This window comes from Barbus barbus (assembly GCF_936440315.1).
Source record: "Barbus barbus genome assembly, chromosome: 19".
Taxonomy (NCBI): domain Eukaryota; kingdom Metazoa; phylum Chordata; class Actinopteri; order Cypriniformes; family Cyprinidae; genus Barbus; species Barbus barbus.
The window spans coordinates 21,058,627-21,186,233 of record NC_136747.1 but is presented as its reverse complement, the minus strand read 5'-3'; the positions used below and the strand labels follow the sequence as shown (position 1 = coordinate 21,186,233).

The 127,607-nt window shown below is 36.6% G+C and overlaps 2 protein-coding genes, 1 pseudogene and 3 gene segments (V, D, J or C); 2 read left to right on the top strand and 4 right to left on the bottom strand.

Moving 5' to 3' along the window:
• Nucleotides 1-28,907: 28,907 nt before the first annotated feature.
• LOC306885711 (immunoglobulin kappa variable 1-6-like) lies at nucleotides 28,908-31,552 on the top strand. The segment is given in 3 exons: nucleotides 28,908-28,985; nucleotides 29,123-29,420; nucleotides 30,674-31,552.
• Nucleotides 31,553-37,447: 5,895 nt separating this feature from the next.
• On the bottom strand, nucleotides 37,448-40,336 carry LOC306885803 (Ig kappa-b4 chain C region-like). The segment is given in 3 exons: nucleotides 40,282-40,336; nucleotides 39,117-39,239; nucleotides 37,448-37,917 (listed from the first exon to the last, which is right to left on the bottom strand).
• Nucleotides 40,337-46,513: 6,177 nt separating this feature from the next.
• Nucleotides 46,514-59,148, bottom strand: LOC306885802 (Ig kappa-b4 chain C region-like). The segment is given in 4 exons: nucleotides 59,086-59,148; nucleotides 53,155-53,266; nucleotides 47,858-47,959; nucleotides 46,514-46,981 (listed from the first exon to the last, which is right to left on the bottom strand).
• A 5,671-nt stretch (nucleotides 59,149-64,819) lies between these two features.
• LOC306885202 (growth/differentiation factor 6-B-like) lies at nucleotides 64,820-66,586 on the bottom strand (the record flags this gene model as incomplete). Its single annotated transcript, XM_079441592.1, has 2 exons — nucleotides 64,820-65,709; nucleotides 66,229-66,586. 2 exons carry the CDS (start codon nucleotides 66,584-66,586, stop codon nucleotides 64,820-64,822), a joined length of 1,248 nt encoding a protein of 415 aa, XP_079297718.1.
• Nucleotides 66,587-67,562: 976 nt separating this feature from the next.
• On the bottom strand, nucleotides 67,563-103,122 carry LOC306885290 (fibrocystin-L-like). The gene is made up of 77 exons (XM_079441717.1): nucleotides 102,987-103,122; nucleotides 102,556-102,669; nucleotides 102,382-102,459; nucleotides 102,117-102,261; nucleotides 101,294-101,402; nucleotides 101,146-101,203; nucleotides 100,956-101,049; nucleotides 100,799-100,852; nucleotides 100,641-100,714; nucleotides 100,516-100,558; nucleotides 100,339-100,409; nucleotides 100,126-100,236; nucleotides 99,868-99,957; nucleotides 98,380-98,645; nucleotides 98,118-98,209; nucleotides 97,863-98,022; nucleotides 97,652-97,787; nucleotides 97,347-97,490; nucleotides 97,092-97,246; nucleotides 96,841-96,951; nucleotides 96,503-96,661; nucleotides 96,260-96,378; nucleotides 95,971-96,134; nucleotides 95,718-95,884; nucleotides 95,356-95,491; nucleotides 94,971-95,125; nucleotides 94,202-94,324; nucleotides 93,512-93,617; nucleotides 93,311-93,418; nucleotides 92,721-92,885; nucleotides 92,064-92,185; nucleotides 91,664-91,796; nucleotides 89,959-90,151; nucleotides 89,614-89,756; nucleotides 89,351-89,455; nucleotides 88,261-88,449; nucleotides 87,374-87,544; nucleotides 87,031-87,248; nucleotides 85,529-86,504; nucleotides 84,647-84,895; nucleotides 83,685-83,834; nucleotides 83,228-83,402; nucleotides 82,424-82,580; nucleotides 82,172-82,328; nucleotides 81,879-82,088; nucleotides 80,916-81,045; nucleotides 80,305-80,546; nucleotides 80,001-80,137; nucleotides 78,463-79,492; nucleotides 78,120-78,311; nucleotides 77,525-77,676; nucleotides 76,737-76,896; nucleotides 76,435-76,621; nucleotides 76,262-76,350; nucleotides 75,987-76,141; nucleotides 75,727-75,856; nucleotides 75,494-75,612; nucleotides 75,206-75,335; nucleotides 74,414-74,587; nucleotides 74,027-74,130; nucleotides 73,815-73,938; nucleotides 73,585-73,706; nucleotides 73,250-73,340; nucleotides 72,570-72,718; nucleotides 72,336-72,458; nucleotides 72,142-72,253; nucleotides 71,924-72,040; nucleotides 71,658-71,823; nucleotides 70,968-71,200; nucleotides 70,706-70,870; nucleotides 70,451-70,608; nucleotides 70,202-70,337; nucleotides 69,747-70,088; nucleotides 69,494-69,648; nucleotides 68,607-68,753; nucleotides 68,335-68,488; nucleotides 67,563-68,239 (listed from the first exon to the last, which is right to left on the bottom strand). Exons 2-77 carry the CDS (start codon nucleotides 102,620-102,622, stop codon nucleotides 68,025-68,027), a joined length of 12,648 nt encoding a protein of 4,215 aa, XP_079297843.1. The 5' UTR covers nucleotides 102,623-102,669; nucleotides 102,987-103,122; the 3' UTR covers nucleotides 67,563-68,024.
• Nucleotides 103,123-104,108: 986 nt separating this feature from the next.
• LOC306885022 (nudC domain-containing protein 1-like) lies at nucleotides 104,109-126,886 on the top strand (annotated as a pseudogene). The gene is made up of 10 exons (XR_013785937.1): nucleotides 104,109-104,347; nucleotides 104,628-104,782; nucleotides 106,944-107,132; nucleotides 107,283-107,466; nucleotides 107,824-107,999; nucleotides 113,010-113,228; nucleotides 115,826-115,970; nucleotides 116,257-116,382; nucleotides 125,351-125,510; nucleotides 126,304-126,886. The product of XR_013785937.1 is annotated as a nudC domain-containing protein 1-like (transcript).
• The last annotated feature ends 721 nt before the right edge of the window (nucleotides 126,887-127,607 follow it).

Sequence of the window (127,607 nt, the reverse complement as noted above, 5' to 3'; positions counted from 1 at the left end):
AATTAAACAAATTGATGTCCGTGTGTTCTGAAAACTGAATGACAATCAAAATATGACTGAATATATTCTTGGAAAAAATATCTTCGGGTAGCTGGCCTGGTCTACGTTAGTCATTTACAAAGGACTTTAGACAGGCTAAACAATGTTGCTGAATTAAAATATTATTTTCATAGCGTGAACACCAGCGTGGTTCAGGCGTACCAGGTGTGATTTAAAAATAAAATAATGAAACTCGATAAAACTTGGCTCAGTGGAAATACAACTACTACTGCTTTAAAACGTGAGCTAAGCTTTATCAGACAGAATACCTTAATAAATATGTTTAAAACGTGTGCTATTTCGTTCTGAAATAGGGATGACTGAATGTATGTTTACTGGTTTTGCTATAGTTACAGTAGCCTATAACTTTTAATATTCTGTTTAATATCAATAGTACAGAAAGTTCACTTTGTACGTTCACAGGACTTTACCTTAAATTTTAGCATCATTGGCTTGTTTAAGGGCATGATTCTCGCTTTAGGTGCGAGAGGAATCGGGTTCAAATCCCGGACGAACCCGAGTTTTCGTGGCCAAATTTAAAAGAGTTAAGATAAAGCAAAGAAGTTTCCTCTTGAGTGTTGCAGTAATTCTTAAAGCCACATGCAAATCGTTCTTTAAATCTGACCAGTGGCCAGGAAATGGCATTGCTTGTCAAAGATTTTCGAGTTCCACTGCCTGAGTGTGGAGACTTCTGTATTCAAGACAATAATGTTTTTTCAGACATTTAATTACTTGTGTGATCACGCCATCAAAGTAAAATACAATGAGATAGTCTACTTATTTAGAAATTAATTAATCAAAAACAAGTGGAAACTATACTAATTGTGTATCTCTTCTCTATCACATGAGCACCTCAGGCACCTGGGAAAAACACTCTCGCTGTAGGCTAATATAGAAATGTCTCGGTGGTCTGTAAATGTTTATATAAGTTAGGCACTTCCTGTAAGGTCAATTATGAACCAATCAGTTTGTAACTGTTGGAAAACGTCTGGATGTACCGTATTTGTAGGAATGTATGATGTGACACGTTTCACGCAGGAGATACAGGCCCATTAACAACGTGGATGTGGGATGCATGTTCTGTTAAAATGACATGTTTGGAGCCATGTAGTGTCGAATGGCGACATCTAGTGCTTAACAAGCAGATGTGACGTTCTGATAAACGTACATTAGTAATATTGTGTAACTGGGTTTAACTCTGAAAATATATTTTCCCAAAAGATATAGAAGTCTCTGGAAAATATTGTCAAAGTTAGATGTGGCTTTTACATTTTTTGCACTGCACAATGACTCTACACCAACTCCGTAAGCCCCTAGTGTTACAGCAGAACAATAATAGGCTATTAGTTCGATTGATTAATAACTTTGAAAGGAGTGAAATTATTTTTAGAACATGCATTAAACCTTCGACCAGGCCACTGGATTCCGCTTTTTGGGCTGGCGGGTGGATCCTTACAACTTTTATTTATCAGTAACTGTGATCTCATAAGAATTTGTAATATGTTCAAGAAAAAAAAAGTTCTTTGACAGTATGAGAGGCCGTTGTTTTCGGAAAGAACATTTACATTGTGAAGATGTTTTGCATTAAACTGCATGCTTCAGTGCTCTGGAGGTTTTTATAGATCTGTGGCTTTGTGATTTTATTACTGACATCTCTCCTTCATGATAACAGATCCTAAAGCAAGCATGACTTTAATAGCCGTCATTATTTGGATGCTCGCAACCTGCATCTGGAGTAGGTGTACAGAAATTTTAATAATTCATCAAATCCTTTATTGTCATTGTGTATGAGCAACTAAATGTGAAAAAATGCTTAGTCCTTGTAGTGCAACAGTAAGAAAGATTGTGTGTTCAGCCTGGCAGATGCTTTATAACTAAGTGTGAGACTTTTAAACATGCTTATCAGTTTTATATTATTCTGTTTTCTGGTTCTCTTCAGGTTCTGTGGGGCAGATTCTGACTCAATCTGAAAATCAAACTGTGAATACTGATCAGACTGTCACTATTCACTGTAATCATAAACCAGCAGTGAACGGTGTTAAAAAAGATACCTCTCAATATAGTATGCACTGGTACCATCAGATTCCTGGAGATGCTCCTAAACTCCTGATATCTTACACATCAGACAGAGCTTCAGGTGTTTCTTCTAGATTCAGTGGCAGTGAAAGTGGAAACCACATGGATTTTACTCTGACCATCAGTGGAGTCCAGCCTGAAGATTCAGGAGTTTATTACTGTCAGAGTCAACACAGTAGGACAGGAGACTCAAAGAACCCAGACTGGGTGTTCACACAGTGTAAAATCATCGTACAAAAACCCACTCGGGTGAGACTGCAGCAATGCAGCTTTGAGCTTCTGCAGATGTTGATGCTGAAGATCATTATTCACCTCACGGACTTTACACACATACGCAGAGACTCTTAAAGGCTACAGAACAGTTGATGTCCATTATTGTCACAAGTTGATGTCCATTATTGTCACACACTCAACACGTGTTACATATTCTATTAATAATATTTATTTTATTTGTTTACTTGCATCCCCATTAGCCACTACCAAGGTAGTGGCTATTCTTCCTGGGGTCCAACAAGTAAAAAAACAAAATTACATTAATCCATAACAATAAAAGCCAATACAATAAAACATACAAACCCAAACATTCATACAAACATCCATTCATAACATCAAGATCAACAATTTACTTAGTACTGTACCATTGAATATTTCTTTAACAATTTTTTGAACTTCATTTTACTTATTAAAAAACATGTAATGTCCCATGGCAATTCATTCCATATTTTCATTCCTCTATACATTACAGTCCATTGCTTTGCATTAGTTTTTGAACCAGGAAGCAAAATAATCCTTTTGATGCATGCCTGATGTTAAAATTATGACTAGCACTACTATACAAAAGTTGACAGTAAAATACACTTGGAACTCTCTATACTGAAATGTTTCTTACAAAACAAAGCAGAGAAACAAATGACAGAGCGTCATATCTATACACATTTTCCCCTGAATGTTCCCGCGACCTGGTAGGAATTCTTCCACGGCCCGGTAGTGGGTCGCGACCCGGTGGTTGAGGACCTCTGTTCTACTCGATATGCATGCTGTATTAATATTCATGTTTTAGCAGAGACACATCTTGATCAAACATTCTCAGATGGTGTAGTAAATATAAATGGTTATAATATTTACAGGAAAGATATAAATAAATATGGTGGAGGGGTTGCCATATATATTCAAAGTCATATTCCAGTAAAGATAAGACAAGATGTAATGCCTGTAGATGTAGAGGCTCTGTGGCTACAAGTACAGTTACCATTTGTCAAATCATTATTTGTTGGTTGTTGCTACAGACCACCATGTGCAAATAGTTGTTATTTTAGTGAATTGTGTGATATGATTGATAATGTATGTGATACTAGAAATGAAATTTACTTGATGGGTCACTTAAATATTAATTGGATGTCTCAGGTTTGTTCCCTAAAGACTAAAGTGGTGAATGTAATTAATGCATGTAATTTAACACAAGTTATTAATCAACCAACAAGAATTCATATAAATATTGGGTGTAGTGATCATAATATAATAGTTTCATTCAACTCTATTAATAAAATAATAGCCATTACTGTCTAGAGCTACAATTGTAATTTTTAAGTAATGCAATTTAATTACAATTTATTTAATTATTTACTTTTATATTTTATTAAAGCTCTATTTTGACCCTATGGTGTTTTTTTTGTTGTTGTTGTTTTTTTCTACTTCCATAATATTTGAGGGAGGGGGCAACAATACAATCCTGCTTAGGGCACCCATTTGGCCACCATTTTGGGGCCCTAAGCAGAATTTTATTAGGGGGCCCCTTGGTGCCGCCAATATGACTGGTTATTGTTAAAGCTTGATTATTCACACACTTGCACTTTAACATTCAAAGTCTTAAAGTATTAAGTGGCATACTTAATGTGGTGTGCTGAAAAGTAGCTAAATAAACCAGCAGGCAATGCATTTACAGAAAAGAATATTATTTTAACAACATAAATATTAATCGAAGTTGTACTTTTTTTATAATAAATATTAAACACAGCAGAGAGTATCTGTAAAACATCAACTCTTAATGTGTGTCCTAATGTGACACACAGCACTGTAGCCTTACCCTGCTGCAGCTCGTCTCTGGAGGGAGGCAGCACCATGAGAGCGGGAACAGTGTCAGCTAGAGAGAGACACAGAAACTGTGAGGTTTCATTCTTCTGAAAAACAGCTCTATCAGTCTTTCTGAGAGTCTTTCACTTCCCTTTAAGAGATTCAGAGTGAATCAAGCAGATCAGAAGTGCAGCAGCCCGTAAAAACCTATTTTACCAGCCATCACACATATATCTATATTTAAATTTAAAACAATTTATACAATATACATAATGTTATATTATTGTTTCTGTCCTCATTTGTTTAAATTATTGTTAAAAACATATTATACTGTATTTCTTACAGTTACAGCTGCTTGTAGTTTGAAAACTACACCAGAAGAATACATATTGTTGTCTCATGTGACATTCAATAAAAAAAGTACTTAAAAAACTTATTATTGTTGACTTATTATTGTTTTTTTAATGTTAAATGTTTTTGAAGCAGATCTTAAGTGCAACAACCTGTAAAACCACATTATTCCCCATATTAAAATATCCAGTGTTTATAAAAAACAACATTTATAGCTATATGAGACTTAAATTTATATATTGGATTTATATCTACCTTTCAGGTTTGTGTTCTGAAGAATATATTCAGACTTTAAAAAGAAAATAATTTTGTATTTGATGAAAAAGTTCGCCAAAAATTCAAGGTGTTTTATTTGGTTCCTATATACATTAAATAATGTCATTTTTTTCTCCTTGAAAAATGTAAAAATGAAAGAAATGTATTTTCAGTTCATAATTACACATTCAGATTCAATACAGATTTGTATATTTGTTTGTTGCCCCATTTTACAGTACTTATTTATAGTAACTGATATTGTTGAAGTTTATTTGCTTTTCTACTTAGCAATACTGAGATTGAATTAATGCAGAATTAATGCATCTGAAACAGTAGTTAGACATATTTCTATTTCTTGTGAAGTACATACAAATAATCTATAAAATACATATATTTTTATTTACCACTCAAATAGATAAAAAGGACATTAAGATAATCTAATTATTTTGAACCCATTTAGAAGACATAAGTATGCCGTCATGTCACACAAGGCAAAAAATGTCTGAGGATAGCCTTTTTATTTCAGTTACTCTTCTTCTATTGGTCTGTTCCTCTTATTATTATTATTATTATTATTACTGTAAGGGAAACAAGGTCAATTTAGCTCAAAGGGAATCATTTAAGATTTTATAGGGAATTTGGAGAGAATCACTGTTTTACGGCTGATCACAGAGTCAGCCAGCAATTCATTGAACATCAACTCTACAATGGATATTAAAATCGAAAATATAGTGAAAACACTATTAATTAGCACAGTAAAAAGATCGGCACACAGTAACAAGTTTCTGTAGTTTTCACAGCATTATTACTGTAAAATTAAAAAACCCATACTGTAGAATATGTGTACAGTATTTTGCTGTAAATCTGCAAAGCATCATGGGTAAAATTACAAAATTAGAAGCAGGAAATTTGACAGTAAAATTATATTTTCCTGTGAATCAAAGTACAGTAATTTTGAACGGAATTTTTTCTCAGCTGGATTAACCGATGTGATGCACCTATTATTTTTTTCAATTTGACCGCAGAAAGGTAAAGTTGCTCATTATTTTTTCATTATTTTATCATATACTTTTATATTTTTAGTTTTCACTCGTGAAGTTAAGCGTCTTTCACTTTCAGAGTCCACCGTTAGAGCGCGCGAGCGAGAGAGAGGTGGAAAAGGACGTCCACATTAGCCGGTAAATGTTTGCATATTATTACAAAAAGCACATGAAAATTTTGATATATTTTCATTCCTGGCAACATTTTATTGATAAAATCATTAGTTCGATAAAGGACTAGCACTGCTTGATAAAAATAAATCTGTAATTGTGTCTGTGTATGGTTGTGGATTAGCCGTTGTAGCCGTGTATTCGTTTTTCTCTTGCTAGGTACTGCGCGAGGATATTGCTTTAAAACTGAAAGAAAATGCAGCAACAGGTAAGGCTTTAAAACTGCACGACATTTTTCAGGGGACTATGTTTTTATTCATCGCACGGGGCACAGTTTAGGACATCCCCAGAGCGTCAGTAGGCTACTCGGATATCTGTGGCATTGGGCCACAGACTAAACGGCATCAATTCTCAGCAAAACTGCGTCAGAATAAGGTAACGTTAATCAGGCAAAATGGCCTCAGACTAAAAGGCATCAGATCTCCTAGACCTCCATCTCTCTCATATGCTTAATGTTTGTTATTTAGGCTAATGGTTACACTTTAACATTTCAGCCGTCACAATGCGTTGATTGTCTTTCGGTTATTATAATACAATACAATACAGTTCAAATACACTTTAAATTCATTCCGCTTATACAGTAACGCTATAGCGTGTCCTTGTTTGGTGTGGCATCTTAACTTAGTTTCTTAGCAATGCATACTACGAATCAAAAATTAAAGTTTTGATATATTTACAGTACTAAATTTACAAAATATCTTCATGATCTTTACTTAATATCCAAGTGATTTTTGGCATAAAAGAAAAAGAATTGATTTTGACCCATACAATGTAATTTTGGCTATTGCTACAAATATACCTGTGCTACCTTATGACTGGTTTTGTGGTCCAGGGTCACATATGTTATTATATTATTGTATATTATCCTTTCTTTTATCTGCATTTTACCTCTGCTCTATCTTGTTTCCTTCTAATAAAACTGGAACTGAAGACTAAATATTGTTGGCTCTGTGTCAAATTGCTTGTTTTGTACCTCGACTCTCCAGTGCTGGTGGCCTGCTGCACCCCAGTCAGTACTAAATGGGTCAGTATTAAATAAAAATTAACAGTACTGAATTCAGGTCAGTACTAAATAAAAAAATAACATGCATTTTGAATGATCCCTCTTATTTTGGTAAAATAATTAACATTTTGCAGATTCTGCAGGGTTTATGTACACTTTTGACTGCAGCTGTATGAAGATTGATATATAAATGTTCTTTATTTTTCTTCTCACTGATATTGAAAAATGATATTGAAAACACTTAGCTAAGTTAGCTTTTTACCTCAAAATGAAATCAACAGATATCGCTGTTAACACTTTCTCTGACAAGCAGTCAATAAATGTTTTTTTTTGGGCAAAATTTTTTGGGCAAAATTCCATTTACACTACACACAATTAACACAGTAATATTAAAATAATATTTGCTGTATTAAAAAATACAGCATTATATTACTCTGATTGCAATTTTTTTTACTGTAATATAAATGACAGTATTTACAGTAAGTTACTGTGATTAAACTTACAGTCAGCGTACCGTGGAGAATATTACAGCAACTTACTTGCCAATTGCTGCCAGCAAGCTATTGTACATTTCACAGTAATCTTTTTACAGTGCAGTTTAAAACATTAACTTGTAAGCAAAAAGCACAAGATACTTCTCTTTTCAATATAAATAAGGCTTTATTGGATACATCTAAGATATATAAACTAATCTAACACATGAACACATGCATTCACACATTCATATAAGTTGCAGAAAGAGAGAACGTGAGGAAAGAATGAGTTTAAGAGAATGAAAATGTGAAATTCCAAGTTTACAGTAATATGTGCAATTGCATATACCTGAACAACCATCAATCACTTAATTAACCCTCGTATTGAGTTTCTCAATGAGGCTAAAATTTATATTAAATGCACCAGTTCAGATAGAATCTGGAGGTACTTGCGATGCGTGTTCATGGGGTTCCCTTGTTGTCTTTGCAGAAAGGGGTTTCCTGAGGTTGCTGATTGGCTGGAAGTTCAGTAGTCGTTGAAGTGATGTCTTGGGAAGCCAATGGTTGGGCGTTGGCTGAAGTTGCGGAGTTGTGGGCTGGTTGAAGTTTTAGACGGGCACTCAAGGACGGACTCGGAGACGTGGTGTTGGCAAACAACTCAGAACACGAAACTCACAACGGGAAAGAAAAGAAACTAAAGTAAAAGAAAGAAAGAATGTAATGAGACTAGATGGGTTTTCTTCTCATCGTGGTTAAGTAGCAGTGGGCGTGAAGGCCGAAGCACACTGGAACGGCACTCAAAGATCACAAAAAGTGATGTCAAAAAGCATGGCTAAAAGCATGACTAAAAGCAATGACTAAAAAGCGAAATTTGATGGTGTCCTGAGTATTTAAACTGAGCTTTTGGACACATCCCCAATGTTGTCTTGACCAATTAGTCAATGTCTTAGCTCGGGGTGTTGTATGTTTCTTCTCCCAATTCATAAATCAATATGTTATCTGATCAGTCACATGGTCCGACAGTTTCTGTGCCATTCTGTGAACATAAGGACATGTTCTGCGAAGACCAGAGAGGTTAAAAGGTCTCATAAGGAATTTAGCTATGGTCTTTGTCTTCTAGGTGGGGGAAACCAATCCAAGAAAGTCTGTAGCTCATGATTTCTATCACAGATTTACATGTGATGGTCATGCTGTGCATCTCTTTGACCATCAATCTTGGTTACTTGCCCCAAAATTGACAAACTCCTTCCTGAGTTGAAATGCTCAAAGCTGCTAGTTGGTGGACTTGCTTCAGACTCGTGGCGCCAGGGTATCGTGGACAGATTTATGATGTTGTCTTGTTATCCGGGGTCTCTTTGTGGAATTTGGCTCTTTGGGTTGTTCAACTCTAATCAAATCTTAAATTGTCTGATTTACTCTGATACCCTACATTACTAACTAATTAATTAATAGAAATAGAAAGAGATTTACTTACTTCCAACTGAGAGTCGGGTGCCTCCACCGAACGTCTACCACAGTGACACAAAAATAATAAAAGAATAAAAATCGTAGTTTTTTATTTTATTAATGTTAATTAAATGCTGCATGTTTGTATTTCGCTAGTTTTTGAGGTAAATTCCAAGATACATCTGAATGTGTTTTTGAAAGTGTTTTGCATATTACACACTGCAGTTTTAAGAGTTGTCTGCAGCATGAAACTACTTCACATTACACTGTATATGAACATGTGAACTCATGCCAACAAAACATACTCAAATGATTCTCTTATAAGTTACATTTTCAATATTAATATATACTGTTAGTATTGTTACCACAACATATGTACAGTCAACTTTGTTTTAAATCATATGCTATAAAAGAAATTATCAAACATGAAAAGAATATGTATTTGTTAAGCCTTAACCTAAATATAATCCGTTTCTCTATTCTTAAAATCTAATTAGTTAACAAGGACCAACAAGGATCCTGATATAGGAACTAGTGTGAAATGGCAAAATCATGGTAGCCGCAGTCCTTCTGCAGCACACTGGTACTCAGTGTCACTGCCTTCAGAATCACTGAAATCATATGTCGACACTAAATAAGGATAGAGAAAAGCTGGAAACTGTGAAGTTTCATTCTTCTTGAAATCATTTCTGTCAGTGTCTTTCACTTCCCTTGCACCCGAAAAGTTAATCAAGCACATCTGAGCCCATCAAAACAGCTTTCAGCTCAATTCAAACACAGGCCTTTATTTGGTGTTCATAATATTTTCAGGTTTAATACATCTAGACCACACCTGAGTTGCAATGTTGAAAGGGGTGTGTTGATGTGAAACATGGCAGCAGATAAGTCTGTTGTGAATGGTAATAAGATTTTTTTTTTGTGCTGTATCTTAATAATTTTAAGATGTATGAAAGAGCTTAAAAATAAAAAACAAACAATATTCTCTAAAAATGTAAGTTACACAGTATTACCTGTCATTTTTAATAGGAGTATTAGCAACAAATAAGTTTCTAATATTTATAATCCAAACAAAGAATTTAGTGATAACTCTGATGGTAATTTATGTCATAAATAAATAAATAGTTAGCTGCAACCAGTCTTAGTTTTCACATTTCTCAGGTCTTTTTAATGGAATAAATATAATCAGCCATTTTAATGTTATGGAAGCAGTCGGACACAAAGGTAAGTGATAACACAGTGTATTTATTTCCACAGCAAAGGTGCAGGTGATCGTGAAGAGAGGTGAGCAAGGGAACTTGAGGCTTGGAGAATGAGAGACAGGCAATTGCACTGAAAGTGTCCTTATGCTTCTCAGGTTGCCGGAGCGAGACTGGTGAAGAGAGCCGGCGTCGGATGAAGGAGTTTCCCAACAGAGATGCATCTGCAGACAGTGGAGAGAACGGGACGAAGAACAGAAGGTTAGTCTAAGAGGTAAGTAGATAGAAGGTATACTCATCGACTGGTTGTGCGTCGTAGCGGAGTCCACATTGAATTAACGAGATCGGACGCTGAAGCGATAGTGGTGAGTGTCTTTATAGTGCTCTTGATGATTGTGGTGACGAGGTGCAGGTGTGAGTGGTTTAGAACACAGGTGAGGCTGATCGTGGAAGTTGAGTGGGTGGAGAGCCTGGTCGTGCTGTTACATTTAAATTGTCTTGTGAATCTCACACAAGTAATGCTGACTTAAGTAAGTTACAAGTAAAAAAAAAAAAAAGTATTTATGTGTGTGTGTGTGTGTATCATTACTTAGACAAAGGAATATTATTACTGTAAAAATATACAGTACAACACTTGCATAATTATTGTTAATTTTTTCATTCTTTTCACATATGCACTCCCTTCAAACCCTTAATTTGATTCTATAATTACAAATGTGGGGCATGAAATTGCAACCTGTGTCCAGCCTCCATTTGGATAATTGTAAAATAAGGAACAGATTTTATAAACGTCTGGTCATATACGGTGCTTTGCATAGACAGCGACAGTGATCTGAAAATGTTTATAGGTCTGCTTAACTCTTCACTGAGCTTCTGTTCATGACAGCAGATCTAACAGCCAACATGACTTTGTCCTATTTTATCATTTGGATACTCTACAGCATGCAAGGTAAAAGTCATTACAGATATTGTTACATGTCAACTTTTAAATATATATTTAAGCAATAAAATAATAGCCTATATTATATAATAATCTGTGCTGTTATCACTTGTTCTACACAGGTTGCTTTGGACAAATTGTTGTGACTCAGTCTGAGGATAAATCAGTCCAGCTGGGTCAAACCGTTTCTATTGACTGTAAAGTTGATACTGTGGTTTACAAAAATGAGCAAGGCAGTGTCTCTAAAGGGCGTTATTATGTATCTTGGTACAACCAAAAGCCTGAAGAGGCTCCCAGACTCTTGGTTTATTATACAGATGAAAAAAACTCAGGAATTCCATCAAGATTCAGTGGCAGTGGACAAGGAAATGGTCGTGAGTTTAGTCTGACCATCAGTGATGCCCAGCTTGAAGATGCAGGAGATTATTATTGTCAGAGTTACCATGAAATCAGCGGTAATGTGCTCACACAGCGAAAAGTTCCTGTACATAAACCTCCCTCGGTCAGGTTACTAACTTCTGATGCAGCTGCAAGTGCTTAGAGGAACAAACACAATGACACACAAGCACTCACATAGTTCATGTATTTAATAGAATTAATAATTCAAACCAACAATATATTATAGGAATGTATATTCCATCCTCATTCACCTGTAAAATTTCCATAATACAGACTATTTATTTATTTATTTCCTTTGTGAAAGTGTAGGTTTATCATTGAGCTCTGTCTGTAAACTGAAAACTAACACATTTCTCAGTGGCCTCTATGAATAATATTCACAAATTTTGTCTATATTTGTGTCTTTCCAATAACCTCTTGTGTATTTGTATATTTGAAAATAATTTTTTATCGGTCTAAATGATTCTATTAAATGGAGTATTTTAATTGTGTTTAAAATTAACTCATTTTTATTTAGAACATTTCCCAAATATATGCCTTACTGCACATAGAAATTACTTTTCTAATTTTCTTAGATACTTTATTGTAGATCTTGGCCCTAATATATGCAGTAAAAATACTTTATTAAATGTAGCTAAAACAATGATTAAAATGCCATGTTAACATAAATATATATTTTAATGTATTTATTATTTTAAATGATAAATTATTGCATTCAGTATTTTAAATATTAAAATATCCTATGCTGCTCATCATATAATCACAACATTCACAGTATCACAAATCACCCCGCCCAACCCCTATTTTTTTAAATCAAATATCAATTATAAGAACGAATACATTTTTAATATAATGAATACATTTAAAAAAAAATCTATATTTTTTTAATGTTTAATATTACAGTAAGAAGTCAACACCATATTTGAGTAAAAATGCTTTTATTTGGCAGCAATAAAAAAATTAAAATAAACAAAACATTTATAGCATTGCAGTCGTGGAATTCTAACAGTAAAGAATATATGAGCAATATACTAACAGCATGAAAGATTTGCTGAGCATTGCCTGATTTAGGACACAGTGTCAAGGTATGTATTTCATTCATCACACTGCTTTGTGTTGAGGATCTTGGTCACTGCATTGTGGGATGAGTGCGTGGCGTCACAGCTGACGGTTGTTGCTCTGCTCCACTCACTCTCAGTGAGGCTCAGGCTGCTGCTCCAGCTGTACAGTCCATCCTTCTGCAGCTGATCGGGACTCAGATTGACACCAGAGCTCCTGCTGCTGCCGTCCACCTTCCAGCTCAGCTTCCAGTCAGAGGGGAATCCCTTACTGGCCACACACAGCACTGTAGCCTTACCCTGCTGCAGCTCGTCTCTGGAGGGAGGCAGCACTGTGAGAGCGGGACGGGCCGCAGCTAAAGAGAGACACAGAAACTGTGAGGTTTCGTTCTTCTGAAAAACAGCTCTATCAGTCTTTCTTTGTGTCTTTCACTTCCCTTTAAGAGATTCAGAGTTAATCAAGCAGATCTCAAGTGCAATAGTCCATAAAACACACATTTTACCAGTAATCACAACCACACACGTTTGTTTCACTATCTTAATTGGGACACTGCTCCACTGATTTTATAACAGGTTGATGATATTTTCTATCACCTATCCAACCCCTACCCCTAAACTTACCCATCACAGAAACGTGCAGAACAATAAAGCATCTTTCGGCTGATTTACAAGCCTTTTCAATATTGAGGACCAGTAAAATGTCCTCACTAGGCTGGCAAAGTATTTCACAATATAAGTGGGTACATTTGGTCCTCACAAGTATCAAAACAAGTACACACACATTTTAAATCATAATATATTCATTCATTTGGCAAACACTTTTCTGCAAAGCAGCTTACATTACATTCCAGGTATACTTTATCAGTTATGCTTTCCCTCGGAATCAAACCCATGACCTTGGCGCTGCTAACACCATGCTGCACTGTTTGAGCTGTATGCATGGTTATCTTTAACATTTCAGGTTTCTATTTTTAGTTTGTTCATATTATTTTTAAATTATTTATTGTTAAAAATTCACTGTGCTACAGTTACTCATAGCTGTTTGTAGACTGAAAGCTACATCAGATGAAGACATACCGTATGCAACATTCATTTAATTAAAAACATTTTCATTCATCTAGAATTATTACAAACATTTAATGATTAATTTACCATTTAATAATCATTAAAACAATTAATAATATTTAAATAATTTGAACTTTCCATAATTCCTAAGGTGTCCTACTATCTTTTCATGTGTAATAAAATGTTTCATTGTTCTCTTGTTTGCCTCTGTTAAATAGTTTTGTAAAGGTGAGTAAAAGACTGCATACTCACACATACATTAGCTCTCTATTTCATGCTAAATAAATGAAAACGTTGGTTGTCAAATGCAATTTACCATTCAGATGGATAAAATGCCCAGTAATAAAAAAGTTGCTGTTTTATTTCAGTCTGAAGGAGAAATCAGAAAATTGTGCATAATTCTCACACCAGAATAAAATTTCATAATTAATATAATATAAAAAATTGCTATATTAGTCATTTGTATTATTTTTAATACAACATAAGCAAATCCTCTCTTTATTTTAATTTAGTGTTTTATTTTTAAAATAGAAATAGATTTACTTACTTCCAACTGAGAGTCGGGTGCCTCCACCGAACGTGCGCCACAGTGATACAAACCGAATCAACAGCTGTACAAAAACCTCCTGCACTAAAACTGACGCTGACTTAACCAGTTTGTCATTCACAGCTGATAGTAAAAAAGCTATAAGATAAAGCTACATCATTAAACCAGTTTAATTTTAATAAATAAAAAAGTGTATTAAATATTATATAATTCTATTACTAAGAATAATGCAAACATTAATGCACTATTAAGAACAAAATAAGCACATCAATACTTTCATGTAAAATAATATTTAGGCATTTAGTTCACATAAAATTTTTGTATCTTTTGTTTTTGTATATTTTATTTGGCTTTTATAGTCTAATTTACAATCCTGTATTACTTATAGTATCAATGCAGTCAGTTTGTAAACAAAAAACAAACAAACATAAAAATAAAAAAAATCTGTAAATATGCTGCATTGCTACATAATTTATTCAGGTCCATATTTAGTAATTTTCTTATTGCAATCTGCACATACTTTCAACACTTAGGTTGGTTCCTCCAACAGAAATCCGCCACAATAATTCATTCTCATTCACTGCAAAAAAAACCTCCAGCCTTTTTTGAGGTTTTAATTAAACTGTATGATTAACTTAGGAATTGAAATATATATTACAAAGCTAATTGTCAAAATATTTCAGTTCAGGAAGGGTTTTTCCACTGTTAAAATATTTTGCATTTGGCAGCTCATACATGAGTGCTCTGAGTATTTATAGTACTGTGGACACTTTTAACAAATACTGACAACTGTTCACTCTAAAACAAGCAAATATGATTCTCTTCATCTGGGCATTTTACTGCATCCAAGGTAATTTCTTTTTCAAATAAAACTGAAAGACATTTTTTTCTCATGCACTGATAATTTTTTTTTTTAAATTAATTTAATTACTCTTGCAGGTTCTTTTGGGCAGGTTGTTGTGACTCAGTCTGAGATTAAATCAGTTCAGCTCGGTCAGTCGGTCTCTATTGACTGTAAGGTCAATACTGCAGTTTATAGGCTTCCAACAGGCTCAGTATCTAAAGATTACTACATCTCCTGGTATCTTCAGAGGCCAGAGGAAGCACTTAAACTCCTTATATATTATACAACAATGAAGCTTTCAAGTGCTTCATCTAGAATCAGTGGGGGAGGCAGTTTTCACTCTGGAGGAAATGGTCTTGATTTCAGTCTGACCATAAGCGATGCCCGGCTTGAAGATGCTGGAGATTATTACTGTTTGAGTTACCATGAGATCAGTGGCAGCTGGTTCACACGATGAAAAAGTGCTGTGCAAAAACCTACCTTGGTCAGACTACCAAGAATCCTCTGATGCATCTGAGACCTACAGGTGCTTAAAGGAGAACAAAAAACAGGGGTAGCAATAAGATACAAACAGATGTTCTTATTTAATCAAATTAATCTTCCAACCCAGATCTGCCATATCAATAGAACATTTCTTGCCGTTCCTGTTATTTCATTTCCCAAATCCACTGGGTTCCATGACATTTCTCATACAGTGTTTCACATTTAGAAACATGAAAACTGTGCTTCACACAAAGTAGAGAGGGAGACATATGCACCATGAATACAAAATCAGTCAGTCTAATAATAAATACACAAAAACAAATATGCTAATGTAGTTGTCTCTATAATTTAACATTCATGTTATATTCAGTTCTGTACATTAGTGAATGAACTGTCACCTCCAGATCAACTACATAATATAAATGGTCTCCAGAGATTTTGATCTATGTAGATATTTGTAAGAATGAATTGCAAGCACTCTTGAAGGAAAATTGCCCCCCCCCCCCCCCCCCCCCCCCCCCCCCAATATATCAGTTAGTTTGTTAGAATCAATCATGCAATTAAAATACGGAATAATGGAATAAGGCACAATAACAACATAACCAATCATAATTATGTATTTTAACATGTAATTTTAAGGTTTAAAGTTCTTGTTTTTCACAATAAAAGGAACCTGAAACAAACCATTAAATAAATGCAAAAACCCACTGTATTTATCCCAAAGTATTTATCTCCATTCAGCTGTGAAGAGCATGAGTTTTGCATAAGAAATTACATAACAAATGACATTTTAACAATAACAATAACAAATTAAACATTTTAGTACTTAATTTAACATTTTGATCTTCAAGTCAAGTCCTTTATTGTCAATGATTAGATAGTGTATGATGTGCAAAAAAAGATACTTAGTCCTTCTCGTACTGAAACAGTAAATGAAAAAAAATTTTTTTTACAATTGCTAGGACACATTTCTCAATACTTTAGTCACTTTTTCAAAACTCTTCACACAGCGAGCACAACATCAGTCGACGTAGACTACTTTGTGAATCATTTATCATTGCTTTGGCACAAAATGCATTCATTGACGAAATCTGTCAAATTACATGAATTCTTTTCTCACTTTGACACAAACACCACCAAAACTTTATGTACTATACAAGCCAATTTGCACATGTTTACATGCTGTTTACAAAACTGATAAACTTACGTTGAAAACCTAGCACCATACAAAAATGAATAAGACATCATTTCTACAGTAATATCATAATGAAAAATATTCTGAGTGTACAAAATCAAAAACTATCAAAGCAGTTGCATGTAGCTGAACATCTGTTAGTCTTTCACTTTCATTACTATCTATAGAAGAGGGGAAAAAATGAATAATTCTGTACTGTAGGCATCGCAGTGAATTATAAAGGGTAGAGAGTATCACTCTTGTTTTGTAAAGAACTTTTACAAAAGAAAATATTGTATACTGTAATGCTACCTGTTGTTAGTGTTTTTTTTTAGGTAAAATGTGTTTGTTGGTTGAAAGCCTTTGCTAGTGTGATGTAAGAATGAGTCCATCTGAGATGTGTGTGAAATGTTTTGGTAGTTTTAGTGCATTTTGAATGTGAAATTAACTCCTGTGCCAAGCTGAAATTTGGTAAGGAGAACTGTGTGAAGAGTTTTGAAAAAAAAAATTGAATTAAGTATTGAGAAATACGTCATATCAACTGTACAAAAACTGTAATAGACCTACTCTGTGCTCTATGAATGAACCCTATAATTTTTAAAACAACATCTTTACAGTACATAATGAAATATATATATATATATATTTCCTAAAGTTTAACATAATAATTTGATTAATTCAGCCTTTAGCATTTCAACCTCTTATTTCATTCTGCACTCCTTTTGACAGGAGTCTGTACTTTGCTCTCTGATTTCTGCAATATAACACAATTTAAGGCAGTAATTTTGACAGTAAAGCTATCCTAAATCCTCAGACAAAAGTAACGCATCCATATTTATATACTTTATAAATATATATTATACCTTAAATGTTTAGAATTTTTAACTCCTGAATAATTGTGTAATTTGTGCTTAACTCCATTCATGAGAGCGGTAGATTTCATCTAAATGTGTGAATATAAATCATTCTGTTTACTTCCACCCGATGACAGATATAAATCCTGATGTGTGCATGACAAGGTTTATAGATCAGGCTTGTCTAACCGGTGCAAATGTATTTTGTGTTATGTGAATGAAATAAATGAAGAACGACGGATTGGAGATGCTTTTACTTATACTACACTTTCCCTAGGCATAATGGCTTTCAAAAAGTGGTGGGGACAAAACATGTGTGGAGTGATGTAGGGGGAATAGTGAGTTATGGAGTCTATTTCAAATACCTTGAACATTAATTCAGCTTGTGCGAATTAGCGAAACCTTTCCACATGAGCTTGTTTTTTCAGTCTTCCACAATGAAGTATTGTGTGACTGTAAAATAGAACTACTCTGAACAACTTTCTGCTTTAGGAGATTTGTATAACAGAATTAGAACGATGCACAATGACAAGAATCCCTCAATGTTGCAGCTGAACAACAATAAAATGAATTATAAGGATTAATAACTTTTATTGATCAATAAGTTCATTATTTCATTATAATTCTAAAACTGTATAACAAAAAAGTCTGGCTCATCCATTGAAATATGTTCCTTGGCAGTACGAGAGGTTTTTGTTCGCAGAAAAAAAAAAAAAATTTACATTGGGAAGGCACTTTGCATTGAACAGCATGCGTCAGCGCTCTGGAGTTCTTTATAGATTTGTGAGTCTATGATTTCATGACTGACAGCTCTCCTTTATGATAACAGATCCTAAAGCAAACATGACTTTAATAGCCGTCATTATTTGGACACTCACAACCTGCACCTGGAGTAAGTATACAGAAATTCATATCATAGGCCATATATATATATATATATATATATATATATATATATATATATATATATATTCTTAAATGTATGTTTTTGACCTGAACAACATACATTATTATACTGTATATACTATCATTGAACTTTAACTATTTTGATATAATTGATGTACAAAAACTCTGATATACAGAACAAATATGATTTTTATTATTCTATTGTCTTTTCTGGTTCTCTTCAGGTTCTGTGGGGCAGATTCTGACTCAAACTGAAGATCAAACAGTGAAGCCTGGTCAGACTGTCACTATTCACTGTAATCATAAACCAGCTATGGACTGTGTTAAAAAAGATACTTCTCAGTATTGCATGGCCTGGTACCATCAGATTCCTGGAGATGCTCCTAAACTCCTGATCTCCTCCACATCAGACAGAGCTTCAGGTGTTTCTTCTAGATTCAGTGGTAGTGAAAGTGGAAATCACATGGATTTTACTCTGACCATCAGTGGAGTCCAGCCTGAAGATTCAGGAGTTTATTACTGTCAGAGTCTACATAACAAGGGAGTCTCTGGCACCACAGACTGGGTGTTCACACAGTGTAAAACGATCATACAAAAACCTCTCTTGTGTGAGTCTACAGCGCTGCAGCTTTGAGCTTCTGCAGATGTTGATGTTGAAGATCATTATTCACCTCACGGACTGTACACAAGCATACACATAGAAAACATCTCTTTAATGCTGGTAAACTATTGTTCCCTATCTGTCGGTCACTACGAGTTATGTCGTGACGACATTAGGGGATTTACTTGGAAGCCCCGACTGCCTCTGATAAGAGAAAACGCCAATGAAATTTGGCTAGTGGATTTTGCATACCTGAGCCACTCCCCGTGCATACGGGTATAAAAGGGCGACAGGTGCATCCACTCATCAGATTTTTGCTTCGGAGCCGAGTGGATGAGAAGTCTTGCGATCTCCACAAAGCCTTCTGCTTCAAAAAAAAAAGAGTTTGTTCCTGGGTGGCGTCACGGTGCAGACAGCGGTGTCCCTGCAGCAGCGATTCCCCTGGGCACTTCACCTGAAAGAGCAAATTTCTAAAACACTGGGCGGTTCGCGTCTTTTTAAAGATGCCGTTCCGTCCGTGTTCTCTTGGTTGCGGTCGCTTCCTGTCCTCGGATGACGGTCACGAGCGTTGTCTTCAGTGTCTGGGCATCCAGCACGCTGAAGATGCGTTTGTGGATGAGTCATGCGCCTGTTGTGGGCGTATGAACATGGCAACGCTGCGATCTCGCCTTTCCTTTCTGAAAGGATTGGCACCCTCTGCCGCCACCCGTCCCGGTCTCTCTGGCTCGAGCAGAGGACCGCCGGCTGGCGCTCTGGGAGATCTGAGGGTGACAGTAAGAGCTTCTCCGCCGGGCACGTCCCCGCGGACCTCTTACTCCTCCCGCAGCGCTTGTTCCGTCCGGTTCCCGAGTGATTTCGCTGGTTCGCCTCACGGGGCCGCCAGCATTTCATTCGGTGCGCCGCCCGAGGATCAGATGTCGATCGCGGCATCGGGGGATGGGCTTTCGTCCTCTGAGGATGAACGATCGGCGGGGCTGCCCCCCTCGGGTGTTGTCGCCACTGCCGATCCGGACCCAGAGCTGACGGCCATGCTTGCCCGGGCAGCCGTGAGTATCGGGCTGGAGGTCAACAGACCGCCCAGTCCCGAGCCCTCGCGGCTGGATGATTGGTTCATCGGCGCAAAACGCGACCAGCGGCCGCACTTTGCCCCGGTGCCTTTCTTCCCGGAGGTGCATGAGGAGCTGACGAAGTCGTGGACGGCCCCTTTCACGGCCAGAAGCCGCTCGTCTCCCTCCTCCGTCCTCACTACCCTCGATGGCGGGGCGGCCAGGGGGTACGTGGATATTCCCCAGGTGGAGAGAGCGGTTGCGGTGCACCTGTGCCCGCAAAACGCCGCCACCTGGAGGAATCGTCCGCGTCTCCCGTCCAAAGCCTGTAAGCTGACGGCCGCACTCGCCGCCAAGGCCTACAGCGCTGCGGGCCAGGCCGCCTCTGCTCTGCATGCCATGGCCATCCTGCAAGTTCACCAGGCCAAGGCACTAAAACAAATGCACGAGGGTAGTCCCGACCCGGGGTTGATGCAGGAGCTGCGCACGGCGACTGACTTCGCTCTCCGGGCGACGAAAGTCACGGCGCGGTCCCTCGGGAAGGCGATGTCCACGTTAGTGGTCCAAGAGCGCCATCTCTGGCTCAATCTGGCCGAGATGAAGGACGTCGACAAAGTACGCTTTCTCGACGCCTCCATCTCCCAGACGGGGCTATTTGGTGACACTGTCGAGGGTTTTGCCCAGCAATTTTCGGCAGTACAAAAGCAGACGGAGGCAATTCAGCACATCCTCCCTAAACGGCGGGATGCTCCAGCTGCCACCGCTGGCCCAAGGGCCAGGCCCCAGTCTGCTGGTCGCCGTGGGCGCCCTCCTGCGTCCTCCAGAGCTGCTCCGCCCCGTGCTGAGTCGTCACCTAGGCCGGTGCGTCGAGCCTCTCGCAGGAGTGCGGCGCCCCCTGCGTCTCAGCCGGCCGCCAAGTCCTCCAGGAAGACGACAAAGCGGCCCTGACGCGCACAACCCGGAGATGGAGGAATTTGCTCTTTCCCAGGAGACGACGAGGCTAGCGTCGCTCCTTCCCCCGGAGGAGGGCCGGGTGGAGAATCCTGTGTTTTCTTTTCTTTCTGTTCCGCCACTGGCTCAAGGGCCAGTGGTACCCACATTGTCAAAGAAAGAGCAATTTCCCTTCCCTCCGGGTTCCCAGGTCTGCGGGCTGACAGTGTGCGACGCACTGCCTCCTCACTCTCACCCGAGACCCATATTGCCAGTGGCCAAGAGAGTGCGGTCTGGGGACGCGATGCCTCCCCGCGCACCTCTAGCCAGTCCCCCCCGGGGACTTAGGGAGTTTTGTGGGGATGAGTCAGAACGCACCGCCTTCTGTTCCATCCAACCTTACTCCCCCTCGCTGCACCACTGCGGGCACGTCGATTGTGCCTTTGGTGCCACTTGCACGGTATCTGGGGGCGTGGCTTGCACTACCCAGCCCGTCTCGCTGGCTCATTCGCACAGTTCGACTCGGCTATGCGATTCAGTTCGCCAGGCGGCCTCCCAGGTTCAGTGGCATCCTCCAGACTTCGGTGGCAGTCCGAGATGCACCTGTCCTGCGCGAGGAGATTGCTGTCCTTCTGGCAAAGGGTGCAATCGAGCCGGTCCCTCCAGCCGAGATGAGGCAGGGGTTTTACAGCCCCTACTTCATCGTGCCCAAGAAAGGCGGTGGCCTCCGGCCAATCCTGGACCTGCGGGTCTTGAATCGGGCCCTACACAAGCTCCCGTTCAAGATGTTGACACAGAAGCGCATCGTCAAATGCGTTCAGTCCGCGGATTGGTTTGCAGCGATCGACCTGAAGGACGCTTACTTTCATGTCTCGATTCTCCCTCGACACAGGCCGTTCCTACGGTTTGCGTTCGAGGGGCGGGCATGGCAGTACAGGGTCCTCCCCTTCGGGCTCTCCCTGTCTCCCCGTGCCTTCACGAAGGTGGCGGAGGGCGCCCTTGCCCCGTTACCGGAAGTGGGCGTCAGGATCCTCAACTATCTCGACGATTGGCTCATTCTGGCCCGGTCGCGAGAACAGTTGTGTGGTCACAGGGACCTGGTGCTCCGGCACCTCAGCCAGTTGGGGCTTCGGGTCAACTGGGAAAAGAGCAAGCTCTCCCCTGTGCAGAGAATCTCTTTTCTCGGTGTGGAGTTAGACTCCGTGAGTATGACGGCACGTCTCACGGACGAGCGTGCCCAATCAGTGCTGAACTGCCTGAGTTCCTTCAGAGGCAGGACAGTGGTTCCGCTGAAACAGTTTCAGCAGCTCCTGGGGCATATGGCATCCGTAGCCGCAGTCACGCCGCTCGGGTTGCTTCATATGAGACCACTTCAGCACTGGTTACACTCACGGGTCCCGAGATGGGCATGGCGCCGCGGGACACGTCGTGTGACCATCACACAGTCGTGTCGCCGCTCTTTCAGCCCCTGGTCAGACCTTGCTTTCCTACGGGCCGGGGTGCCCTTAGGACAAGTGTCCCGGCATGTTGTTGTCACAACAGATGCCTCCAGCATGGGCTGGGGCGCTACATGCAACGGGCAGGCAGCCTCGGGGCTCTGGACGGGGCCTCGACTGCTTTGGCACATCAAATGCCTAGAGCTGTTGGCAGTGCATCTGGCCTTAAAGCAGTTCCGGCCACTGCTTCTAGGTCAGCACGTGTTGGTCCGCACGGACAACACTGCGGCTGTTTCGTACATCAACCGGCAGGGGGGTCTACGATCACGCCGCCTGTCACAGCTCGCCCGCCATCTCCTCCTCTGGAGTCAGTCACAGCTCAAATCGCTGCGCGCCGTCCACATTCCGGGGGAGCTCAATCGTGCAGCCGACGCGCTCTCACGACAGCTCACGTTCCCCGGAGAATGGCGACTCCATCCCGAGACGATCCGGCTGATTTGGAGTCGATTCGGGGAAGCTCAGGTAGACCTGTTTGCTTCCCGCGAGTCCTCCCACTGCCAGCTGTATTTCTCCCTGGCCGAGGCCCCCCTCGGCACGGACGCACTGGCACACAGCTGGCCTCGGGCTCTGCGCAAGTATGCGTTTCCCCCAGTGAGCCTGATCGCACAGACGCTGTGCAAGGTCAGGGAGGACGAGGAGCAGGTCTTGATGGTTGCGCCATATTGGCCCACCCGGTCCTGGTTTCCGGAACTCACCCTCCTCGCGACAGCCCCTCCCTGGCGCATCCCTCTGAGGAAGGACTTTCTTTCTCAGGGGCTCGGCACCATATGGCACCCGCGTCCAGATCTGTGGAACCTCCATGTGTGGCTCCTGGATGGGACGCGGCAGACTTGAGTGGCCTGCCACAGGCTGTGGTGGACACCATCACTCAGGCTAGGGCCCCTTCAACTAGGCAAGCCTATGCACTGAAGTGGAGTCTGTTCGCGGACTGGTGTTCTTCTCGTCGGGAGGACCCCCGAAGATGCACGATTGGAGTGGTGCTTTCTTTCCTGCAAGAGAGGTTGGAGCGCAGGCTGTCGCCCTCCACCTTGAAAGTGTACGTGGCTGCTATTGCGGCCCATCACGATGCAGTGGACGGCCGGTCCCTGGGGAAGCACGATCTCATCGTGAGGTTCCTGAGGGGTGCCAGAAGGTTAAATCCTCCTAGGCCACCCCTGATGCCCTCCTGGGATCTCTCTATTGTCCTGGCTGGACTTCAGAGGGGTCCCTTTGAGCCGCTGGACTCAGTCGAGCTGAAATTCCTGTCGGCCAAGACAGCGCTCCTGACCGCGCTCACTTCCATCAAGAGGGTCGGGGACCTCCAAGCATTTTCGGTAAGCGAAGAGTGCCTTGTGTTTGGGCCGGCCTACTCTCACGTTGTCCTGAGACCCCGGCCTGGATACGTGCCTAAGGTTCCCACCACGCCCTTCCGCGATCAGGTGGTGAACCTGCAAGCACTGCCCTCGGAGGAGGCAGACCCAGCCTTGGCGTTGCTGTGTCCCGTAAGAGCGCTGCGCATATACGTGGACCGCACCCGGAGCTTCAGAAGCTCTGAGCAGCTCTTTGTCTGCCACGGAGGTCAGCAGAAAGGGAAGGCTGTCTCCAAGCAGAGGTTGGCCCACTGGATAGTGGATGCCATCGCCTTGGCGTACCAATCCCAAGGCGAGCCGTGCCCCCTCGGGGTGAGGGCTCACTCCACACGGAGTGTTGCCTCCTCCTATGCGCTGGCGCAAGGCGCCTCTTTGGCAGACATCTGTAGAGCTGCGGGCTGGGCGACACCGAACACCTTCGCGAGATTTTACAGTCTCCGCGTTGAGCCAGTCTCTTCCCGTGTGTTGGGTAACAGGTAAGTGGCGGGAAGAGTTGGCCGGTGTCACGCTTGCTGCGCCATTCCCCCTTACCCGGGGATACGAGCGCCTATTCTCTCCTCCAGTTAGTTCCCCGGACGGCGAACCCTGGCGGAGTTCCTCCAGCACCCCCGGCAGTCAGGCTGGGCGGAGCAGTCTGACGCCAGGCCCAGTACCGGTGTTAGCTTGCCCGGGTCTCCGGTCAGCCCCTGTACTCGGCTAGGTGCCCGTGCGGCCTGATTCCCTTCGGGTGATCCCACACGTGTATTCATCCACGGTACGGTTTCCCTCATGGTAAACCCGTGTCTTCCCTTTGACAGAGCTCTGTCAGGCCCTGCTGGCAGCCTTCCTCCCTTCTTCTAGGTAGGATCTGCCCCAGGGTCCAGGCGTATGTAGCACTGCCCCAGGCTTGGGCCAGTCCATACCAGTGTCTCCACACGTTACCTCCCTTCGGGCAGGGTGTGGCCTCCGTAGCGCCCTTCTCCGGAAGGCTCGCTTCCCCGTCGTTACTGCCGGGCTGTAACAACAAACAGGAAAGACTTGAAGCAGTCTTTCATAGAAGGTCGAAATCCCTTCCGATTTCTGGGGAAAGGAACAGCGGCTTGGCTATCTCCAGCAGCAATGTACTCAGTGGTCCCTGCGGGCACCAAGGTTAGCGAATTTGCGCTGGGGCGACGGGAAGGTTGCGACCTTCGCATCGCATTTGTCTGTCACGCGCTAGCTTGTCAACATCTGCATGCCACAAGGTCGTGACGGGGTTCAGGTTGTGGCGCTTTCCATAGACCCCTAATGTCGTCACGACATAACTCGTAGTGACCGACAGATAGGGAACGTCTCGGTTACGTACGTAACCCTCGTTCCCTGATGGAGGGAACGGAGACGTTATGTCCCCATGCCACAATCTCGAACCATCGCTGGTTGCCAGGGACACGTTCTCGGCTCCTCAGCGGAAAACCTGATGAGTGGATGCACCTGTCGCCCTTTTATACCCGTATGCACGGGGAGTGGCTCAGGTATGCAAAATCCACTAGCCAAATTTCATTGGCGTTTTCTCTTATCAGAGGCAGTCGGGGCTTCCAAGTAAATCCCCTAATGTCGTCACGACATAACGTCTCCGTTCCCTCCATCAGGGAACAAGGGTTACGTACGTAACCGAGACGATTTTCATTATTGTCACACACTCCTTAACACATTCTACATATTTTATTAATAATTAACATCAGAATGTCTAAAGGGTTTCCGTGTAAAATTACAATTCAATAAAATAATAAAGGAAAGTTCACCATGGCCAAAGCAAATTAAATAAAAAGCTTTCACATCAGTCCCCAGCCACCAACATTTTACAATGAAATGAAACGGTTAGTTGAGTAACTGGGAAATTTTATTATCTTTAATTTATCTCTTATATAGTATATGTAAGATCATTGACAGCTGGGTGTTCACACAGGTAGTGGGCTCCCTTCAGATTACTGAACATCTTCTGATGCAACTGTTGGTGCTGAAAAGAGAACTAAAACAACCAATAAATAAAGTTTAATTTTGTTTAATATAAATAATCATCCAACTCAGCAATATATATATATATATATATATATTAATAAATTTCTATTCCATCTTCCTTCTCCTGTATGATTTCCATAATCCAGGCTCATTGTTTTTAAATATTATTTAACAAATGTTTAATTCAGTAATTCATTCTTCTGTGAATGTGTGAGTTAGTATAGGTTTCTTGATCTCTGTTCAAGCTGAGAACTAACATAGGGGCCTATATCTCAGTGGTTACTGTGAATAATATGCACAAGATTTTGTCTATTGGACTTTCCCAGTAACTTGTCTGTATATCTGTATATTTAAAAATTATTTTATCAAATTAATATAATATTAATATAATTAATATAATAATATAATTAAATATATATATATATGTGTGTGTGTCAGTATATATGCATATATATATATATATATATATATATATATGTATATATAATTTTAATTAAAATACTTCATTAATTAAATGTAGCTAAATATTTTAACATAAACATCTCTTTTACTGTTATTGATATTTTAAATATTCTCTACATATCCATGATGCTCATCACAATATCACATGCCCTAAAAAATTAAAAAGCAATAAAAGTGGCACGGTATTTTATATTTTAATAATAATTCAGCACCGTATTTAAGACAAAATGCTTTTATTTGGCATCAAGAATAAAAAATAAAACAAAAAATTTATTGCAGTTGAAGAATTACAACAAATAAGAATATCTGAGCAATATACTAATAGCATGAAAGATTAATTGTTGAGCATGGTCGGATTTAGGACAGTGTGTCAGTGTGTGTATTTCACTGGTCATCGCACTGCTTTGTGTTGAGGCTCTTGGTCACTGCATTGTGGGATGAGTGCGTGGCGTCACAGCTGACGGTTGTTGCTCTGCTCCACTCACTCTCAGTGAGGCTCAGGCTGCTGCTCCAGCTGTACAGTCCATCCTTCTGCAGCTGATCGGGACTCAGATTGACACCAGAGCTCCTGCTGCTGCCGTCCACCTTCCAGCTCAGCTTCCAGTCAGAGGGGAATCCCTTACTGGCCACACACAGCACTGTAGCCTTACCCTGCTGCAGCTCGTCTCTGGAGGGAGGCAGCACTGTGAGAGCGGGACGGGCCGCAGCTAAAGAGAGACACAGATGGAAACTGTGAGGTTTCATTCTTCTGAAAAACAGCTCTATCAGTCTTTCTGAGTGTCTTTCACTTCCCTTTAAGAGATTCAGAGTTAATCAAGCAGATCCAATAGTCAGTAAAGCATGCATTTTACCAGCAATCTCACATATCTTTATATTTAAAACTATTTATTAATTATAGATAATGTTATATTATATGGTTTCTGTCAACATATATTCAAATTATTGTTAAATTATTTGTTGAAAACCTACTGTATTACTTAGCTACTTGTTGTTTGAAATCTACACTGGAAGAAAACACATTTCTGACTCGTGGCATTCAATGAAAAAAGTAATAAAAACCACAACTAAATTAATCAACACTGTAAAATAATGCTGCAATAATATCAGCTTAATGTTTTTTTTTTTGATAATTTAAATATCCAACTTAACCAAACTAAACGTATCATTTTAAGCATGAACGATTTTGAATCAACACATTATTATTTACTTTAATACTGAATTTGAAGTTGTGAAGCAGATCTGAACTTCAACAGCCTGTAAAAGCACATTAGTGTCAATATTCATATTAATATAATCAGTGTTCATAAAAAAAAAAAATCAAGATTCATGACTATGAGACATAAATGTATATAATGGAACCAGAGGTCACGTTAACCGATAATTTAAAAAAATCTGAAGGCTGTCACAGACTGTGACAGATTACGCTGAGGGTGATATATTGACAGAAATTAAAATCTGAGACTTTGTTTCATATGACAAGTAACAACAAAAGTTTAGCCTATTGCGATTTATTGGATGGGAGGCACATTACATGTAGCTACTGTTCATTCATCAACTGAAAACAGCATTGAGTGGGATTTAAGAATCAATATTGGTTCATAAAATCTATTAAAATCCAGAAATTGTTTTTTTTTTGTTTTTTACCCAGCCCTAGCATATTTTGTTGTTTTTAGTGGCCTCCACTGTCATTACGGGGTGTGGTGTTGAACATGAAAAGTGATGCAGTCTCTGCTCATCTGTGCTCTTCATGAATAAATAAATGCCTATATGCTCGTCCTGTAGGTTCATTATTAAAATTGAAAATGTGAACAAATATAAAAGCAATTAAATGTGTTATTATAATTAAAATCTGAAATTTAAAATGACAGGTAATAATAGATTATGACAGAATATTTACGATCTCTGATTGGAATGATGTCTACCTTTCAGGTTTATATTCTGAACAATATATTCAGACTTGAAAAAGAAAATAATTTTTTATTTTATAAGTATTTCACCTAAAATTGAAGTGATTTATTTTGTTCCTAAACATCTGAAACAGTAGACATATTTCTGTTTCATGTGAAGTACACAAACATAATCTATAAAATGCATATTTGTTATTTACCACTCAAACAGATAAAAAGGTAATTAATTAATTTGAACCTGTTTAGAACACATAAGTATAAATGCTGTCACACAAGGGAAAAAATTGTCTGAGGATAGGCTATTTTTTATTTTAGTTACTCTTCTTCTATTGGTCCGTTCTTCTCCTTCTTATTACTAACTGATTAATTAATAGAAATACTAATACAAATAATAGAAATAGAAAGAATTTTACTTACTTCCAACTGAGAGTCGGGTGCCTCCACCGAACGTGTGCCACAGTGATACAAACCCAATCAACAGCTGTACAAAAACCTCCTGCACTAAAACTGACGCTGACACTAACACTAACACTCACAATAACACCGTAAGACTGTGTCTTAGTTTAGTTTTGCTTAGACAGGTCAAAATTAGAAATTAACTATTTTTATAGTATTTTATTAATGTTAATTGATTAAATGCTGCTAAATGTATTTTGATAATTTTTGTGGTAAATTCCAGGATGCATCTGAATGTGTTTTGCATATTAACTGAAGACTGTGCTTAAAACTCCACTGATGCTTATTAGTGTGTGACACAGACACACACACATAACAAACAATGATTTCTCTTATTCTAATGCTGGGGACACTCTGTCTGCTTGCTCAAGGTTCAAAAATTTATTTTCTACATTATGGAATGAATCATTTGGAACTTCTTATATTTACTTTGTTTTATAGCATATGAAAATTTGTCTTTGTTTGTATTTTGAAGTATTGTAATACTTGTTTTTGATCTCTCTCTCAGTGTCTCATGAAGAGGTTCAGTCTCCTGAGTCTCTGTCTGCTAAAGCAGGAGATTCTGTCTCTATCAGCTGCACTGGGACCAACGGAGTTGATGATGACATGAGCTGGTATCTGCTGAAACCTGGAGAAGCTCCTAAACTCCTGATCTATAAAGCAAATCGACTTAATTCTGGAGTCCCAGATCGGTTCAGTGGAAGTCAGACTGGACTTAAGTTCACAATGAATCTACGCGGAGTCCAGACTGAGGATGCAGGACTTTATTACTGTATGGGGGCTTACAGTGGCGGAGTGTGCACACGGTGAAAGAGCTTCATACCAAAACCTCTCTCAGTCAGACAGCAGAGACTATGAGAATACTGAGAAGTACACAATATCAGTCAGTTTTGATATCATCAGAAAAGTGCTTAATTATATTTGCATACATAGATAGCACACCCATGAGATAATACACAATGATGAATAAATTAGAGTTTAGTTAATTATAAATGAAACATGAAATCCATGTGTCTGTTTCAGTATCCTTGAATCTGCCCTAATTTGTAGCATTTTGAACAACAGAAGTAACAATCTGTCTTTGACATATTAATTGTAATTTTAGATTTGAAATGAATTCAGCTGAAATGAATAGCCTATTCAGTAAGTGAATTTTAGCCTTACTCCAGTTATGCTTAAATTCACAGTTGGTAGGATCCTAAAACCTTCAAAAAGCAGCAGCAAATGCTGATGCGAGCATTATATTATTATTATATTTTAAATACAGTGATAAAAATATAAGCATTCATATTACATTAAAATCACAATATTAGTCATAATATCGTGCCTTGGTTCTGGAACAATGCGTATGTCAAAGAACCATATACTAACCCTAGACATAAATTACAACATAAATCAGAGGACAATTAGGCTATAGGCTGATACGAATGTTGATTTTACAGGTTACACTGATATGTGTCTTTATGAGTGAATAATTAATATTTATTGACCAATAACTGAGATTGTTAGAATTCTGAAAGCGTCCAAAACAAAACAAAAACAACAAAAACAATTCTTGTTCTCAGAAAGAACATTTACATTGTGAAGACACTTTGCATTTGCATCTTTATAGCTCACCTCCTTGATAACAGATCCTAAAGCAAACATGACTTTAATATCTGTCATTATTTGGACACTCATAACCTGTATCTGCAGTAAGTATATAGAAATTCATATTGTCAGTCGATCTAAGCAATCCACAGATTCACGGTTGCTGAGATAGGATTTATACTTTATTTCATGTAAATACTGAAAATATATTCATAAACTTATATTCATATTTTTAACCTGAGCATGTAAATGTAAATGTTAAAGTTTAGCTTTGTTTTGATCTTCAAGTCAGAGTCTATGCTATCATTAATTAGTAGTGTTCAGTATGCAAAATGTGCAACACCATACTTAGTCCTTGTAATAGAGTAGGCGAGATTGGATCTCGGTCTAGCAGATACATTATAAATATAAAGTGTTAGATGTTTACATGTGCTAATATTGTTGCTTACAGTATTTTCTGTCTCTTCAGGTTCTGTGGGGCAGATTCTGACTCAATCAGAAAATCAAACAGTGAAGCCTATTCATGACAGTAATCATGAACCATCTATGAAGTGTTGGAAAAAGGATACCTCTCAGTGTTGCATGTCCTGGTACCATCAGATTCCTGGAGAAGCTCCTAAACTCCTGATCTATTTCACATCAGACAGAGCTTCAGGTGTTTCTTCTAGATTCAGTGGCAGTGAAAGTGGAAATCACACAGATTTTACTCTGACCATCAGTGGAGTCCAGCCTGAATATTCAGGAGTTTATTACTGTCAGAGTAAACATGATAAGGGAGTCTCTGGCACCAAGGACTGGGTGTTCACACAGTGTAAAATCATTGTTCAAAAACCTCTCTGTGTGAGTCTACAGCGCTGCAGCTTTGAGCTTCTGAAGATGTTGAAGATCATTATTCACCTCACTGACTTTACACAAGCATACACACAGAAAACATATCTTTAATGCTGGTGAACTGTTGATGTTCATTATTGTCACACACTCCTCAACACATTCTACCTAATTAATAATGAACATTTGAACATATAATGAATATTTCAGTCAAGTTCCCACATGAACAGTCCAATAAAACTCGTCCAAACTTGATGAAAGCAAACGCACCATGGCCAAAGCAACTTCTCAAATTCATGCTTTAACTAAACAATGTAAACAGCCCAGTTCAGTGTGAAATAAGCCAGAATCCATATTGTTTTTATTTAGTATTCTTTTAACAACCAGAACAGGGTTTCCCTTGTGTATTTAAAATGAAATATATAAGCTGTTTATTTTCTTGTGATGTTGATGATCAATTTGTTCATATGAATGGTAACAGCATGTAAACTAATAAAATGAAAATAAAATTAATTAATGGTATGGCAAAGGAATGAAATGAGACTAAATAAGGACAAAATAATTATACACAATTAATCATATAAAAAGATTTTATTTGGCAAAAAATAAAAATGATAAACGAACACACTTTTATTAGAAACGTATGTTATGTGTTAAAGCATGCTTTAAGAAAGATTAACATAAAAAAATAATTTGTACACAGCATTGTTTGTCCATCAGTAAGACTGTGTATGTGTGGTTGTTTGAGTATGAATGAGTGATAATTCATGATAGTCTATCACTGGTTATCGCACTGCTGTGTGTCGAATGTGTGCCACAGTGATACAAAACCAATTTACTTTACAAAATCTTAACTACTCCTTCAAATCATGTGTAAAATTACTCTGAAATATACATTTCAGCATCATTAGTATTTCAGGTTTGAAACAGAGAATGAACAAATGCGAGAAAGTGTAATTATTCATCACAGAAACACAGAATATGGATGTCATATTTCATTTATACTGAACTAGTAGTGGGTGACTGATATTGTGAACTTTTAGAATGGTTTTTGTATGATGTTATTTCATACTGTGAACCTGTCACACTCACTGTAATAAACTCCTGCATCCGCAGGCTGGACTCCGTACCCTGTATGTTTCCTTATTTGGTTTGTTTCCTGTTCTTGTTTATTGTGATCATTAGTTAATTCTTGTCCAGCTGTGCTTTAGTGATTATCCTGTGTATTTATTGTCTGTTCAGTTTGAATTGGTCTGGTCAGCTCGTTCCTGTCTGTGTCAGCCTTGCCTTGTTTGGATTTGATTAAAGACTGTTATCTTGAGTTTACTCCTCGTCTGCGTGTTCCTAGTTCCTCCCTTGTGTGTGCACCGTGACACAGTGCAGCTGATAGAGACAGAATTTCCTGCTTCAGCAGACTGAACCTCTTCATGTGTCTACTATAAATCTATTGAACTAAATATATTATTGAACAAAATATAAATAAACATAAAAATGTTAATCACAAATTTAATTTTATTTTCCATAAATATTATCATAATGTAGAAAATATATTTTTGAACCTTGAGCAAGCAGACCCACTGTTCCCAGCATTAGAGAAATCCTTGTTTCTTATGTATGTGTCAGTGATACACACTAATAATCATCAGTGGAGTTTTAAAGAGTTCATATGATGCGATTTCAAGTTTTTCTTTCTCTTTGGAGTGTTAAAAGCTGATAATAAGAGCTTTTAAGATAAAAACTGATAATGCATAGATAAGATCCCTGAAATTGCAAAGACTAAAGTCTCAAAACCAAAGAGATATTCTTTATCAAAGTTAAGACTCTGCCACGCCCCCCTAAACCGGCTCATTCAAACACGCCCCCACATCTTGACCTCAAGATGTGGAAATATTTGCATAATGCGGCCCAAATGTTCAGGCAAAGAAAGAAGGCGTGTTTTCAGTAACCGCAGTAGTGTTGATGCAGCTCTGTCAGGGAGAAGCTGAGTGTTTCTAGGTGAAAGCAAAAGCACTTTATTTGGCCTTCAGAGATGCATTTAGGAATCATTAAGATTACTTACAACAGAACAGCAACGCATTTTATGGACGACCGTTTCATGAACCTAAGAGAGGAGGTATTTCTGACTTTGCTTTGATAATCTGGTGCTTCTGAATCAGTGACTGTATGTTTTGTTATTAGCTTAAGTATTTGCTATTGACTGTTTAAATGTTGTGTTTGTGTGTGTGTGTGTGTGTGTGTGTGTGAGAGAGAGAGAGAGAGAGAGAGTCACAGCGCAGCATTGTGTGTGTGTGGGTAAATGTGTGTGTGTGTGTGTGTGTGAGAGAGAGAGACAGAGAGGGAGAAACGGTCACACAACCACGGCTTGTGTGCAAACACGTATGAGCTTCATCACTGTGTCTGTCACGCGACTCTGTTCCCCTCTCGGGCTTGAAATGATGGTACAACTAAGGACATTATTAACTGTCTTTCTTTACTATAATTTTGAAAGCTGAAGCTCGCGATTATGGAAAGGTGTTACATTTCCGACGCGACTTGTTGTGTTCGGCCAATCACAATGCACTGTGCCAGTTGGCCAATCAGAGCAGACTGTGCTTGTCGGAAGGAGGGACTTTGTAGAAAACGAAGCTTTTGAGAGAGGCGGGGCATAGAGGACCTACAATAATGTACAGTATTTGAAAAATAATGTTTTTTAACAATAAAACATGTCAACATATTCTGTTAGACCAAATACACAAAATAATGATCTTTTAAAAAGCATAATATGACCCCTTTAAGCACTGTGTTCAGTTAATATGCAAATTAATATGCAAGATTCAGAACACATTCAGATGCACATCAGAAAAAAATAATGAAATTATTATTAAATAAAATGTTGTAAACTGTATGTTCAGTATGTACATATATATATATATATATATATATATATATATATATATATATATATATATATATATATATATATATATATATATATATAGACAGTACTGCTTGAAAGTTTGTGAACCTCTTGCAGAATCTGCACTGAAAAAAATGATACATTGAATTTACTAATTTTTTTTAAGGTAAGTGGTTGCAATCAATTTATTTTAGCTACATTTAAATAAACAAATTTTGCTGAAAGTTAGTCAACTAAATTTGATTATTTAAATGTAGCTCAAATAGATTGATTGCAACCACTTACCTTAAAAAAAAATTAGTATAATTTTTTTCAGTGTGTGAAAATGTGAGTAATTTTAACAAAATAAGACAGATCATACAAAATGCATGTTATTTTTTATTTATTACTGTCCTGAGTAAGATATTTTGTATAAAAGATGTTTACATTTAGTCCACAAGACAAAAAATAGCTGACATTATTAAAACAACCCCATTCAAAAGTTTGGGAACCCTTGGTTCTTAATACTGTGTGGTTAGCTGGATGATCTGCGATTTTGTGATGGTTGTTCATGAGTCCCTTGTTTGTTCTGAACAGTTATTCAGAAAAATCCTCCATATCCTGTGGAATATTCAGTTTTCCAGCATCTTTTGCATATTTTAATCCTTTCCAGCAGTGACTGTATGATTTTGAGATGCATCTTTTCACGCTGAGGATGATTGAGGGACTCAAACACAACAATTAAAAAAGGTTCAAACATTCACTGATGCTCCAGAAGGAAACACGATGCATTAAGAGTCGGGGGGTGTATATCAATTCTGAATTAATAATATCTGAATGCGTTTTTGAGGGTGTAGTGTTTTGCATATTAACTGACTGTGCTTAAAACTGACACATACTTAAGAAACAATTATTTCTCTTATATTAATTCTAGGGACACTGGGTCTGCTTGTTCAAGGTTCACAAATATATTCTACATGATACATTTTTTTAAATTGATGTGCTGAATTTTTAATTTGTGCCCAGTTATATTGTAAAATCAGTTTCATATCCACTGAACCGTTTATTGTACTTATTACCTATATGTGAACCTGGATCACAAAACCAGTCTTAAGTCGCTGGGGTATATTTGTAGCAATAGCTAAAAATACATTGTATGGGTCAAAATTACAGATTTTTCTTTTATGCCAAAAATCATTAGGATATTAAGTAAAGACCATGTTCCATGAAGATATTTTGTAAGTTTCCTACCATAAATATATCAAAACTTCAGTTTTGATCATTAATATGCATTGCTAAGAACTTCATTTGGACAACTTTAAAGGCAATTTTCTCAATATTTAGATTTTTTTGCACCCTCAGATTCCAGATTTTCAAATAGTTTTATCTCGGCCAAATATTGTCCTAACAAACCATACACCAATGGAAAGATTATTTATTCAGCTTTCAGCTTTCAAAAAAAATTGACACTTAAGGTTTTGTGGTCCAGGGTCACATATTATATTTATTAATTTAAACTTTTAGAGCAGATGCAAAACTTCTCATTAGTTCTTGATCTCTCTCTCAGTATCTCATAAAGAGGTTCAGTCTCCTGAGTCTGAACCTGTATGACCTAAATATGTCTGCTGAAGCAGGAAATTCTGTCTCTATCAGCTTCTCATGTTCAAAAGCCACCAACACTTCACTATGGAATGAAACAGTTAGTGGAGTAACTGGGTAACTTTATATATCTTTAATGTATCTCATGTATATGTAAGATCGTTGACAGCTGGGTGTTCACACAGGCAGTCAAGAGCTGGGTCAGATTACTGAACATCTTCTAATGCAAATGTAGGTGCTGAAAAGAGAACAAAAATAATCATTAAATATGACACTTAAGCACTCACAATGTTTATGTGTTTAATATAATTAATAATCCAGCCCAACAATATATATATATATTTTTTAATTTCCATTCCATCCTCCTTATTTAATCCAGACTAATTATTTTTATTATTTTAAATAATAAAATAATAATAAGTTTTTTCATTCATTCATTCATTCTTCTGTGACAGTATATCTAACATATACTGTATCTCAGTGGTCACTATGAATAATATGCAAATAATTTTGTATTAAATTATTCAACACTATTAATTTGCTTGTCTTCTAGCTAATAATAAATAGTATGTTAGATACAGCAGTTTATTATATTGTATAGCATTTATATTTAAATGTTTCTCCATCATTTAGTTATCTTTAATGAAATACTAGGAGATTTTATCATTTATTTTTCTCAAAACATCATCTACAGTATGAAAAGATCATTTTCAAAAGTTTTCACATTTCACTGGTTCACATTTATAATGTGATTAATTCAGTATTTATTCTAAGCACTTGTTAGGAGTCTTGATTAGTGAGTGTTTTGCATGTTTACTGCTTCACACACAAAACTCCTCTGATGATCGATGTGTGTTCAGTCCCTCAGAGTCACTGACACACAACACAATCATGTCTCTTTTACTAATTCTGACTACACTGGGTCTGCTTGCTCAAGGTAAAAACTTATTTTTCTATATTATCTTTTTTTTTTTCTTGTGCTTCGTTTTATTTATTTTTTTAGTTACAAATATTTTATCTTGTAATTAGTATTTAAATGTAACACTTTTGATCTCTCTCTCAGTGTCTCATCAAGAGGTCCAGACTCCTGAGTCTCTGTTTGTTAAAGCAGGAGAATCTGCTTCTATCAGCTGCACTGCATCTTTTGGAATTGGTTATTTAATGAGCTGGTATCTGCTACAACCTGGAAAAGCTCCTAAACTCCTGATCTACACAACTAGTAACCTTGCATCTGGAGTTTCAAACCGGTTCAGTGGAACTTATTCTGGATATGAATTTACACTGAACATACGTGGAGTCCAGCCTGAGGATGCAGGAGAGTATTACTGTATGGGGGCTTATAGTAGTACAGTGTTCACACAGTGAAACAGCATCGTACAAAAACCTCCCTCAGTCAGACGACACAGTAAATACAGTACTCATGCAGTAACTATGAACTTCATTAATTAAATGGAGCTAAAATATCTTTTGATAAATATCTCTTTTACTGTAATTGATATTTTCAATATTAAAATATTGTCTACATATCCATGCTGCTCATTACGATATCACACAACCTAAAAAATAAATAAATAATAAAAACCAATAAAAGTGTTATTTCATATTTTAGGTGTTTATTTTTTATCTTTCTTTTTTTCTTTTTGTTTTTGTTTTAAAATGTTCACAGAATTCAAGCACTGCTGCGTGTCGAGGCTCTTGGTCACTGCATTGTGGGACGGGTGCGTGGCGTCACAGTTGACGGTTAATATAAATAAATATTTAAATACTTCATTAATTAATTTTACCTAAAATATTTTAACATAAATATCTCTTTTGCTGTAATTGATATTTTCAATATTAAAATAGTCCCTCCATGCTGTTTCCTAAAACCCCAAAAATGTGGTATTTCATATTTTACGTGTTTTTTGTTTTAAAATGTTCATAGAATTCAACATCATATTTGAGAAAAAAGCTTTTATTTGGCAGCAAGAATAAAATGAGAAACAAAACTTTTATATCATTGCAGTTGTAGAATTACAACAGATAAGTAGCCTATATATGAGCAATACACACACACGCTGTTAGTATGCTGTTTTATGCTGTTAGTATATTTCATTCATCGCACTGCTTTGTGTTGAGGATCTTGGTCACTGCATTGTGGGACGAGTGCGTGGCGTCACAGCTGACGGTTGTTGCTCTGCTCCACTCACTCTCAGTGAGGCTCAGGCTGCTGCTCCAGCTGTACAGTCCATCCTTCTGCAGCTGATCGGGACTCAGATTGACACCAGAGCTCCTGCTGCTGCCGTCCACCTTCCAGCTCAGCTTCCAGTCAGAGGGGAATCCCTTACTGGCCACACACAGCACTGTAGCCTTACCCTGCTGCAGCTCGTCTCTGGAGGGAGGCAGCACTGTGAGAGCGGGACGGGCCGCAGCTAAAGAGAGACACAGAAACTGTGAGGCTTCGTTCTTCTGAAAACAGCTCTATCAGTCTTTCTGAGTGTCTTTCACTTCCCTTTAAGAGTTAATCAAGCAGATCTCAAGTGCAACAGCCTGTAAAAACATATTTCTTCAGCAATCACACCCACACGTTTGTGAGGACATTGCATAGACTTCCACAGATTTTATATCAGGTTGATGATATATAACACAACCCCTAACCCAAACATATCCATCACAGAAATATGTGCAGAATACTATAGATTTAAATAAAAATTTATTTTGGCTGATTTATAAGACTTTTTAATAGTGAAGACCAGTAAAAGTCCTCACTGGGTTGTCAAAGTATTTCACAATATAAGTATCAAAACAAGTATACACATATAAAATCATAATATAATATTATATTTATTCATTTGGCAGACACTTTTATGCAAAGTAACTTACATTCAAAGTATAAGTTATCACTTTATGCTTTCCTTTTCCAATGCTGTGCTTTTTGAGCTGTAGGCATGGTTATCTTTAACACTTCAGGTTTCTATTTTTCGTTTGTTCGTATTATTATTAAATTATTTCTTGTTAAAAAAATCACTTTGCTACAGTTACTTATAGCTGATTTTACTGTAGATTAAAAGCTACATCAGATGAAGACATACAGTATGTGACATTCATCAAAAAACATTTTCATGAATCCAGAATTATTAAAAACATTTAATGATTAATTTAACATTTACTGTACCAATCATTAAATATAATGAATAATAATACATAATTTGAACTTTCCATAATTCCTAAGCTGTCCTACTATCTTTTTATGTGTAAAAAATATATCTTTTTCTTTGCCTGCGTTAAATAGATTTGTAAAGGTGAATAAGAGACTGCATACTCATACAGACATTAGCTTTCTATTTCAGGCTAAATAAATGAAAAAATGTTTGTCAAATACCGTTTACCATTCTGATCGGTAAAATGCCCAAAAATAAAAAATGAAAAAGTGGCTGTTTTAAATTGGTCTGAAGGAGAAATAACAAAAGTGTGCAGATGGTATTGTCAGGCAAGAACAAAACTTTACAATGATTTATTTTCATATTAGTTATTGGTCTCATCTTCGAAAATGTGTTTAAATACAAACAAATCCTCTCTTGTTATTTTACTTTAGTGTTTAATTTTTAAAAATAGAAATAGATTTACTTACTTCCAACTGAGAGTCGGGTGCCTCCACCGAACGTGCGCCACAGTGATACAAACCCAATCAACAGCTGTACAAAAACCTCCTGCACTAAAACTGACGCTGACTTAACCAGTTTGTCATTCACAGCTGATAGTAAAAAAGCTATAAGATAAAGCTACATCATTAAATAAGTTTCATCTTAATAATGTCCAAATTCTACCACTAAGAAATAAAATATTAAATATTATATAATTCCATTACTATGAATAATACTGATACAAAGATTACTGCACTATTAAGAACAAATAGCACATCACATCAATACTTTCATGTAAAATAATGTTTAAGCATTTATTTCATATAAAATGTTGCTTATACAGTCCAATTTACAATCTGGCATTACTTATCAATGCAGTAAGTATGAAACAAAAACAATAATAATAATTTAAATATGCTACATTGCTACCTGATATATTCAGGTCCACATTTTGTTAGTGTTTATCCATCTTATTTCATTCTGCACTTACTTTCAACCAAAAACCAACACAATAATTCATTCTCATTCACTGCAAAAACCTTTTTGAGATAACCAGACAAATTTTAATTAAACTTGATGATTCACTTCAATTCAATTCATATATAGCCAATATATTACAAAGCCAGTCGTTACATGATGGGGAAGGGTTTTTCCACTGTAATGATATTTCGCATTGGCAGCTCATGCCTCAGTGCTTATACTCCTGTGTTTATAGTCCTGTCAACACTTTGAAAAGGTCCAAGAACTGTTCTCTCTAAAACACAAACCAATATGATTCTGTTCATCTGGGCATTTTACTGCATCCAAGGTAATTTCATTTTCAAATCATACATTTTTTCTTATGCACTTATAATTATTTTAGCTTCTTTCTCTCACAGGCTCTCTGGGGCAGGTTTGTTGTGACTCAATCTGAGGTTAAATCAGTTCAGCTCGGTCAAATAGTCTCCATTGACTGTAAGTTTAACACTGTAGTTTATAGGTATCCACAGGGCTCAGTAAAGATTACTACATCTCCTGGTATCTTCAGAGGCCAGAGGAAGCACTTAAACTCCTCGTATATTTTACAACAATGAAGCCGTCAAGTGCTTCATCTAGAATCAGTGGGGGAGGCAGTTTTCACTCTGGAGGAAATAGTCTTGATTTCAGTCTGACCATAAGCGATGCCCGGCTTGAAGATGCTGGAGATTATTACTGTTTGAGTTACCATGAGATCAGTGGAAGCTGGTTCACATGTTGAAAAAATGCTGTACAAAAACCTACCTTGGTCAGACTACCAAGAATCCTCTGATGCATCTAACTACAAGTGCTGAAAGGAGAACAAAAACAGGGGCAGCAATAAAATACACACAGATGTACACTTTTTATATGTTCTTATTTAATCAAATTTTCTAACCCAGATATGCCATATCAATATTTTTTTGCTGTTCCTGTTACATATCTCATTTCCATCAGACAAATCCCCTGGGTTCTATGACATTTCTCATACAGTGCTTCACATAGAAATATGAAAACTGTGTTTCAAACAAAGCAGTGAGGGAGAGAAATGCACCATATCATTCTGCACTCCTTTTCACAGGAGTCTGTACTTTGCACTCAGACTGATTTCTGCAATAGGCCAATAACGCAATTTAAGTCAGAATTTTCACAACCAAACAATCCTTGCTGTCAAAAGTAACGCATCTATATTTCTATTTATAACTTATAATTTATATGTTTTTTAACCTTTCTGAATAATTATGTAATTTATGCTTAACTCCATTCATGAGAGTGGTAGATTTCTAAATGTGTGAATATAAAGCTTTCTGTTTACTTCATCTCGATCACACAGTAAAATCGTGCAGTCGGTCCAGAATGTGCTGCGCTGTGCACATAATAAGCCTTTTACTGTTTATACATCCTGATATGTGCGTGACAAGGTTTATAGATCAGGCCTGACTGACTGGCACAAATGTATTTTGTGTTATATGAATTAAATCATGAAGACAGAACACCCTGAGCATGTGCAAATTTGCAAAACCTCTCCACATGAGTTTGCATTTTTAGTCTTCCACAATGAAGTCTTAATTGTGTGACTGTAAAATAGAACTACTCTGAACAACTTTCTGGTTTAGAACATTTGTATAACAGGTTTAGAACTCTGCAAAATGACAACAAACCCTCAATATCACAGCTGAACAACAATAAAATCAATTATATTGATTAATAACATATTGATTAATAACTTTTATTTATCAATAACTTAGATCATTAGAATTTTAAAACTGTCAAAAAAACAACACCACAGTATGGCTCATGTAGATTACCAGGTGGAATTCCTTGACAGTACAAGGGGTTTTTGTTCTCAGAAAGAACATTTACATTGTAAAGACACTTTGCATTAAACTGCATGCTTCAGTGCTCTGGAGGTCTTTATAGATCTGTTACTTTATGACTTTATGACTGACATCTCTCCTTCATGCAAACAGATCATAAAGCAAATATGACTTTAATAGCCGTTATTATTTGGACACTCACAACCTGCACCTGGAGTAAGTATACAGAAATTCATATCATCAGCTGATTTAGAGGAAACTAGAAAATAAGCAATCCACAGATGCTCAGGTACTGAGATCAAGATGTAGTTTAGATGTACTTTATTTTCTGCAAATATGCATCAGTTAACCTATATATTCTTTCTGATTTTTATGATTTTGACTTAAGCATGTTAACGTTAATGTTGAACTTTAACTAATACGAGTTGATCTTCAAGTCAAGTTCTTTATTGTCATTGTGTATGTTCAGCTAAATGTGAGAAAAACACTGTATGCCGAGTCTGACAGATACATTATAACTAAGTGTCAGACTCAGTGTTGTGCTCATCAGTCTTACATTATTCTACAGTGTTTTCTGTCTTTTCAGGTTCCGTGGGGCAGATTGTTACTCAATCTGAAGATCAAACCGTGAAACCTGATCAGACTGTCACTATTCAGTGTAATCATAAACCAGCAATAAACCGTGTTAAAACGGGTACCTCTCAGTATTTAATGCACTGGTAACATCAGATTCCTGGAGAAGCTCCTAAACTCCTCATTTATGCCACATCAGACAGAGCTTCAGGTGTTTCTTCTAGATTCAGTGGCAGTGAAAGTGGAAATCACATGGATTTTACTCTGACCATCAGTGGAGTCCAGCCTGAAGATTCAGGACTTTATTACTGTCAGAGTCTACATAACAAGGGAGTCTCTGGCACCACAGACTTAGTGTTCACACAGTGTAAAACGATCATACAAAAACCTCTCTGTGTGAGACAGCAGCACTGCAGCTTTGAGCTTCTGCAGATGTTAATGTTGAAGATCATTATTCACCTCACGGACTTTACACAAAAACACACAAATAATAAGGACATAATAGTGCTTCACAATTAATAATTAAAATGCTTTTATTTGGCAAAAAAAACAACAACAATAAAATAACACACTTTTATTAAAAATCCATCATACATTTTAAAGCAGGCTTAAAGAATGTACACCACAGCCCATTAAAACACATTTTTACCAGCAATCATTCACACATATATCTATATTTAGACTTAAAACAATTTATTCATTATACATAATGTTATATTATGGTTTCTGCCCTCATTTGTTCAAATTACTGTTAAATTATTTGTTAAAAACTTACTGTATTACTTATAATTATAGCTGTTTTTAGTTTGAAAACTACACAAGAACACACACATTTCTTTCTCATGTAACATTCAGTAAAAGAGTATTTTTTAAAAAAAGTTTAATTAATCAACACTGTAAAATGTTGCTGCAATTAGTTATATCAACTTAATTTTTTTTTTAAATAACTTAAATATCCAACTAAACTAAACTGAAATTAACTTATATTTTTAAGTTAAACACAAACACCTATTTTTTTTTTCAAACTTAAAACAACACATTTTTTTTTTTTATGAAGTTGTGAAGCAGATCTGAAGTGCAATCGCCTGTTAAAACACATTATTCAGTATTCATATTAATTCAGTGTTTATAGAAATCAAGATTTATAACTGTATGAGGCTTAAATTTATATTTTGGATTTATACCTACCTTTCAGGTTTATATTCTGAACAATATACTCAGACTTTGAAAATATATATATATTTTTTTGTATTTTATAAATATTCAACTAACATTGAGGTGTTTTATTTATAAACAATATAAAAGTTAAAGAAATGTATTTTTACACATTTAGATTCATGGTCAAATCTGACCACTAACAATACAGATATTTTATGTGTTTTTATGTGTTTTGCCTCATTTTACACAGTACCTATTTAAAGTCACTCACATCTGAAACAGGAGTTAGACATATTTTTATTTCAGGTGAAGGACATATAACTAATCTATAAATTGCAAAATTAAAAAAAAAATGTTTTACCACTCAGATAGATAAAATTGTCATTCAGGTAAACTAATTATTTTAAAACAGTTTAAAAACATATCACACAAGGCAAAAATGTCTGAGAATATACTGTTCTTTATTTTAGTTACTCTTCTGCTATCGGTATGTTCTTCATATTATTATTATTATTATTGCTAATTCATTCATTCATTCATTAGCAAGAGGTTTTTTATGCTCTATTCTATTATACTTAATATAATACGTGGATAATATAATCCACCGAATGTGTACCACAGTGATACAAACTCAATCAGTGTCTGTACAAAAACCTCCTGACACTGACATCAACACTCACATTAAAACTGACACTGTAAGACTGTATCTTAGTTTAATTTTGCTTAGGCAGGTCAAAATGATAAAGTAACTATTTTTATTTGATTGATTCTAATTAAATGTATTTATTTTTATATTTATTTTTGTGGTAAATTCCAGGATGCATCTGAATGTGTTTTTGAAAAAGTTTTGCATATTAACTGAAGACTGAGCTTAAAACTCCACTGATGCTTATTAGTGTGTGACACTGACACACACACATAACAAACAATGATTTCTCTTATTCTAATGCTGGGGACACTCTGTCTGCTTGCTCAAGGTTTAAAATATATTTTCTACATTATGGAATTAATCATTTGAAATGTATTTTTATATTATTTTAATTTGTGCTTTGCTTTTTAGTTTTATTAGGTTTAGGTTGACTGCTTTATAGCTAATGAAACTTGTCTTTGTTTGTATGTTGAATTATTCTTCGTAAGGGTTGGATCCAGAATGAAGCTTGTGTAATTCCTAGTTACACAAACAGAGAAGCAAACAGAGACACAATTAGCATAGCTGCAGTTCCAACCAGACAGAAATTATGTGTTCAACCCAAGCAAAATAATAATGTGCATTTGATCAGATATAACTGAAGTAAAAGGTTATGTGAATGCTTGGCAAAAGAGATGTGTCTTTAATCTAGATTTAAACAGAGAGAGTCTGTCTTAACCCCAAACGTTGTCAGGAAGGCTATTCCAGAGTTTGGGGGCCAAATTTCATTTAATTGACTTTTGAAAATCCAACATTTAGTAAATCCTGTTAAGTGCTCATTGTCCCAGTTTTAAACATGACGCCTTCCTTCCTCATGAGGGAGTTTGGCTTCATGGCATCTTTGTTTCCAGGCGGAATGTTAAAGAATGCGACACAAACATTTGACCAATCAGATGACGACTTCAAAATTCCTGAAGTGTTTCTAATTTTGTGTGCAATATGCATCAGACTATAGATATGTGTATACATATTATGCATCAGACGTTCAGCCAAAGGTCCATGGGCGTGACATCTAAGGTTGAGATTAGTTGGAGCCTTATTTATTCTCTCGCCTGCCTGTGTGCGCTACTCCCTAAAAAAACAAGGCTTTTATACTTGGCTCGCTCATTGTTGTATAATTCTGTAAAACAAAAGGGGGTGGCATGGAGTAATTGTTCCCCAACCCTTACGAAAATTAACCATAGTTTTACTGTCGTAAAAGTGTAGTAACCATGTTTTTTGGCGTATTGACAACCACAGATTTTCTACAAATACCATGGTTAAACTATGGTTAGTGTAGCAAAACCATGGTTGCTTTGTGGTTACAATGGTTTAACATTGTAACAAAAAAAATAATTATTTTTATTTGTATTTTTTTGTCATTTTCATTAGGGAAACCATCAGAAAGCAGTGGTGAGAGGAAGTGGTTTGCCGGGTAGTTTGTCAATCACTTGTCCCGTTAAAAGTTTGTGAATAAACACATTTCTTCACATAAACTGATTAGGTTGTGGATCATTTTGGAGGACACGTGTGAAAATGTTTTAAGTACACTTCTTAAATCCACACAAAAGAATCAAAGAATTGTGTAAAACCCAGTAAACATGATTATGATTTGTGACATTAGAACAAAACGTATGAATATGATAATATATGTATAACTCTAAATTGAACAATAATATCTTATTTTTTAAATTCGTTTAACATTTTCATCTCATTAAAGATTTAATTACATTTACATATATTGTGCTCGTGTAGATTTACATATATTGTGTTCGTGTAAATTTGAATGCTTCTCCATTATAGTTATTATTAATGAAATATTAGGGAATGTGATCATTTGTTTCATGACACTATGTTTCTCAAAACAAAATCCACAATATGAAAAGATTTTCTACAAAAGGTTTTCTAAAATGGTTTTCTATAAGGTTTATAAAATGCTGTGTCTATATGTATATATACATACAAGTAATCTTTCATCTGGAATTTCAGACAGGTTGAGTGAAAATTATGCTGGCTATGATTTATGCTGAACATACAGGAAGGCCGCTTGAGGATAAAGGAGATTATTACTGTAAGGGGACTTATTCTAATACAGTGTTCACACAGTGGAACAGCATCGTACAAAAGCCTTGCAGTCTGACAGCACAGTGAATGTACTATTATACAATTATGTACTAATTTCTATTAAATAAGAAATTAATTTCTCAGTATGAACAAAGTATTTAATCAATCTACACTTTCTGTCTATGATTCTGTGATGAACAGTTAATTATTTATTTGATTCTGTTCAAGCGCATAAATCCTGACACCCATTTAAAGACTTCAGACTATTAGCACTATTAGTAAAATAAGCTAAAAATGATCAGTAAAGCCATATTATTGTCAATGTGATTTCTCAAATTTACATTTTTTTCAAATTTATTTTATGTTGAACTAATATTTAATTAAAAATTAAAATAATTAATTAATTAAATGCAGCTAAAATATTTTATTAAATTAAAATATAATGGTTAAGATGTCATGTTAAAATAATTATTTCTTTTGTTGTAACTGATATTTTCAATATAAAAAATATTCTCTAGGCTGTTCATCACATCACACGTCCTAAAAAATTTAAAAACCAATAAAATTGGTACATTGTTTCATATTTTAGTAATAATTCAGCACCATATTTAAGACAAAATGCTTTTATTTGGCAGCAAGAATAAAATGATCAACAAAACATGTATAGCATTGCAGATGTAGAATTACAAAAGATAAGAATATCTGAAAAAAGTACTAACAGGATAAAACAGCATACTAACAGCGTGTGTGTATGTATTTCATTCATCGCACTGCTTTGTGTTGAGGATCTTGGTCACTGCATTGTGGGACGAGTGCGTGGCGTCACAGCTGACGGTTGTTGCTCTGCTCCACTCACTCTCAGTGAGGCTCAGGCTGCTGCTCCAGCTGTACAGTCCATCCTTCTGCAGCTGATCGGGACTCAGATTGACACCAGAGCTCCTGCTGCTGCCGTCCACCTTCCAGCTCAGCTTCCAGTCAGAGGGGAATCCCTTACTGGCCACACACAGCACTGTAGCCTTACCCTGCTGCAGCTCGTCTCTGGAGGGAGGCAGCACTGTGAGAGCGGGACGGGCCGCAGCTAAAGAGAGACACAGAAACTGTGAGGTTTCGTTCTTCTGAAAAACAGCTCTATCAGTCTTTCTGAGTGTCTTTCACTTCCCTTTAAGAGATTCAGAGTTAATCAAGCAGATCTGAGTGTAACAGTCCATAAAAACACATTTTATCAGCACACATATACCTGCATTTAGATTTAACACTATTTATTCATAATTCATAGTTATATTATAGATCTTTAACTTTTCAGATTTCTACTGTTTAACTTTAATCAAGACCTTTATTTAAATAATACATTTATGAATATATATATATATATATATATATATATATTCATTAGCATGTAATTTGAATTGAATTGAATTTATTTCTAAGCTGTCTTAATATATATATTGACAGATTTATGCATATTAATTTAGGAGATTGTTGCACTCACATGCAAGTTAGATCTCATCCAAAATCAGTTTAAAATGAAACAAGAATATATATATATATATATATATATATATATATATATTCATGATTTGACATATGATTTGACATAACACCTATCTTTTTCAACTTAGATTGCATTAGTTTCTGTTGATTAAAGCAGTCTCTTTTCTTTGTATTAACTCAAAATTTTATTTTCAGTAAAGTAAAAAATTCAGTTTTATTTTTAAGTTAAGCCAGCAATCATTTTTATAAAGGCAAACAATAAAGTGATTTAAACAATTAAGTGAGTATTTTAAACTATTATGGAGGAAAATTAAGAAAGGTGCACATACATTTGATAATGTCTCACATGAAAAATTTCAAATGGTTTATTCCTTTAACTGTTATATTAATTTTAGATATAATGATCATTTTAAAATCCCTTTCTTGTCCTTTTCATTTTGAAAATAGAAAAAGATTTACTTACTTCCAACTGAGAGTCGGGTGCCTCCACCAAAAGTCCACCACAGTGATACAAACCCAATCAACAGCTGTACAAAAACCTCCTGCACTAAAACTGACGCTGACACTAACCAGTTTGCTGTTTACCTCCTAACTAATAGAAAACAGCTAAATAAGAAACATCTGCATAATTAAACCAGTTTAATTTTCATAATTTTCCAAATGTACTTGTAAGAGAAAAAATATGAAGTACTATATAATTCTATACTAACAGCAATGCTAATACAAACACTACCTGATAAAGAACTAAACATGTACATCAGTAACTTTCACGTAAATCTATATTTTGATTCAGCATTTAGTTTTATTTTCATTGCATTTTCATTTAATTTGTATTTTATATTTTATATGGATTTTATAGTACTATAATTTACAATCTTGTATTACTTAAAACAATGCCAATACAGTTATATCTAAAAAAATAAAATAAAATAAAAAATCAGTATTCTCCATACTCTGTGCTACCCAATGCATTTAGGCCAACAAGTACAATCTAATTTAATTCATGTTTATTCATCTATTTATTTCATTCTGCACTTACTTAAAACAGTTTTGTTCCTCCATCGAAAAATCCACCAGAGTAATTCGTTCTCATTCACAGGCAAAACCTCCAAGCTATTTTGAAAGCATACAAGTTAAAGTTAACGATGATGATTAACTCAAAATTAAAATATTAATATACAATACCCATCATCATCAAATGCTTGAAAAGATATTTCAGTTCAGGAAGGGTTTTTCCACCATAATGATATTTTGCATTGGCAGCTCATGCCTCAGTGCTCTGGGAGTGTTTATAGTCCTGTCAGCACTTTGAAAAGGTCCAAGAACTGTCCTCTCTAAACCAAACCAATATGATTCTCTTCATCTGAGCATTTTAACACATCCAAGATAATTTCATTTTCATACTAAAATTTTTTTTCTTATTTTTTCCTCTTGCACCAATGATTGTTTTAATTCAGCAGTTTTCTTTCTCACAGGCTCTCTGGGGCAGGTTGTTGTGACTCAGCCTATAAGGTTGAATCAGTTCAGCTCAGTCAAACGGTCTCCATTGATTGTAAGGTCAACACTGCAGTTTATAGGTATCCAACAGGTTCAGCATCTAAATATTACTACATCTCCTGGTATCTTCAGAAGCAGGATGAACCCCCTAAACTCCTTATATATTATACAACGATAAAGCCTTCAAGTGCTCCATCTAGAATGAGCGGAGGAGGCAGTTTTCACTCTGGAGGAAATGGTCTTGATTTCACTCTGACTATAAACGATGGCCAGGCTGAAGATGCCGGAGATTATTACTTTTTGAGTTACCATGAGATCAGTAGTAGAGCAGTGTTCATACAGTGAACACATACTGTACAAAAACCTCCCTTGGTCATGTTATTGACAATCTGCTGAGACCTACAGGTGTTGAAAACAGAACAAAAACAGGGGTTTGTAATGAGATACACACAGATGTGCATGTTCTTGTATAATCTAAGTAATATTACAACCCAGATCCTCCCTATTAATAGAAAATCATCATTGGGATTCCTTGTGATATTTCTTATGCTTAATACAGTGCTTCACATATAGAAAAATCATTCTTAATCAATGCCCATATATGTGATGTATAAGTTATATATATATATATATATATATAGCTCCATCTAGAATGAGTGATGGAGGCAGTTTTCACTCTGGAGGAAATGGTCTTGATTTCACTCTGACCATCAGTGATGTCCATCTTGAAGACATAGGAGATTATTACTGTATGAATCATCAGATCGGTGACAAATGGGTGTTCACACAGTGAAAACGTGCTGGACAAAAACCTCCTGACAATCTTCTGTTGCTTCTGAGACCTGCTGACAGGAGAATGGAAAAGGGGTTTGCAGTGAGATATTGTTTTTTTATTATTATTACTACTTACTTCTAATCCTTGCAGTAATCCTTCTTTACGTATTACATATCTAATTACCATCAGACAAATCATTTATACTCCTATGCTTCACACAAAGCAGAGAAACACAAAAAGCTTACCTTAATTAGAAATATCTTAGAAAAGCTAATTGATAAATCTTCTTATGTAGTTGTCACTGTAATCTAAATGTTACCATTTATCCATATCATATTCAAGTTCCACATATTAGTGACTCCAGGTCAACTATAATATAAAAGATTTGGGCTATGTAGATGTGTGTAAGTAAGAATTACACCAAGCCTTAAAAACAGTATAACTTCAAAGAGTAGTGTATCCCCCAATATATCAGTCAATATGAATCAATCATGCAAATAAAAATGTAAGGAATAGGACGCAATAACAAAACATCAAATCATTATCAGTTTTTTTTCCCACAGTAAAATGCCTGAAACATACCATATCAAATAAACGAAGATCAAATATAAAACAGTATTTATCCTTATTGTGCTATTTAATTCATTTATTTTTTAATTTTGGAAATCTAATTTATATATCAACACTCTCCAATGGCCAATACAACCAAACTCAAAGAAAGAAACTAATGTTGTAGTGCCCTCTACTGGATTCTGATGCTAAGAGAACACACCTCAATTAGAAGCACGTGACCTCAATGAAACCTGTTCAGTGAAGATGTCAACTCCTGAACCGAACTCCATTCAGCTGTGAAGAGCGAGGTTTTACATACATGTAAGCAACACATGGATAATGCTTGTGAATCATAGAACGGTGTTTAACCGACAATTGTTGGTCACTACACAGATATTTATGTATGTTGTATCCTGAAACATAAATAGCAAGAAAATGAGAAGAGTGCAAGTTTTCCTATTTATGATAATTCATGTTACACAAAGTTAAACAACAACAACAACAACAACAAAAACAAAAAAAACCTTCACCGTCATTGAGCTCCCGGGTTCACAGTCAAGGTTTAAGACTAGTCCCAGACTGTAATGCATGTCTGAGGTTTTTTTTTTACTGAAAGAAGCTTTTACAGTTGCACTGACATATCTTAATGTCGGTGTCATTGTTTTGTCTTAAAACGCACACCAGTGATGTTTTTTAAGGCATGTTTATAAAATGTCCTAATCTAAACTTTGTCTGTAAAACCAGGCGTTGAAATGGCTAATTAAATTGCCCTTGTGTTTTAACAGTAGGAGGCACTCGCACCATGCAAACCGCTGTCTTAATTATAACAACAGCTACATGATAAATTTGAAAGATCATGTAATATTCATAACAATTGTTCAGAAGTTATTTTGAGAACAGCTGAGTTGAACAGCTGACTTAATGTGCTGATTGAACTATTCACATTATATAAGTCAGTGGTGACATTTCCATTAGAAACGTTTGTGTATAATATTTTTGTCTGAGGTAATTCTGTCCTATCTCAGACTCATGTGCAAAGACAACTAATTGATTTTTGTGTTCTAATCCGTAGCCTATACTCGTATACTTGTCGTTTTGGATAAAAGCATCAGCTGAATGAATAAATACAAACCTGAAAAGTGTATACAGTACATTATATGGTTATGTTTGAAACGGAATATTAGCTTACTACTTACTGGATACTGTGCAGTATACACTTTATGCCATGCACTTCATGCTCAATATTATTCAAATTACTATAAATATAGTGTTTAATCCACAAAAAAATGTTTCAAGCAGTAGTGCTATGCTACAGGTGGCCTTACATTGGGGCAGTTTTATTTTTTATTTTTTTTGTCTGATCGATAATGAGTCAAAAAAGATGCTAATGTCACGTAATGGAAAAAGGAAAGCCATTTATGTTGCATTGTGGGATATAGTAAACATTTTGGCAAACTTAGGTCATGCATACTAATGAGGAACTGTATGATATGCACACTATACAATACATAGCCTACTACTGCAGAAGGCTATTTTGAAAAAGACCTTTAGTTTTGTGGCTCTTTCAATATTGTTCCGTTTGTTTGAGCAGCTTGACATTGCATTAGCTCAACCAATATGCATGGGTGATGGATGCAGTGTTTAAAAATCTGTTTTAAAATGATTATTTTTGCAATGTTTAGTGCTATTTATGCTCAGAAATCACACACTGCATCTTTAAATGTGATTTACAGTCTTTCTACATCACACAGCTTAGGGATGCCAAGAGAATTATGGCTGTCATCATTTTTATTACTCATTGTATTGGGGGCAGTGGTGGCCTAATGGATAAAGAGTCGAACTTGTAACCTGAAGGTCGCAGGTTCGAGTCTCAGGTCCTGCGGGAATTGTCAGTGGGGGGAGTGAATAATCAGCGTTATCTCCTCCTTCAATAGCACGACTGAGGTGAGACCCTTGAGCAAGGCACCAAACCCCCAACTGCTCCCTGGGTGCGGCAGCACTGGCTGCCCACTGCTCTGGGTGTGTGTTCATGGTGTGTGTGTGCACTTGGATGGGTTAAATGCAGAGCACAAAATCCAAGTATGGGTCCCCATACTTGGCCACATATCACTTCACTAAATTACTTCTTTGTTTGTTAGCTTGATTCGCAGATGCATTCCCTCTGTCTATTCCTGTCATCTTTTTGGGAGGCTTGAAGTTTGTTGTTTTATTGCACACCTGATGCAAACTACATTTCTTAGATGTCTGTTTTTTTTTCTTCTCCATAGTCCAATATACTCCTGTCTGTTGTAGTTTATTTTAAATTTGTAAAAAGACATTCATGTGTCTTTTAATGCTTAACCTGGTGAAACACTGGCATTTAATGCCCAGTTAAAAGCAGCACCCTGAAGCATCTAATCACTGTCCCCAGTGTGGGACTTTGAAGTGCTATCAGGTTCAACGCTGAGGCGGATGAATTGGCAAACAGAGCTTTATTGTCGTAGTGGAGGTTAAGCACAGAATAAAAGAATAATTGAGATCACTTGTCTACCTTGGAGCCTGGCTGCCCCAGGAGGAGGGGAGACCGTTTTAGGAGAAGAAGAGCAAGCGTCCCATACACAAGCATCCAATTCTTCAGTGGTTAAAGCTAGTAGGATACAAGTGGAATGTATTTATTTTACCCTGAAAAGCCTGACATATGAAATAACATTTGCATGCATTATAAGTATTTGCTTGTCAAAAGCATTTTTCTGTTGCAGGCTGATAGCTTAAGTCAGTAGTAAAATTGATTATTCTAGGCATTATGGGACAGGCGTAGATTATTCTTGGCTCATTAGTTGACTTTCACTTTGCTTTACCGCTACCTCTGAGGCTCATTAGGACTTTTACAGCTGAGCTTCTGATTACCAGCTCTGATCTACCTCCCCTTTAGAGTTCAGAACACAGCCGTGGGTTACCTTGGGTCAGTGCACCCACACACAGACCCTCATACAGGCCGGGGGTGTGGTCATCGCCATAATTCCCGCTCTCAGCCTGAGCATCATCACCCAATAAACAGCAAGCATCTGACTGGTGGTTTATAAGAACGTTCAGTGTGAATGACGTAAAAGTTTCACCAAATGTTACTGATGCATCAGCACAATGTTTGTTAATGTTCACTAGTTATCATACTTATATTAAGTTTTCTGGCGTATTATCTTACTATATTAAATTGTATTGTCTTGGATATTAAATTATTGTTTAATATGCCAGACTAATTTTGCTTATGCAATTAAAACAATTGTTTAAATAGTCTAAAATGTAAAACATGTATAACAGCTACTGTTCACATAAAGTTTGTCCGCAGGGACCTCTGCCCACATTTTCAGAGCTCGGTGTGAATGTCCTGCGGGTTAGTATTTACTCACAGTTACTCTGGTATGTCTCTACCGTAACCCAGTGTCCTCTTTACTGTAACAGAACGCAGCCAAAGAGTCAATATTGTAAATTTAGTCTTGCTGTCTAACAGAAAAAGTGCCTCAGCCTGAAGTTAGAGCCTCTGTGCTGGCCTTTTCATAACACTGCGTGGTTGGAAATAAATCCACATAGTTAATGGACCATGGTCCATTAGTAATTCCCTGTACACAAACATGAAACTTCTGGTTTGCATGACGGCTAGTAAGTTTAAACCTGGGTTTTTCCTGGTTTCTTTAGGGCTTTTTCTAAATTAGGGCTGTTAATTTAATGTTATTAAATTAATAATATGACATAATATGATAAAAAATGAACACAATTATTCATTCCCTCTGTCTATTCAGTGCATTTTTTATTAAATCTGGGGGCTTTTCACCGCAAATATTGACATATGCGATTTAAAAAGCACCATGTAATTTATTTGATAATTTTGCTAGCACATTACAATGCAATTCATTAACATTAGTTCACACATTAGGCATCATGAACTAAAATTTCACTTTTTTTTCAGAATTTAATAATCTAGATTTTTATATTATATAGGCAATTTATGTAATTTAAATTTCTCAAATTATTTTAAACATTAATACAATTGTAATGTAATTTAAATGTTTATGCATTTATAAATTAACATGAACCTAGATTGATAAATGTATAAAAAAATTATTGTTCATTGTTAGTTCATAATATCTAATGCATTCATGTTAACTTATTGTAAAGTCTTAGTTTTTAATTTATTCACACTCCTTAAATTTACTATTTATGTCTGTGGACAATTTGACCAATGCTGGTTGGCACAGCAGTTCATAATGTTGTGGTCTGCCTGATGTAGACGTATCAGACAGGAAACTGACAATTGGTACATCTGTGTTACACAGCTCATAGAAAAACTGAAATAAATCTCAAGGCAGTGTATTAGCTGTGCCAAAATTGTTATGCGGTTGGACTCCCTTCGGGTTTGGCCAAATTGCATTTGAAAATTTCTCTAGCTAAGGCCAAATGATCTTATGTCAGTCGTACATGTTTTCCAATGTTTGTTAATCCCCCAGGGGACACAGAGGGGTGAAAATGAAATCAGCGTTCCAGGTTAAAGCAAATAATCAGCCTCCCTCAATGGAAATCCAGGGCAGATTGATGTCATTTGTTTCTAAGGGCTAATTGTGCCCAATCAAGCCTCGATGCCAATGAAGTGGATCAAATGATTGACAAGTTCTGCTCGGTGTTGACTTTGGACCAGAGGCAGGTCGTTAGATCATGAGTTTAAGCTCAGGGAGGAAATAACACGTTGGCCGTGTCAGCGGGCCAGGTGAGTGCATGGCCTCTGAAGTGCAGATGAAGAATATGATGTCAAAGGAAGAATTTTAAGGTAAGAGAACGTGCACGTCAAGTTCTAGAATGTTTAATTTCCGGCTTGTGAAAGCATAAGGAGACCGAATAAATGATCGCTTATGCACAGTGACCAAACTTGACAATAATTTTTGTCATTTTCTCTGGAAAATAATTACAATATTTGGCCCTGGCTGCATGATGACATATGTTTTCACAGCTTTAAGAAGCACTCAAATAACAGAGGTGAAAATAACATTAGGTAATCCTCCAGAGTGCCTGTTTTGTATTCAGGCCTCCTCAACCCAAAATGGAGCGCCATTCTTTTATTTTTCTTTACACAATTACTTGAGAAGTCAATTACTTCAGGTAAAGTTAGTCAGTATCAAAGTTAGGTTTAGCTACATCTCTTTGATGATAAAACTCACATAAGCAAATTTTAATATTCAGCTTTTGGCTATCAAGACGATCGCTGCTTTGAGCATCAAGCCCCCCCCCCTCCCTCCCTCTGTAAACCGACAACAGTTAATACCCACAGCGGGGACAAGGTGTTGAGAGAGCGGTGGCTAATGTTGAGTGATGGTGAGGTGGTGACATTGTATCCAACTTCCAGAGCCCCGTGTCGGTGTCTGCCACCTCATGGCACCACTTTAACCCCCAGAATTCCTTGCATTCCTCCAGTCGCGGGCCACAAGCTTCACTGTGGCCCATATAAGTTGACTGACGTTTTTTTTTGCAACCATTAAGCACCACCAAGCAATTGACCCCCTGACCCTCTACAAGCGACCTGTTGGAGCGGCTTTCAAGTGTATACTTAAATCTTCATGGGAATGGCCTCCCTGATCCAGGATCAGGTCCCCCTGAGCAATCAACACCTAGAGGTTAGTTGGGTGAGCCTGAACCTTGTGGTCAGTCTAGCATGCTAAATAGTTTCTGTCTTTGCTCTGGCTGTGTGCATGTGCATGCATGACTGTGCATCTGCGTAGATATTGTGTAATGTGCTTGCCTTTCAAGTTCATTTTGACAATCTTTTTAGAAGTGTTTTTATTTTTATTTATTTTTAGGAATGATGCTGATTGGCTGACACCAATGTAATTTAATGCAGTATTTAACCAACAATAATGTGGCATTGAAGAAAAATGTTTGAGGTGTATATTAGGGTTTTATAGGGCTGTTTTCAGATCTAAGCGTAAGAAATTATCAGTTTGACATCTTTCCCTGTGTGAGACGAGATCTAGTTACACTGAAAAAATATACAATTTTAGGCTTTTTTTAAAGTTGTCTGAATTTTTAGCAGTTCAGCAGTTTTAGCAGTTTTAACTTCCTTCCTCTTTTTTGGCAGTATTTCTGGCTTTAAATGTCTCTCTAAAATGAAAACTTTGTCATTTCATTCCAAATATGAATAAAGAATTACATTTTTTTTTTTTTTGTAGTACTTAGGTGGAGAAATTATGTACTATTCCCTTTCCCATGCAGTTACAATAAGTAAATGGATACTGGAGTGTTAAGCTTTTTAAAAAATCTGCACAAATGTATCATAAAAATGATTATATTCCTAGTCTTCTGAAGCGATAAGGTAGTTCTGTGTGATAACGGTCTGAAATTTCTCCACAGGGCTTTCTGTGACTGTATTATTGAGTCAGTGAGATGAACTGTTTGATTCGTGAACAAATCATTTAACAAATTAATTAAAACTGTCTGACTGAAAAGAACGATCTGTTCATAAATTAGTCATTAGCTGCTCTGCTCATCTCATGAATGTGCCAAGTCAGTTTCATTGCATAACGACTTATTTGAGTCCTTTCTTTACATAAAATCTTTAGAAGATTTGGAATATCATGCAAAAGTCGTATGTACCACTTTTAAAGTTATTTTAAAGTGCTTTTTTGTCATTGTGAAACTTGACAGCCTCATCTCATATTTGCTTTCAGAATATCATATTTTCATTTTTGGGTGAACTAATTAGTTGACCTATTTTGAATACTTTGACACTAACATGCATTGGGATGGAAAGGGCTGCTAATGTAAAGAAGCTACAGAAGCTGCAGTTTGTGGGCTCTAAATAGTTTTCTTTAGTGACCTAGTAACTGAATCAACTATAAATAAATGTTTCCCAGAGTTCTCCAAGGTAAGGAATGGTCTAGCTCAAGCTGGATTCTTAAATAAAACACTATTTTAGTCACACAATCAGAATGTGATCTAAAACAGAGGGTGGTACTGTATGTAAAATATCCCACAAGTTCTATACTTCAAGCTTTATCTGTTTAAAACAAGATTATTTTCTTTCCTCAGATGTTTTATCCAAGATTTCTAACTTCAAGATGTTAAAGTACTTTTTATCATATCCTTTGTACACTTCCTTTCTAATGTCCTTCTGGAGGCAGTTGGCGAGCTGTAATTGGAAGCATGTTTTTCATGTGTTCTTGACCTATCAAGATTGTTGCTGAGATTGTTGAAATCTGCTCTTTATATTTTTATCAGTGTATTTTTGTAGATAAGATGCCCAGAGATACCCAGCCAGTATCAGAGAAGGCTGCTACCCATTAACTTGATAAGTAACATATGATTCATATTACTAAAGAGACTTTATTGTATGATGGGGTTTCTATTGAGAAAAAAATGAACGCATTCAAAATCTTGAAATTCCCCACCTGGAGTTAAGGAAGTACCTGACAAAGCAGGTTTTACTGAAGAATTAGCCTGCTGTTATGTGGGCATGAGTGTGTCTGTATATGTGTACATATGAATCTTTGTGCGTGTAAGTAAATCTAACTTTTTAAAACCCCTCCCCCTATTTAATTCAATGCAAAAACACTTCCTTTTCCACCCTGTTCATGTCATAAGACATTTCCTTTTCCTCCTGGATTCAGACACTAGACTGGCCCAGCAGAACGGGACAGGTTTTGGGTTTCCTCCAGAGGATTGAGGGTTTCACAATCAATGAACACTTTACTGATTTTTATTGACCATAAAGTTTCGTTTTACTTTCGCGGCATGTAATTCATGCTAACATCTTGAAGGTTTGTATGGTGATCAAAGGATATTATAATAGTGCCCACAGATGCCAATATAGCTTTTAGAGACTCTTTTGATAGCATTTTTTTTAAATGTCACTTTGGTATGCAAGAAATTAATTCTTGAGTGACAGTTATGTTTGGAATAGTATACTAATAATATTTAGCAATACAATACTGTTCAAATTTGTGGGATTGGTAAGATTTTTTTTTATGTTTTTGAAAGAATGTAAATTATTTCTTAAATTTTCAGCAGCCATTACTCCAGTCGTCACATGAACCATTCCAATATGCTGATTTGGTGCTCAGGAAACAGATTTTTTTTTTTTTTTATTAAGCTTATGCAGCATAATATTTTTGCGCAAAAAATAAAAATAAAATTCAGGGTATTTTTCAGAATACTTTAAATAGAAAATGTAAAATAAATATGTTAAATGTGTCCTTGCTGAATGAAAGTATTAATTTATTTTTTTTAAAATCTGAATGCAAATAAAAATATACAGTATACAACATTGCACACTGTGTGAGGCACCGTATCCCACAATGCAATGTGTTTGAACTTCCATTGTAAGTGAAACGAAGTGGAATGAATCAGTCAAGATTCTTCAACAACAATCTGTCTTGGTTCATAGACATTTCTACACAAATTTGAATTGCAGTGCTGCATTCCAATATTTCCAAGACTACAACTGCATGACTCAGTCATTCTGTAATGCCTAATATTTTTATGTAGGATATTTTAAAAAGTATACTAGGCAGTATACTGTATAATTTCCGTAAGTAGCCATACTGAACAGAGCCAGTGACTCGCTAGTCCGCATATTTATATTTGGATTCCGTACAGCTCATTAGAGGTCAGCTCTTAGAAAGAATAAAGTAACATTTGGTTTGCAGAATATGGATCTTGACCAAATCCTAAGGGAAGACCATTTACTTTGACCTGTACTATAAATATTGTTCAGGGAGTCCATGTCGAATATATACCAAGAATTGTCATTACAGAGCTGCACAGCTACGCTCACCAGCCATGACATCACAGAAAGGCCTTATACTGTTGGATAAAAGGACTCTGAGTTGGTTAACCCGCTGTTTTACCTGCGACTGGGCCTTGTTATGACCAGGTGAAGGACGTTTAGGGATAGACAATCTGTAGGTCATTACTGCCAAATGAAAGCCTGTGATCTTTGTATAAAACTCTTCTGCTAATGGGTAACCCCGTGTCCAGTGTCATTTCCTTTTGATGTGCAAATGCCGCAATGATCTGGGAGCCAAACTCTCTCCAAACGTCCTCGACAGGCACTTTTAATTAAGGCAGAGAGAAAGCCTCACTGTAGACTCCCCTCATCTGTTTCACATTTTCTCCACCGAACTACTGTAAAGGAACACTGCAGCCCCTGTCATATCAGCTCTACTTCTAAATGTGTAAAAGAAGTCCAGAGGTCTGATTATCATTCAGTCAAAACACATGAGCTGGGGTCAGACCTGTCTAGAGTTGACTCAGTCATCCACTAAGTAGCCTAATCCACGACGTATAACTAAACCCAGTATGCGAAGCGCCGCGGTAGCCTCAACCAAAGCCATATGTTCCTGAGTGCTACCTATTTCAAACATCTGCACATCACCACATCGCTTTATACCCGTATAGATGGTGCAGAGCTGTTGGGTCGGTGGTGACCTGCAGGATCTCACTGAGAATCTTTTTTGTCTTGCTTTTTGGAGATTATGAAGGTTAGCTAGATGCGCTGATTTGTTCCTCAGAGGGCTTTAGTTCAAAGCTAAGTTGGATCTTCAGCTGGGCCAGTGTACGCACCTTCACACCTGTTTTAAATGACATATTTTTACACAAGCGCAATAATGACTTTGCATGTCTCGCAAAAAATCTAACAATGGACCAATAAGTAAAACAGTGAGATTTTATTACAATTTAAAATAAGGATTTTCTATGGAAGCCTATTTCTGCCATGGGAATAAATAAATATATTAATAAAGGCAATTGTGAGTTTTTTTCTTGCAATTGCGAGTTTATATCATAGTTCATATTATATATGAATTGTGAGATTAAAAAGTCATAATACCTTGTATTTTGTATCCCATGATGGAAATAATTTAATATACTATTAAAATCACAATTTTCATCAGAATTGCAAATTCGGAAGTTGGATATAAAGTTCGGAATTGTGAGATATAAACTTAAAATTGCAAGACATAAACTAAAGTAATAAGCCCCAAGAAGCTGTGGTTTACAGTGAATTTGGCACAACGCGGAACTGTTATAAATTCACCGTAAACCATGGCTTCACGAGGCTTATTGCTTTTATAAAACGGTTATTCCATATATGTAGCAAGGTTTCACAAAATAAAACAAAGCAAAAAAAATGTAATGATATTTATAAAAACATTCTTTTGCCAAACAATAGTTCCACAGAAACGGATGTGGTTGCAACAAAGTGGTTGACGAGCAACACACAGATGCAGAAACAAAGAGGTTTATGTTTGTAGAGTAATTTACAACCGCTTTGAATGCGGCTCAACCAATCAGAATCAAGGACCGGGAATTATGAGAAAGTCAGTCAAACTTATCTCCTATAGTCTATATCTTGCAATTCTGAATTTTTGTGAGGAAAAAATATTTTTTGGAGAATTTTAAAGGCAATTTTTCTCAATATTTTCATTTTTTGGCACTCTAAGATTCCAGATTTTCAAAAAGTTGTATCTCAGCCAAATATTGTCCTGTCCTAACAAACATACATCAATGGAAAGCTTATTTATTCAGCTTTCAGATGATGTACAGGTATAAATATCAATTTCAAAGAATTGACCAGTTTTGTGGTCCAAGGTCACATATATTTAAAATTGTCATTTTTTCCAGTGATGGCAAAGCTGGAATTTCAGCATCATTACTCCAGTCTTCAGTGTCACATGATCGTTCAGAAATCTTTCTAATATGTTGATTTGGTGTTCAAAAAACATTTATGATTATTAACAATGTTAAAAACAGTTGTGCTGCTTAATATTTTTTGGGGAACCATTTATAGGACAACTTGTGCTATATTACACCTGCTTAAAATAAAATTATATTTTTACACAAGAGCAATAAAGTCAATAAAGTGAATGTTGTTCAGTGACACTGTGGTCAAGTGTTACAGGATCATCTGACAGTCTAACTTATCTGATGAATGTGCGTTGAGTTAACCGAGCTAATCCTTCACCGGTCGTTTGTGTACAGAGGCTAAGTAGAGCATATTAACCTGTAGCCTTCCATTCTTTTAGTGTTGCTCGACCATCTAAACTCACCGTTCCACTTTCCTTTCTGATGTTGACTTTACAAATGTCTTTTCTCAGCTCTCCATCCGTTGAGTTGACTTGTAGGTCACTAGCATTTGATCTCCTCAAACATACAAGACAACGGACTGAATCTGTGCAAACAGTCTTGTTAAACACAGCAGTCCCAGTATCTGTGCCACTGGTTAAGCCAGGCTAATCAATGACACTATTAGCTGATATGACACAATCAGATTTTTAGCTTTGAATCATACATGAAATCTCTGGAACACTTTCATTTTTATATTTCTGTGTATTGTTACAAGCTCATTTTGGAAATTTTACCAAGCGTATTGTTAACCAGCTCTAAAATGGACAGTTACACCTTCACATATTCAAACTTAAAGTGTTATGATTGGTCACAAGATACACAAACTGGTGTACATGAGTATTATGTACACTGTAAAAAAAACTGTTTTAAAAAATTGTTTCAACTTAAAATAATTTGTTACCCCACTGACTTAAAATGTTTAGTTCAGTCAACTTGAAACTTTAAGTTACTCTGTTAATTTAAGGGACAACTGGAATATTTTAGTTGACTAAAAAAAAATTAAGTCAGCGGGGTAACAAATTATTTGAAGTTGAAACTATTTTTTTTTACAGTGTATGTTTTTTTTCTGTTTGTGATTTTGGCAGCCCTTTATTACTTTATTTTTTTTTATTTTTTGTATGAAAGAAATTTGAGAAAATGTCTTTGAAGTCAAACTTACAAATATGAGTGTACATGTATTGACAGCATCTAAACAGTAAAATTATTTACTATTTAGAAATGTAGGTTTTTAGAAAGGTACAAATCTGTTTATTGTTTTAAAAATATATCTTTACTATATTTTGATACACACAAACGCACATTATTATTAAAAACTATATATATATGTGTGTGTGTGTGTGTGTGTGTGTATTTTTACTATATTTTTCATTTTATTATTATATAGATTTTTTTTTCTTAAAAAATGTTGAATGCAGCACCAGAAGTCATACAGAACAGAATGAATGTTATAATGTCAAAATAGGTAAATAAATGTAATGAAAGTGTACATCTTTAATTAATATCAGTGAATAAACACAATAACCATGGATATAATTTCAAAAATAGATTTTCTAAATCTGAAAGGGTTTGTAATCATTCTACATCTCTACAGTTGTTCATACATAACCAGTGTATGATTTGTCAAAAACACACAAACATATGTAGAACGCAATGTATTAATACCTTCAGTTACTGATGAGATTGAGCTGGAAGAACAATATGGGTTTAAAGCAACATGAGGGTGAGTAAAGAATGCCAGTGTTCATTTTGGGGTGAACTATCCCTTTATGACTGTACTTAAAAATGCTGATTAATGAATGATAGAATGTGAGTTGATAACATTCACTGCTTCCATCTCTGAATCACAGCATTCGGTCCGTCCACAGATGTCCTTTAGCGGCACATGACATTCCAGTCCATTGTTGTCCAGCAGCTGTGTGTCTTATATCTTGATGTGTTTTACGGGCGAGCGAGGACTGACAATGTGTCAGAGAGACAGAAAACTGGTGTAATAGCATCACACCCATTCCTTTCCCTTGTTCTGCAGCGTTGATTGCTTCCTCTCTTTACTGGATGTGTTAAACGAACACATTGGCAAGAGACAAAAGCATGCTTGACCTTTGACCTCGGGGTGAAAGCAAGCCTAATCTTAAATTGGCATCCTTGGTTTTTGTCGTTGTCTTTTCCCAGACATAGAATGAATGCAACTTTGGTACCGGGGTCAGAGCCGTTTACCAATAGATGTGAGTGTGTATGTGTCTGTGTGTACGTGTTCCTCTCTATTCACGCAGACACACAGGCCACCCAGGGAAGGTTGTGTTGAGTGTCTGTTGACCCCGTTTTCACCTTTGCTAAACACTGCAATTATCTCCCTTCAGCTCTTTACAGGGAAGGTACACAGATTACTTGGATCTTTGTATCTCGGGTTGGCATAAATGAAAGCAGGGTGCCGGGTATTGACCCAGTTTTGAATTACTCTGTTCCGTCCCACTTGTGAGTTAGTGCTCTTACTGTGTAACCCAGACCAATACTGGTGTAGAAAGATGAGAATTGGGAGCTGCACCTCTGTTAATAATCTACCACTCACAGCATTTTTGCATGGTGTATATCTTTACCTTTAGCTTGTGGCATAGTACTTTTGAAAAGTACACCATTTTTATTCCCTTATCAGTAGGTGTGTAATGTGCACCTTTAAGGAGTAGATAAGATACAGATAAGATAAAGATTTTTTTTGACAGTTTACATGGATGGCATTAATGGTAAAATCAGATTTCAAGGCTCAGACTGATGCACTGTGAATATACTGCATATATAGCATCATTCAGTTAATATCAATGTATTATTCATGCCTTTATTGGGGTATTGTTCATACTTTATATCAGGGTGCACTATTATTCAAACGTTTGGGGTCAGTAAGATCTATTTTTTTCATATTTTGGGGGAAACAAATAACCAAGGCTACATTTATTTGATCAAAAATACAATAAGTAATACTGAGCAATATTACACTTAAAATAACTGTTTTCTGTTTTAATATATTTAAAAATGAAATTTATTCCTGTAATGGCAAAGCTGAATTATCAGCACCATTACCCCAGTCTTCAGGGTCAAGTGATCCTTCAAAAATCATTCTAATATACTGAAAAAATTCCTAATATTATCAATGTTGAATATTTTAATGAAGATCATACTTTTTTGTTTTTTATGTTGTTTTAGGATTCTTTGATGAATTGAATGTTTATTTAAAATATAAATCTTTTGTAACATTATAACTGTCACGTTTCCTGAATAAAAGTATTAAATTCTTTTTTTTTTAATCATTGACCCCAACCTTTTGAATGTTAGTGTGTACATTAAAATTATTTATTCAATTATCAAACTTTCAAAAAAAAAAAAAATCAATACTCTTCATTATTATGCATCTAATAGTAAAATATTTGTGCAGTAAATGCAAGTAATAACAAAAAGGTCATATTCAAGAAGAAATATTTAACACATTTAATTTTGTGATATTTTATTGAAGGCATAATGTGGTTCATACTTTTTATAAAATATTTACAAAACCTTTCATAGGTTAATCTCTCAAAGGAAGACATTTACACGGTAGCTTAACATAATTTGTACAATGAGGTAGATAGATACAATAACTAAAATAGCTTATTTATTTGTGTGAAATATTATTACTGCATAAATGAGAAAATAACTTAGTGTAACTGAACATAAATTAAAATTTGTGCCTGTACAATTAAGAAAATCATTTATATATCAGCTGTCTTGTACTCACAAACAATTTAAGTATAAAAATGTCCAGTGAAATGGAACTAAGAGTGATGTAATATTTTTGTGCTTGATTCCAGTTCAAAATCATATTTCCAGATGTGATTTGCACTTCAGCTGAGGATTCCAGTAGTGTTCTGAAGACAGATCAGGAAGTCAGACACATTTATTTACATTTCCTCATTATTTTGAACTTCACAATCACCTGCAGCCGCAGGTCTCCACCACCATGTCCTCATACTGCTTGTACACAACGTTATTTCCTGCGTCAATGTACAGGATGCTGATGGGACTGAGTTTGGACGGGACACAACAGCTGGGCGGCATGTTGCTGGGGTTCATGGAGTTCATGAGAGTTTGTATAATGGCATGATTGGTCGGCTCCAGGTGAGATCGGAGAGGGAAGTCACACATGCCCTCACAGTGATAGGCCTCATAGTCTAAGGGTGCGATGATCCAGTCGTCCCAACCCAACTCCTTGAAATTCACATGCAAGGGTTTTTTGCTGCACCGAGATTTGGACTTTTTGCCATGCCTCTTGCCATGGCGGTTGGGTAAAGTGGTCCGTCTTCTCCGTCGGGACTTCGAGTGAGGTCCTCTCTCCTTCCCAATACTATCCAAACCCCACAGCTTAATCTTCTCCCTTTTTTCATAGAAAAGGCTTTGTCTCTTTTTGGACCTTGTGAAAACAACCAATATGGCTTTCTTTAGCTGCGGACGGCCATGTCTGTGAAATCCAAGATATTGCAAGTCGATTTCCCTCTCAGGATTATCAAGCGTCGCCTTGAGCTCTAAACAGAAGCGCGTCCCGTGGGAGTGGTGCTGACGTTCCTTAAAAATCTCCCATACGTCAAAAACCTCCCATTTTGGTTTATGCCCATCCTCCAGATCCAAGGATTTGGAATCAAGGACGGTGTGCGACTGGCAGGAGAGCAGCTGTATCTCCACTGGGCCCGTCTCAGACGCTCGGAAGCTTCCGGAGATCTTTGTGTATATCCTCAGTTCAGCTCCCAAGAGCTCCACGTTTTCAGAAAGAGTCGATACATCGTATAAGTATTTCTGTCTCCTCAGTGGGGAGTTCAAAAGGGCATCTGGAACAAAGAGCAGAAATGTTTAATGGACAGTGGCTGTACAGTATTTACAAAGTCAGTTTACAGAGCCATAGAGAGATAAAACGTGAATGCAGTAGAAGGTTTCAATCAACTAAGATTTGAAATTTCTTTCATGCTTGGTTGATTGCTTTTTTGTTTTATGTTAGATTAGAAAGAGTGAAAAGTTATACTTTTAAAGTTATAATTTTAAAAAGTAAATTTATAAATGGTGATTTGTAAAAAGTTGTTTTGATAGAGGATAGTGCATTAGAGGATTCTTGTGTATTAGGCTATTTAATAAATAAATAAATATATATATATATATATATATATATATATATATATATATATATATATATATAAGCTATGTAGCTATATATATATATATATATATGTATATATATATATATATATATATGTGTGTGTGTGTGTGTGTGTGTGTGTGTGTGTATATATATATATAAAATCTTAAATATAACGAATTTAAACCTGATATTAAATAATAAAGAAATAACTAACCTTGACCCTCGTCCACAAAACTCGTTATGGTGTTTGCTGCTTTTGACGAGCGGAAAAAACTCGCGTTCAGTCCCAGTTTCTCAGCCGAGGAAAAGGTTTTGTAGATGGAGATCATGTAATCATGAGGTTCAATCGCATCCTTGATCGCCCGCTGTGACTGCACGTCTCCTGATAAAGGGGATGCTGACAATGCACTTTTGCCGTGTTTGGCTTTTCTGTGACCATCAGCAGGAACAGACTTGGACACTTTCATGCCTTTGGATGCGGTTGAAAACAGAGGATTTATTGAGTGAACACAAAGAAAATGCAAAAGTAACGTAAAAGTCAAAAATACCCCTGAGACTCCATAAGAACACATCTTGTAAATGCACAAGAAAAAAAAGCAGGACCTGCTTGGGAAAAACACGAACACATCACATGTGTGTATGACTGAGAGCAGCTCCTCTGAAGAACTGCCTCCTTAAGTACCGTCAGGACATTATTAGCTCAACTCAATCCAAACAACAAGACTTGAAGACCTCTGCCTCCCACCCAGCTTTCAGTTGATGCTACTGTCCTCCACGTCGGAATCATTTTTAATATGCGCGATCAACAGTACAACGTTAATAAGTATCGTAGCCTATATATTTTATAGCCTATTGGTTTATTTACAAGGTTTTATTATTAGAACCGAGGTTACCACATACCGTTTCAAATACGGATGTAACTGCTATGTAGAATACGAAACAATAGTTAAAAAAGAAAAGTTTTTAATTTCTTTCTTTTAAACTCATCATGAATGTGAACGACAGATTGTTTTTCCCCAAAATACGGCAGGTGTAAGTGTGAGGATTGAGCGCTGTGGACTTTATCTCCCTCTAGTGGTCCTTTCTTTTTCTTTCTTTCTTTCTTTCTTTCTTTCTTTCTTTCTTTCTTTCTTTCTTTCTTTCTTTCTTTCTTTCTTTCTTTCTTTCTTTCTATTGCATTAACAAAGAAAGCATGCTCCAGTTGTTGAATAATAGGCTACATATAAAATGTTTCAATGATAAATAAGAGACTTGATGTGTTAATAAAACAAAGGAATAGGCCTATTAATTTTAGAAAAAAATATATATATTATTTGTCTATGGATACATAAAATAATATGAAACGATAGGCCTTTTCCCCCAAAAAAAGAAAGAAAAAAAGTCATTTCCACGCCTGAAGGCTAATTTGAGATGTGATAGATTGTTTTAATTTTTTTATTTATTTTTTAAAGGACTGAATTGTCCTGTTGTAGTATATACGCTTTGGATATTGTTTGTAGACATTTAAAATCACCATGAAATCAAAACTGACAATTGTTTTTTTTTTTTATGGAACATTTCATAATGTTTATTATACCTCATATAATCTGTGTATCCTTTTTTTTTTAATTCATGTGCTCTCATAATCTGATCCAATCAATTCTCGTCCTACTGTTTTTTTCTCATTCAAGAAGCAGTTTCACTTGGATATACAGTATGTTAGAGTTGGGAAGAAAAGAAAATTGTGCCTATATATAAAAACAAACTATGCAAGAACTTGACATTTTATTAAACATAAAAGAAAGCATATAAATATATAATATTGAAAGTAAAAGGAATAGATTTAAATATTTAATTTTGTTAAAAGTTGTTTTTGTTCTACAGTTATTATGAGTGACTGTCCTCAGAATTTATAGTTGTGGCTTACAGATCAAGATCATATGGAAAACAACAGTAGTTTATAGACAGACAAATCATTAGAAGACAATTTAATATATTTCTAAGAGTGTACTGTGTTGTGATTTTTTTTTTTTAGGGTCTCATGAGCAGAAGGAGTAGACCACTCAGCAGCATGAGCAGATAAACAGACTGTGACAAGACAGCTGGACAGGAGTCAAAGATGCTGGGGAAATCATCATCCTCTGTGGTGACGACCACAGAAGACGGCGTTGTAGCTGCTCTGAGTGTGAAAGATCTGGACTCAGCCTTCCATTCATTCAGAGTAAAGGCCAACTTCAAGTTCTCACCTGTGAAAAAGGTACGAGGAGAAAAATTACTATAAACACTTAAAATAACAACTGACAACAACCCCAAAAAATGAATTTGAACAAAGGCGACCCACCACTTGTAAAGATGGCTAAATCAGTGTAATTGGCCCAGCAGCCACTGAATGGTATGGTGGTGTTTCCTTGAAGTCCCTCTGACAGATTTCCATTTGCATCTTTGAGCACAGCTGATAGGGTTAGAGTCGTCACACCCACAGACACGCAGTCACCCTGAAAACAGACACACAAGGATGCTCTTCCTGTTCGATACCAGGTGCAGTTTTCTAGTAATTGCCTGAAAACTACAGTTTCCGGTATTCTTAATGAAATTAGGAAGCATCTGTCTCACCGTTGTGTCCACAGCCATGATGCTAGGCTGCACACTGAGGGGCCCGGAGGAGAGTCCCGCCACAGGCTGGACCACCACCATCAGGGACGATACAGCCTTAATCGTCTCCACCTGCTGGTCTTCACGGGTCACTTCCTGAGTGGCCACCTGAGAGAGAGAGAGATTATATTATATTTATACAAAGTGATATACATATATATATATATATACAGTCAAATCAAAATTTATTCAGACAACTTCAACATTTCTCACATTATCACAGTTTATTCGCTATAGTTTTGAAAATAGTAATAAAATATGACAAGAACTCAGAGTTAAACTGTGTCAGAACAAATTCATCTGGATAATGTTAGATAACTTTGATAGAAAGGTATGTAATGAATTAGGTTGAATAGATGTCAGCTGTTAAATTTGAGTACACAATTAGATAATACCAATTTAGGTCAACCAATTACTAAGCAATGCTTAATTTTGTTCAGTCTGTGGTGTAAAACGGTTGCATTAGCAATTACAGAAAAAACACTTAAGCAAAACATGGTTAGGTTAAAGTTTCTGAATAATTTTTGGTCCCAAATTTTTATAAATTTTACTTGTAGTCCACTGTTATGAAGAATTTTTGGGTATAATATGTCACAGTTTACTTTATTTTGCTATCCTCACATACATAAATAAACTAGTGTCCTGCACCCACTAGGAAAAAAAAAATAGCAAAGATTTCATCTGGTGTCTGAATAATTTTTGGTTTGACTGTATATACACGTATCATTTTCTTTGAAAAAAAATAAATAAATTGTGAGATATATTTTTATTATCATCTTTGTGTTACATCTTTCACTTAAAATTTCTAAACAGTGTTTGATATCATTAAATATGAAATAAAATCTTACATCATTCCAGGATGGGTCACTGGAAGAAGGAGGAGGAGGAATGATGCCCAGGGACGACACATTGAAGCCGATGGACTGACTCAGATTGCCGGAGACAGCAGCGCGGCCCAGATCATCAGCAATGTTCTTCAGGACCTCAAACGGTTGGTCTTCTTCTGCAGACAGTATATAAATATACAATTCCAGACATTGTATTGTGACTAAACACTGTATTGATTATTTATTTTTATTCACTATAGATGCCGGCTCTAACCAGTGCTGTTGCTGGTGGAATTCTGGACAGGAGGCTCCCTGATCTCCACCTCCACCGTCAGTCCCGTTGAGCGCCGTCTTCTTGCATTAGTTCCCTCACGGACGATTTTGGTGATTCGAATCTTGTTTGGGGGTATTTTCAGGAATGTAGCCAGATTGTTGACCAGATTTGCCCCAAAGAACTCCTCCTCAGTCATGGCCGGGAGGTTGAAGGCCAGGAACAGAACCGGAGAGGTGCGGATTTGGACCGGCTCTGAGCCACGAAGAAGTATGTTCATCATTTTGTAGTCTTGGTCAAAAAAGTTTGAGCCATGACTGGAGTTGAAACTTGGAACATATTGACCTGAGGAGTGTAGAGCGGATTTAAAATAGGAATTATGATCTGTTGAAAAAGGATTTTGGCTTTCTAGCCTGCAGGGGGAGCTGCTTAACATGAATTAACATGCTATACTCTACCTGTATAAGTTGGTTCACGCAGCGTGTAGTCGGATTTGTCTGCATTCCACTGAGCATTCGTTGGACCAATCAAATTATTGTTAACATACACATCCAGCCGCTGAGGGTTTGAGTAAAATATAGACACCCTGACAGCCTGAGGACAACAGAAGATTAGTGTAGAATACAGTGCTTTAGTACCTTTTATTGATTTAAATTTTGTGTGACCTGTAAATACTGCATGTTATATAATCCATTTTACTGACTAACCTCTGTAGGTCCAGCATTTAGCAGCATAAGTCTCAGCTTCTGTGGTGTTGTGCTGGTGAAATAGATGTCAAAGGATTTATTGGTGGCAACAATGGCGTGGAATAGAGATACTCGCTTCTGACACGTGTAGCCGGCACACCAGCCGTGGTCTTGTGGGCCTGTGACAAGATATTCACAGTAAATTCCTTAATACACACCTTTTTCTGCTTGTGGTAGATGTTAAATTAGCATTACAAGGGGAGTTATGAGTCATACCATTTATCAAATCCACATATTTGTCCCCCAGGATGGCTACAGGTGAAAGACGCCTGGTTTCTGTGTCTGCATCCAGACTTTCTATGACCAGCATTCTGTAGTTGAGCCCAAAGCACTTATAGCTCTGCCAGGTGCTCATGTACGTACATGTGTCTCTGATCACACCTGCACAGGAAAACCAGCAACATCAATGCTAGAAGCAACTCCATTCTAAGCACTCTCTCTTAGAGCAGTGTAAATAATCAATTGTCCTCAGATGTACCTTTGTAAGGAGCAATTTTATTCACAGGTATCCGGCTACCATTGAGATAGGTGAGCATGACTTTGGGGATGCGGTAATCGCCCAGCCCGTGCCTGGGATCCCCGTCCCACTCGTACTCAGACTGGGGCACCACTGCTCCCACGGCACCCAGGAAACTGCCATCCAGATCCTTCAAAATAGTCTTCTTCTTAGCATCACAGTCCATGTCCACACAGTCCGCAGGGTTCACCTTGCTGGTATATAAGAGAAATAAATAAATCAAGAAATAAAGAAATAAATAAGTCACTTTTATCTTAAAGCAATGTTATGTGCACATTTTAAGTCAAACTTTAAGTCAAAATACAGTGGGGGAAAAAAAATTGTTGATCCCCTGCTGATTTTGTGCGTTTGCCACTGACAAAGAAATGATCAGTCTATAATTTTAATGGTAGGTTTATTTGAAGAGTGAGAGACAGAATAACAACAAAAAAAGATCCAGAAAAACGCATTTCAAAAAAGTTATAAATTGATTTGCATTAGGCATATAGAATATATTATATTAGAATATTATAAATAATATTATATAGATTAATGATTGCAAATGTCATATATTTGGTGACGATTTTCATATTCATGGTGACATGCTGTTGCATTAAGGGTACCAATGTGCAATTCTGAGTGAGAGAAAACCTATAGTTATGTTCAGTTTACCCCAGATCAGGCCGATGAATGAACGCTAGAGAGTCCTCTGTGCTGTTTATCTTGGAAATCCTCTCAACACTGATTGGATGTTGTAGATCCTCATTTCCCGGATTGGTCATGAACATGTAATTTCTCTCTGTTGAGCACACACTCTTGAACCCAACAAAAGTTGTGTCTGGAGTCAGAAAGAGAAAACGGTAATTACTTTTTATATGAGATCTTCGTCGACTGCAGAAGGTATTTAACTGGAAATTCATACACATTTCGAGACTCACCAGAGACCGTCATTATACCAGCTATGGCGTTGTAGCTCATCAGTCCAGTTAGAGGTTTTTGTGGTCCATTGTTATGGTTTGATTCAAACGTCGGCCAGCAAATTCCAGACCTGCCACCTATTGAACATAGAGATGCAGTTAGAATTAGTTCAGAAAATGGATCAGTGATATTAAATTTATTCACTAGTGAATTGATGATTCTATCATATGTATTGTACCGTTAGGAGGACGTGGGGCCTTGTGACTTCTGCTGAATGCAACATAGGTCAAAGTTGTGGATAGACCGTCAAAACAGTTGAAGTTGGGGCTACTGCCTACAATCAGGGCACCCTGGAGTGATGATTTTCAAATAATATTACTAAAAGAATACTTTCTTAGTTCTGACCGAAGAGATAGTGAAGTGCTTCCTCACCTGTACACGGACGGTTTTGTCAGAGTATGCGTGGCTGAGCGCGGAAGGACTGTAGATTAGAGACATGATTCCCATTCCGTTATCAATCAGACTTACGTTGGAAATGAACACATTCATGGATACCTGAAGGTGAGAAGAGAACATTACTTAAAAACAATAATAATCACCAGTCCGGCATGATGCATTTTTATAAATAGCAATTATTTTAGGAAGTTTGAGGATCATTTATCATACTTGGACATAAATGCCAAAATCAAAGCTCCTCCAGACAGTGAATCCCTGGATTTGGGAACAACCAGGAAGTCCATCTTTATTCATGTAGAGTCCATACAGACCACCGTGCGCCTCATTCTGACTCCACTGTGCCACTGAATTTGGAGATCCTTTTGACATTGTTGAAATTGAATTGAATCAGTAAATACTAAACATGAAATGTTCATATTAGGGATGCACAAGATATTGGTGTTAGTATGATATTCTGTCAATGTTATACTTTTTGCTTAATTATATCTGCTAATAGAGTATATGTAATTGTGCATGCTTTTTCCATTTCATACTGTACATATCTAGACTAATACAGTATCTAATACAGTAATACCACTTAAATGTAATGTTAAAATAATTTTTTCATACTGTACATTATATGTTGTGATTGTAGCAATTAAAACAATTGTTGTTTTAATAGTTATATTTTTGTTTATTGAGACAAAATAGAATACAATTTAAATATCTGCCATTTTTTGGTAATTAGTCATAGTAACATACAGAAATCTAGCCAGAATTTTTAAATTGTGTATACATAATGAATACTAAACAAGTATTTAAGCCTTGGAGTTAACACTGTAGAATGAATACTGTCACCGTCTATCAAAGTATTTAATCAATTTCCTCTTTCAAAACAAAGTTTTATATACCTGGACATGGTTCACCATCAATTCGGTATCCCGCTCGTTCATAACCAGCAACAATATTCCCTTGTAGAATAACATTGGTTGCCTCACTCACCTAGAAAATGAACAATGCATCAATTCTTTAACTGGAATTTACTGATTATTATATGGCTAATGATAATGATAATGATTATCATGATAACCATGATAATGCTATGTTTTTTTGGATATGTATCATGGTATTCTTGAATCACCATCTAAATAACATGGTAAATGTATATAGTAATCATTCTGTATTGTTATATAACTAAGTACCATGGTATTACCATCTGATCACAGTACTTTTCTGTAAGGGATACCTCAATGGCTGCATTCCATTCAAAGTTGAATTCCTCCGCTCTGCCGTTATATGATCCAGACCACAGTGTCATTGTAACCAAGTTCCTTCGGACTACATTTCTGTCACCCCAGACTCGGATTCCTGGGAAATTAGAATAGAAATTGCAGAATAGAATAGTTATCGTGCTAAATTATATCACCCTGCTGCATAGTGATTACATTTTCGGTGGAGCTAACACTGAATCTGTACCTTCTCCAACCGTGTGATGGATCACGTTGTCTTCGATACTCAGTCCATCTGTCTGGAAAACACCGATAGCAGGAGCAAAGCCATTGTGGAAAGCACATCCCTTGATGTAAGACTCACCAACCACCTAAAAATATTGTGACCGTAAGTAGTTGACAGGAGCATGTGTGAATGTGATAAAGAATGGGCCTGTATTGATTAAGACGTTCTCTCACCCCTCCTAAGTTATAAAACACCAGAGAGTATCGTGGGTCTGACAGGTCGTTCCATCCCTCCTGCCCGGTGTGGTAGAACTGAACATTTCTGATCTGGGCTTTTCCTGTGATGTAAGCATAATCAGCAGTTTTTGTTACTTACAATGTGCTGGAAAGGGCTGATTAGCAAGTGATGCTATACAGAAATATTGTATTAACATGAACATATTTATAAAATAATTGGTCAGAAGATTTTTGCTTATTTAAAACTTCAAAATATTATTATTTTTTCTGCTTTCTCTCATTTTCTTCCAGGTGAATGGGCCTTATGGTTTTGTGTAGCCTATAATTTTTCCTGATTCTATTTGAAGAATGAGGTCCAGTATGAGAATTTTCTAAAGTTTATACCTCTGAAATCAATTCCTCCGCTGAAGAAGGTTCCCACCAGAACTCTGGCTCCATAAGACTGTGTGTTCATTTCTGGATACTCCTGACCGATGATCTTGATGTTCCTGGTCAGTAAAGCCACATTGCCTGCAAGCTGATAACTTTTTGAAGTACCTGGCACACTGTAGCTCTCCCCTATATGACCAGATACATTTAATATTAAAGCTAAGGCATTTAATATAATTATTTAATTAAATACCTCCATTCAAATCTTTGGGGTCAGCAAGATGGTTTTTTTATTTTATTGAAATAATACTTTTACTCAGCAAGGATGCATTAAATTCATTAAAAAGTGACAGTAAAAACATACAATTTTACAAAATGTTTTTATTTTAATTAAATGTTGTTTCTTTAAACTTTATGGATGAAAGAATCCTGAAAAAGTGTATGGTGTACGTAAAAATATTAAGCACCACAATTGTTTTCAACACTGACGATAAAAAATGCTTATTGAGAAGCAAATCAGCATATTAGAATGATTTCGGAAGGAAATTTTTATCATTACAGAAATATTTACAATCATTTAAAAAATATGTATTGAAATGGAAACCCATAATTTTAAATTGTAATAATATCTCACAACATCATTGTTTTACTGTGTTTCTGATTAAATAAATGCAGCCTTGGTGAGCATAAGATGTTCAAATATGTAAAAAAAAAAATCTAACCAACTCCAGCTTCTGAACAATATTTAACAGCTTATCAATACAGCACAATGTCTATTATTGCTATAATGGATCTAGGGGGACTAACCAATGTGTGTATATGATAAAGGCTGGTCCAGAGTCAGCGTGCGGCCATAATCTGTGACTAAAGTGATGGTGCGGATTTCCGTCTGCCAAGGGTCATAGCTGGTGGTGGACAGCAGGATCTTATCCCCAACCTGGAGGTAATAAAAAGAGTGTTTTTATTCAAACAAAGAAGATTTGGAGCACATTCAGATCTTGTAATCTAAATGGCATCTGCAAATCACATAAGCAGGTTCAATAGTTTTCTAAATCTCTCTGTTCTGTTTTTTGTCATTTTTAAAAAGCTTCTGACCTTCCAGTCAACAGATTCCTGTAGTGAGATAGTGCTGTTTCCTGCTTGGGATGTTCTGGCAAGCTTAGTGTGATACACATTGTGTGGTATGCCATACAGGTCAAGAGATCCAAACACACCTAAAAGACAAGGTTTCTACTGAAATCAACACTTTTAAGTTTGGAGACGATTAATAGGAACATCTCTAATGCAAATATGTTCAATAATGAGATCTTTTTTTTATGTTCATTTACCCAGCACTTTGGACCCTTGGTTTAGTCCAGATGGCAATAGCCAGTCTGGTGTGGAATGGCTTCCTCTCAGTATGATCTGTAGTTGACCTCTGAAGGGTTCATCAGGCCAGCCAGCAATCAGACGTCCACCCTGAATGAGTGAACGTATACAGAAAGATTTGAACAGAATTAAATAAATTAGTACACACGAGGAGTCTGGTTCTAGTTGGTGTAATGATCCTAAAATATCTATGCCCATTTGAATGTAGTTATGTACTTACTTGAATGGAGATATATGTGGCATTCAGAACAATGTTGTTATATTGAGAAACACTGCTGGTGGAGGTGCCATTGTTTGTGTCTGGAATCTCTAGAACTCCAACTATTTTCACCTTGTTCAGGGAGGGGACTACAACATCCACAACCATCCAAATGCCTTTGAGACAGAATGAGATAGTGTATATTTTTTGGCCACTAATAAAAATGACATACTATATGACTGAATAGCTTTTCCTTTTTGTCTTTGCATGGGCTCTGTGACATTAGAGGTGCTTACCAGCTGGAATTATCACATCAGATCCTTCTTGTGGCACACTGAAGTTGTTCACTGAGCTTGACCTCCAAAATGATGTATTTGACCAGAGGCTAACCCCAACAGGATATGTTTTATTAGCAAAGTAAACAGATAAAATACATTATGTGGTAACATACACATATGTGATAACATACACATAGCTTGCAGGCCTGCGGCTGGTTGTGTTGGATGTATTGGCTGGCGTGACTACAGAACCAGGGAGCGGTTGGATACAGTTGGGATAGTAACACTGATATACTCTGAAGTCCAGCGATCTGTCTACAACTGAGCGGTCCACGCTGTTCCTCTTCCTCCGGCTAACAACACGGTCTCTTCCAGACACTGTAGACACAAAATTCAAAATCTTTTATTCTTTGCACAGTACTACTACGGAAATAAATAGAATAAGATAGAATAGAAAGATGGCATAGATGACTTGGGTGAAGAGATGTTTTACCCATGTAATAGAGGTCTTTAGATGTCCGGTTGAAGTACCAATCCCCATTTACGTTCACATTGGGGTTCAGGGGCTGGGAGGAGCCATTCCTGTCGTCTATGATTCGGAAGCGGTCAGGTGTCTGGGTCAGGTTGTGGTTGATAATTACATAATGTTCTGGCTGTCATTAAAAAGAGACAAATTAACATGTTAAATTTAATTTAAAATGTACATTTAGCATTTTAGTCTTTTGGAGTCACAATAAGTCAGGGGTTTGTTAATGTTAACTTAAAATATCAATCATTTTAGAAATATAATATTATAAAAATATAAAATGCAATCATTATTAACATGCTTCATTGAAACAATAGTTATTCTGAAAATCGAATTTAAATTAAATTGTTTCTCTTCAGATGCATAACTCTAACATGACACAGTGGGTAGAAAATAGATATTTTAATCATTTGCATTGGCTTCAGTACAGTGATGGCATAAAAGCTAATTAATGTTACAAACAACATGCTATCCACAAAAATATCAATTATATATTAGAAAAATAAGTCTTTATACAGGTACATCAAAATATAGAGCATATTCTTTTTAATCCCAGGCATCAAAAAAAATAAGTATGGAGTCCTTCTTGAAGTGTGACATGATCATTATAAACCTTTGTTACATGACAACAGCTGTAAAAACTTTTTGTGTTACACAGATAAACAACAAATGGTCAGGAACATTATATGGGTATTTAAATGATGAACTTTTCCTTTAAATGTACATTGGATTATTGTGTAGTATGCATAATTTACCCGAAAGCCGTAGACCATTCCATTGTATGAGATGTTGGTGATTTGGGAAGCACCATCAAAGTACCAGTTGTATGTTTGTCCTGTGGGCACCATCGCCATCCAGCCAAATGTGTGGGTCACCAGTTTTTTAAGGAAAGGAAGCACACATGTCCCTAAAGAGATATAAGACATTGAGATGAACTGTGCCAACCAAGATGTTTTTCACTTCAACTTAACAAACAATATTCTCTCAATGTTAGTGTACAAAATCTTTAATTATTTTCAGTTTAGAATCATTTTAGAGGGCCATTTCCTAACTGTCTAAGGTGCTCTTCCATTTTTTTTTTATTTAACCATGCACTAGATGGATGTTTTGTGCACTTAAATTAAAAGTAGTTGAACTTTTAAAAAATATACTTTAGACTTTTTCATTCCCCTGCCCACCCTGTGCTAAAACATGTTATACATTAACGACCCCAAGAGCCCTTATTTCTGGAAACCAAAGAATGTAGCCAGGAAAGTATGCAGTAAAAGTGAATTGTATAGAAACACGTCTAACAAACTCATGCACATTTTTTCATAGCTCAGTCTCTCAGAGATTATTATTTCATCATACCATATGAGTTGGTTAGAATGACATCTTTAGACTGAAGTGAAGGCGGTGAGGGATTGACAACGACCATGCGGTGGAAGTTAACGGTGTTGTCACATACTGCAGCAGGAACGCCAACACTCCACTCTGTTCCTGGGAAGCAGCGCCTTGGGTCGAGCAAGTTATTCCTCGGTACCACCTTGTAGCTAACATTGCCTTTTCAGAAAAATAAAATATTTATATTCAATCATTTTGTTATGTTACCAAAGCTGTTTTGAGGTTGTTTGTACCATGCTAATAAAGCTATGTGAATTTTAAATCCATTAAATTTTTAATCTAAATATTATTATATCCAATGCTTCTCTACCTGTTAGTGACCCATCAGTATCTACCAGCGCCACCTCATGCTCCCATCTGAACCAGGCCTTGTTGGGCGACCAATAGTACTGGATCCCACTGAATCTCGCACTCCAGCCTCCACAGCGAAACATGCAGGTTCCAACTATTTCTGCCACCCCGACTGCAGCACACGACGGACGGTCGAAGTTCATAAACTTGGTGTTGATGACACTCATCCCATCATCCAGAGGCAAGACAACACCACGAGCGGTGCAATAGTTGCTCCCAAGTCCCAACTCATCCACGTGGCCCACCATGGTGCTATTGACCACAGCTGCCCCTCCATCCAATCCCCATCCACTGACGTACTGCCGGATGATCCTCTTGGCCTCCACTCCTGCCTTCTCGTTATTGACCATCAGGAACTCGCTGAACTGAACCGCTCCTACGTTCACCCACTCGGCACCTTTCTCGTTGTTCCAGGAAGTGAAGCGGCGGAACACCGCTGGCATTGGTGTTGAGAAGCTGCAGCTGCCGGCACGCATGGGGAAAAACTCTTGGAAGATCCACAAACCAAACCAGCCCTGCGAATGCGCCGTATTGTTGAAGAACTGTCCCAGTGGTACTCTCTTCTGACAGATGTTGGGGTTATAGGAAGGGCCGTCGGGATTATCATGCATGCGATACCAGAAGCCGAAGTGCGTTCCACCAGCTGCGGCATTGTGCCTAATGGTGTTATTAGGGTTGGTGACCCAGTATGCAGCTGGAGTCACATCATCATTTAGTAGACTGGTGCTCTGTTTTACAAATACCGCCAGGTTGTACTGCAGGATGTTGCCGGTCTCAATGCCGTCTTCAATAAAGAAGGCCCCACCCATGATATTATAGATGACATTACGCTCCACCAGCAGGTTGTGGGTGTTATGGATGGTGACGGCACGATTGTAGGATTGGTGGATGCCACATCCACGCACATACGACTTAAACTTAACATCACCCATCAGATGCCAGTGGATTGGGTAACGTCCCAGACGGAACGCTTGTCCAACATTGAAGAGCTAAAGGAGGACAATGACAAATATAATGCCATGATTGACATTTATTGTAAATATTTATTGTCTTGAACAGGATAGTCCACTCAAAAATGAAAATTCTGTCATAATTTACTCAACCTCATGTAGTTCCAAACCTGTGTTACTTTCTTCAGTGGAATGCAAAAGAAGGTATTTTGAAGAATGTTGGTGAACAGACGGTTTTGGGTCCATTAAGACTTCCATTGAATGGACAAAAAAATACTATGGAAGTCAATGGAACCTGAAACTGGGACTACCTATGACAATAAGAGCTTTTCACATGACTTCCTTGTCTTTTATTCTCTTGTAAACCCAGAACTGGTTACCAACATTCTTCAAAATATTATCTTTTGTGTTCCACAAAAGAAAGAAATGCATAAAGGTTTGGAATGACATGAGGGTGAGTAAATGATGACAGAAATTTCATTTTTGGGTGTGCTGTCTCTCCGAGAGTTTTGAAATGAATATTTTTTTAAATAAAACTAACATTTACCTCAACATATTCAATTCTGCCAATTGCCAGATTTTGGTTTGGTTGTGGTGCATGGAACATGATGCAACCACCAAACTGGTCACTTCCTACTTCTTCTCCGAACCTACCCTGGAAACAAGTTTGGGTAGCAAATTCCCCTGTGAACAAAAAAGTACATTGAGTCATGTGTTCGATAAAAGTCAATAAAACTGACAATGACTTTCACATGAATTTTAAGGAATTGTTAAGGAATTGACATGATTGTGTGTATGACATGATTATTTGTCTGTCTTTCCATCCACAGCTGAGGAAACATCTTTCAAACCTGTGTTGAATCCATCAGGGCAAGCTTCAATCTGATCGTTCCACTCCACATAGTTGGATCCGCGGACAACAATGTTTCTGGTAAGAAGACCGACCTCTGCTCTTGCTTCAAAAACTGTCCCATCAGGCAGCGTGACAGACACACCCAGATGAGTGTATTCCAGAGGTTTGGTCAGAGTGAGGGTCCTTCCATCAGCTGAAACTGAGGCAATTCTCCTCAACTCATTTTCTCTTTGGCTGTGTCTGTCAAAACAACATATTTTAGATAATTAGCAACAGCACTGACATCATTATTACTAGCATATTTGTATAGCATTTAGTACATACAATTTGAGCAAGTACTTAAACAGTAAGTTTACATTTTTTTAATTCTCCCCCACCCCAAAAACAAATCTCAAATAAAAAAGGTAAAATGTTAATAAATGAGAGTTTTGTTTTTCTTTATTTGATATAATTCTTTTGGTACCATTTATAGAGAACAACTGCACTTTTTTTCATTTCCTTGGCACTTGTTCTAACACTGTTTTAGTTCAGTTTCTCTAGTAAGTCAGCAGCTTCAGTCAAATCAACCTGAAACCGAGTTTCGCTGCAGGTTTGGGCGATGATCTATACCTGTGCCCTGTGGAAGCGATGACAATTTCATCACCAGTCTTCCAGGTAACGACATCCATCAGTGTCAGCGTGTTAGAGCCACTTTGTGCAGTCTGAGAAAGGCAAGTCCATGGTATAGGGACAGGGATTCCTGGAGAAGCAGGATAGTAGTTAAGCCCTGAACAAAACCTCTCACTGCAGGGGAGAGATTACGCACTATGGTGTTTGTATCAAGGAAATTTAGCACTTCTGTGAAGCCCACCTAAGGGGCTTTCTGTCTTAACTGAGCCTTCTGGGAGTGATATGTAGGTCATCTCTATTTCTGTGAAGAATACTTCATTTTCTAAAGAAGATTGTGTTTCTAACATTGTGACCTTTTACATGGAAATTTTCCAGTAGCACTGAGATTTGTCAATTTGTCAAATTCCAGACAAAAAAAAAAAAAAAAAAATCAGGTGTTTATGGGTATGTATTTGTCACATCATTATTTACATCATTATTCACATCACAGTTAAAAAAAATTGTGGTCTGTTAGATTTGTGAAAGAAGTCTCTTATGCTCAGCATCACAATTGCTCTTATTGATCACAAATACTGAAAAAATTAAATGAAATATTACGGCGATTTAAAAATAATCATGTGATGCCAATGTTGAATTTTGAGCACATGATCCTTCAGAAATCATTCTAATATGTTGATTTGCTGATCAAGAAACATTTCTTTTTTTTTCACAGTTTTTTTTTTTTCAAGATTCTTTGATGAATAGAGTTCAAAAGAAAAACATTTATTTGAAAAATAGAAATCTTTTGTAACCTCAAATGTCTTATAAACTGTCACTTTTGATCAATATAATGCATCCTTGTTGAATACAGTATAGTTTACTTTTAAAAAGGTACTGTATGTCTATTTATTTGATGTATTTTTAATAAATATTTAATATAATAATTCACAAAAAATTTATTTGTTGTTTATTTATAGTACATACCATGCAGATCCAGCACCCCTTCTCTGACAGCCAGGGTCTTGGTGCCATAGACAGGAAGTTCTGTAGAACGCAGGTGTCCATGCAGTGTGATGATGGCCTTATGCTGGAAGGGGGCCTGCTCTGTTCCGATCTGCAGAGCTCCACCATCTGTGATCAGAATATTCTCCGCCTGCAGCTCAATGTCTGCCTCATCAAAAATCAGTCGGCCGCCTAAATAGAAAACAGGCATTCACAGAACTGTAAGTGTGTCAAGGCTTTGTTTATAAAGCTAGTATTTGCCTAAATGAGCATACCTTGGATAAGGAGCATCTTAAGGACCGGTGTGCTGGTGTCCAGGAGGATGGTCTGGCCAGCAGTGATTACAGCAAGCATGCCCTCCTCAGGAGGGGAGAGACCACCCCATGTATAGGGAGACGACCACACGTCAATGTAGAAGAAGGAAGCATTATCCTAAGAGAGAGGAGTGTCATTCCAAGCAGATAAATCAATTTGAATAATTATTATTATGATTATCCTTGTAATAATTGTATTTATGACATGTTTACCATTCGGGCAATTCCTCTGTTCCCCATCTGAACGCGCACTTGAGTTTCTTGGGATCTGGGCTGAGCGTTGGTCACACAGATTATTTGTGACTCACTGGCTGACTGGACATCACAAACAGACCCCGCAATTGTGACGGAGACTTCATTGACATTTGAGCTACAGGTGAGACAAGGAAGAGAAACCCCAGTGAAAACTGAGAAATTCTGTCATTAATTCTTCATTCAAATGAGGCTTTATAACTCCTTAGGACATAATACTGATAGTATGTATATGTATGTATTTATTTATTTATTATGTGTTGTTTTAGTGCTAGACTTTGCCACCGTTCACGTTCAATGTTGAGGAATGTTTATTTGCTTAACGTCCCTTTTGGAATTAGAGGTTTGGAATTACAAGAGGGTGAAAAAATGACAATTTGTGGTTTAATACATGTTTTAACACATTTTTATAAATAAATAAAAAAATGACAAAATAAAATTCCATAGAATTATTAGATTACTTGAATTAAATGAAAATTAAAGTTGAAACACTAAAATTTTAACTACAAATAAATAAAAACTACAAATGAAATTAATATAAATGACAAAAGCATGTACAAATGATTAAAAATTACATTTAAAATGAGAAAATATTGAAATAAAAAATCAAAATATTATTAAAAACTATAATAGTATATAAACAATACTAAAATAATGCAGGGGTTGACTGTGCAATGCAATGAAATGTTTTTCTTTGTAAGTAATGCCACAGTCAGGGAACATTGTGTATTTTTCAGTATAATGTAATTCTGGTCTGTTCTGCACCTGAAACCTGAGCCGGTAATCGTGAGTCTGGTGCCTCCAGCGGTTCCTCCTCTGCGTGGCGTCACATTGGTGATAACAGGGGTCAGAGAGGATCTGTAAGTATAACTGTTGGTGAGGTTGACAGAGTCGCCTCCATTCATCACTATGACTGTGCAGGCCCGCTCTGCTTCAGTTCCTGTAAGAGACATAAGGGGCCATTCAGATGCAATCAGGCAGTCTTTATTTCAGCTCTATTCATTTGTGACCTGATGGCCTAGATGTCACATTTGTCATTGTCTCTCTCTCAGTGACTGACTTCTGTCAGTTAAAGCATTCCTGGCATGTTTTACTTTTGAAGAAAAACTTTGTACTGGGATCTTTGCTCAGACTTAGAGATGCTTATTTTGATATCTTAAGCCTTGATTTGCTAACTGAACATTTCTAGACACATACGCCATACTTTTAAAATAATACATGCCATTGTTGGGTGGGACTTCACAGTTGAGCTGGGTAGACATGGAGTTCTGCAGGTGCACATTACACTCTCTGTTACAGATGAGGACTTTGGTGCTGTTTGGGTCGAATCCAGAACCTTGAATGGCAACAATGGCTCCTCCGGCATAACTTCCTACAGCAAAACAGAGCAACGCTATCTTGTAGTGTCTTGTTACTCTATAGTCTTATTTGAATATGATAGCAAGTATAGAAATGCACTTTGTGACAGTGTTTCTCATCTAGTTATGCTTCATGACCCAGATTTTTTTTTTTATTGTACGTAATTATTGTGCAAAACTATATAAAAAGCTATTCACAAAAGTCTATAAAAACTATTCATTCATTGAAAACTGAATTTTAAGGATTGATGCTCTAGGCAGGCATTTGCAAAGCATCAGCTTTGCAAACAAAGGAATAAATTACATTTCAAAATATATTCAAATAGATTACAGTAATTACAGTAACACTTTTTCAAAATATTATTGTTTTTGGATTTTTTATCAAATAAATGCAGCCTTGGTGAACATTAAATACTTCTTAAAAACATAAAAAAAAACACTTACTGGCCCCAGTCTTTTAAACAGTATTGTACTGTATGTAACTCAACTTCTATTTAAATCGAGAAGCAAAATGCCCTATTAGGAGTCTGCATACATTAACAGAGGCAATTTCTGTTCTACTGTGCCTTTGAGACTTAAATGTAATAAGTCTTAAAGGTACAGTAGCATAAAGATGTTTAAATGTAAGGGTCAGAGAGGGTGAAAATTGTCACATAAAGCTAAATTATGGCTGTTTTTGTATGTCACCGTAAGTATTAGATTTAATAGATTTAAATTGTATTTATAGAACTATCAGCTTATATAAGCAATTTTCAAGCAACATTTTACATATATATTTCGCCCATATTAACAAATCTTTTACCCTAGAGGAAGTGATTTTAATTACCCTCATTTGGTGTGACTCCTGTCAGCAGCAGCTCATAAGTGAAGACAGACTGGGTCAAGGCATGACCCTTGACCTTATGGTGAAATATGAGCGGAAAAGTTCCTCCTGCATGCTCCCCAACATTGCACAGCAACTGTGTATCTGTGACAGATGACACACTACAAGGCACACCATCGATGTCTAATGAGACGAGAGCTACATCTGTGCCAAAGCCAAAACCAGAGACAGTGATCTCTGTTCCAACCGGACCTGCAAGGAAAGGTTTATATCAGGAGTCTTACTACGATGTGTTGTGATATTCAGTAGTTCAATAGCATGCTGCAGGCATGACTTTTATTTGTAGGCCAAAACTTGAAAATGAGTTAGCATTTTACCACTTCCAGCTATTTTCATGGTTTATTCTATGGCATAAAATATATCAGTAATATCCCCTCACAAGTGGCCAAATAGGAGTTTATCAGGGACATTAAACACCACCACAGCGAGCATGTAAACTCATCTACTCGTTAGTTTGCTTTTACAGCCTCATTGTGTTTATAATCACGTTCTTGCAAGCTATTCTATTCTAAACTTGGAAAATAAAGAGTTGTTGGGAGCTTCACATGGTGAACACTGAAATCATGCAACTGTGGTGTAGTTTGTTTATAGCTTTAACTTTTTACTTTTGGAAATAGTATTCATAAAAGTTGTTCATTTGTACAATATATGAATGAATCATAAACTTTTGTTGGTCACAAAGCTGATTTCCTGCATTAATACAAAACCCAGTGGAAAAATTCTATTGGGTTTTTGTCGAGAGCACCAGGATGATGCTAACTTCCAGGACTGGCCTACAAAGATATGTCATCACTGCAGTTTTCTTTAGTAAATGCTTGTTCATACCTGTTCTAGGACTAACGGAGGTGATGTTTGGAGTTTGTCCCTTAGAGTAGTTGAAATGTTGAATTGGATACACAACATCAAACACCTTAATGTTTACCTGCACCTGTCCCTCTGTGAGAGGAGGTGTCATGCACCTCACAGTATCTGGAGTGACATCTAAAATCCTGCAGGGGGAGTTAGCAAGCCTCACAGTTGTATTTCCCACCACAAAGCCATTTCCCGTGATCAAGAGCCGCGTTCCTCCAGCAATGCTTCCTGATGTTGGGTTGATGGTGGCTTGTGCTATGCTGGTCAGGGTTTTATCTCCTGTGGCGAGACCTTTGCTCATCACCACCACCTGTAGGATGTGTGTACCAGCTGGAAGGGTGCCAACTAAAACCCTGATACTGCTATCGGTGACTTCTTTGACTTCCAGAAGGATGTTGGCTGCAGATACCATTAGATCGGCAGAATTGTTCCCAAATCCACTGCCGGTGATCACAACAGTGGTGGCATTTCCACTGACTGAGTTAGGGAGCACCTGAGAGACGTATGGTGCAATGGATTCGACATATTCAAACTTACAATCAAAACTGCATGAGGAAGAGATGGAATTGACATAAACTACAACATCTCCCCTGCGAGCTTCAGATGGCGCGGTATCACACACTAAGTGGGAGTAGTCCATGGAAACCACCTTGCATGCAATGCCTGCTACTGTAATCAAACCGTTTGAGAACCCAGAACCAGAGATGAAGAGACGTGCGTGACCTGTAGTGCTGCCCACCAAGGGAAAGACGGAATCTATCACTGGTAGAACCACAAATCTGCGATCGTACTCTTTCGGCATGGTCAGGATGGCAGTGCCAAGATTGTTGACTCGGACAGTTACAGGTAATGGGATGCCCACTGGTGCTCCACTCTCAGGACTGAGTTGGCAGTGGATCTCAGTCGAGGTGCTACTGATGACGTTACATGGATGATCACCAACTTTGACCTTTGGTTACCAAAAAAAAAAAGTTAAAATGTTTTACTCATGGACTCTTTACATATTACAGTATGTATATAAACTATTAAGTCTCCTGGATTGTGGGCTTTTTTTACAGGTTCTGTTAGTGATTTCAGGCATACCGTATTTGTCTCTTTTTTCAGTCATTTCCCCAATAACATTATCAAAAACTTATTAGAACAAGATAAAACGAGAAACAACACTACATAATAATAAGACTTGTTTTCAATGATTCTACCTTGAAAATCAGCGTATATTATCAAGTAGTTATTTTTTTTTAAATAAGTGAAAAAAGTATTAGCTACTAAAGATCAGTGTTGGGCATTAACTAATTACTAGTAATTTAGTTACTGTAATAATATTACTTTTTACAGTAACTAGTAGTGTAACTACACTACTAGTTCATTGCAGTGTATTTCAGTGACGTCAGTCAAGTATTTGGGTTAGTTTGTGTGGTATTCCAAAAGAATCTCTTACAGCACCTTTAATGTCATGGCCGGCCACTGAAGCTCACCTCATTTGCACAGTTAATGCTGCTAAAGCCAGATCCATTAATTCTGATAATGTCATGTGTAGTGCCATGGTCAGGTGTAATGTGGTACACAGTGGGACTGGCACAGGAAGTAAAACTAAAGTAGAGACTGTCTGATGTCTCATTAAATCCCAGCTGTTCTTGGAAACAGTCAGAAGTTCCCACACACGCTGAGTCAGATGAGTTCCTTTGTCGTGAAACTGGGGAGGACACAAAAGATGATTATGATGAATTTACCAACAAATTCCTTACTATAGCTTAAGCTGAAAATTTCAATTTTAAGTATTTTGTTGAGAAAATACTTATAAGATTGTTTCAGTTGTACCTATATTCACAGAGGCCTCTAATCCTGTCACAAACACCTGAAGCCCAACAGTGCTCTCCTCCAGCGGTATAACAGTCACCACTCCCTGAAGTGTCTTCTGGTTTCCAGAATCGATGTAACCGCTGCTATAGTAGTAAACTCCAGGAGACGTGAAACGGTAGGCAAAAAACCCTTTTGGTAAAACACAAACATGTGCACAAAGAAATAACAGTAGAATCAGATTTTCTTCCTCAAACAAACTGGCATTACACCTCCAACTCTACAGGAATACAAACTTACACGAATACGGCAAAAGGCATTCAACAAATTAACAGTTTAAAAGTAAACGGCAAAATAGTACAATACATTGTTTTCTACACAGTGACTGGTATGTAATTATGTTGGCATTATTCATAGTTGTGTATAGAGCAGACACCTTGAGTTTACGCTTCATGAAATGTGACACTTTCAAAAACAGTCTGGACAAACAAAAGCCAAACACTGTTTCAGAGACAATATATCATATGTGACAAGGAAAGTATATTTCATTGTATAAATATTTAATGTATATTTCACAACAATGAAATACGTACTTCAGTCAGACAACTTTTAAGCTGGCAGCCATTAAAAAGTAATTAAAAAGTGAAATTTTATGTTCAAAAGACTTGAATTTTCCAGTGTAGAACTGCAAATTTTAATTAAATCCAATTCACATCTATTTGTATTTGTATATACAGTATATAGAGCAGAATAGTCATTTGTGTCCAGGAAAATTACCTTAGTTTTCAAAATGGTGTTCATGTAAATGTTTTTGCAAACAGTTTGTGTAGTTTTGTTTGTCCTGCATAATGTAAATTAGAATGAGCAGAATTATCACGGATGATAGTAGTTGTTGTTGTTGTCTGTACCTTTGGCAGTTCGGGTGTCTCCACTGCTGAAAGCAATGCCATCAGAGTCTGTGTTGCTGGGACTGGACACACTGAAGACCCTGTAGCCCAGACCGGACACAAAAGCTGGTGCGTCCCAGAGCCAAACCACTGTGTCCCCCACTGAGACTATTAACGCAGACGGGCTCCAGGCGTAACCCTGACCGTACACTGAACACATATGATGTAATTAACTCTATGCAAGTGTAATGCAACACATATTCACAAATGCACATTTTATGACAAAATATGATATCTAGGGATCCCACAGTTTAATTTCTATAACTTAATCATACTAGATCAATATGTTTTAGATTGCACCTTAAAATTAAAAATGTGTCATGACACTACATTTACTTTAAGATTTCATTCATTTACATTACTTTTTAAGATTTTTATTTCTCTAAAATGTTCATGTTTTATTTATTTTTTATGACATTTCTATTACATTTCTATTTGGCATCCCTTTTTTATGACGTTTTAAGATTTTATTAAATTTCCATCACTTCTCCATTACTTTAAGATTTTATTGCCATAACATTTCATTAAGTTTAAAGTGCATCTATTTCTATGACTTATAAAATGATACTAATTTCCATTTTTATTTTTTTCCCCCTTGCATTTTAATGAGTACTGCAGAAAAATTGAAACAGAATATTAAATACATCTGAAATTCTAATTGGTAACAGAAACATAATATTAGCACAATTTAAAAAGTGAACATCTGAGGGGCAGCACAGAATTCCAATAGCTGTCATTCAGATTTATTTGCAAATTAATAATTTCACTGAACAGTCTGTGAATTGACTGTGCATGACTTAATATAGCTTATCATATAAAATATAGCTTATAACAATGTCAACAAGATTTTCATAGCTCTTTAAAAAAAAAAAAAAAAAACTTCCGCTTCAACAGTGCTTTGGAGAATCCTGCTTGCTGGGAGCTTGAGTATTTGATAAGTTATTGACATGATGAGACAGTCATTGTGTTGACAGCCATTGTTCCCCTTTCTCTGATGTATTCAGGTGTTGAGTGCGTGACGGAACAAGAGATAAAAGTAAAGAGATATTACCTGGGTGGAAACCTTGGTTAGTTACAGTGTGTGTTTTATCTCTAGACTGGGTCACACACTCCAGGTGATGATCTGAAGCGGCTGTCACTCGGCATTGTCTGTCTCCTGTATGAAACACACAGAGTCATAACCGTGACTGCAGTCAATGATCTGGAAATGCTTGGTTTCGGTACAGAGCTGTGAAAATGCTGAAATCCAAAGTAAACATGGGGAATGTTTTAAAGAATTCCGATGTATTTTTTTCTGTTGTGGTCTTGTCTTACCCAGAGTCACGTTGTTATCTGCTGGGACAGGACTGAACCCAGAGCCGGTGATAGTGATTGTGGTTCCTCCATACAAAGACCCCAGTGATGGAGAGAAACCAGTCACCTCTAAAACATACTCTATAGTGGTTTTAATGCCAGCACTGCACACAAAAGAAAACAAACATTAAATAACTCTAAAAAGCTTCACTTTTGATTAAAATGTCATTGTAAATGGGCAGTTCCTTTTCCTTTTCTAATATTCTTACTTTTAATACTTTTCTAGACTTCTACAGTTGTAGCATGATATTTTAAAAATACTAGTTTGAAATTTGATGTTATAGAGTACAGAAAGTGATATGAGACCTGGTTAAGGGGTAACCCTGGTTTCTGACTCTCACATGGACATCGTACTCAGCTGGGGGGAGTGTGGGTAACAGGCAGGTGATGTTTTTGTTGGTCCACTCCAGCAATTCGCATTCGGCCTCTCCAATCAAAACAGAGCTGCCATTATCATGCGACTCAAAATTTGTGCCCAAGATGGTGAGAATCCTGCATCCTTTATAACAAACGAACAAGTTCAAATTAATTGCTGTTCCAGTAAGATCGTAAGGGATGGGGGCAATGAGGATGTTAGAAATTGCTGTGCCCAACCAGTTTTTCTGATTGCGTGACATGAGCTAAAGCCAGTGCAATTATCTGGCCTGCACAAAAGGAAAGAGATTTGTCTGGAGGCCATAAGGGGGATTTACAGCTGTAACCAAGATGTAAATGCAGATGAGAACAATGGGATGGAAAGAGACACTTGACACTTGAATGTGATTTTGCCTGTTTGTTTGTTTCCCGTGACTTTCATCTTCATTATCCTGTCTCAAAGAAGAGTAGCTAACTAGTATTTATTTGAATATGGAAACCATATACATGGTTTGCATTGCAGTCACAGTCTGACCCTCTCTGATCTAAGAGATGTGCCTGATTCAAATCAGGTATCAAACAAGATATACAGACTCGAGCATCTTCTTTTAACTTCCTCCTCAATGGAAAATTTAGCATCAGATCTTTATCTAAAATGCTTGAAGTTTTTAGTCTTTTAGTCTCCAGAACTAAATATATCGTATTAATATAATTTAGAACATAAGGTGTGTGTGTGTGTGTGCGCGCATTTTTGTGACAAAAGAGGACATAAATTTGTACGATGACACAGGTATGACATAGGTATTACAATATGAAGGTGGTTTATGAGGACAATGCCTATGTCCCCGTAATTCAAAAGGCTTAAAAGACATACTAAATGGTTTTTTTGAAAATCTAAAAATGCACAAAGTCTCCTGTGAGGGCTAAGTTTAGGTGTAGGGTTGGTGTAGGGCAATAGCACACACAGTTTGTTCAGTATAAAAACCATTACGCCTATGGAGAGTCCCCATAAACCACAAAATCCAACATGTGTGTGTGTGTGTGTGAGAGAAATTATTTATTTATTTATTTTAAAAACAGTTTTATAGAAGATTTATGCCTTAAAAAAAATTTATTGGTAGTTGTAGCTAAAGCTAATTTTAGATTTGCACGTACACATAAGTATGGCATTATTTCCATGTCCAAAGTCTAATCAGACTGGATTTGAGGACTTGTTTTTGAGTGACACATAATTGAAGCGCTATTAAAGTTGTATGTTGAAGGGATTAAATCTTTGTATGAACTAATCTGAAAACTCAATGATCCTTATTTATACTCTGCATTCTTGTGAATAAAGGCAAGAGAACTCTATTCTAAAAATAGAACATATTCAACAGACAGAGTATCATCTTACAGCTTAATCTCAGATGAGAATACAATCAGCTGTTGGCTGTTTGCAAACACAATGTGACCAACTATAGGCCACCAAAATGACAAAATGAATAGGTACTGAAAAGCATATTTTCAATATCTAAAGCTATTCAGGGTACTTGTCAACTTCACTGTCTGGATTTAATGTTTGCAAAGTATTACATGGAGACTTTAAAGGAGACCTTTAAACATATCTGCCCCGAATTAGGTAAAATCTTCTGACAATGCATAAATGTTGATACCTTACCAAATACTGTTGTAGTTTGTGGGCTCACAGATGTGATTATGGCCGTCAAATTGTTGCTGTATGTGAAAAGGCCATCTGATACTGCTGTCATCTCTGCCGTGGTTAGTGTTACTCTCTGTTCACCTTCTGACCCCTGTGTTATGCACAAGATTCATAAAAGTGTAAAAGTTTCATAGGTTTATTTTCAGGTTGTTGAGGATGCAAATTCATTAGTGTTGTAACTGTTTAGTGAATTCGCCCTGAGCTGTTCTGTTAATAATACTGATAAAATATTATTCATAATAACTCTTATAACTTATATTCAATTACAAAAATAATTTAAAAAGGTTTATAACATATCTATGATTTTAAATTTGACTATTTTTGGAAATGTTCTTGGGACGTCAAGTTCTTCACTTACAGCTGGAACAATGCATCTCAGGTGAGCAAGTTCCACTTTTATAATGTTACATGGCTGAGTGCCAATGGTGACTGCGATATCATTACTGAATCCATAGCCAGACACTGTTAGAACTGTCCCTCCTATGAAGAAACAAGATCAAGTAATAGTTGTAAGATATGTTGGGATGACATTGGTAAGCAGGTTTTGGACATAGCAATACACTGTAAAAAAAAAAAAAAAAAAAGTTGAGCCAACTTAAAATTTTAAGGCAACCAGCTTCAGCAGATTTTTGAGTTTTCTCAACTTGTTGTTTTAAGTTTATAAAACAAAAAGTTGAGAATCTCCTACAAAAATAAGTTGAGAGAACTCAAAAATCTGCTGAAGCTGGTTGCCTTAAAATTTTAACTTTTTCTTTTTTTTTACAGTGTACCCATATTGAAAGTAACATGCCAGTTCAGCTTTGATCAAATTTCTCTTCTAATATAATTTTTAATTAACTAACAAAAATTTAATTTTTAAATCTAAACAGAAGCATTTTTACTAGTGGTACTAGACTTTTGTACTCTAATGTATGTTCTGTATGAAAGACATATGCAAAGCAACAAATACTTAATAATAATAAAAATATTTATTTTACACACTACTGTGTGTAGAGAAGTGAAATGCCATGTGTACCTGCCACACTTCCTGTTGTGGGGTTTATGGAGGTCACTCCTAACAGATGTGTGAAGTTAAAGCTGTTGTCATTCTGGAATTGGGCATCTCCCACCAAAGAGAAACTCAGAGAGACTGGCTGTACACCTGCACTTGCAGGACCGACCTGGCAGGTTATAGAAGTATCTGAAACAAAAATAAATTATTTGATGAGATGTATGATTAAACAGTATGCTTAAATTTAAATTCTGTAATCACATCACTACCTGTATACTTGTATCATTTCTTTTGTGAAACATAAAAGGAGTGAATAAGGATTTAAACTTCTGATTTAAAGTGGAATACTTCGAATACAGTGCAGAAGTCAGGTGAGCTATTTGTATGATACTTTTATGGTGCTTTGCATTCTTTTTAAAGCTTGAATCATATATCATAGTAACTTAATGGAAAAGCTTGACTAGTGCAATTCTTAATGTCTAATTTTGTGTTCCACAGAAGAAAATCAGTCAAATGGCTTTGTTGCATTCTTTTAGCAAAAGCGATGTGCCATCTGAATGCAGTTTGTCTCTTGAGAAAAACTGATTTTATGATATTACTGGGTTTTGGCTTACTGGTAACCTGTAGAACAGAGCACTCCACATCTCCAGTCTTTACAGTGACGTTTCCACCATCAAAACCAGATCCAGTTATGGTAAGAACTGTTCCCAGATTGCTGGATCCTGAACAACAAATTACATCAGTAATATAAACCATTAAATACCAATATGAATAGAGATGATAACTTTTATGAGAGACTTGATCATTTTCCTCACCTTGTGTAGGAGAAATCCTGGTCACTTTTGGGGTCTTTGACTCACTCCAGGTAAAACCACAATCTCCTGAACACCATGACGGGATACCATTGATGAAAACTTCCACCTTAAAGAGAACAAGCACAGGAATATGCATTTCAGTTTGTAGACACCCTAAAGCACTGTTTCGCAACTGGTTTTTGTTTCAGGATCCAGATTTATACAATAATAAAATCTTAATAAAATAAGACATTAAATGGACATTAAGTGTACATTTACATTGGCAAATATAAGATTGATTCATATTATTTTTAATGTTTACCCTTTTCAAGTCAACTTATATATGTAATTTATTGTAAATTGCAATGGCTTTTTATGAACTACTGGAATAAAATATTAATAGGATCATGCACATTCAGACTACAGAATGCACACCTGTCTGTCTGTAATAATACAAATGAACCTTTCATGCTTTGGTTTAGCCATAATCCTCTCGACATGCAAAGTCCCCTGAACACTGGATATTCAAACAGAGCAACACAACCGGACAGGCCCTTCAAATGACCCACTACATAGCACTATTGAAATCTGCACACTACAAGGCATCAGGTAACATGAGGAAAAGCCTTTAAAAACAAGCTTCATTTATATGACCAATGTATGTTGGACAAACATAATTATTGCAGTAAAAGCAGTGAGTAAAAAAGGCACCTGTGGTTTATTTGTAGGCACACGCAGAAAGTCTCCCATAATTCTCTGTTTGAAGATCCCTCCTTGCTCAATCTTGCGTGATGTCACTGAAGGGTTCACACCAACCACTTTGGAAGCATTGATCTAGTTAGCATTATTAAAACATGTTAATTTATCCAGGTATGAAATGAAGAGTCTGAGAAAATTAAGATATACACTAGTATTCAACAATTTGGGGTTGTTTTTGAAAAAAAAAAGTCTCTTATGCTCTACAGTGCAAAAATACTAACTACTATTGTGAAATATTATTACAATTTAAAATAATTGTTTTCTATATTAATCTATTTTTAAAAGTCTTTTATTTCTGTGATGGCAGAGCTGGATTTTCAGCAATCATTACTCCAGTCTTCAGTGTCACAGGATCCTTCAGAAATCATTGTAATATGCTGATTTGGTGCTCTAATGTTGGCACTTTTATTATAATTATCAATTTTGAAAACAGTTGTGCTGCTACTTTTTTTTTTCTTCCCACTGGATAAAGTCTAGTCTGGCCCCACTTTTTCAATGTTGATGATGGATTTCAAACACCTTTTCATGTTAACTTTATATATTTTAAGTATATATTGAAATTGTAATTTTACACATTTTTTTAAATTATGCACATTTCATTTTTTTAACTAAACACTTTATTTAAATTCCCATTAGCATTTCTCATTAGCAGTTCCCCTACAGACTTGTAAACCTCCATGAACCTTGGTTTATTGAACCAGCACTCTGAACTCTTTCTTGCCTTTAACAGAGGCTGTTTTCCAGGTATGCTGAGCCACTGGATGTTCCAGCGGTAGCCCCTGCAGTCTCCAGATCTCTGCACCTGCAGCTGGCCGAGCTCTGGGATCCCCTGCAGAGCATATTGCAAGTTCGCAGCGCTGATGTCTACCGCCAGGCCTGAGAAACACACACCACACATATCAAATTAAAAAACAATTAAACCCCTTGGAAGGTTGTGGTATATGTAGTAAGAAAGGTGCAGTTCACTATTTAAATAAATTCATTTCAAGACTGAAACATGGAATAATCTGTTGTGCAACTACAATAAATCCCATGTACTGATATATTCAGTTACTTCCAGCAGCTACATAGGAAAGTAACAGGTAAACCACAGACAACATGCTTACCTTCAACACGTCGGCCAAAGAACTCAACATCAAATGTTCCTGTAAGAGGTGGGCTGGCTTTTTGAGGGCGCATGATGGTGACGGCGGCGTTCCCCTGGCTTTGAATCAGTTGGTCCCTGGTGCTGTTTGGCATCTTCTGTTGGGTAAAAATTAAGATTGAGAAAGCTTACATGGCTCACTGAACAACACAATTATCTGCAGGAAACCATTCAGAGATATAGCGATAAACTCAAATGTCAAAGACAGGAAAATATTTAGTTGTCACCCATCACCCATCATATCAGAGAGATCAGGAAGATCCATCACTTCAAGACATTCATTGTTGAATGAGTTTCAGTTGAACTTCATGTGAACTAACTCGCCTCCAGAAAGCCCATTTCAAACAGTGGGACACCAAAGCCACAGTTGTAAGGTGTTGCTGTGATCTCGTAGCTGACATGTGAAGCATTTGCTTGTTTGCTCACAAAGATGTTTGAAAAGAAATGTCCTGATTTGGCTAGAGCAGGTGGTCTTCTTCTATGGATTACAACTGAACATGTGGAGAGAGAAAATAGAATATTCCATTTAAAAGGATCACTTCAAAATAATAAAATAAAATAACTTATTAATATTCACCATTAGAATCCAAAGCAGACATTTCATGTCCAAGGTGAACAGTGTCTATAAAGTAAATGGAGTTAGTGGCCACTCCATACACACTGAACTGTAGAAGTTTGTAGTTGGTGCCTATGTAGTTTGCCTGTATGGAGGCCAGGAGATCCACACACTTGTAGTTCCATCTGAGAATGACAATGTCAGTGTTACTTTATGCCCATTATAATGACCCTGATATTGGTTTAATTTTGCTCTTACATAGGCAAAAAAGGCATCAGGTTACTTTGTTTATTCAGTAGATTAAACTTACTCATCTGTTGAGTCAAATAGCACAGAAATGCGTATGTTCTCCTCCCGGTAAGTATTCTCCTGGTAACTGAACAAAATTCCCAGTTCATTCACCAGGCTCCCTTTGTAGGCCAAGCAGAGCTACAGTAAAATAAATATTAAAAAATGGCATGTGTACATTAAAAATGTAAAAAAATGTAATCCTTGAAAAATTCATGAGAAAAATCCATGAGGATGAGATACTATGGTGTCCGATGGTGCTTACAGTTTTGGACGTTTGTAGTAGTATTGGGCTGTAGATTGTTCCTGATGCTGTAGTGTCATTGGCATTGAACAGAATCTCTGGGTTCTTCAGAGACCAGCGGCCACAGAAAGCCTCTGAATCATTGACCCGGACCCCTCTACGGCTCAGATCACCTGAAAACTGTTTCGACAAGGAGAAATCTTAACAAGTGGGACAGAAAGGTGATGTTTTCAACAAAATAACTGATATTTATCATGTTAGAACTTCATAATGTCACTTAATATTTGCAAGGCTAACTTAACTTTGACAACTCATAGGTTGTGACATACATGATTATGTGCTTTTGTAGGTTTGCTTACCCCTGTGGTGGTGGTCTCATAATCTCTGAAAAATTTCACATTAGTGTTCTCCATTGTTGGAATCTCTGCTGGACATTTAGCGGTAACCATCACATCTAGTGCCGAACGCACCTTCAGCAAAAAACAGATGCAAACCATCATGTAGGAAAGGGATATTTCAAAAGAGCATTCAAAATGTTTTGTACACAATACTGTAAAAGCCAACATTTTATTCAATGGTAAATGTTAAGAAATATAAAACAAAGAAAAACCTCAGTTTCAGAAGCATTGAAAGGCAGAGGGAGGGATGGAACTCCACCCCACAGTAGTGTGAACGTCTCCAAGCTGGCCTGTCCTTTCACACCCTCACTAACTGTGATGTTCGTATTTGAGTCCATGATAAAGTATTCAAGAGCCTCAAAGTTACCTGAGATAATTCCAAGATTTAAGAATTTAGTAATTGGTTGTTAAAGCACATATCTCAAAGTCAGATCAGTCAAAGTATAGCATCATTTTCTTAAGTTCACCTCTGTTAGAGTTGAATGTCACGTTGTACAGTGCCTCAGTGTCCAGTTCTTGCTTTGTGACTCTAACGCTGTCTGGCTTAATCGTCCACAAATCATTCAGAGCGTTCTGCAACTCCATCGCTGAAGCACTAATTGGGATCGGCCCTATAACATGCAAAGCATTTCCAATAAACATTACAAACACACAAACAAAAATACATATTCTAGAGATAATGCAGAAAAGTGGATGCAAAAACTAGCACATGAAAATTGGACCTTTAAACTTCATCAAACACACATTCATAGATATACGTGAACTAATGCACCTGTTTTAAGACCTCCATATGCTAGGGAGTAGTATGTGTATTCGCAGTTGCTCAGAGAGAAGCAGTTGCTGCTGATTCTCAGAGTCTGCACCTCATTGAAGGGGGTTACTGGCGTCCAGCCCTGGAAGCGAACCACCTAAAACAACAAAGAATTAGGCTTTCCTCTATCTTGTCTAGATCTTTTTTTTTGTGCTCCTGTGAGCTCACTTACCTGTTTTTCAGGTAGTACATCATAGTATGCACTGATCTGCTGTTTCTCATTAACGGCATCTATTGTCTGCTGGGCAGTGAAAAGACTGATCTCTTTGAAAAAGGCCACATCCACTAATGCTGGTCCTGCATATTCCTGCACTATAATCTCAATGTAATACCTGCAGCACATTGATTTTGATGTTAAATCCAAGACTGGGACATATACATTAATGACGTTTTGATCATTATGTATTATTTAAAAAACTTGACTTACGGTCTTCCCTTCTCCAAGCGCATGACCTCTGACATTTGGGTGGTAAAGGAGAAGAAACTGCCTGCGTAGTAAGGGTGATGTGCAATCTTGACCTGAAAACAAACAATTTTTTTTTTTATAAAAGTTAAATGTTACATTGCATTTTATACAATCATTGCATGTATTAAAATAGGTTTGTACGTTACTAACTCTGCTTAATTGCTTACATTGATAACTACTGACATTATGAAATTGTTTATTGATTTTACTGTCATTCAGGTACCTTATCCTGGGGAAGACCTGTCTTGCTGAAATAAAACTGGCACCGATCGTCGGCTTTTATTCGGAAATAGTAGTTGTCGGTCTCCATCGGAACAAAGAAACCACTCAGTCGTACCACAAAGTTATCAATTTCAGCGGGCCACACATAGGACAGCGAATCCACCCACTGGACAGAATATCCAGGCCTACTGGAATTATACCTCAGAACGTCCTCTAGAAGGTTCGGATTGGAGTTGTTCCACATCTCCATTTTAAATCCTCTGCCACCTACAAACACATTAATTTAACCATCATCCATCCAAGGACAATATGGTTTATAAGACTCATTTTAAATGTGTAATTTCATAAATAGTATATAAAAGAGACAATGGCTTGTTGTCAAACAGTTTACATCAGTAAATATTTTCAGGGTAGATTCATGTTTCAATTTCTGTAAAGTGCCTTAAAGTCTTGGCCATTTGTAATATTAAATAAAAATGCATTTTATATAATAAATGTTTTATTAAACATTTATTTATCTATTTATTTGAAAAATTAATCGCAGTAATTTGTTGTTTAGATGGATTTATGGCATGATCAAAGAAAGAAAAACTCCAGTCATCTTGGTGTCAGATACGTGATGGGCTCTGATATGCAGTATTATTCTGAGAAGTCAGCTATGTGACAAACAAGAATCATGGTCTTGGTTGAGATAACGTGTGACACTGCAGCAGTGACAGAGTTAGATGTTCTCGCGTGTGAAATGCAGAATTCCATGTAACATTCCATGTCCCATTGTCATGTAAACACTGATTATGGAAAAGATTGTAGTACACACTAAGTACACCCAGCTGTCTCAATCAAACGCTCACACATGAGAACTATCACACAATCACACACCCTACTTAAACCATGGACTTCCTTTCACAGATCGCCGAGTATTGTTCTGCGTTTAGCACTCTCCAAGTGTTAGCTGCCTTACCGAGCCATTCTGTGTTTATGTTTAGCTCCGAGTATTATTCTGCATTTATCACTCTCCTAGTGATATCTGTTTTTCCCGAGCCATTCTGTTCGTTTAGTTCCAGTACTGTCTAGCGTTTATCGCTCTCCTAGTGATAGCTACATTACGGAGCCCTTCCGTGTTTTCTAAGTCTAAGTTTAGTTTTTGTTTATAGCCACATTTTCTGATTCCTGCCCGTGTATCTTGGATTAATCCTTGTCTCGCCGTTCGGACTCTGCTCATACCTCGTTTGGATTATTGCTAAAGTTACCGGACTACCCCTCTTCTCAAGCTGGATATCGTTTGCCGATCAAAGACCCACGCTTGCCCTAGGATTACTCTGTGTCTTGCCCTTGCCATACTTGTTTTGACCCTGCCTGTGTTTATGACCACGTCTCTGAATAAAAGCCTTGCAAATGGATCAGCATGTCTCACGTCTCACTCACCCCGTTACAGTTACAGAAATATAACGTCACCATAAGAGATCTGAATATCAGATAAGGGTCTCACCTGGAAACACTGTCATATTGGTTCTTTCATAACTAGGAGTTATGCAGGTTATCCTCTCATTTGATACACTCTGAATCTGACACTCACGACCTAAGAGGGAAAAAACGCATTATAAACAAAATACATACCTTTTAAATAATAAAAATAATAATAAATAAATAATAATAAAAATGAATTTTACATATAAAAATATATTTGAAATATTCTATATTTAATATATATAATTATTTCATAATTATAATTATTCATTTGATATACCTCCTACTAAGACCATAGCTGGCTTGTCAGTCTCATCAAAGTAGCGTCCCTGAATGGTCAGTAATGTGCCACCAAATACACTGCCCTCAGAGGGAGAAACTCCTGTCACTTCTGAAAAAGACCAACAAACACAGGCCAAGTTTTTCAGAAATATCTGATTTTCAACATGTAATCATATTGTATTATTTAAGGAGAATAAATGGTTTTTCACACCAGCATATGTCTGGAACATGGCAAGCTTGTTCAGTGCTGAGATGCTGAAAACCCCAAAGTCTGGCAAACTCCTGAAAAAAGAAAATATGTATTTTATGTACTTTTCTGTCAACAGCATACTAAGACTTCTATGCAAAAAAAAAAAAAAGTGTGAAGTAAAATCAAACCACTTCTGACCTCCCATATTCACTGTCGAGAATGTAACTGAGGTTGTGATGACCTGAAAACCAAGGTAATGACATTTAATCCAACAAAAATCTATAGTGAATGAATCATTCTTGAACATCTTGATGTGTCCTCACCAACATACGTTCCAGTCATTTTACAACTCATATATCCCCACTGGCTGGTATCAGAATCCAAATAGAGGCCATACCTGAAATAAATGATGTGCATTTATGGAGGGTGCATTCATATTTAAAGTTATCTTTTGTTTGCAACCAAACTGAAAAGTACTTACTTTTCATCTGAATTGGGTTTCAGAAGTTCGCAAGGCATGCCTCCCATGTATGCTCTGTTCAAAGAAAACACATTTAAACAAGCACACCTCATGTCAAGACACAGAATAGATTTAGCATTCAGCTGTATTTTTACCAATGTGTTAAATATTTCCAGACCTTAAAAATCTCAAATCCATGCCATTTGAACTTTTGTCAGTGTTGCTTCCGTATACGTCAGTATAGATTCTTCCCCGAAGTGTCACCACAGTCCCTAAAGTTTATTCAGTATTTTTTTTATTTATATAAAAAGTGTAATTTTTATAAACCAAAGCAGCACAGAGAAATGATAAAAACAAAATAAACTCACCCGGGGGACCTGAGAACGGACGGATACTTTGAATGCTGGGTGTACGGAATGATCGGGGCTGTGAAAGGTTTTGTAAATATGATGTAACATTTTACAGAGAGGATAGGAGTTTATGTTTTATTAAGGAGCACAATGAAGTCCATCTTACATAGAACATGCACCAGTAATTCCACTGGCTTCCATAACAAATGCGACTTGAAGGAATTGGCATGCCATCCACGTTGACCCGCACCTCATAGTCATCTTCTGGCAGAGCTCTAAACATGATTCAATATAAAGTTTTCTTTGAGAATCGCACACCATCAGCATTTTACATAACATTATGCGCGACAGCTATTTCAAAAAGTTATCATTTGCATATCACAGATAGACAGACAGAGTACAGTCTTAAAGGGATAGTTTATGAACAAAAAAAAATATACTAGGATATTTCTCACATTTATGTTCCACAGAAGAAAGTCATACAGGTTCAAAAAGACATGAAGATGTGTAAATGATGACAGGATTTAAATTTTTGGCTGAACTGCTATAATAAACATGACCCACGATCAAAGGAATATAATTTTTTATGTAGCCTAATACATAAAATAATATGATAATTTAGAATAGCAATAGCAAATAGAAAATGTTCAATGTCTGTTTCTCATGCATATCTTGCATGAGTTCAGAAAACTTTGAATATTGTACACAAATCGGATATTCTTTGGTGTTCCACAGAAGAAAACAAGTCTTTTAGGTTTGGAACAACATGAAAAAGACATTTAGAATTTTTCTCACAGGAGTTATTTCAGTTCTCTTCAGTTTTAGAATTTAGTCAAAATTTAAATTCATACATTAATATATAGCCCTGATTTCCCCTGGCGTTCACATTTTACTAGGAGAGGCGCACTGACTGAATACAGTGCAATGACTGCTGCAATCAATAAAAAAAAAACTGTATTTAGAATAAGGTTTTGTGATTGATTGCATACCTTGTATAACACGTGATCTGAGTGGAGTGAGTGGAGTCTTTCTCAACATCACAGGGAACAGATCTGGTGCGGGACACCAGTGTCACTGTGTTGCCAAAGTTTGGGTCATTGGCATTGAGATTAAACTGACTGGCTTGAGCAAAACCTGAGAAGCAAAATCACCAACAGACTTTTTAAAGAACTTAAACTGTAACATAGCAAAATGTGCTGAATCAGAACAGAATGTTGTTATTTATTTAAGAACATATTGATGATTTGTTAATACCTTGACCCTCTATGGTCAGTCTCGTTCCACCGTTGAGGCTTCCGTATTTTGGGGTCACTTTGTTGACACGCTGCGCTCCTGTCAGGACGGAGATTTGAGGATGACCACAATTATATAAATACGCAAAACCATTAAAATTACTAAAAGCATACAAGAGGTACATAAAGCTCGTACCTGCGGAACTCCATAGTAAAATAAAAACAGTGAGCGACAGATGAAGCTGCAGCAGCACGTGCCTCATCCTGATAGACTCACTGCACGCGCTCTTCAAAACTTACTGTATCTCTTCTGCAAAAACAATATACACATGCCATATGTGTTCACACTTGTCATTTGTACGTACATTAAAAAACATAAAAAAACAATAATAAATACATGAAAAATCTCAACAATATAAAATTTACTTTAAAACAAACGTTTTGCAATTTTGAGCAGAGCAGTATTCAGGCTATGCATTCAGTGAATATAGACTATGCCCATCTAATGAAAATACATTCATTTATATATATCCCGAATGTATAAATAACTGCTAATAAAAATTAATTAATGCATTGTTATATGAGATATAGGAATTTATAAAAAATACTTCAAAGTTCATAACTCACCTAAAGCTCTGTTCTGAAACTCAAACACCAGTGGCTCATTTGTTAAGAAGAGCTCACTCTTTTTATACTACCTACCCACAGGGTGGCAAGAGGAGACTCGCTTTTTTTTCTTTCACCTTTGTGTGTCAGGTGATCATGCATTGCTGTCATTCTACAAGCAAGAGAGGCATTTATTCTTTTCCAGTGTTCCTTAACAAACACCACAGACAACAATGCTTTTAATACGCAGGGACCTCTGTGCTGTAGTGTCAACATTACTTTGATATTCAAATGGTGGCTAAATTTTAATATTAGACGATTTGATGTCCCTTAGAATCCATTTGAATAACCTAAAACAATGAAGAAGATCAGGACATTTGAACTGGAAATAAGGAGAATTCTTGTAAATTTCAGTGATTAACTTGAGCAAAATGTGCATATTGGTCTCAATACTACAAAACTACTATAAATGTGATCAACAATATGATCATAATGAGCGATATTCCAATCCAGAGACTACTACATTACAGATTTAGTTTATCTAATTGAGCAGCAGTAGCGTGCTGTTCCTGTATTTATAAGTGTGATCTCTTTTCATCTTTGTTGTTCTATGTAGCTATACCTGTAGCCCGCTTTCTTTTCCTTCTTTCTTTTTTTTTTTGGCATAGCTATTATAGGCCAAATTTGAATAGTGAAGCATGCAACAGTTTTTATGCTGTAAGAATTAAAGACATACGTTTTTTTTTACAGTCTATGGTTACAACCGGTCTCCCCTACAATTCCTGTCATGTAGCTACTTTAGTTTATAGATTATAACAGCCTCCAAATACCAACGTTGATATGGTTGAAAATTATGCACTGTCATTGTTTATGCAACTTCACCCTTATCCAGTACGACCAGACACAGATAAACAAGCCTATAGGCCTATTCTATTGAAAAAATAGATAAAAATACATAAATAAAAACAAAAATTGCAAATGTTCTATCTTTTTAGATGTGTACAAATGAAAGATAAAATGTAAACAAACATGGTTTATTACATTTTTTTAGAAATTCGTAATTTTTATATAAAAACGGAATCCACAGAGACTCGATTTCCCAGAATCCCGTGCGGTCGGTCCGTTTGTAAACTGGTCCGGGTCGACACATAGGAAACGCGTGCATTAGAGTTAAAGCTTATTTCCTGTTACTAGCAACGTTAAATGTTGTTGTCTTTGGAGTCTTCGAACTGATTACTGTTTCTTTGAAATATAATTTTAATGAAATATGGCTTTACCGAATTGCTCGTTGAAGGTGAACAGAGAGCTGCTAGATCCCAGTTTTGAAAGTTACAGGCTTTCACTGGACTCTATTCCTACTTACAATGTAGAACTGGACGCAGGTGAGAAAAGAGCTTTATTTCACCTGTTATTGTCTGATTTTATTTATTATATACGTCCTTAGCGTGACAAACTCATAAACAACAGTCCTAGAGTCATAAAGATGCAGTTCTACAACATGGGGGGGGGGTTAATGTGCATTACTCTTCATGAATTACCAGATGTGTGCATCTTAATTATAACTTTAATGTTAGCCTGAAGCTGTCTTTTGGGCACAGAGCATCACATTATCTGTGGTTTGGGATGTTGTTTGCCCCATCGGTAATGTGTGTCTTCTTTCAGCTGTGGCTGAGGTTAAACTGAAAGACAGTCAGTACACCTTGGATCATGTGAGAGCATTTGGTATGTACAACTACCTCCATATCGACCCCTGGTATGAAGACAGCGTCTACTTTGTGGACAGCAAGGGCAGAGTTCTCAATCTAACAGTCACATTGGTGAGTTTATCAAATTATGGGTTATTAGGGCCATATATTTGGATGAACTTTATTTACACCCTAGAGCACTTTTTTTTTTTTTTTATCTCCCACAGAATACATGTGTGGATCATAAATGCGCATGCATTCTTCTTACTAAATTTAATAAAAAAAATATCAGAGAAAAAACGGGGCTTAGGTGCCTCAAGGGGCACAGGATGATTTAAACTATGCTATATAGTTGTATTAATTGTATGTTAATTGTCAAAAATGTAAACTGAAATGTTTCATTTTTTTCTCCTTGATAACTTATTTTTAATAAAAAACAAGCATCTTGAATCTTATCATGTTTAGTTTATTCAGTTTATCAACACTCCCAGTTTCTGTTAATTAAAATGTTTGAAAACAAGCAACGCTGTATTTGTGAGTATTGTTCTGGGGCAATGAGTCAAAAAGGTTGAGAACCAATGTCTTACATAAATGTTTTGGATCAGGAGATAAAAGTGTAGTTTTATAGTATTTCTAGTTTTCCTCTAACAGCAGAGGGCATTAGTGGTTTATAGTAGTGTCAATGTAGAAGTTTTCCTTTTGATTTTGATTAAATATTGAGCTTAACAGTATTAAAAATATAAATAAAATATGCTTTATTTGCTTATTATCTTGCTTATTATTTTAATTATTTAAACCACAGTCATGTTCTAGGTAATAAAAATCAATTACAGTGCCCACAGTGGACTGCCTTAATGTACAGTATTTCCAAACTAGTTATTTGCTAATATTATTATTTGGTTTTATTTTTGGCATTGTATTGTAGTACATGTGCGTACACTTTCTTTTGCATAACAGGCCAAATTTGAATAGTGAAGCATGCAACCATTTTTATCTATTTTTAATAATGAAAGACATCTCCAGGAAAATGATACAAATTAAAAATAATTAGAATAAAATTGAATAAGAATATTTTGGATTACCTTCACCTAAGAATTATCTTTAAAATGCTAATAATGTAATAATAGTAAAAAAAAAAAATAATTACTTGAATTATTTAATGAGATTGTTTTGTTTTTCCATTTTAATTTATTTAGACAAAATAATAGCATTTTAATATTAATGCATCCCTACTTCAATCTGTGCAAAGATCATTTTCTTAATTTGTTTCCGTTGTTTTATATGATGTTTTTTTTTTTGATGAGTTTGATTTCAGATGCAGTACCGTACATTCTGAAAGGAATAAAAAAATGCATAATAAGATGACATTCTCAGATGCATAATATGATGAAATGCAGCGTCTCTACAGGATGTTTTGTTTGGAGCTAGTTTAAATTTTTTGCTGAGGATTTGATTGTAATTCTTTCTCATTCTTGCTACTGACATGTTGGGTTAAGAAATTACTCGTTATGAAATGTGCCTGTTGCGTTATAATTACAGTTAACATACTGCAATTATCTCTCCTTGGGGACTGTTTGTATTCGCTCAAAGGTACTAGACAGGGGGCATTTTACTTCTGGGAAAGAAGTGAAAATTGAGTCGGATCAGTGTTAATGTGTGCATCAAGCTCCATGGCAACCAAAGGCTGAATTCTGCCCAATTTTTTGGAAAAATTGCTACCTTATAAAGAGTGTAATTGATGATTATTAAGTTCATTGTAATCCTTTTCAAATTGCTGGCTTTGAAGTTAAGCAGCAACATGCAGACTTGGTTGTGTGGCACTTAGGCCTATTAGTTTAATTTCTAAATTGTTTCATTGGCTGATGTCTCATTTGTTGCACATATGTTGTTTAAAAGATCTTTGGCAAGACGTTGACTCTAAAGCCCTTGAAAAGAACATGATAGTCATGAAATATGTATACAACTGAAGTTATTTGACAAGATTTGAGTTGATGTTAACTTCGTATTTGTTGCTTCATTCATTGACTTGCTAGTTTAATTAGCTGAACTTCATCTAAACTGGTAACCAAAAAGTTGTCATTCATAGCCTTTATGGATCGATCTGTGAATGTCTCCTGTTGTAACTAACTATATATATTTCTTTTTGCAGTTTGCAACATTATGAGCCTCCAAAATACATGCACGTCTACAAGAAAATGCCCCCTTTAGTAGTCTGTTTTCTGATATAGAGATGGTCTAGGTGTGGTTTTCAGAGACTGAATAATTGACTAGTGTCCATCATTTGTTTTTCCAGGACACAGCCTTGGGAAAACCTCATGAGATGTTCCGTTTCGAATCAGACTCCAGCTCCTGTGAGGGAGAGCAGTTGTGTGCTTCTCTGAGCTTGACCTCTGCAACTTGGGCTGCTCTATCTGATGGAACTGGAAAGTTGACTCTTTTGCGAACAAGCAAGAGGGATGAGAGTTCACATATTAAATGGGAGGTAGGATAAAATTACCCAGATTTTGCCTTAACATTTCCCACTAACAAATTATTAGTCTATAATTGTTGGCTTAATTTATCTGCCGTTTTCCATGACATTTTGGAGAGGCACTCCATATTTTGCATGTATACTGCTTTATTTCCCTCCCAGCCGATGTTCAGTGAGCGTCTAGGAGAGCCGTTCATCATTGTTAACAGCCTGGCTCACGTGCGCTCTCATGTTCATACCATTGAAGTGCTGCTTCTGAGAGTCCAGAAAGATCCATCTGATACCAAAGGCAGCGGTTTCTCAATCTCACTGGAGTGGATCTCTATGGACAACTGTGCTGGGCAGGGTGAGAGTGAGTGTCTCCCTGGTGTTCAATGATTTCAGCTCTTACTTTTAACCCTGAGCTTTCTGTTGTCATTTGCTGCAGTGCCAATGTTTCTCAGTCATGTGTCTGCATAAGTAAACAAAGTACATACTGAATTTATTTAGCCCCGTATCTTAATACATAGTTCACTTGTTTGAATTTTTAATTCAAGTTTTTACTCAAATTATTGAGAATTGAGAAGAGTTGTTATACCTGTTATATATCAGCGGTTTGAGTGAAAATTAAATTTAATGCTTTTTTTAAAGAAATTTTGGAAGTCATTGTATATAAAGACAGTATGTAGAAAGATACAGCTATAAAGTGCTTTCTTTTTTACAGATGAGGAGAGGAAGTATGGTATAAGGAAGAGGAGGATGATGAAGGGCAAGTCTGTCCCGCACTACGCTGCCGTGGAGCCTCAGGGTAAAGGAATCGTAGTAGCTTCAGAGAAACCCTTTGCTTTTTCTGAGGTGGATGGACTTCCGCTTGAAGAACCACCTGCTGAGGCTATGGTGGTGGAGAACTCAGGTGAGAACCAACAGCCAGGAAAACAGAAGGTCATATTGGCATAAACATATTTCATTCAGGCTAGACAAAACTGTGACCAAAATATTGGCTTTTTTGTTGTGTGATTTGAACCCAGTCCCAGTTATTCATCTGAACTTGAAAGTAATATTTTACTCTAGGTTGCACTAGGTTACACCGAAAGCCTGGAAGAAAAGACATTTGAAGTAGTCACCAATCAACCTAGAAACTCTGAAGTGCTGCAGTCTTGAGGAAACGCGCTTTCATACAGTGATTCAGAGGCTTGCTGTATCCATAGAAACATCAGAATGAATCATTCAAATAGAATTCCTCAAATAGACTCTGATGAGGACCGGAGAGGACCATGCGCTTCTGCACAGCAGTGGTCATTGGTTGTGTTCATTTTTCAGTTTTGGCATGGAACTTTATGTAAAGTAGGCTGGTTTGTTTTATGTAAATTCAGATCAGCTGCATGAAACATTGGTATGAAATACATTTAGTTTCCTTCCTGTGACGAAACGACGCTTAATTAATAGCATTTTTTTCTTGGTATCCTATATTCCTGTCATAAGCGGTTTATTAATGTAGTCTGTGTTGGAATTGGTCTGGAGTATTGACTTAACTAGTGCCTCATTTTCATTAGTGTTTGACATTTTCTTTAGATCAGAGAGTGCTATTTGAAAATATTGCCTCATTAGAGGGGCTCAGACTTGGACGACTGAGTCCTTTAAGTCAAATATTTGTTTATTTCCTTATATTTTTCTGTAAGTGAAGTGTTTGTTTACATCCTTTCTGGCAAAGCTAAAACAGTCAGTGATTGAAATCACCAAACAATAAGCTTATAAAATCAAAATCCCAAAAATATCAACTGGAAATTTTTTATACTTAAACTCATTTGAACCTCTTTCTCTCATTTCTTGTTTTCCTCTAACACCTGTATTAGTCATATGAGAATCTGTGAGAAAGGGAACTTTAAAAAGGCCATTTGTTTCCTGTGCTCCCTTTGAGCTTTATTCTGTGAAATAAAGGAGTGATCTCGGCTCATCCTCTTCCTCTTTCTCTCTCTCATTTTAAGAGGCTGAGAGTACTGAGAGACTCCATTGGTAGGCGGATAAAATGGAGGTGCATTAGCTTGTTTCAGAAAGAGAGGTCGACCTTCCTTAGCCACAAAAGACTATTAATGGGCACACGCACACCAGACATTGATATTCTGTTGATGGTGCGTTGAATTAAGGGGGTACATGAAGAAACCAAAGCTTATACGGTGAGCACTGTTATGAGAGGGTTGGGCAATCAAATGTGAATTACAAGTCTTTCTAGGCCATAAAGAATCAATACAATTTTATATCAGTAATTATATAATACGCACACAGACACAGTGCTTGAAACGATGTCTTTCTCCGTTTTTGTGTCTAAAAGATGAGATTAGATATTCTTAAAAAAAAAACTTGGAATGTCATGAGGGTGGGTAAATAATGACAAAAATGTTTGTCCATATTTTACACTGTTGCATTTTATTTTTATTTTTTTTTCCTGAAGGTGTTTTTTTTTTTTTAAACCCAAAATTTTCTAAGACCATTAAATTTTGGACTGAATTATTCCTGTAAATTGGCTACATTTTATACTGTGTAACATTTCGTTTTTCTCTGAAGTTCTTTTAATAATGTTAATTTTTTTGGAACCCAAAACAGTCATGGTCTAGTTTTTTATGACCATTTGTTTGTTTTTTTTGAGTGAATTATTCCTGTAAATTGGCCATATTTGACATTTTTATAGCACTTTAATTTTTTTTTTGTTGGTATTAATTTTTTGCACCCTAAATGGGCATGATTTTGTTTATGACCTTTTTTTTGCCCTCTCTTTGCTTCTTAGAATTTGAATTTAGATGAGTTTTAATTAGCGTTGGAGCTGAACTCTGCAGGGCTGCGGCTCTCCAGGACCCGAGTTAGCCACCCCTGTTATAGATCATAAGTGCAAAAGAACCTGCTAAATACTGAAATGTTAATGCCTGTGGCTGTGACGTCACAACCATGATTTTTTTTTTTTTAAGTTTCATTTCCATGAGTGGTCTGGGTGGGCTTGGGAGGAAGTTTTGCATTTGCATATGCAATCCATATCATATATGGATAGTATACCATAGTACCATATCCAAATCCATACCATATCAGTATATCAAATGCCAAATCCTGTTTTCTATGATGCACACACAGAGTCAGAGTGATTTAGCATTGTCACGGAACATCCTTGGCCTTCTCTTCATTATCCTGTTTTGCTCAGCAAGATTCCGGTTGGGATGCAAGTTGATTAGACCTGCAACAAAAGAAGATAATGAGCTTACTGCTCTCACTCCTTATTGCACTCTAAAACCAGCTTTATGGCTTGAGAAAATTGTTCCAATTTCACTAATAAGGTTTTGCCAGCATAGTTAAGACTGAGTGGGTGAGACTCCGACCTCTCTGGATGTCTCCTGTATTTCCTCATCCACCTCTCTTTTTACCTTAGTTTTTGGTTGAGAGATCAACAGCTGCAAACGTTTATGTGGAATTCATTAAGAATGAATTTGAGCTTGCTTGTTAGCACTTGCTCTGTTCGTAGCTTTATCACCCGATTCATAGGTAAAATGGGAAACACGGCAAAAAATACAATTTGCATCGTGCTATTCCCCATGTTGCAGGTGGAGTAACGTGATCTGGCAGACTTGACTGAGACTGCACAGCATCACTCCATCACTGTGATCTGTTTTCTAATCAGTGTTTGGCTAGTTACTCAAAGAATGTAATATATTACTAGTTACTCCTTTCAAAAGTAAAATTGTTACTTATTACTTTCTGGCAACAGTAATTAGTTACACTACTAGTTACATTACTTTTTCTTCACGCCCCATAGAAGTTTTAACTGTGTATCTTCCACATTAAATTCTTCTAGAATGTTACTAACAACATATTTTTGCCTCATCATTTGAATAAAATCCACATTGCATCACAGTCAGAAGTTATTACAAACACTCAATAGTGATTGTTAGTGACATTCAAGCAGAAGTGTTGTATCAATCTCATTAACTGTCGTGTAGCTTGATACAATTATATTTCATTATGTATTTTATCAAATCACATAATTTTGTGAGAAACTGTTTAATTTTACAAAAATATTTTTAATTATAGTAACAATGTACCACATGCTGATCAGAGGGATGTGGGTGGGATGTAATGCCAAAGTAAAGTAAAGCCACAGCTTACATAACAGTGTTCAGATCATCTTTTTTCCTGACAAAATCAATATAATGATTGCTGCACTGGGGACATCACATGCATGTGCGAGTCATGAAAATTATGAAAATAAATCTAGGAATTATTTGATTGCTGGATTTGAAATAATCTGGGTTGAGGCATCAAAAGTAACTAAGTAAAGCTGTTTTATGGATGGTAACTAATATTGTTACTGAAATCTTATTAGTAATTAGTTTCACTATAGTTACTGCAAAAATTAATATTACAGTAACTAAGTTACTAGTAACTAGTTACTGCCCAACACTGCTTCTAATAAAATTGTTAAATGCGGCTCTGACTAAAGCACATCTTAAAGGAGACATGTTTGTACTGAACAAAACTAGTATATGACGCCTGGTAAAGCTGGATTGCAGTGTTTGGTAAATAAGATGCCTTTTTTGTACTAAAATGCCACAACTGGTTAGTGATTTATGCTCACCAAGGCTGAATTTATTTGATAAAAATACAGTAAAATATTAATATTGTGTATTACAATCCAAAATCACTGTTTTCTATTTTAATATATTTTTTAACATACAAATTATTTCTGGTGATGCAAAGCTGAATTTTCAGCAGATGTTACTTCTGTCTTCAGTGTCACATGATCCTTCAGAAATCATTCTAATATGCTGATTTGGTGCTGTAGAAACATTTATTATCAATATTAAACTTGCACAATGTTTGCCACATTGCCCTAAGAATACCTACTAAGTTTGCTGTTAGCCACATCTGGTTAAAACCTTAAGTAACTGTAAATAAATATAACCTCATTCCTAAAACCAACACCAGAGGTGCTATGGCCAAACAAATCTACTTAACCTTACCCACAGTTAGGCTGATGATACATGGGGCAATTTGTTTTAGCAATTTTGCCGGGCTACTTTTAACAAATTTCTATCTGGATATTTTAGATCAGGCGTGGGCTCTGTGTCTCAGCTGGTTGCAACATTGCTCAAAACGTTGCCCAGTGTATCATCAGCCTTATGGGTTATGGTTTGACCACCCTAATTTCTGTTTGCATCTGTAACTCTGGGAAAGCAGAAAATCAAATTTACTCGAATTGCTTGGGTTGTCATCAAGTGTGCCTAATTACTAATTTGTCAATTAGCTGATAAGTTTATTTGAAGTGCCTTATGGTATCCAAACCGTTCCCCCTGGTGCAACCTGAGGTTTATTGCCTTGCATAAGGGCATAATAGTGATTGTAAAGTCCATGTTGGTGGTTTGAACTTATAACCTTACAAATACAGTACCAGTTTGTTGATAAAATGTGTAGTCACTATACCAATGGAACTCTATGGTACATAAAAATAGCCTTTTTTTCTCCACTAATGTTCAACAAATGGCCTTTCATTGCTAAATAAAGCCACACAATTACACAGGTTGTTGCGCACATACAGGTTTTATCTTTGCAGTAGTGTCGTAGTGACCTAGAATTCTCAGAACTCATCGTACTTTGTATTACACACATGGTTCAGTGATGGTTGAATTATGTTATGGAAAGAAAAGACAATGGAATCAACCATACAAGCTTGCATTGCAAAATACAGCCTTGTCTTTTTGTTTCCACTGCTATTTTATTGTTTAAAGGGTTGTTCAGGATATACTCAGAAAATATTTGCCTGTATGGTTTCTTACCCGTTTATTAATTTAAGCATACAAATCATGCGCAAGTCTTCCAGATATCAGTGTAATTTAATTATGCATTCATTCGTAAACATCTGCTTTGAATCAGGTTTCACTTCCATAGCATCTACTTCTGGCAGCAAACAGAAGAGGATGTGACTGTGAATGTGCGGTTACCTGAAGGCACCACCAAAGATGACATCCGATTCAAGCTCACTGTGGACTGCCTACGTGTTGGAGTAGGGGAACATGCACCGCTGCTGGATGGGCAACTGTTCGCTCCTGTAGATCCTGAGGCCAGCACCTGGACCATTAAAGATGATAAAAGGTGAAAATATATCCAGTAGTTGGAAGTTAGAATTACAATAGAATAGAGTTTAAATTAGAATAGAATTTATCACCTTATGCTTATGGGGTTATTTTACCCTAAAATTCCATTGTAGTTTACTCACCCTGATCTTGTTCCAAACCTTTATGATTTTATTTGTAATGCACAAAAAGGAGATGTTTTGCACAATGTCTAGGCAAAGGGTGATTTATAATGTCCAAAATAATCTTCTTAAATAATAAGAATTTTAGATCAAAATAATTCCACTGCAGTTCTCAAGTCTCATATCCACAATAAGTTTTTTAAGTGAAAATGCTGATATTGGAAATTTGTAAGGAGCCCCACATGACATGCATGAAAGAAACCGATATTGTGGCCATGAATTAAGAATTACAGTGCAATTATTTTAGAAAAGTCACGTCAGTGTTTCCATGATTTACTGTAACTAAAACGAGGGAACATTAAATGTAGTTGAGGAAATTCTTCATTTGTGGCCACAAGATCTTACTTTTCCCTCACAAGTCATTTATGGGGCTCCATAATAAATGCTATTTCTTGCATACGTAAAACATTTCTAAAAATAAAAATAAAGGCATTTTTAAAAACTAAAAACTAGACTAGTTTGCAGTTGAAACAAAAAATCTGAACTACTGGCTTGACTGGACAAAATCCTTAATGTCATATGGACCAGGGCCCGTGTTCACAAAACATTTTATCTTACCACTACGAGTTCTCCTAAATAAGAGTTTTCTCTTAAAACCTATTTACAAAGCTGCTGAGACAAACTTTTACTGATGAATAGAGAGAAGTTGCTATGGATGATGTCAGAATGATTACTAACTATGCACACAGTGATTGGCTGAGAGGGGAGGGGTCTATGTCAGAGATTTATTCGTAGCAATATTGTAGAGTGTGATATTATTTTGCCATATTCATATACAGGTTTAAAAATAAAAATGTTCAAAAAAACATTCAAAAAAAGATTTTATATGTTCATATATATTAATTGTCAGCTTCTTACATGTGTGCTTCTAGTAACCAATTAGCGGATATGCACATAAACAGCCTTTTAATTAACAGAGTAGAGTAATCATGGCTGATAGTAAGACATGCAAATGTAAAAGAAAACCAAACTGGACGCAAAAACAGCTGTTACTTCTTGCCCAACTGGTTAATGAAAACAAGGATATAATCAAAGGTAAATTTGGAGTAGGGATAACCTCCAAAACCCAAGGGCGATACTTTTTTAAAAGCTCATTATTGTCAAATGTTTCTAAAATGTTTATGTTCCAAGGCAGCTTGCCAGCAACAGCTATTTTAGGATAGTTGTGATTTGGTCTTAGTGAAGTCTTAGGAATCCTCTTCACTACTCCTGTCCTAACGTTTCATAGATTTAGGAGCTAGTTTTAGCACTAAATCGCTTTGTGAAATACTCTAGGAGTCCTAAATTTAGGCCTTTTTAAGATTTTCTCCTAAATCAGCAAGTTAAGAGCTACGTATACGGGCCCAGATTTATGTGCTTATTTGGAGCTGGGCAGTTTTTGGTCTCTATATGGCAAGAAGAAGACTGGAAATTCTGTTAAACATCTTATTTTGTGTTTCACTGAAGAAAAAGTCTTTGAAAAAGGTTTTGGAACACGATGAAGGTGAGTAAATAATGACAGAATTTTCTTAAAAGTTCAACAGTTTTCTAAATGTACATAAAGCTTAAGAACTGTTGTTGTTGCACATTATGTCTTGGCAAAGACTTAATATATTGTGTATATGCACAAGAGGATTTTGGCAAACGCCGAGCCGAGGCAGCGCATATGGAGAACAACCGCCCACAGTGTTGTATGTTTATGAGAGGTGTAAGTTGCCACTGTGCCTCCATACACATTCATCTCACGTGTCGGTTTTACAATGTAGTCATTTCTCAGGAACATGATTAGAGCATTAGTTGTTCATCTGATTTGAATTTCCACATCCTTCCCTTCATCCGCTGTTCATTCCTCTTTCTAATAAACATCACCTCACGTCTCGTTCACTCACCACCTCCTCCTGAGACAAACAACCCCTCCCTCTGCATTGTTCTCAGTCCTCTCGTCTGTGTTTCCAGATCCTTGATTTTAATAAGAAGCCCCTGATGGCCCCTCTTGTGCTCTTGAGTGTGTGAGCTGGATGCTCTCTGAGTTCGGATTGAGTGTTTATACTTGTGTTTATGTTTTCTGTCTGTTGTTTTTGCAGTCAATGTAACTGTCATTTGCATTTGTATGGGAACCCAAAGCGGTCCTCATTATGAGGCATATACAATATAAGGGAATATATAAAAGGAATTGTTTTTATCAGATGCATTCGAATAGATTGGAATGTTCCATCCATAATAGTACTTGTATACAGAGTTCAAAGGGAAAAGAGAATTAATTTAAGTCCTTTATTTATGACAGAACTGTCAACACCATAAAGCAACATGTGATTTTATTCAGTGATCTGTGTGATGGGCAATCATTTGAACTTTATCCAGAAGTGCCAAGGAGCTTTACATGATGTCCCTGTGATACTAAAACTGTGTTTGGTCAGGTTTTTTTAATTTTTATTTAGAGTTTTTGTTTGTGTAGTTTGGAGGTCATTCTACAGAAGCGAAGTGAAGGGCCGCTGTGGTCCGAGGTGGTTCTTGGGGACCGGAGGGGAGAATATCTAATGAGTGATGAACAAAAATCACAGCTTCAACAGAGACTCTCGTATCTCACTTCTGAAGACCTGGTCAGTTTCTTTCACTAACGTATGGGGATAAAAAAAAAAACACTATTTACTTGATTTTTTTTTAGCTGTGGGTCTTAATAATAATTTTCACATAATGAATAATGTTCATTTTACATTCTGTTTAGATTATCATAGTTTTAAATGTGATCGTTCATATTGTTATGATGGATTTTCATTGTTTAGATTTTAATGTTTAGGAAAATAATTTTTTTTTATACATAAAAGATATTTAAAACAAGATATGCGCTGGAAAAAGTTTCTAAATTGCTAGTATTTGTCTTCATAGAATCCAAACCCAGAGAAGGACAAGCCCCCTTGCAACGCCCAGGAACTGGAGGACTGTGACATGTTTCCAGAGGACAGCTCTACACTGATGCGCTTTGATGGTGCCACTCTGAGGCCCACCCATGTGGTAAGGCATAGAAATACAATAGGCTTGGTCAGATATTTTTCAGTTGTAAATTATTGTCCAGACCATGGTTGAACTACTGTGAACCAGTAACCAGTAACATACAAATGCAACAAAACCCATTTAACGTACAGTGCCCTCCAAAAGTATTTGAACCGTAAAAACTAAATTGCTCTGTTGGCTGTGGAGTCAAGACATTTACAAATATGATTAAAAGATGAATATGAGACAAAATTACAGAATGTCATGTTTTATTATTAGCCGTTTCAACACAGATGTTTTACCAAATAAAAAGAACAGCACTTTTAGAGTTTCATCTCTCTATCTGATGTGAGCATAAGTATTGCAACAGTTGCCTCACAGGTCTTTCTAAGTGATCAGCTGTGTCCTGTTGCATTAATTCTTCAGATATTAAAAGCAGGGGATGTGTCGTATCAGTTATATCCATTACTTCTGCATTCTGAATCTTGCATTCGATGATGACACACACAAACCAGGATGAAGATGAGGGAGCTGACTTTGAGAGAAAAGCAAGCAATTTGGATGCTAAAAGAAAAGAGGAAGTCAATTAGAGCTCTAGCAAAAACAGAGGGCATGGAGAAATCAAGAGTTTGGAAACCACCAGCGACCAACAACGACCTGATCGGCTGAGAAAACAACAGTAGTTGATGACAGACAAATCATAAAAGCTGTGAAAATGAAACCTAAAAGACGTGTCTGTAAAATCACCAACAACTTCCAGAAAGCTGGGGTGATGCTCTGACAATCTACTGTCCTCAGGAGACTTTGACACAGAATTACAGATGCTACACAGCAAGATGCAAACCTCTGACCAGCACCAAAAATAGAAAGGCAAGATTAGAGTTTGCAAAAAAACACAAAGGTGAGCCAGAAGAGTTTTGGAACTGTGTTTATGGACCGATGGGACAAAGATGAACCTTTGTCTCCCCTCTCTGCAGGACATCTACCTCAAACGCTGCAAAAATAGAGCTGTTAAAATCTTCAAGGACTCAAATCACCCTGCTAACCGTCTATTCACTTTGCTTCCATCTGGTAAGCACTTCCGTAGCCTGATGGCAAAAACCGAGAGACTTAGGAGGAGCTTCTTCCCCCAGGCCATCAGGCTCCTAAACTCTAACTCTGTGTCATAACATCACTTGACTCCATGTAAATATCACCATATCAATAAGCTATTCATAATTTTTCTCTACCTCATATTGCTGCTATTTAAATACCCTGTACAACGTTTTTGCACATTATTTTTGCACATTCCTCTTATTACTATTTAAGTCAACAACATACTGACCTGCACATTTATATTTATATTTTTTATCTTATCTTTTATTTTATTTTATTCTTTTATTTTATTTTTTCTACTTTTCTTCTCTTAATATTTGTATACTTTATAATTGCACTGTCCTTGGAGCGGACCTGACCTACATTTCACTGCTGGTTATACACTGTATAATTGTGTATGTGACAAATAAAACTCTTGAATAATCTTGAATTGAATAATCTTGAATATCTAAGTGATGGGAAAACAAAAATGTGAAGAAAAAAGGGAACTGCAATGATCCCAAGCATACAGCCTCATCTGTAAAGCATGGTGGAGGTGGTGTCATGGCATGGGCATACATGACTGCCTCTGGAACAGGTCCTCTCAACTTAACTGATGACTTAATGTATGATGACAGTAGCAGAATGAATTTGGAAGGGTACAAAACCATCTTGCCTACCAATATTCAAGAAAATGCCACCAGATTCATTGGGAAGTGTTTCATATTGCATCAGGACAATGACCCAAAACACCCTGCCAGTTCAGTCAAGGAGTTTCTAAGAGCAAAGAAATGGAAAGTCTTAGATTGTCCAAGTCAATCTCCAGATTTAAATCCGATTGAACATGAATTTCACCAGCTGAAGAGGAGAGTAAAGGCAGAAACTCCCCAAAACAAGCAACAATTGGGATTGGCTGCATTAAAGGCTGGGAAAAGCATTTCAAAGGATGAGACCAAGAGTCTGGTGATGTCTATGGGTCACAGACTCACTGCTGTGATTGTGCGCAAGGGATCTTCAACTAAATAATAGCTTTTAATTTTTTATATCTGCCTTATGTTCAACTGTCCCAATACTTATGCTCACATCAATGAGTGGGATGAACTCTAAAAGTGCTGTTCTTTTTATTTGGTAAAACATGTATGTGTTGAAACGTCTAATATTAAAATGTGACATTCTGTAGTTTTGTCTCATATTCATCATATTTGCAAATGTCTTGACTCCACAGCCAACAGAGCAATTTTGTCTTTACTGTTCCAATACTTATGGAGGGCACTGTACATGGTTAGATTTTTGGTTTCCAAACTTAAGTTTGAAAAGTATAGCATTTAATGAATGTATTTTAATATTAAGCCTATTTTGAGCATTAAAGATCTTTGCATCGATACATTCATGAGCTGGTTCTACCTAACAAGATTGGTTTAAAAAAAAAACTTGATCTGATGTGATCTTAAAGATTTCATAGCTGTCAGATCAGTGTTTGAATTCCTATTGACCTAATGCAACCATTATTTTGCCGTTTATTGTGCTGTTATGTTGAGATGTAATGCATCTTGAAATAAGCTGTGCTGTAAGAGTGTGAGTGCAGATGAACAATATTGATTTTTCTTTTGCTGCGAGTAACATTCCTGCACTTGATTGTTCGGCACAATCTAGTACTGACTGCAATCAAAGGATCAGTCAACGTGAAGTGGCTGAACACGAAGTCAGTAATATTATGATAGTTTAACAGCTCTTTCATGCCAGAAATCTCAGTGTTTAATTGCAAGAAATAAAGTCCTCAAATAGTGGCTTTTATTATAGGTGCAGCTGTGCTAATAAAGTCATTTCTCTATATTCATTTAATATATACTGTACCTATTCGTACAAGACAGAATTAAAGCCTAATTACACCTGATTATGAATAGTTATTAGCTTATGAAATGCAGTTCTTTAATACATAATACAGTATATAGTAGGAGAGTTAATTGCATGAATTATTTTGAGAAACCTGCATGCATACATAAATCAATATTTAAATGATATATAAATAGATATTGTTTAGTTCACCCAAAAATGACAATTCTGTCATCATTTACTCAGGCTCATGTCCTTTCTTTCTTTGGCGGAACATAAAAGAAGATATTTTGAAAAATGTTCAGAACCAAACTGTGTTGACTTCCATTGTATAGAAAAAAAAAATACTAAGAAAATTCTCAAATTATCTTTTTTTTATGTTCTGCAGAAGAAAGAATGTTATACAGGTTTGAAAAGACAAGAGGAGGGAGGGTAAATGATAACAGAATTTTCATTTTTGGGTGAACTATCCCTTTAATACCCAATTAAAACCTAAAATCTACCGTAATTGTAAAAACTGTAATTGTAAATGCATTCATGCTAATTCTGAGCTGCAATAAACGGTCTGTAAATGTATCTAAATATTCAAATGTATCTAAATTTCAGATGCAGCTTCTGAACAAAAATGGCCCTTGCAGCCTAAAAGTTGTCTATAAATTCTATGTTGAATTAAATAAAATATGTCTAATTGATTTTCTAAATATGTTCTAATATTTCTAATCTCACAGGATATATACATAAATTAGTGACAAACAGTGCAGGATAATGTATCACTCACAGCTGACATGTTAATACTGAACCCTATGGAAGGCTATGTTAAATTATGATTTGTCTGATCTCCTGTCTTTCATTTATAGTAGGTATATTATTTCTGGTGAACCAAAGATAATAAATGGTTGCAAATCCACTTAACACTTAAATTACACAGGGCAATCATTTGTTACATTTACATTTATTCATTTGGCAGAAACTTTAATTCAAAGCATTTTATTCTGCATTTATTATTAGTAGTAATAGTAGTAGTAGTAGTAACAACAACGATAATAAATCAGTCATCATAATTATCATGTCATGGCTTTTTATTTGCTTTTCATTTTTGTCTGTACATGCAGTATATTTTTTAAAGGCTTTCAGCCTTTTTTCTTTTTCCATAGAATAAAATTCCACATAGATTCACCCCCCCCCCCCCCAATCATTTCCTCTCTTCTTCTCACTTCTAAATCGATTACATTGATGCAGCAAAACGCACTGACCTTTTTCTGAGTGCACTTGCTCACAGATTGTAAAGCTGCCTCTCTCCTATTTCTGAGGAGAGCCTTTCCCTTGTCGACCTCTTCAGAGATTTCAGATTGCATGTTTGTGTCCCTCAGCTGGGTGCTGGAGCAGACCTGAAAGAACTTGTATTTCTTTGTGTTCTTGTAGAGTGGCACCTCTCCTTTGAGAGACACACTCGTCTTTCAACTGGAATCCACGATGGCAATGAGTGAAGGAGACGGTTGACATTTACTGTATATGTGAATGATGTGTATCTCAAGAGCTCCCCGTATAATGCTGGAGATGTGGTGATGGATGGTTATTTTAATATTTGCTTTAGATCTGTAGTAATGCATTGCTCAAATGCTACTTTTGTAGTTGACATGATTAAATGAAGAATTAAGCCTTCAGATGTCACTTGAATTCATAGGGCTCAGGGTTTTTTTTTTTTTTTAAACCTGTATGGCTTTACTCTGTGGAACAAAAAAGAAGACCAGGATTATTATGCTTCTAAATGTAAAACCGCTAGAAAACTAACTGAAATAAAATAAACATTAACTGAAATAAGATAAAATATATTTAAAAATACATTTTTGTTTAGTTAAACCTGAAGTACACAAATCACTAAAACTGAAATAAAAAAATATAAATAAAAAAATGGCAAAAAACACTCTAAAATTAATACATAACTCCATTTAAAAGTGAAAATATAAAAATAAGTATATTATTATAAATTGTATAATAATATTATTAGAATATTATAGTATTATAGTATCTAAATTATATTAAAATAACATTCATGATTTTTTTTTGTGTGTGTGTTAATCTACACTAATTTTTACACCAAGGTAAGGATATCTAGCTGGCTAAAAAAACACAATTTTGTTTGTTTTTTGTTTTTTGGGTGGAGTCAGTGAAAATATTGGCATGCCAAGTAAAAATCTGAACTGCAGTCCAGCAGTAAAAAAAAAACCTTATTGTTGAGCTCTTCACAACTGTGGTGTTCATGAATTAAACATGAGACAGTGTGCTGTTCTTGTGAAGCAGTTCTGGCACAGCCAGGTGCCCATTTGTGGAGAGCCATAAACATTTTAACCTCTCAGTGAGAGATCAAACAGTAGCAAGTGTAACTCTGAACATAATGAAACAAAGGTTTTAAGGGCCTTTATTTTAAGATGTGTTTCATTATCGGTCCTCCTGTTCTCTTTGTGTGCTCATGTTGATGCCATAATGGGGTCGGTTACATTCGCTCTCATAAAAAATACAGAGACACATTTCAAAATCCCCTGATAATTACAGTCTAGAGAGGTTGGCTTTGTGTGCAAGTTTTTTTTGTTTGTTTGTTTTTTCAGTGAAAATGAGTGGTGACGGTATATAACTGGACTGTAATTGCCTCAGGAGAACTTTTAGGCTCTGTTTGCAAAGGTTGTTCAAAAAAGTAGGCAGCAACACTAAACAATCACTAAAAAATACTCCAGTCTAATTATAAATAGTCTATTTATTTTGCTGCTTAATAAACTTTTTTTAATCAATGTTGAAAACATTGCGCTGCTTAATATTTTTGTGGGAACCATGGTTTTTTGGTTTTTTTTAGATTCTTTGATGAATAGAATGTTAAAAGAACAGCATTTATTTGAAATCAAAATCTTTTGCAACATTACAGATGTCTGTCATTATTAATATCAGTCTTTATCAATTCTGTGCATCCTTGCTGGTTAAAGTATTGACTTCTCAAAAAATGATGCCAAACTTTTGAATGAAAGTGTAATATAGATTTGTGTGTGTGTGTGTTTGTAACTGTGAACATTACAGTTTCTTGTTCATGCAGGAAATGTTCAACACTTTTGATATCCAAATATTTACTGTAATGTAGCGTCACTCATTCTCTTTCTAAACTGATACATATTTTTGAGAAATCAAGTAATTAAACTAATTCTAAAAGACAGGTTTATAGAGGTAGTTTAGCGTGTTTTATGTCTAAATGACAGTGGTGGGAATTTTAAGATGCATTTAAGCATGTGAAGCTGTTACCAGTTGTGAAGAATGGCTGCTGCACACTGCTCTGAATTTAATACGCAGTTACCAGTGAGCAGAGCAAGATGGGATTTTGAAAATGGCATTTTTAAGGAGATGTTGGCAGCTGGCAATTCACCAAATGGGTTTTAGGACAAGTGTAAAGTGCAGAGGTACAAAGACATCACTGAGAAGTCATAACACTTATTTTCAGTAAAACATGAAAACGGTTGCGATTCATAAAAAATAAGAGACATTTTACATCATGTCTGTGACTATAATGGTGGTTGACTTACAGCTGCACCCATCTTGCATTGCTGTTGTTTTTTCAATCCTGCTGTCGTTTCAGATGGGCGCCTCATAAATCAGCTTTTATGAGAATATGCATGGAGATGTTTTCCTTTCTCATTTCATATTCTGCTAGAGTGATGGCATAATAGGCAGACAGTAAAATGAAAAAAAAAGACTCAAAAGAATTTAATATCCATTCATTTCATATGTTGCTTGCCAGCCTCCTTTTCTACTGAGAAGATATGATGTGAAATCTTAAAGAAGCAATCACACCGATCTTAATTGTAACTTTTTTTTTTTTTACTTTTTTTTTTTTTTTTTTAGGTCATTTTAAGTTAATAAATAATACAATTGTCCAGACCAATATATAAAAGTATTATAAAAAATATTATAAAAAGTCTAAAAACCTTACTATAATTGGAACGTTTTATTTATGTTTTCTTTTTAATTTTGTCTTTTAAAAAAATACTTTTATAATAAAAATATTTTATAATTGATTGATATAAATAATTGATCAAAAGTGACTAGTGACTTTTGATTATTTTTATGTATTTATTTATTTAAAATAAATGCTGTTCTTTTGAAATTTCTGTTTATCAAAGATTCTGGAAAAAGATCAGTTTCCACAACTATTTTGTTAAAAAAAAAAATCATGTGATCATGTGACACTAAAACTAGAATAATGATGCTGAAAATTCAGGTTCATCACAGGAATAAATTACATTTTAAAATCTTACAATAGTAGGTTGTAATAAAATTTCACAATATTACTATTTTTGTGTATTTTTGGTCAAGTAAAGGTGAGCAAAACTTCTTTCAAATACAAACCCGATTCCAAAGAAGTTGGGACACTGTACAAATTATGAATAAAAAAGGAATGCAATAATTTACAAATCTCATAAACTTATATTTTATTCACAATAGAATATAGATATATCAAATGTTGAAAGTGAGACATTTTGAAATGTCATGCCAAATATTGGCTCATTATGGATTACATGAGAGCTACACATTCCAAAAAAGTTGGGACAGGTAGCAATAAGAGGCCGGACAAGTTAAATGTACATATAAGGAACAGCTGGAGGACCAATTTGCAACTTATTAGGTCAATTGGCAACATGATTGGGTATAAAAAGAGCCTCTCAGAGTGGCAGTGTCTCTAAGAAAGTCAAGATGGCAAGAGGATCACCAATTCCCCCAATGCTGCGGCGAAAAATAGTGGAGCAATATCAGAAAGGAGTTTCTCAGAGAAAAATTGCAAAGAGTTTGAAGTTATCATCATCTACAGTGCATAATATCATCCAAAGATTCAGAGAATCTGGAACAATCTCTGTGCGTAAGGGTCAAGGCCGGAAAACCATACTGGATGCCCGTGATCTTCGGGCCCTTAGACGGCACTGCATCACATACAGGAATGCTACTGTAATGGAAATCACAACATGGGCTCAGGAATACTTCCAGAAAACATTGTCGGTGAACACAATCCACCGTGCCATTCACCGTTGACGGCTAAAACTCTATAGGTCAAAAAGAAGCCATATCTAAACATGATCCAGAAGCGCAGGCGTTTTCTCTGGGCCAAGGCTTATTTAAAATGGGCTGTGGCAAAGTGGAAAAGTGTTCTGTGGTCAGACGAATCAAAATTTGAAGTTCTTTTTGGAAAATTGGGACGCCATGTCATCCAGACTAAACAGGACAAGGACAACCCGAGTTGTTATCAGCGCTCAGTTCAGAAGCCTGCATCTCTGATGGTATGGGGTTGCATGAGTGCGTGTGGCATGGGCAGCTTACACATCTGGAAAGGCACCATCAATGCTGAAAGGTATATCCAAGTTCTAGAACAACATATGCTCCCATCCAGACGTTGTCTCTTTCAGGGAAGACCTTGCATTTTCCAACATGACAATGCCAGACCACATACTGCATCAATTACAACATCATGGCTGCGTAGAAGGAGGATCCGGGTACTGAAATGGCCAGCCTGCAGTCCAGATCTTTCACCCATAGAAAACATTTGGCGCATCATAAAGAGGAAGATGCGACAAAGAAGACCTAAGACAGTTGAGCAACTAGAAGCCTGTATTCGACAAGAATGGGACAACATTCCTATTCCTAAACTTGAGCAACTTGTCTCCTCTTTGCAGACTGTTATAAAATGAAGAGGGGATGCCACACAGTGGTAAACATGGCCTTGTCCCAACTTTTTTGAGATGTGTTGATGCCATGAAATTTAAAATAAACTTATTTTTCCCTTACAATTATACATTTTCTCAGTTTAAACATTTGATATGTCATCTATGTTGTATTCTGAATAAAATATTGACATTTGAAACTTCCACATCATTGCATTTTTATTCACAATTTGTACAGTGTCCCAACTTTTTTGGAATCGGGTTTTTACATTAAAAAGTCCTACTGAAACCTTTTTTTTTTTTTTAATGGATGTATGCTATGGTGTAGATTTTTGTAAATTAATCTTTTGACATAATTTTGAATTATTTACATGCTTTTTCTTGAATTTTAGGTGAGCCTAGGGAGCCACCAATTCCTTTTCTCCGTTCATATTGACCCCTCTGAGATGCCCGCTTTCAGCTTACGTCACGATGTTGATGCACTGCTCTGGCAGCCCCGTCCCAACCAGGACAATGGTGTATGGGAGCACATTTCAACATTTAATGCGCTCGGTAAGGCCAGTTATATGTGAATAATGTGAAATGTTAAACTCCTAAACTTCCCTCTCATAGTGTTTTTACAACCTGAGGCAACCAGCTTTCTTTTTCTGTCCTCGTTAGGCTACATGTACATTTATACAGATTTTTGTTTCAAAATGCTCTTCGTCCACATTAGCGTTTTCCAAAAGTTTCTTATCCGCACTGAAACATCGGAAAATTTTCAATTCCCCTCACTGCGCATATGGAAAGCCCTCATAAAAGTTCACTGCAGCAATACAGTCAGAACATGCATAAGTTTTCATGCAATTCTTCTGGCAGGATTTTATTTATGAAAATATCTCATCATTCACTGACGCATCCAGGTAAATAATCATATCTAAAATGCAAAACCTCATGTTTTGCCGCAGGATTTTGAGTACATTTTCTGTCATCTTTGCAGGACTGTAATATGGAGAACATGCAAAGTAACAAATCTTTAGCAACAGTATGAAAGGTAATAGCACATAACAGGCACAATACTGGTATAAACATATTGGTACAGTATGTGACACATGACAAAAAATGCGTCATCGTTTTCACAGTCCACACTACAAAAGCGTTTTCAAATTTATCCACTTTGGAGAGCATTTTCAAAAAGCTTTGTTTTACTTGACAAAAACGCAGCAGCAGTGTGGACAGAAGGCCAAAACGGAGAGAACGTTTTTAAACGAAAACGTATTACTGTGGACAAGGCCTTAGACATTGAGACAGTGTTTTGCACACGGTTCTTCTTGTACATAAAGTCTTAATTCTTGTTTCTGTTCAGGTTATGTTCAGGCTTCAAAGCGCGATAAAAAGTTTGCAACCTGTGCACCCAACTTCTCCTACGCTGCTCTTTGCGAGTGCCTCAGGCGTGTGTTCATTTACCGCCAGCCCTCGCCGGTCGACACTGTGCTCTTCAACCGGAAGCAGGGTCGGCAGGTAGGGCAGGTTGCCAAACAACAGGTAGCCAACCTGGACACCAATGACCCTGTACTTGGATTCAGGGCCACTAATGAAAGACTGTTCGTCCTGACCGCAAACAACCTGTTTGTGCTGAAAGTGAACAATTAAGTATTTTTGCTGAATGAGTTGACCCTTCTGCTCCAAGGTTGGTCCGGGGCCGTTTGAGGTCATTGTTGAACATTCAACTTATCCAGTATATGACAGTCATGTTTCAAGACCAAGTTAGTATGAACTTCTCTAATGTATCTGCGTGTCTGTGTGTGTGTTACTATTTGTCTTTATATGTAAAACATTAAGCTTGAAACGCATTCATATGTTCCTCCAAAGACACAATCTATAGCATGAATGTCACATTGCATTCCATTAGAATGTAAAACTGATACATAAAATAAATAAGCATCTGTAAGACCCTGTCTGTTTTCCACTCTTAATGTTTTTGTTTTTTTAACATTTTGACCACAATCAATGCAGAAGTTCGAAAGTATTTTACATTGTGTTCCTCGCAGACCATGACCCCATCAGAACAAACCTGCGACCCTTTTTGACAAAGCAATTATTTCACCATGAGTCAGCAGCCATGAGACTGCATCAAAATTGGACCGGCAGGTATGATGCATTTCAGAAAAATTGGCTATACATATTTCATTCATTTGTATAAAGTATATATTTATTCAGCATTTTATTTGATTATATACAGTATTAAGAATTATATGAGATTATATTTATAAACGCACATTTCTACATATTTGTTCAGCATTTTATTTGATAGATATAGATATGCATATACTGTACATATCAAATAAAATGCTGAATAAATATGTAGAATAGTTTTTTATATTAATATATAATATTAATCACACACGTCACAGTTCCTTGATTTCAAGGAAAGCAGGAAACTGAACTACCAAGCAACATATTCTATAGTCTCTTGTGTTTTTCTTTGGTTTTGCAATTAATCTCCTTCATGTCTGTTCAGGCTATTGCATTTTTGTTTTTCACCCTGTGTTACAGCCCTTTCAAATATAATTTGTCAGGATCCATAGAGATGTGCCTGGGAGATAGATCTGTCTCAACTGTTTTGTTTAGTGGGGTGGACCTTATTTGTTCAGGCCTCAGATTAAATCA

Bases quoted from the DNA above. Each gene is read 5' to 3' on its own strand.
- LOC306885290 (XM_079441717.1), bottom strand. From the start codon at position 102,622: ATGAGGCACGTGCTGCTGCAGCTTCATCTGTCGCTCACTGTTTTTATT. The intron at 91,797-92,063 runs GTAAGTGAAGAA...TGCATAACACAG, and splicing joins TGAGATGCATTGTTCCAGCT to GGGTCAGAAGGTGAACAGAG. The intron at 75,613-75,726 runs GTAAATGAACAT...CTTGTCTTTTAG, and splicing joins CCAAGGGTCCAAAGTGCTGG to GTGTGTTTGGATCTCTTGAC.